Genomic DNA, 144,179 nt, shown 5'->3' with positions numbered 1-144,179 from the left:
AGACAGACAGACAGACAGACAGACAGACAGACAGACAGACAGACAGACAGACAGACAGACAGACAGACAGACAGACAGACAGACAGACAGACAGACAGACAGACAGACAATAAACAGTATATATGGAAAAAAATATATGGACTAAGAATTTACACAATCCACATATAGTATATAGTATGAACACTGATGCTAAAAACTGCAGACTACACTGTAAACACTACAAGCTACATTATAATCATGCATGTAGAGATGTATGAATAACTATGGGATGGTGCCATTCCACTTCTGATATAATGTTAATCACAATTTGCGTTATCTACTCTGTTGATAGCATCTCACTCCAGTTCTATTGTCATTACATTGGCTACCTGTAAAGTACTGACCTGACAGCAAGTCACTCCATGATAGACGTGGTTGTTCCATACAACCCAGGTCAAGATGCTCCACTCCCAAGGAATGTTAACAATACCAAGGTTTATAGAAACGAGACTGGGGGCAGAGCATTCTCAATCAGAGCTCCACAGTTATGGAACAGCTTGCCAAGTCAGGTGACAGGGGTAGTGGGGCACATGCCAGATGCCTCATGCCAGATGCCTGTAGGGAAATATTCAACACTTTACTGGTATCATCATCCTCATGCACTGCTTCTAAAATTGTCCCCATTTCTTCTAGTACAGGGGTACGTGCAATGCCGTCAGTGGTACGCCAACTAAACATTTAATAAAAAAATTAAAAATTAAAACAATATATTTCTATTTTTTCTTCACATTTTCAAACATTACATTTATATTTTCCAACGGGGCTATACATCTAAGTATAGCCTCGTTTCACTGCCAAAAATAACATTAATAAATCCTCTTACAGCTCCTTAAGGATAGGGGGCAGTATTGACAATTTCGGAAAAAATATGTGCCCATATTAAACTGCCTCCTACACAAACTCAGAAGCTAGGATATGCATATTATTAGTATATTTGGATAGAAAACACTCTGAAGTTTCTAAAACCGTTTGAATGGTGTCTGTGAGTATAACAGAACTCATATGGCAAGCAAACACCTGAGAGAAATCCTACCAGGAAGTGGAAATCTGGATGCATGGGCTCTCTTCAAGTCGTTTCCTATTGAAATCACAGTGACATAGTAATAATTGTGCACTTCCTAAGGCTTCCACTAGATGTCAAGTCTTTACAAAGTTGTTTGAGTCGTCTACGATGAACAGAGACCGAATGAGAAGGTGGGGAAGTTGGTGAGGCAGGGAATGACATCACTTCAATGGCGCACGTTCACGAGGGTGGATCCTCTGTTCCAAAACGTTTTTCAAGACACAGGAACCGTCCGGTTGAAATATTACTGAATCTTCACGTTCTAAAGGCCCTAAAGATTGATGTTTTACAACGTTTGACATGTTTGAACGAATGTAAATACAACTTTTTTTTACTTTTCGTCGTGACATTGTCCGCGCGCTTCCTACATTTGGAGTAGCTTACTGAACGCGCGAACAACAAGGAGTTATTTGGACATAAATTATGGACTTTATTGAACAAAACAACATTTGTTGTGGACCTGGGAATCCTGGAAGTGCCTTCTGATGAAGATCATCAAAGGTAAGGGAATATTTCTAATGCAATTTATGATTTTAGATGACTCCAAGATGGCGGCTATCTGTATAGCCTAGTGTATTTTTCTGAGCTCAGTACTCAGATTATTGCAAAGAGTGCTTTCCTCGTGAAGCTTTTTTAAATTTTTTCATAGCATTTGCATAAAGGAGAAGTTCATCTATAATTCTTTGAATGACAGTTACATTTTTTATCAACGTTTATGACAAGTATTTTTGTAAATTGTAGCGCTGATTCACCGGCAGAATTTGAGGGAAAATATTTTCTGAACATCACGCGCTGATGTAAAATGCTGGTTTTATATATAAATATGAACTTTATCGAACAAAAAATGCATGTATTGTGTAACATGATGTCCTAGGAGTGTCATGAAGATCGTCAAAGGTTAGTGCTGCATTTAGCTGTGTTTTGGGTATTTGTGATGCATGCCAGTTGCTTGGAAAATGGCTGTGTGGTTATTTGTGTCGATGTACTCTCCTAACATAATCTAATGTTTTGCTTTCGCTGTAAAGCCTTTTTGAAATCGGACAACATGGTTCGATTCAGGAGAAGTGTATCTATAAAATGGTGTAAAATAGTCCTATGTTTGAGAAATAGAAATTATTAGATTTGGTTTTGAATATGGCGCTCGGATTTTTCACTGGCTGTTGATCCCGCTAACGGGATCGGTGTTGTAAGAGGTTTTAAACCATCTAGGGTTCAGTAAAATAACAACACAATGTATTTATATATTTTATTAACCTCTTACATCTAGACGTTCCACTAGCGGAACACCTGCTCCAATATCCAATGATGGGCGTGGCGCGAAATACAAACTCCTCTAAAATCTGAAAACTTCAATTTTTCAAACATATGACTATTTTACACCATTTTAAAGACAAGACTCTCGTTAATCTAACCACACTGTCCGATTTCAAAAAGGCTTTACAGCGAAAGCAAAACATTAGATTATGTCAGCAGAGTACCCAGCCAGAAATAATCAGACACCCATTTTTCAAGCTAGCATATAATGTCACAAAAAACAAAACCACAGCTAAATGCAGCACTAACCTTTGATGATCTTCATCAGATGACAACCCTAGGACATTATGTTATACAATGCATGCATGTTTTGTTCAATCAAGTTCATATTTATATAAAAAACCAGCTTTTTTACATTAGCATGTGACGTTCAGAACTAGCATACCCCCCGCAAACATCCGGTGAATTTACTAAATTACTCACGATAAACGTTCACAAAAAACATAACAATTATTTTAAGAATTATAGATACAGAACTCCTCTATGCACTCGATATGTCCGATTTTAAAATAGCTTTTCGGTGAAAGCACATTTTGCAATATTCTCAGTAGATAGCCCAGCCATCATGGCTAGCCATTTAGACACCGACCAAGTTTAGCCCTGACCAAACTCCGATTTACTATTACAAAAGTTTGATTACCTTTGTTGTCTTCGTCAGAATGCACTCCCAGGACTGCTACTTCAATAACAAATGTTGGTTTGGTCCAAAATAATCCATCGTTATATCCAAATAGCGGTGTTTTGTTCGTGCGTTCAAGACACTATCCGAAGTGTAAATAAGGGTCATGAGCATGGCGCAATTCGTGACAAAAGATTTCTAAATATTCCATTACCGTACTTCGAAGCATGTCAACCGCTGTTTAAAATAAATGTTTATGCCATTTTTCTCGTAAAAAAGCGATAATATTCCGACCGGGAATCTGCGTTTAGGTAAACAGACGAAAGAAAACATAGCATGGGGTCGACGCGGGCACGCGCCTGAGTCTCACAGTACTGTAACCAGCCACTACCCAAACGCGCTATTTTTTTTCAACCAGAGCCTGCAAAGCCACGATTCAGCTTTTTGCCGCCTTCTGAGAGCCCATGGGAGCCGTAGGAAGTGTCACGTAACAGCAGAGATCCTCTGTAATGGATAGAGATAATCAAGAAGGGCAAGAAATTGTCAGACAGGCCACTTCCTGCATGGAATCTTCTCAGGGTTTGGCCTGCCAAATGACTTCTGTTATACTCACAGACACCATTCAAACAGTTTTAGAAACTTTGGAGTGTTTTCTATCCAAAGCTAATAATTATATGTATATTCTAGTTTCTGGGCAGGAGTAATAATCAGATTAAATCGGGTACGTTTTTTTATCCGGCTGTGAAAATACTGCCCCCTAGCCATAACAGGTTAACCTTTATTTAACTAGGCAAGTCAGTTAAGATCAAATTCTTATTTACAATGACAGCCTACCCCAGCCAAACGTGAGCCAATTGTATGCCACCCTATGGGACTCCCAATCACATCCAGATGTGATGCAGCCTGGATTCAAACCAGAGACTACACTGACACCTCTTAAACAGAAATGCAGTGCCTTAGAACGCGGCGCCACTCCGGAGCCCAAAAATGCAAATGCAGGTAGCATAGTCAAATACACTGCTCAAAAAAATAAAGGGAACACTTAAACAACACAATGTAACTCCAAGTCAATCACACTTCTGTGAAATCAAACTGTCCACTTAGGAAGCAACACTGATTGACAATAAATTTCACAAGCTGTTGTGCAAATGGAATAGACAACAGGTGGAAATTATAGGCAATTAGCAAGACACCCCCAATAAAGGAGTGGTTCTGCAGGTGGTGACCACAGACCACTTCTCAGTTCCTATGCTTCCTGGCTGATGTTTTGGTCACTTTTTACATTTACATTTACATTTAAGTCATTTAGCAGACGCTCTTATCCAGAGCGACTTACAAATTGGTGCATTCACCTTATGATATCCAGTGGAACAACCACTTTACAATAGTGCATCTAAATGTTTTAAAAGGGGGGGGGGGGGGGTTAGAAGGATTACTTTATCCTATCCTAGGTATTCCTTAAAGAGGTGGGGTTTCAGGTGTCTCCGGAAGGTGGTGATTGACTCCGCTGTCCTGGCGTCGTGAGGGAGCTTGTTCCAATATTGGGGTGCCAGAGCAGCGAACACTTTTGACTGGGCTGAGCGGGAACTGTGCTTCCTCAGAGGTAGGGGGACCAGCAGGCCAGAGGTGGATGAACGCAGTGCCCTTGTTTGGGTGTAGGGCCTGATCAGAGCCTGAAGGTACGGAGGTGCCGTTCCCTTCACAGCTCCGTACCGGCACATCACCATGGTCTTGTAGCGGATGCGAGCTTCAACTGGAAGCCAGTGGAGAGAGCGGAGGAGCGGGGTGACGTGAGAGAACTTGGGAAGGTTGAACACCAGACGGGCTGCGGCGTTCTGGATGAGTTGTAGGGGTTTAATGGCACAGGCAGGGAGCCCAGCCAACAGCGAGTTGCAGTAATCCAGACGGGAGATGACAAGTGCCTGGATTAGGACCTGCGCCGCTTCCTGTGTGAGGCAGGGTCGTACTCTGCGAATGTTGTAGAGCATGAACCTACAGGATCACGCCAAGGTTCTTAGCACTCTGGGAGGAGGACACAAGGGAGTTGTCAACCGTGATGGCGAGATCATGGAACGGGCAGTCCTTCCCCGGGAGGAAGAGCAGCTCCGTCTTGCCGAGGTTTTTGAATGCTGGCAGTGCTTTCACTCGAGTGGTAGCATGAGACGGAGTCTACAACCCACACAAGTGGCTCAGGTAGTGCAGCTCATCCAGGATGGCACATCAATGCGAGCTGTGGCGTAGTGTCCAGAGCATGGAGGCGCTACCAGGAGACAGGCCAGTACATCAGGAGACGTGGAGGAGGCCGTAGGAGGGCAACAACCCAGCAGCAGGACCGCTACCTCCGCCTTTGTGCAAGGAGGAGCAGGAGGAGCACTACCAGAGCCCTGCAAAATGACCTCCAGCAGGCCACAAATGTGCATGTGTCTGCTCAAACGGTCAGAAACAGACTCCATGAGGGTGGTATGAGGGCCCGACGTCCACAGGTGGGGGTTGTGCTTACAGCCCAACACCGTGCAGGACGTTTGGCATTTGCCAGAGAACACCAAGATTGGCAAATTCGCCACTGGCGCCCTGTGCTCTTCACAGATGAAAGCAGGTTCACACTGAGCACATGTGACAGACGTGACAGAGTCTGGAGACACCGTGGAGAACGTTCTGCTGCCTGCAACATCCTCCAGCATTACCCGTTTTGGTGGTGCGTTAGTCATGGTGTGGGGTTTCATTTCTTTGGGGGGCCGCACAGCCCTCCATGTGCTTGCCAGAGGTAGCCTGACTGCCATTAGGTACCGAGATGAGATCCTCAGACTCCTTGTGAGACCATATGCTGGTGCGGTTGGCCCTGGGTTCCTCCTAATGCAAGACAATGCTAGACCTCATGTGGCTGGAGTGTGTCAGCAGTTCCTGCAAGAGGAAGGCATTGATGCTATGGACTGGCCCGCCCGTTCTCCAGACCTGAATCCAATTGAGCACATCTGGGACATCATGTCTCGTTCCATCCACCAACGCCACATTGCACCACAGACTGTCCAGGAGTTGGCGGATGCTTTAGTCCAGGTCTGGGAGGAGATCCCACAGGAGACCATCCGCCACCTCATCAGGAGCATGCCCAGGCGTTGTAGGGAGGTCATACAGGCACGTGGAGGCCACACACACTACTGAGCCTCATTTTGACTTGTTTTAAGGACATTACATCAAAGTTGGATCAGCCTGTAGTGTGGTTTTCCACATTCATTTTGATTGTGACTCCAAATCCAGACCTCCATGGGTTGATAAATTGGATTTCCATTGATTATTTTTGTGTGATTTTGTTGTCAGCACATTCAACTATGTAAAGAAAAAAGTATTTAATAAGATTATTTCATTCATTCAGATCTAGGATGTGTTATTTTAGTGTTCCCTTTATTTTTCTGAGCAGTGTAATTAACATCCAATCACATTAATCGTTACTCTCTTGCGGGGACATTTGCGCAGACATTTAGAAACGAAACATGACAATTTGAAAAATAAGCCACGGGAGTTATTTGAGCGAGAATAAAAACACATTTCGAGTAGTAAGACATGTATAAAAGCAACAGATACCATTAATAAGAAGGGGCTTGAAGCGTCTTATATGGTGAGCTACAGAGTGACTAGGACAGGCAAGCCCCATACTATTGTGGAGGACGTAATTCTTCCTGCTGCCGCGGATATGGCTGGGACAATGCTGGGGGAAAAGGCAAGAAAAACTATACAGACAATGTCTTCATCAAACAACACTGTTTCACGACACATCAGTGACATGGCAGAGATGTTTTGAAACAATTACTGCTTCGCATACAAGCCAGTGAATTATATGCATTACAGCTGGATGAGTCAACAGACGTGGCAGGCCTGGCACAGCTTCTGGTATATGTCCGTTACGTTTATGGAGGGGTCAATTAAGGAAGACATGCTCTTCTGCAAACCACTGGAAACCTGAAAAACATGAGAGGATATTTTTAAAGTACTGGACAGCTTTGTGACATCAAATGGACTTTGGTGGTCAAGATGTGTTGGTATCTGTACTGATGGAGCAAAAGCCATGACAGGGAGACATAGTGGAGTGGTAAAGCGTCTGCAAGCAGTTGCTCCCAACACCACTTTGGTACACTGCAGCATCCACCGAGAGGCTCTTGCTGCCAAGGGAATGCCTGACAGCTTTGATAGGCGTTTTGGACACTACAGTGAAAATGGTTAACTTTGTTAAAGCAAGGCCCCTGAATACTCGTGTATTTTCTGCACTATGCAATGATTTGGCAGCAAACATGTAACGCTTTTACAACACATAGAAGTGTGCTGGTTATCAAGGGGCAAAGTATTGGCACGTTTTTTTTTTAATTGAGAGACGAGCTTAAAGTTTTCTTTACCGACCACAATTTTCACTTGTCTGACAGCTTGCATGATGATGCGTTTCTCATACGACTGGCCTATCTGGGTGATGTTTTTTCTCACCTAAATTATCTGAATCTAGGATTACAGGGACTCTCCGCAACTATTTTAAACTTGCGGGACAAAATTGAGTCTATGATTAAGAAGTTGGAGCTCTTTTCTGTCTGCATTAACAAGGACAACACACAGGTCCTTCCATCGTTGTATGATTTTTTGTGTGCAAATTAACTCAAGTTTACGGACAATGTCAAATGTGATATAGCGAAGCACCTGAGTGAGCTGGTTGCGCAATTATGCAGGTACTTTCCCGAAACGGACGACACAAACAACTGGATTCGTTATCCCTTCATGCCCTGCCTCCAATCCACTTACCGATATCTGAACGAGAGAGCCTCATCGAAATTGCAACAAGCGGTTCTGTGAAAATTGTATTTAATCAGAAGCCACTGCCAGATGATTTCTGGATAGGGCTGCGCTCAGAGTTTCTTGCCTTGGCAAATCACGCTGTTAAGACACTGATGCCCTTTGCAACCACGTACCTATGTGAGAGTGGATTCTCGGCCCTCACTGGCATGAAAACTAAATACAGGCACAGACTTTGGGTGGAAAATTATTTAAGACTGAGACTCTCTCCAATACAACCCAACATTGCAGAGTTATGTGCATCCTTTCAAGCACACCCTTCTCATTAACCTGTGGTGAGTTATTCACAATTTTGAACAAATAAGGTTTTATATGTAAGATAGCTAATTAAAGAGCAAATGAGTATTAAAGAGCAAAAGAGTATTGATTATTATTGTATTATAATTTGTGTCCTGGTCCTATAAGAGCTCTTTGTCACTTCCCACGAGTCGTGTTGTGACAAAAACTCACACTCATTCTTATGTTTAATAAATGTATCGTATAGTGTGTGTGGCAGGCTTACAATGATTTGAGAGTGCGCTGACCCTGGTGATAGAGGGGGTACGAATGTTTGAAGGCGTACGGGACTATAAAAAGTTGGGGAACCACTGTTCTAGTAGATTTGGTCCCACTTTCACAGTCAGAGCATTAACATACAGTGCATTCGGAAAATGTATCGGTCTGTGCAGATGGACAATTCAGCATTGTTCATGTGGCAGTGGGGACTGTAGGTGATTTTCCCCCACACTGAGCAGTACATTATTTAGACTACGCTACCTAGTATCACATTTTTGGGATCATATACAGTGACTATACAGTGATATATAGAAATAAAAAAAACAGAAATACCTTATTTACATAAGTATTCAGACCCTTTGCTATGAGACTCGAAATTGAGATCAGGTGCATCTTGTTTCCATTCATCATCCTTGAGATGTTTCTACAACTTGATTGGAGTCCACCTGTGGTAAATTCAATTGATTGGACATGATTTGGAAAGGCACACACCAGTCTATATAAGGTTCCACAGTTGACAGTGCATATCAGAGCAAAAACCAAGCCATGAAGTTGAAGGAATTGTCCGTAGAGCAGCGGTATAAAGAGTACTCAATTGTCATACTTCAGTAAAAGTAAAGATACCTTAATAGAAAATGTAAAAGTGAAATTCACTCAGTAAAGTACTACTTGGGTAAAGTCTAGAAGTATTTGGTTTTAAATATACTTAAGTATCAAAAGTAAATGGAATTATTAAAATGTACTTAAGTATCAAAAGTTAAAGTATAAATCATTTCAAGTTCCTTATATTAAGCAATCCAGATGGCACATGTTATTTTTATTTTTTATTGATGGATAGCCAGGGGCACACTCCAACACACAGGCATAATTTAAAAACAAAGCATTTGTGTTTAGTGAGTCCGCCAGATCAGAGGCAGTAGGGATGATCAGGGATGTTCTCTTGATAAGTGTGTGATTGGACCATTTTCCTGTCAAAATGTAATGAGTACTTTTGGGTGTCAGAGAAAATGTATGGAGTAAAAAGTACATTATTTTCTATAGAAATGTAGTGAAGTAAAAGTAAAAGTTGGCAAAAATATGAATAGTAAAGTAAAGTACAGATACCCCAAAAAACTACTTAAGTAGTACTTTACACCACTGCCGTAGAGCTCCGAGACAGGATTGTCGAAGCACAGATCTGGGGAAGGGTACCAAAAAATGTCTGCAGCATTGAAGGCCCCTAAGAACAGAGTAGCCTCCATCATTCTTAAATGGAAGAAGTTTGGAACCGCCAAGACTCATCCTTGAGCTGGCCCCCCAGCCAAACTGAGCAATCGAGGAGAAGGGCCTTGGTCAGGGAGGTGACCAAGAACCCAATGGTCAGTCTGACAGAGCTCAAGAGTTCCTCTGTGGAGATGGGAGAACCTTCCAGAAGGACAACCATCTCTGCAGCACTCCACTAATCAGGCCTTTATGGTAGAGTGGCCAGACGGAAGCCACTTCTCAGTAAATGGCACATGACAGCCCGCTTGGAGTTTGCAAAAAGGCACCTAAAGGCTCAGATCATGAGAAACAAGATTATCTGGTCTGATGAAACCAAGATTGAACTCTTTGGCCTGAATGCCAAGTGTCACATTTTACATTTACATTTTAGTAATTTAGCAGACGCTCTTATCCAGAGCGACTTACAGTAGTGAATGCATACATTTCATACATTTCTTATTATTATTTTATTTTTTTCATACGTCTTTTTTTTTCATACGTTTTGTCACGTCTGGAGGAAACCTGGCACCATCCCTACTGTGAAGCATGGTGGTGGCAGCATCATGCTGTGGAGATGTTTTTCAGCGGCAGGGACTGGGAGACTAGTCAGGGTCGAGGCAAAGGTTAACGGAGCAAAGTACAGAGAGATCCTTGATGAAAACCTGCTCCAGAGCACTCAGGACCTCAGACTGGGGCGAAGGTTCATCTTCCAACAGGACAATGACCTTAAGCACACAGCCAAGACAACGCAGGAGTGGCTTCGGGACAAATCTCTGAATGTCCTTTAGTGGCACAGCCAGAGCCCGGACTTGAACCCGATCGAACATCTCTGGAGAGACCTGTAAATAGCTGAGCAGTGACACTCCCCATCCAACCTGACAGAGCTTGAGAGCATCTTCAGAGAGGAATGGGAGAACCTCCCCAAATACAGGTGTGCCAAGCTTGTAGCGTCATACCCAAGAAGACTCAAGGCTGTAATCGCTGCCAAAGCTGCTTCAACAAAGTACTGAGTAGAGGGTCTGAATACTTATGTAAATGTTTCTTATTTTTAAGACATTTGCTAAAATCTCTACAAACTTTTTTTTGCTTTGTCATTATGGGGTACTGTGTGTAAATTGATGAGGAAAAAAACAATTGAATCAATTTTAGAATAAGGTTTTAATGTAACAAAATGTAAAAATAATTGAAGGGGTCTGAATACTTTCAGAATGCACTGTATGGCTAAATTAGTATTCAGGGACTGTAATTGAAAGGTACCTCCCATTACACCAACAGTATACTGTACATTTCTATGCAATCTGCTTTGTTGAAATAATTGGAGTAAAGTGAGGCTTCTTTTAGATAGGTTAAATATAGCCTAGTCCGAACCATGGCTATTGCAAGTTAACAGGGAATAATTATTACATTTGCTGTGAGTGACAGAATCCAAGGCTTGCCACAAAGCACATCATTCCCTAAATTTGCCCCAATGTTTCAGCAGTGTAACGTATAGTATGTTGAATGTATAGTCCTTCTTATTGATTGAAGTTATAAAACAGCCATATTTTAATTAGTAGAGTACCAGTATGTGGATGTTGGATTTTGTATGTCATTGTTGGATTTTGCTGTGTTCTTGTCTGGACAATTTTAAGGGCTGTCGTGAGAGAGAGACCAAGGTGCAGCAGAGGATGTGTTCATCATTAGAATTTTAATTCAAAAAAGAGAACACTTTACAAAAACGAAACAAAAACGACCAGAAACAGTCCTGTCAGGAAACACACTGAACAGAAACAATTACCCACAAAACCCAAAAGAAAAACATGCTCCTTATGTGTGACTCCCAATCAGCAACAACGAGCTTCAGCTGTGCCTGATTGGGAGCCACACACGGCCCAAAACAAAGAAATACAAAAACATAGAAAAAGGAACATAGAACGCCCACCCAATGTAACACCCTGGCCTAACCAAAATAAAGAACAAAAAACCCCTCTCTATGGCCAGGGCGTTACAGTAGCCCCCCCCCCCCCCCCCCCCCCCAAGGTGCGGACTCCGGCCGCAAAACCTGACACTGAAGGGGAGGGTCCGGGTGGGCCTTCTTACGGCGGCGGCTCAGGTGCGGGACGTGGCCTCTGCTCCACCCTTGGCGTTGCCCTCTTAGGTGGCGCACCTGGCCGCGCCGAAGGTCTGGTGGGCGACCCTGACTGCGCCCGGCTGGCGGGCGGCGATGGTTGCGCCCGGCTGGCGGGCGGCGATGGCTGCGCCTGGCTGGCGGGCGACCCTGGTTGCGCCCGGCTGGCGGGCGTCCCTGGCTGCGCCCGGCTGGTGGGCGTCCCTGGCGGCTCCGGCGGCACTGACCCAGGATTCACCAGGCTGAGGAGACATGTAAGAGGCCTGGCCCTAGGCGTAGGCACAGGACTCACCGGGCTGGCGGGTGGCTCTGACTGCTCTGGACAGGCGGGCGGCTCTGGCGGCTCCGGACAGGCGGGCGGCTCTGGCGGCTCCGGACAGGCGGGCGGCTATGGCGGCTCCGGACAGGCGGGCGGCTCTGGCGGCTCCGGACTGGCGGGCAGCTCTGGCGGCTCCGGACTGGCGGGCGGCTCTGGCGGCTCCGGACTGGCGAGACCCACTGGAGGCCTAGTCCTAGGAGGCGGCACAGGACGGACCAGGATGGGGAGACCCACTGGAGGCCTAGTCCTGGGAGGTGGCACAGGACGGACCAGGATGGGGAGACCCACTGGAGACCTGGTCCGTGGAGCAGGCACAGGACTGACCAGGATGGGGAGACCCACGGGAGGCCTGGTCCGAGGAGGAGGCACAGGATAAACCGGGCTGTGGGGGAGCACTGGAGTTCTGGTACGGATGCTCTTTACCCACACTCCAGGCTGAATGCCCACTTTGGCCCGGCACGGGCGGAGAGCAGGCATTGGGCGAACTGGACCCTCCCAGCGCTCTGGAGACACAGTGCGCAACGCCGGCGCAGGATAACCTGGACCGAGGAGGCGAACTGGAGACCAGACGCGCTGAGCTGGCACCATCCTCCCTGGCTCGATGCCTGCACTCGCATGGCACTTGCTGGGGGCTGGTATGTAGCGCACCGGGCTTTGAACGCACACTGGGGACACCGTGCGCTCCACAGCATAACACGGTGTCTTACCAGTACCACGCTGCTTCCGGTAAGCACGGGGAGTTGGCTCAGGTCTACCGCCTGACTCCGCCAATCTCCCCGTGTGCCCCCCCAAAACATTTTTTGGGGGCTGCCTCTCGTGTCTGCTGCGCTCCCTTTCCTCATACCAGCGCCTCTCAGCTCTCGCCGCCTCGATCTCCCACTGCGGGCGGCGATAATCCCCAGCTTGAGCCAATGGTCCTTTCCCGTCCAGGATTTCCTCCCAAGTCCACGAATCCTGAATGCTCCTCTCCTGGCGCTTCTCCTTCCTCGGCTGCTTGGTCCATTGTTGGTGGGTAATTCTGTAAGGGCTGTCATGAGAGAGAGACCAAGGTGCAGCAGAGGATGTGTTCATCATTAGAATTTTAATTCAAAAAAAGAGAACACTTTACAAAAACGAAACAAAAACGACCAGAAACAGTCCTGTCAGGAAACACACTGAACAGAAACAATTACCCACAAAACCCAAAGGAAAAACATGCTCCTTATGTGTGACTCCCAATCAGCAACAACGAGCTTCAGCTGTGCCTGATTGGGAGCCACACACGGCCCAAAACAAAGAAATACAAAAACATAGAAAAAGGAACATAGAACGCCCACCCAATGTAACACCCTGGCCTAACCAAAATAAAGAACAAAAAACCCCTCTCTATGGCCAGGGCGTTACAGTACCCCCCCCCCCCCCCCCCCAAGGTGCGGACTCCGGCCGCAAAACCTGACACTGAAGGGGAGGGTCCGGGTGGGCCTTCTTACGGCGGCGGCTCAGGTGCGGGACGTGGCCTCTGCTCCACCCTTGGCGTTGCCCTCTTAGGTGGCGCACCTGGCCGCGCCGAAGGTCTGGTGGGCGACCCTGACTGCGCCCGGCTGGCGGGCGGTGATGGTTGCGCCCGGCTGGCGGCGACTCTGGTTGCGCCCGGCTGGAGGGCGGCGATGGCTGCGCCCGGCTGGCGGGCGGCGATGGCTGCGCCCGGCTGGCGGGCGGCGATGGCTGCGCCCGGTTGGCGGGCGGCGATGGCTGCGCCCGGTTGGCGGGCGACCCTGGTTGCGCCCGGCTGGCGGGCGTCCCTGGCTGCGCCCGGCTGGCGGGCGTCCCTGGCTGCGCCCGGCTGGCGGGCGTCCCTGTCGGCTCCGGCGGCACTGACCCAGGATTCACCATGCTGAGGAGACATGTAAGAGGCCTGGCCCTAGGCGTAGGCACAGGACTCACCGGGCTGGCGGGCGGCTCTGACTGCTCTGGACAGGCGGGCGGCTCTGGCGGCTCCGGACAGGCGGGCGGCTCTGGCAGCTCCGGACAGGCGGGCGGCTCTGGCTGCTCCGGACCAGAAACAGTCCTGTCAGGAAACACACTGAACAGAAACAATTACCCACAAAACCCAAAGGAAAAACATGCTCCTTATGTGTAACTCCCAATCAGCAACAACGAGCCTCAGCTGTGCCTGATTGGGAGCCACACACGGCCTAAAACAAAGAAATACAAAAACATAGAAAAAGGAACATAGAACGCCCACCCAATGTAACACCCTGGCCTAACCAAAATAAAGAACAAAAAACCCCTCTCTATGGCCAGGGCGTTACAACAATGCTTTCTAAATGTAAGGTTTTAATTCTCATACAGTCTCTAAAATAATGTAATGTGAAGTGTAGAGAACAGGTTTAAAATAAATAAACTATTAATATACTGTGCCACTGCTAAATTAATTGCCAGTGAGACTTTCTGTGAGTACTGCACAATCCACCATTCTGACAGAAATGACTAAGGATGATGTACCTTTTCACCTTGACCTCAAAAAAACATATTTAAGGTTTTTAAGGTTTAATTTATCCGGGACAAACTGAATTATTATTTTTCCCAATGATCAGTACATGATTTTAATGGTCTTTGCCCGTTATTGCCAATTTCTTTACGTTGAAGTTGTCACTAAGGTTACTTGTGTAATGTATTGATCATGTATCATTCTTTATGATAGATAATCATAATTGTGGGTGCTTATATCTGTCCTATTTCACACATGTACAAGTGTGTTAAATATGAATGTGTGAATTGGAAGTGTGTTTCTTGCATATCTCAAATCACCCTGAGACACCCTCAGCAATTGGGGTTAAGTGCCTTGCTCAAGGTCACATCGGCCAATTCTTCACCTGGTCAGCTCGGGGATTCAAACTAGTGTCCTTTCGGGCCCAATGCTTTAACCACTAGGCTCCCTGCCGACCTAGAGTGGTGATAGCCTGGCAATCATCCAAGATCTCCCCGTCAATGAGAAATACATATGCTTGACCCAAACACTTACTTTATCGTCACCTGCTTTGAAGCAGTGACAGATTCGTGGTGTAGCTTTTGTATTGGTATGGAGTTGAAAAGTCCTCCAGCTCTGTTTAAAAGAGGACTCTTCACAAAGATTGTTTCATCAATGTGGTAAAAATAGATTGGGATTTCATCAGAGGACAATTGCACGCAAATCAGTCTCCCTTGAAGGGTTGAGCTACCCAGGGGACAGAAGTAAAGGAGATTTAGGTTGGATCTACTCAGCAGCCATTTTAGTCCACTGGGATTCCTTGATTTTTATTCTCCCACACATAAAGCCATTGTGCTAATGTTAGCCATGAGTCACTATTAAGCAAGTACAGCATCAGGGCGCGTTATTTATATATTGGAGTTATTGTAGATACTGGTAATGTACTCTACTCAATATGTCTGTTTTGGGGGTGGAGGATTGAAGCAGTTGGTCCTGAGTAGTCTGGCTTAGGTAAGTTATTGCAGTAGTGCTTTACATGCAAATGTAATGAGTTGAGCTGGACTATTCAGCTTTAACCCCCTTGTCCACTGTTGACACTACTCCCACTGGGCACAAGCTGACCATTTTTCCATGGGACAATGTTGTATCCATGTGGAAAACAGCATGAATTTGTAACTTAATTTTTTTTTCTCACCCAAACTTCAACAAACAATTTCAAATGACTTTGATTGACAGCTTAATGAAATAGTGACACAAACTAGGCACACAAGTGACGTCAGTGCCCAGTCAGTGGGTTCTTGCTTTCCAGAAAGAGTGGGCCAATTGCAACCACTGATGGCAATCAGATTATCACCAGCTGATCTCTCCTTAAAACATCAATACGCTCTAAAAATCACTCGCACAGCTGATCTCAATTGCAACCATCACTGATTTACCGTTCCATAACACGGAATTCGGGGTTATCTTTAGTTCTGATCGCAACCAGTATTTTTCAAGACAATTTCGCCCTCTGGTGGGTATTATCATCTGACCATTTTATATTCTTGCTTATTAAGCAGACAAAGGGCGATTTATCTATTTGACAATCATTCCGTACAACTGAAATAAAGTATTTTATAACAATTTATGAATTGATTTATTGCACACGTGCACTTCACAGAGAAGTTGTTCCCCGACGGAAATATGCAAATACATGCTTGAATCTTGCTAGCTTGTGCTCGGCTCTGCCCACCACCTTGCATGTTCTGCCCACTATGCTTAATTTGCTCCCATTGAAAACAACACAGATAAACTATCTTGGGTTAGATATAATTATATTTGGTAACAGCATCAGATCAGTTGGACTGCTAGTTTTTATTCCACAGGTTTTTAGCTTTGAGCGCTATGTAATCTTCTGTTAGTAATGCGTTTAGAAATCCAGAGGTAACGTGCAGGTTCTGAGTCTTCATTGCAATTCTGACATAGGTCAGCTTTCCTCCATCCGGCTGGCAATTATCACAAGTCATTGCTCATCAGGTCCTGCTGTTAGCTGCTGAATGGTCAGTCACCAGGAGGGATGTTTTACATTACGCTTGACCCAGGTTCCTGCAGCTTCGGTCCACTATCACAGGCCGAAAGATATGAATTACACCCCGATGTCTTTAAACTGCTAACAATGAAGTCAAAAATGCTTTTTAAGGGGCACACGTATTGCATGCCACTGACCTGTCACAGCAGATGAAGGACACCACTGACAGACACGGTGCTTCTCATGCCTTGGCCCCCAGTTCAGCAGTATCAAATCAGGTCAACATTCACCATCGCAGAGTGTCGACCGCTCTCGTTCTGTTTGCGTACACATCCGCTGCAGGGGCAGCAGTGATGTGGAAAACCTTCACACTTCACATGCAAAACAACGACAGTCATTTCTCATTAAGTCATGTGTGCCCTGCTCAACTGCATGCACCCGAACTACTGTGTGTGTGAGCGAAGACAATAATGACAGCGGACAAAAGTTGCTTGATTTGAGTCTTTGGAAGTTATCGCCGGGAGTCGTGTGGTCATTACGAATTAGGACGAAGAAGTAAGACTGCAGCTTATGTCTATGATGAAAGTGGGGAAATAAATATTCATTAGCACCTTTGGGCTGCAGAGACCATGGAATACTTGAGGGAGAACGTCAAACATGTCTGTTAATGGTTCTGTTCATTTAATGCTCAACATAATCACGTAAACAATATTCAGGACAGGAAAGAGAGAGGGAAATATGCCTGTTAGCTGGAAGAGTCGCATTGAACAACAAGTGGACGAGAGTAAATGTCACGCACACCCAGACATACTTGTAGCTAACCTTTTGGTTTGCAGTTGGCAAACCTTTTGGTTTGCAGTTATGCATAATAATGCATAATTTGGCTATTTGTGTAACCATCTTTAACCTGTCTAGAATAAATGACCCTTCATTCCAGATTCTCCACATAGGGTACACATGATTCAAAAGAGGGTGTCTCAATTCCTGAAAGACATCAACACCCACTTCAAATATGCTACCAAAATAACACAACTTAATAAACTATAAAAGTGGGAGGCAGGTAACTTAGTGGTTACCCAAGCCGACAAGGTGAAAAATATGTTGATGTGCCCTTGAGCAAGGCACTTAACCCTAATTTGCTCCGGGGGTGATGCACTACTATGGCTGATCCTGTAAAACAACTCATTTCACTGCACCTACGTATCTGGTATATGTTGACAACAAAATGTTTTTTTTTGTTTGTTGTTTTTTAAAGGGTTCCACAAAACATAACTTTTGAATGTCTTACAGTTACAGTAAGCCCTATAGCTCTATGTTGAGGGTAGCAGTTGGGTATCTGGCCATGGGTTCAGCCATCTCCTGAGAGCCTCCTATGAGAACCCAGGGCTATTTCCAGTGTGCTAGGCTATTTATAGAGTGCTGCTTGTCTCAATAGAGAGGCAAAATGAGCCGGATCTTCCAAGCAATCAGGCCAGTAATCTGACCGACTAAGGGCTTTGTTGAATCAAAACTGTAGCTTGCTTGAGCATTATGGGTGTTCGGGTCATTTTAAATCCTCAGACTTATGAGGTCATGATCACCTCAATAAAGTAGGTAAGTGTATCACAATAGGAGTGGTGTATCATACCTAAACACCTTTTCTGGAGGAAGTGATTGAGTTCATTAGCCTTTTGCTGTGTGTCTGTGTGTGCTTGGCGTGCATAGCCATGTTTGGTGTAAAGTCACCAACTTTGCCGGATGTGTTTGCAGCAGCTTCAGGGTACAGATTCTAATGAGGTGGAGTCCTCCATGGTTCTTGAATGTAGTGCACACAAATTCACAAACAACATTAATGTAGAGGCATTAAGGAGGAGGCATTAAGGAAGACACTAAAATAAACTTCCAGAATGAAAACTTAACCTAAAGTCACATGGGCAACTTTTTTCTTTTTTTCTTGGACCATTAGACTGTATTACGACATCCAAAGCTAAGATGTACCAAACATGCAATGAATCGCATTAAAAGTCTCAAGCTTGTTATTGGAGGCATTTAAGAAGCTGGTGACCTCCCTTTCTCTCATTACATGGTCTAATAGACATTGATGAGCCTCGTTGATCTGTGCTTTGTTTTCTGAACGCACAAGCTAACTCACAGTGTTGTGCTACACTGGCACTTGTAGACGACAGGTATTTATGTCTTAAACAAGGGGAACTCACACGTCTCTGGGGTACGTGGCCGGTGGGAGATGAAAGGAGAGGCGTTAAAATAAAGTTAGTGGGAAAACGTTTGCTCTGGAGATAATAGTGTGCGTAAGTGTAGTTCTCTCTCCTCTCTCTCCACTTTCTGTGAATGCATTACTCCTCCGGCGCATCAACTCTGCGCTTTATGAAGCACCCCCTCTCCAATCGATTGGTGTACATAACTCTAGTAAGACTGGAACCTGATGATTGTTGCAAGGCAGTCTTGTCTTCCTCTCTCTTTCTCCATCCAAACTCAGTCAAATAAAGCAAGCCTAAATTCTCTCCTTCTGTGAATATTGGATCATATAGAATGGTCCTTTTCCAGAGCTGTTTGAATTTCACATAATGTAGAATGTAATCTATGGATACATTTATAATGCCCCACTGGTGACTCTTGAATGGTCTACTTGCTTAAGTACTTGTTCCTTGTCATCATATTTTGTAAATTGAATCGTTAACTTTTAGAATGAAAGCCAATGTGAAAGACAAAAGCATAAAATGGTCTGATTAGATTGCAGCTTTCTCCTTTCCCCAGCAATTCACAAATCCCCTGGCGGCTACTGTTCATCTATAACAATTAATGATGAAGAGTATATTACTGCTTAACTACCCCAAATTGGTATTTTGGGCTTTCAAGATGGATTCCCCAGCACCTTTCTCCATTAAGATGAGAAGAAATGCACTGCTTGAACAGTTTTTTTGTTATGATGCGCCGGAGGGTAGGGCTGCCGTCTTATCGGCTCTCAACCAATCATGCTATTTTGTTTGTTTTTTCACTTTGTTCGTAACTTGTTTTGTAGATAATGTTGCTGCTACCGTCTCTTATGACCGAAAAGAGCTTCTGGACATCAGAACTGGGATTACTCACCTCAAATTGGATGAGGAGATCTTCTTCAATGAGTCGGACGCGAGGGACATAATGCAGACACCCGACCAGGCCCCGATCCCAGTGATTCACTGGAGAAAGAAACAGAGATTTCGAGGCAAAAGATCAGGGTGCTTTGCGAGGATCAGGTGACGAATGGCTAATCTGCCCTTGCCTTCCGTTCTGCTAGCTAATGTTCCATCACTGGAAAATAAGATGGGATGAACTGAAAGCACGTATACCCTACCAATCGGACATTAAAAACTGTAATATCTTATGTTTCACCAAGTCGTGGATGAACGACAACAATAAGAACATACAGCTGGCGGGTTATACACTGTATCGGCAAGACAGAACAGCAGCCTCTGATAAGACATGGGGCAGGGACCTATGAATTTATGTAAACAACAGCTGGTGCACGATATCTAAGGAAGTCTCAAAGTTTGGCTCGCCTGAGGTAGAGTATCTCATGATAAGCTGTAGACCAAACTATCTACCTAGAGAGTTTATCTGTATTTTTCGTAGCTGTCTACATACCACCACAGAGCGAGGTTGGCACTTAAACCGCACTCAATGTGCCATAAGAAAACAGGAAAATGCTCATCCAGAGGCGGCGCTCCTAATGGCCAGTGACTTTAATGCAGGGAAACTTAAAACCTGTTGGGGCTAGGGGGCAGTATTGCACGGCCGGATAAAATAGTACCCGATTTAAACTGGTTACTACTCTTGCCCAGAAACGAGAATATGCATATAATTAGTAGATTTGGATAGAAAACACTCTAAAGTTTCTAAAACTGTTTGAATGGTGTCTGTGAGTATAACAGAACTCATATGGCAGGCCAAAACCTGAGAAGATTACATACAGGAAGTGCCATGTCTGACAATTTGTTGTCCTTCTGTTGCATCTCTATCGAAAATACAGCATCTGTGCTGTAACGTGACACTTTCTAAGGCTCCCATTGGCTCTCTAAAGCCGCCAGAAAGTGGAATGGGGTGTCTGCTGTCTCTGGGAAAAGAACAGCAGGAGAATTTGTAAGTGGTCAGCCTGGGGACAGTGAGACTGAGATGCGTGTTCACGAGAATTCTCCATGTTTTTCTTTCAGCCTTTGAATGACTACAACGTTGCCCGGTTGGAATATTATCGCTATTTTACGAGAAAAATTGCGTAAAAATTGATTTTAAACAGCGTTTGACATGCTTCTAAGTACGGTAATGGAATATTTAGAATTTTCTTGTCACGAAATGCGCTCGCGCGTCACCCTTCGGATAGTGACCTGAACGCATGAACAAAATGGAGCTATTTGAATATAACTATGGATTATTTGGAACCAAAACAACATTTGTTGTTGAAGTAGAAGTCCTGGGAGTGCATTCTGACGAAGAACAGCAAAGGTAATCCAATTTTTCTAATAGCAATTCTGAGTTTAGTGAGTCCCAAACTTGGTGGGTGTCAAAATAGCTAGCCGTGATGGCCAAGCTATGTACTCAGAATATTGCAAAATGTGCTTTCGCAGAAAAGCTATTTTAAAATCTGACACCGCGATAGCATAAAGGAGTTCTGTATCTATAATTCTTAAAATAATTGTTATGTATTTTGTGAACGTTTATCATGAGTAATTTAGTAAATTCACCGGAAGTTTTCGGTGGGTATGCTAGTTCTGAACATCACATGCTAATGTAAAAAAGCTGGTTTTTGATATAATATGAACTTGATTGAACAAAACATGCATGTATTGTATAACATAATGTCCTATGAGTGTTATCTGATGAAGATCATCAAAGGTTAGTGCTGCATTTAGCTGTGGTTTTGGTTTATGTGACATATATGCTTGCTTTGAAAATGGCTGTGTGATTATTTTTGGCAGGGTACCGTCCTGACATAATCTAATGTTTTGCTTTCGCTGTAAAGCCTTTTTGAAATCGGACAATGTGGTTAGAGTAACGAGAGTCTTGTCTTTAAAATGGTGCAAAATAGTCATATGTTTGAGTAATTGAAGTTATAGCATTTTTTAGGTATTTGTATTTCGCGCCATGCGATTCCACTGGCTGTTGACTAGAGTGGGAAAAATAATTCTAGACCACCTTTACTCCACACACGGAGATGCGTACAAAACTCTCCCTCGCCCTCCATTTGGCAAATCTGATCATAACTCCATCCTCCTGATTCCTGCTTACAAGCAAATATTAAAGCAGGAAGCACCAGTGACTCGGTCTATAAAAAAGTGATCAGATGAAAGAGATGCTAAACTTGTTTTGCTAGTATAGACTGGAATATGTTCTGGGATTCTTCCGATGGCATTGAGGACTACACCACATCAGTCACTGGCTTTATCAATAAGTGCATCGAGGACATCGTCCCCACAGTGACTGTAAGTACATACCCTAACCAGAAGCAATGGATTACAGGCAACATTCGCACTGAGCTAAAGGGTAGAGCTGCCGCTTTCAAAGAGTGTGACTCTAACCCGGATGCTTATAAGAAATCCCGCTGTGCCCTCCAACGAACCATCAAACAGGCAAAGTGTCAATACAGGACTAAGATCAGATCGTACTACACCGGCTCCGACACTCGTCGGATGTGGCAGGACTTGCAAACTATTACAGACTACAAAGGGAAGCACAGCCGAGAGCTGCGCAGTGACACGAGCCTTCCAGACAAGCTAAATTACTTCTATGCTCGCTTCGAGGCAAGTAACACTGAAACATGCATGAGAGCATCAACTGTTTCGGATGACTGTGTGATCACGCTCTCTGCAGCCGATGTGAGTAAGACCTTCAAACAGGTCAACATTCACAAGGCCGCTGGGCCAAACAGATTACCAGGATGTCTACTCCGAGCATGCGCTGACCAACTGGCAAGTGTCTTCAATGATATTTTTAACCTCTCCTGTTTGAGTCTGTTAGTTTGCTGATGACACAACAGTGCTAGGCCTGATCACCCACAACGATGAGACAGCCTATAGCGAGGAGGTCAGAGACCTGACCGTGTGGTGCAAGGACAACAACCTCCCCCTCAACGTGACCAAGACAAAGGAGATGATTGTGAACTACAGGAAAAGGAAGACCGAGCACGCCCCCATTCTCATCAACAGGGCTGTAGTGGAGCAGGTTGAGAGCTTCAAATTCCTTGCCGTCCACATCACCAACAAACTAACATGGTCCAAGCACACCAAGACAGTCGTGAAGAGGGCACAACAAAACATATTCCCCCTCAGGAGACTGAAAATATTTGGCATGGGTCTTCAGATCCTTAAAAGGTTTTACAGCTGCACCATCGAGAGCATCCTGACGGGTTGCATCACTGCCTGGTATGGCAACTGCTCGGCCTCCGATCGCAAGGCACTACAGAAGATAGTGCGTACGGCCCAGTACATCATCAGGCCCAAGCTTTCTGCCATCCAGGACATCTATACCAGGCGGTGTCAGAGGAAGGCCCTAAAAATTGTCAAAGACTCCAGCCACCCTAGTCATAGACTGTTCCCTCTGCTACCGCACAGCAAGTGGTACCGGAACGCCAAGTCTAGGTCCAAGAGGCTTCTAAACAGCTTCTACCCCCAAGTCATAAGACTCCTGAATAGCTAATCAAATGGCTACCCAGACTATTTGCCCTCCCCCCCTCCCTACGCTGCAGCTACTCTCTGTTATCGTCTATGCGTAGCCATTTTAATAACCCTACCTGCATGTATATCATTACCTCAACTACCTCGACCCCGGTTGCCCCGCACATTGTCACATTGACTCTGAACCATTACCACCTGTATATAGCCCCGGTATTGTTATTTACTGCTGTTCTTTAATTCTTTGTTTTTCTTATCCCTTACTTTTATTTTTATTTTATTAATTTTTTTAGGTATTTTCTTAAAACTGCATTGTTGGTTAAGGGCTTGTAAGTAAGCATTTCACTGTAAGAGAAATGTGTTTTGATTTGTTTGGCCTGAGTTTGACAGACTACCTCATGGCTTCTGCAATGCACCTTGCACCTTCATGAGAAGCATGTCAACCTTCAGTGATTAAAACTACACCATCTCAACGACCTTCAAATGAGATTGCTCTAGATAGTCTGGAGAGATTTCAGCTACCTGTAGGTAGACCAATGGCCTCAAACTTGATGCAAAGAATTGCCTCCTTCTGAGATGTGAGCACGATACATGTCAATGCTTATGTGTGAGAGTAACTCTAAACACACACGTTCCTAGTGCACATTTTAAAGTCATTTCCTGATCAATTTATATTTACCTACATGTCTCTATCTGGTTCAGACAATCACCACCTGTATTCCGAAATTATTTATTTGGAGTAAGAAACCACCCCAGACTCATAAAAGCCTCTTACAGAGACAAAATCATTTGGGTCGCATGGGTTTGTCAAATTTCTCATTTTATGACTTGGACATTGGCAGCATACTTGTACTGTGTGGGTGTCTATGGAAGTGTTTCCAGAAAGACTTCCTCTTTGAGGGCATTGCTCTGCACTCCAACCACTACGCACAACACTAACTATTTCAGTTTGGGCTCAATGTAGGAAATATTTTTGATAGAGAGCGACTTTCTGTTTAGGCTGATCTGTTACCCGCTAGCACCTCGCCTGGTCAGGGGGGATGAGGCAACCTCACAGAGTAACACACAGGGACACTTTATTGACATACAACAGACATGGAATTTGAATGGGAACGGTTGTGGTTCTGTAATAGACAGAAAGCGAGGGTAATGAATACACGGTACCTACAATAGCCCCAGAGCAATAATAACATTAAGAAGAAGGGGGCTGTGAGATGGTACTTACAGTCACCGTCAGGGAATTCCTACGAATGTTGGTCTTTAACATCATCCATCCTCTCTTTCTTCCCTCTTTTTAAGACAGGGCGCTTGGTGCCCAGGATGGACAGGATCTTTCCTTTATCAGTTGTCTTGAGAGGCGTGACCTTCCCAGGGCACAATTAATTATTTTGATATCTCTATCGGTGCTTTGTTTCTAAGTCACTTTGCATTGGATCTTACGAGTAAAGTAAATGTCTGGCAGCCAAAAAACAACAACTACACAACACTTTGTGTAGTTTTATCAGACTGCTTTGTGGCGCTGAAAGCTGCTCTTTTGTCTTTTCCCTCTTTGTACTCGTCTCCTTGCCTCCTCATGAGGGTATCATGGAAACATGGTCACAGTGTGCGTCCTGCATCACTTCCTCATCCGTTTCCACGGCAGCACCCGCCCCCCACCAGTAGCAGCAGATGTATGCACAACACTTGTGCTGGGGCTTTTTGTTGAGCCACAGCAAATGGGATGGAAACCAAGTGACATCGTCATAAACTTGAGTTAGATAGAACATTGACACACCACACCAAACTCTGCGTGTTACAATAACTGTGGCATCGTTTTAGTTCCTGAAGCACCACGACGTGCTGCAGCATGTGGAGCCTTGTTTTGCTTGTCATCAGATCTAATGTGCACATTAAGGTTAGCCACATGAGACTGTAATTTCCTGCCATTGTAAATCTATTGGATTTTAAATTAATTAAAATGCACTAGTCCACAACAGGGTTTTCCAAACTCGGTCCTGAGGCCCCCCTCCCCCCTGGGTGCACAGTCTGGTTCTTGCCATAGCACATCACAGCTGATTGGGGGGGGGGGGGGCAAAACCGAGTTTGAGAAACGCTGGTCTACAAGATGCCCCACAATTCAGAGGAATTCCCAAATGTAATAACATTACATGATGTGTAATGTGCCTTTTTATGTCTCTATTTAGGTTTGGTCAGGGTGCGATTTGGGTGGGCATTCTATGTCCTTTTTTCTATGTTTTTGTATTTCTTTGTTTTGGCCTGGTATGGCTCTCAATCAGGGACAGCTGTACATCGTTGTCGCTGATTGGGAGTCATACTTAGGCAGCCTGTTTTCCTTTGGGGTTTTGTGTGTAGTTGTTTTCTGTCTTGTGTGTGTTCACCTGGCAGAACTGTTGGCTTTCGGTTTCTTGTTTGTTTTGAAGTGTTTCATTAAATATAATTATGACCACTTACCACGCTGCATCGTGGTCCCCTCTTCCAGACGAACGTTACATGATGTGGCTCTAGTGAGTTTTCAAAGCTCATGCTAGGTTTGGTGATCTATCTTTGACACTTTGTTTAAAATGTCGGCACATTATCAAATGAATAGAAAGCTTCATAAATATATAAATAGAAAGGTTTTAACTGTTGGAGATCTCTTTTAATGATAATGATGGTGGTGGTGAGGAATTGGATGATCACAATGATCACCCAGTCAATAACATAGTCATTCTTCCAGCGGAGTGTTTTAGTACGGAAACATACTATCTTTCTACTTTATCTCTTTGCCTATACTTGTTGTGCCTCTGTTCAGCCAACATGTCAGTCTTTGGTTGGGGTGTGATCACTAGACAGCTTGATTCACAGTTCTAACTCATTAGCTTCATGTGCCAACGCCGCCATTTAGCCTCATCAATCGCACCCCCCCCCCCCCCCCCCAGTGCAAAGTGGCTGCTTTCTTTCTCTACCTGCCCATTATGTTCTTTGTGCTTAATGCAATTACCTAAACAAATGACACACAATGACAGAAAATACACAGCTACAATGGCGTTTGTGTTGCTTCATTTTCTGTTAAAACACCAAAAACTTGAAGATTGACTGTAAATCTATAATCGGGGGAAAATTGCTGGGGCTTGCACTTTGCACACAAAAACATATATATTTTCTCTCTGACATTTAGGTTTTAAGCAAGCATATTTTTAGCATGGATGTACACACAAACACAGGCTTATAGCCAGACACACCTACACGCACGCCTGCACACATGCTCAAAAACAACCACACGCCACACATGTATTCGCACGCACATCACACACACACATTGGTGAGAAACTAGGTTATCATAGCAGTCATTATTGCTGTAGGGTATATAGCTTACAGAGCAAGGGAACATGTTTCAAGGAGTCCTGGGACGTGGACTACCAAACACACACACACGCACACAGTATACATAGACTAAAATATGTTGATTTCTGTCATCACCATCCTAACCTCACAAGTTATTGTCTCAAGGCTAAAACAACATCCCTTGGTTTTTTCGCTAGAAAATGCACAGTACAATGCATTTTGTTCTCTCTAAGACAGGTCAGGACATACTATGAAAGGGCAAGATAGCATAAAAACCTTGCATGCATTTGAACCAAAACACTCCTGTCACAATATGACATTTTACGACATTCCATTGCACACATTTATGAATATTAATACATATATGTCCAATTCTGTTCATGCCCAGAGTCCTCAAGTGAAACATACACGTTTTAATATTTGTATATTTTAGCAGGAGGTATTACGGTTAAGTGCCGTTGCTCAAGGGCACATTGACAAATGTTTCACCAAGTCAGCTCTGGAATTAGAACCAGTGACCTTTCGGTTACTGGCCCAACCACTAGGCTACGTGCCGAATGGAATAACAGCAATATAAAGGGTTGTAGTTGGAACAAAGCCCCACAAAGAGACATGCGCATTACTCATCCCCCACAATGAAAGAAGCGATGCTTCAGTGTATTGTGGGTGGACCATGGTGGGTGGACCATAGTTAGTGGCAGGGTTGTGTGTAGAAGTTAGGGAACTGCTCTGTTACCACATGATTCTAAGTCTCCATGCCAAATGGCATCCTATTACCTATATAGTGCACTACTTTTCCTCGTAGTGTGCACTGCTTTTGATCAGAGTCCTATGGGCACTGGCCAAAAGTAATTCACTATAGGGAATAGGGCAGGGTTCCCCAACTGGCGGCCCCTCAAGTTTTCTGAGCAAAACAAATGAATATATATTTTTCTATTACATTTTCATTGTTAGACATAAAAGACTGTAAAAACACCAGGGAATGTGTTCCAAGTGATTTTACTTTAAGAAATCGGTTCCCAAGTATTCCCACACATAATAGAGAGACACGTGATCAGATACAAAAGTAAGTAAGGTTTTAAATTACTATGTTTTAGTCAAACATGATATCCGTTTGGGCTTCATACAGTCAATATGTAATCAATAAATTATTTTTGGCCCCCAGACCATCCACTCAAGAGAAAACATCCCAGTGGTTGAATCTAGTTGATGATCCCTGGAATAGGGAACCATACCAGGTTCACTCTGATTGTTCACTCTATGCACATTTCTAGCTCCAATACAACCTCCTGAGTTGCCAACACGTTGTTCAGCCTCCCAACCATCGAGTCCTAATTAGCGTCTCCTCTGTTAAAGGCAGTACTGTGTAAGAGCCTAGACAGTTATATACTGTCTGGTTGCAGATCAGCTGCACTTTAAAAGCCAAGTGGCATAACCAGGTTCGTGGAAACCAGACATCTTGTCTGTCCCTTAACATTTTACCCGCACCAAGCCTTCAGGGGCATAGACTCAGGGGCACACACAGACAAGGAATGAGATGAGACAGATTGAGTGAATAAGTGGGTGGCGGGGCTGGTGTGATTAGACTGTGATTAGGCTGTGAGTTCGCAAATCAGACAGGTTGACGGGATTGGCTGTTGTTTCCGTTTAAAACCTTGTGTTATGCGTGGTTCTTGTTAGGGAACTGAGTGGAAAATGCCTCTTCAGAAGCTTGCCTAACCTTTTGCAAAAACAATTGTTGGGAGGGGTACTATCCCCTATGCAAGTTCGAAAATCTTGTCTGTCTTTATTTTTCTGTGATTGCATTTTATCAGTGTCTGCAAGAATTCTTAATGGCAAATTCAAAAGAGGAAGTTAGCAGCTGCGGACAACGAGCTGGGGCTGTGAAGCTGTAATCCGAAAGGCGATCAGTGGACCAAGAGAGGTATTGGTACAACGTGCATCTGGGAGTTTATAGGGCCACCCAGTAACGGACATAATTCTTCGTGTTTCCCTTACGCTAGGTTTCCCTCTGAACCATTTTGCCAAACCACTGAAAGCCACCATTGCGGCAGGTTGCCCTGTGGGATCTCTTTCTCGTTCCCAGTGCCGGAAGCGGCGGTATCGGTGACTTCGCCAGGCAGAGTCCCAGACCGGGCGTGTTCCAGATCAGGAGCTGTGCGGCCTTCGGCAGATCGCCAGACAGACATTTCTTAAAGATTTTTGTGGGGATCAGGTTTCTCAGGCCCCAGAAATTGAGAACCTATCCCCACCCTCTCGACTACATGTTGTCCTGTCTCTTTCGGGGGGGGGGGGGGGGCAGAGTAGAGCAAGCACTAATGAGATTTGCAGTGCCTTTCACCATATTGTTTGCAGTGCCTTCCATTATAATAAAGGTATTGTTTGCAATGCCCTAACAGAATAATTCAGTGTGTAGTGTCTTGTAGTATGTCACTTTTGCAGGTCATACTACTTATCCTGGGAGTAACCTACCTGAAGGGAGGATCTGCTGTGCTGACAGTCTGGGGAACAGTACAGTCTGCTGTGGGAGGTAGGAAAGGGGGGTCCAGTATGTTAACCTATGAATTGGGAATAAAACTTGCCTTCGAGCATACTTACCTGTCCTGGTCGTCTGTGTTGGGGTTGTGCGCTGGATAACTTTAAATAATGTGTTGTGTGGAGTTAGGGGTTCACTATAAACTGTGACAGGCACAAACACTTTTTGACAAAGCCCTCCTTATCTGTAAAGATATGACCCACGCACTCTGAAGCTCCTCTCTCGGGTGCAGAGAAATCTGTGAAGCGGCACATGGCTTGTGGCCAGTTCCGCTACACTACTGTGTGTGTATTCCTGATTGCGTATTGCGACAAGACTGACCCATTTGAATTTAGGCTGTAGATTAATAAATTGTTCAGTCTTATACAGACTCAGGACTCCTTAATTCTCATCAATTGCTTTAGGTGAGGTGAAGTGATGGACAAACACAAATTTAGTTTGCAATCTGGCATTTTCACGCTAAAAGATATTTTGCCTAATATGGCTGAGCATATGGTCCACTCTAAATGAAAAAGTGTAACAGCACTATTGTGATCATGGCTTTGACAACATCAGATGTGTTTCATTGAGCTCTGGGGGGGTGGGTGGGGGAGTAACTAACTATAAGCAGTCAGATCTTGAATCGAAAGCTGGTTGTTGTGCCCTGATTCTCTCGCTGTTGGTCTCACCACTGGATTTATTGCGCGGTAGACGGACAACCCAATTTTTCCATAAAACCTTGCGTTTCAACGCAGCACAGTTCACGTCTATTCTAATCTCTCAAGTCAAACCGTGGAGTGAAACAGAGGATACCTACTGGACTTGGGGTGGATGCCAACAACTGAGAGAAGACTGTTTTTGGTTCAGTCATCGGGCGACAGCAGGAAAGGTGCACGCGTTCAGATGCTCAGTTGGCAAGGGCTTTTTTTCCCCCTGGCGATAACGGGAGATGCTGCTGAAGTTGCATTGGCGCCATTCCGTTCTCTCTGTCTCTCTGGTTTTAATCTTTCCATGTTGGGACAATACATTTGGCGAAGGGAGATGTGAAGAGGCTTAAAGTATGGCATGCAAAGATGGTTTCTGCCAAGAAGGAGATGGTAACTGCGATGTACCCCAGTTACATTTCGACTCTCTTCTACTTTTTCTGCTTGATTGCTTGGTGAGTTCCGAGGATACATGATCTGTGGGGAATATTTTGTTCCTGTCAGATTGGCGCTGCGCTGGTGCCACTGCCCATGGTCCTGAAGACTCTAGGTGCTGAAATCTGAAAGTGCTGTAATTGTGATAAGATCGACTCCTAATGTTAATTTTGTCATCCATAGCTTGGGTATCGGAGAGGCTACTGTATTTCACGATAACAAATCATTTTGATTATTTGTGTCGTTTTTCAGTGTAAAGAGAATCTCTGGAACGATAAAAAAGGATGACAGAATATATCCCGAGAATTTCACACGCATTTTAGACAGACTACTGGACGGGTATGACAACAGACTGCGACCTGGATTTGGGGGTAGGTACATACCTGAAACGGTGACAGTTTTCGGCTGTCCAATTAGTTTGTGTGCTACAGTGGTTCAAAGAGATGAGCGACTATGATTTCCACTATTGTACCAATGCCCCAGAGCCTGGTTCCTCCCTAGGGTTCTTCCTAGGTTCCTGCCTTTCTAGTGAGTTTTTCCAAGCCACCAAGCTTCTGCATTGCTTGCCGTTTGGGGTTTTAGGCTGGGTTTCTGTATTGCACTTTGTGACATCTGCTGATGTAAAAAGGGCTTTATAAATCAATTTTATTGATTTTAGTTGTTTAAATAGGCTATGAGGTTGACAGATCAAAATCACATAGTATTTTTCAACCAGAGGGCATGAGCTTTTCCGTAGCCTACTGTTTCAAATGAGACATGTTCCTCCACTGAGCCACGACTACTGCCTCCCACAGATGTGAAACGACATTCCATGTTTCAAAAGCCAGTCGTCATAACCTGAATTAACACTTTCTTATAATCACTGCTTTGATGCGTGTGTGCAACTGAAAACGGTAGGCTACCTTCAAATGTTTAAGCGAGTTTAGATATGTAGTCTAATCGCTGTGGGGAAAGCCGCTTATTGCACTATTTACATAGAAAGAGTGCAGTGTCGTTTTCTTGTGTCAAATTCTCCACGAGCACCAAGTACCAGACACACACATGTTTAAAGACTGTATGCTTGAATGTGAATTAATAACGAAAAAGTAAGCTATTTTTCTTTCATTATAGACTTGGCGGTGTGTTTGAAAATAGCCTACCTTAGGATACGTCCTTCAACTCCACCCTCAAAAAGATTCTACCTTAGTGCGCGTAAACTTCAAAACTCACCAAGTGTGCATAAGTTATATACTGATCGGCTTACTCCCAGAAATGTATGTTTTAAACCTATTTATCTCTGGTTCACTGCATTATATAAAAGCTTAGAACCTGGTGCAGGTTATTAGGTAGGCATAAGTTGCTGGCTATTGCATATACTGTAGGGTTTTGGCACACATCTCCACAGCACTATCAACCCAACTTTTGGCAAATGTTAGGCTGTTACTGTGGTATTATGTTTTACATATTATTCCATGACAGGCCTACATGTGAATATAACTAGGTCTACTTAAATTCAGTTGAGGATTGGTTCATAAAGGCTAGTCTAATAAACCAGAACAAGAGTGCCTATAGAAAGTATACAGACCCCTTGGATTTCTTCACATTTTATTGTTTTCAAAGTGGGACTAAAGTGGATGTGTCATTTTTTGTCAACAATCTTCACAAAATATCAAAGTGCAAGAACAATAAACATTAATGAAAAAAAAAACACTAATATATCTTGATTAGATAAGTATTAGATAAGTATTTATTACTGTGTTTCGGGGTTTTGGTTTATGTTCTATGTTTTCTATTTCTATGTGGGTTTTCTAGTTTTTCTATATCTATGTTAGTTTTGGGAACGATCTCCAATTAGAGGCAGCTGGTTGTTGTTGCTTCTAATTGGAGGCCATATTTAAGTGGGTTTATTTTCTCTTGTGTTTGTGGGTGGTTGTTTCCTTGTATAGTCAGTGCACCTGATGGGACTGGTTTTTCGTCGGCATTTTGTTTAAGTGTGTACCTTCAATAAATACGAAGATGAGCAATTTATCCGCTGCTTCTTCCTCCTCAGACGACGACGATGGTTATGACACATAAGGCTTTGCATTTAGGCCAAAAAGTCTATTCCTTTGCTTTATTTTTATTATTGTTTTTGCATTACTTTAGTGCCATGTTGCAAAAAAAGCTTTTTTTTTTACTTTGACATTATAGTATTTTGTGTAAATAACATCATCTATTTTAATCCCACTTTGTAATGCAACGAAATGTGAAAAAAAGTTCAAGGCACTGTACTTGTCTAAGGTCACTTCAATTAATCACATTCATTTTATAAAGTCCTTTTTACATCAGCAGTTGTCACAAAGCGCATTTCAGATACCCAGCATAAAACCCCAAAGAGCAATCAATGCAGAAGCAATGCTTCTGGGGCTATGATGTGATGTGCTTAGGATATTCTAGATATAGCTTGGGTATATTGTGAAACTGATTGAATTTTTCTCTCAATAGGTCCGGTGACAGAGGTGAAAACAGACATTTATGTGACAAGTTTTGGGCCTGTCTCTGATGTTGAAATGGTATGTACCGAATCAACAACTTGAAACAGATGAATGGCCTAAAAAAAGTTTGATTCGTGTAGACAATACATTTAACGTTTCATAGAAGAAAAAAGACAACCTTAACTGTTTCGATTTTGGTTTCTGCTTCCTCAGGAGTACACCATGGACGTGTTCTTCAGACAGACATGGGTCGACAGGAGGCTGAGGTATGAGGGTCCTATTGAGATCCTCCGACTCAACAACATGATGGTCGCCAATGTGTGGACTCCTGACACCTTCTTTAGGAATGGCAAGAAGTCTGTGGCACACAACATGACTGCCCCCAACAGGTTGTTCCGCATCATGAAGAACGGCACGATTCTTTACACCATGAGGTACTACATATACCAAAATGCTTTACACCATGATGCATACATTACCCAGCATGCCAGTTTTTCACCATGCTAACATCCTGTCCAAACAATCAGCGTTGGGTGTGTGAGCGTTGCAAAATAAATGTACACATGCATCCAAACTGCTCGCGGGCGTCTGCAAAGCCAGGTGCTAAAATATATTATATTTTAGATGCTTGACGCACTGCAAGTCCTGCCTCTCCCATCTACTCATTGGTTTTTAGACACATACTAACCCACCTGGGTGATTGAGAGTTTAAGCCACACTCCAGTCCAGTCCAGTTGGTGGCAGAAATGCACCTTAAAGTTGGTTGCCAACCGCTATATAAAATCCACAGAAGAAGAAGGAGAAGCAGAAGAAGGAGGGGGAGCAAAAGGAGAATGAACAAGGATAAATTAATCAAAGAAAAACTAAGTTTCCCCTTTTATCTGTGGATCAATTGTCAGAGTAGAGAACATACGATTTTGTGTGACCCAAAATTCTAAAAAGATCCAGCAAAAAAAAGGAACATATGTGATCCACCGCCTCGATTCAGTCTTATGTAGAAAAATTAGAAACATTGTGTTTTTACATTGGATAAAAGTAGAGATGCAGAGCTACAAAATGCTATATCGTACACTGATGTTGAGGAATAATGGGAAAGTGATTCTGCTTTGAAAGTTGATCAACTTGTAACCCCACTTTTGAGAAAATGGCCCTAGAATGTTTTGGTACACCCACTGAAGAGCTGCTCTTTGTCGACATCTATTCAGCATTGTTCACACCCTCTTAAGGCACATGAAAGTTCACATGTTCCAGAAGGCATTTCTGCCCAAAAAGCATTTTGATTAAAAAAAATATAAAAACAAAACATTCCAATGCCTCTCCTGTGAAGTAGTGACGTTCGACATACGCCTACCTTCTTGAAATGGGTCACATGCATTTCAGGTAAAAATAACAACCCAGTGTTTATCTCCCAAGACAAATTAGCTAGCAACAACAAGCTAGCTAAATGTCCATGAATGTTTAATGGGTTTCGACCTGTCCCCAAAACAATATAGTTGGTTCACAGTTGGTTTTGGTATTTTAACCTGCGTGTCATGAACACGTCTGGCGGGGATAGGCAAAATCAACATGCGCATGATGGAGCTAGTTTGGTCAGCATGTGCTTCTCAGCCTACCTACAGTATCCATCCTAAAGGTAGTTCTCCACTTTATGGATATGATACATGTTTGTCTTCTGTTTGGAGGGGTCCCTACTCTCTCCAACTCCCATTAGTTTCAATATGTTTAGATGTATGTGTCCCCATAGGTTGACTATCAGTGCAGAGTGTCCCATGAAGCTTGTGGACTTCCCCATGGATGGACATGCATGCCCTCTCAAGTTTGGAAGCTGTAAGTATGATATGATATACTTTAAGTCTATTCTAATAGAAGTGGCTTGAGAAGTGACTTAAAAAAGCGGTTCTTCATTCTTCTCATGAGACTAATAAATTGTATGACATGCATACTTCTTGAACACTATGTATTGAAATACACCCCAATGCAAATCCGACTATACCGTTTCTTAGCAGATATTAAACCTGACACTGTTTGTGTTTACATGCTCTAACAGTTCTTTGTCCTGATTGATTTAGTTTGCAATGTTTAAAAAAATGCATATTTTCATACACAGATCACACCAATTTACCAGCCGGCTTCTTTTCCCCTGCTTTTTGGTATATCTGAAAGGGGTAGGGTTTTTAAAAACATGACAAATTTAAACCCACCTATACACCTTTCACACAAGACGTTTTCCCACCAACTTCAGCATCCCGCCAACGTTTTGCAGACTTGCATTTGTTACAGATAATATACCACATCTTCTGTCTGAAATGTGTAGATGTACTCAATATATCCCAGTGTGTCACTTTTTTTTTTTTTTTTACCAGTTTGTTTTTGAGAAAAATACTACCATTACCGTCCCCATATGCAGTGTCAAGCTTGTGGTATTCTTCCCGTTTTGTCATATTTTGGAATTTCATACATATTCCTCAAGTAAGAAGTAATTTGCTTTTTTCTCACATTGACGCTAATAATACATGACATTCATTTTGTACCAAAAACAGAACAAAGAAACCCAAATTCAGCACTATTGTTCATAATGAGCGTAACGGTCAGCAAAACAGTGACTTATCTCCAATGGAAGAAGTTTTCAAATGAGGGTTCTGTCTTATCAGAAAACAGTAGCGATTTAAAGATAGCATCTACTGAGGGAAAAGCAAAAGAAAGGAGGAGGATCGGAGGATGGTTTCCCATGCACTTCCCAACCCTCCCCCAATCTATTATCAGCAATTGTGACATTGTAGAGGCAGAGGACAAAATAGATTCCTCACTTATCATTCAGTTACATTATTCTTGGTTTAACATAGTACCTTCCCCAAATCCCATCCTCCCATCCTGGCCCAGAATCAGGGAAGCAGACGCTGCATCTGATGGGGCCTGTAGCTCGGGAAAGGTCAGAATCCCTCTTCCCGCCCCAGGTTAGCTCAGACCTATTCTGGATCTCTCCAGAGCTAGTGTGAGTTGGCACCCCGGCAGCAGTCCACTCCACAACGCCCCAGCCGACCCATTTTCCCTGCGCAGTTGGTGTCATGCCGACTTTGAGTCCCCTGTGGGAAACGACAAACGGGAACAGACCCCGACATGAACCCAAGCATGTGTTGTTTTTTTCTTCTTTCAGCCCTCTTGTATGAACCCTCATGTCACATTTCAAAGTTTTTGCACTATTTTTGCAACGTTGGATATGCAAAGACTTTTACATGTAACAAAGAGCTTGTGAGACCTGGCAGTTTGTTGAAAAGCAGACTCATTGAGCACACAGAGGTCTACATTTTGAGCACACAGTAGACACCCACACCCTTTATTACCATGCTACTGTACTACTCATTTTCAATCAAATTATGAGGAAAAGGTCTCTAAAAATCCAGAGTGCACTATTTCAGGTAATCTTCAACGTCTGTATGTATTAAGCCAGTGAGGGATGTACAGATAAAGTGTGGAAACCATGCGTAACTGGACTGCACACCATCACATCACACATCATTGTGTCTTTGAAATGCATTGTGATCAACTGACTAGATGAGGGAGATAGAAACATTTATCATGTTCACAAAGCTTAGAGTTATGAAGAGGATATCACTTGCATACAGTAGTCATACTCTCATAGACTACCATTTTAACATTTCCACTTAATGACGCTCTCTCTCTCTCACAATAAAGGCCCTATTATATCTCTCTCTCAGCTCAGTACCTCCATTGTACATGTTTTTTCATTTCAGCTACAATTTTGAATTTGCCTTAACCCCCCACTTGAGAGTTTAATACATATATTTTCCTTCTCTCCCCTCAGATGCATACCCTAAAACAGAGATGATATATACCTGGACCAAAGGACCACAGTATTCAGTGGAGGTTCCCCCAGAATCCTCCAGCCTAGTACAGTATGATCTCATTGGCCACACTGTCAGCAGTGAGGAGGTCAAGTCAATCACAGGTATGGTAGGCCATTGGTAAGATACAGTAGATATCCCCAACTCTGATGATAGTGATGCCATTCTTTGTTAATAAACATTGTAATTTCTTCTTCACTTCTTAATTAAGTTTGGAATGTTTTCTGTACAGTAGCTTTGTCCAAAATAACTAGTCTAGTCATATTTTTATTTGATCATGATTCACTTTTACGCTGTCTCCAAAGGCACTCTATGGTGTCAGTAAAAATTATTGATTTTGTTTGACGCTGTATCCCTCAGAGAACAGTGAAGACACAATACAAACTAGCTGGAGTACATCATTTTCTGTGCTTGTGCTCATTGTCTCATGTCAGTCTGTTTTTTATGGAACGAATCAACCGTCACATCTATGGCTATCCTCCAGGTGAATACGTGGTGATGACAGTATACTTCCACTTGAAGCGGAAAATGGGCTACTTCATGATTCAGACGTATATCCCCTGCATCATGACAGTAATCCTCTCCCAAGTGTCCTTCTGGATAAATAAAGAATCGGTCCCGGCTCGAACAGTCTTCGGTACGTATTGCACACAAATCCCGCCATTCTGTAAAGTACTTATTTTGAGAGGCAGAGAAGATCCACATGTGAAGTGTGTGTGAAGAGTGAAGTGCCTCAACTGTGTGTCTCTGTCTCCATTTTCATTTTGTGACTATGTGCGGATGAACAATGGACTTTGCTGTCTTTAGCCTCTTACATAATAATTAAGGGCTACGATTTATTAAATGTGTGTTATACTTCCATTGTTGTTATCCATCAAGTGGCAGTTGCATTTGCCAATACCTGCCCATTTGTTTACAAACAGAAGTCCATAGGAGACCAAGCAAACAGAGGATATTTACTTAACATCAGGTAAGGTAGCCTTAAAGGTACTCTAATTCCATGCAAGGTGCACAAGGTTCCCAACTTAAAGGTGCACTCCTCAATCTCTGACTCCACCCACAGTGGGGCCCTACCACTTCTGTTTGTTAACAAATGGGCTTCCATCTTACTCTTGAAAGTTGTCATAGTAGAATGCACAAGGTGCAATTTCTAAATTGGGTAGTGCATCATCAGTTTTCCTCTTGTCATGTCAGTCATTGCATACCTTAGAGTTATTTATAACTTGTCAGAAATGTCCTGTTCAACTAGCCCATGTCAGCTAACGTATTTTCTTTGCCAGGATTTTTAGCCCATAGATTGTTTTCTAATGAATACACATTAGACATGGCAAAATGTAGAGAACTGCATGAAAATTTGCTTTAAACCTGCAAAATGTTATCTCCGCCAATAAGAGGGGTGTAAAAAGTTTGTGTCATGAACAGTGCTTATGCCCATAGAAATAGACGTGGTGCGTGCTCACCCATAACGGGGGTGGGGATGTTCCCCAATGCTGGAAAGGGGGCCTGAATGAAAAGGTTTGAGAACCCCTGCTCTAGAACTTCTCAATACCACAGCACATTTCCATTACTTTCATTAACCTGTGTTTTACAAGTACTCCATGAAAATCAGCCTTTCTTATGTGTTACCCCTGAGCTTGGGACATCTCATACTGTATTACATAATTCACCCTTCGCTAAGCCCCACCCCAGAATTTTTGGCAACCAATTGCAGTGTTCCAATATATAGCAATTGATTGGTTTGGGTTAAATTCGGAAGACACATTTCGGTTGAATGCATGGTTCTGAATACTTTCCGAAGGCACTATGTATGTATGTATGTATATATATATATATACACACACAGTTGAAGTCAGAAGTTTACATACACTTAGGTTGGAGTCATTAAAAGTCGTTTTTCAACCACTCCACAAATATCTTGTTAACAAACTATAGTTTTGGCAAGTCGGTTAGGACATCTACTTTGTGCATGACACAAGTAATTTTTCCAACAATTGTTTACAGACAGATTATTTCACTTATAATTCACTGCATCAAAATTCCAGTGGGTCAGAAGTTTACATACACTAAGTTGACTGTGCCTTTAAACAGCTTGGAAAATTCCAGAAAATGATGTCATGGTTTTGGAAGCTTCTGATGGGCTAATTGACATAATTTGAGTCAATTGGAGGTGTACCTGTGTCTGTATTTCAAGGTCTACCTTCAAACTCGGTGCCTCTTTGCTTGGCATCATGGGGAAATCAAAAAGAAAACAGCCAAGACAACAAATTGTAGACCTCCACAAGTCTGGTTCATCCTTGGGAGCAATTTCCAAACGCCTCAAGGTACCACATTCATCTGTACAAACAATAGTACACAAGTATAAACAAGCATGGGACCACGCAGCTGTCATACCGCTCAGGAAGGAGACGCGTTCTGTCTTCTAGAGATGAACGTACTTTGGTGCGAAAAGTGCAGATCAATCCCAGAACAACAGCAAAGGACCTTGTGAAGATGCTGGAGGAAACAGGTACAAAAGTATCTATATCCACAGTAAAACGAGTCCTATATCGACATAACCTGAAAGGCCGCTCAGCAAGGAAGAAGCCACTGCTCCAAAACCACCATAAAAAAGCCAGACTACGGTTTGCAACTGCACATGGGGACAAAGATCGTACTTTTTGGAGAAATGTCCTCTGGTCTGATGAAAAAAAATAGAACTGTTTGGCTATAATGACCATCGTTATGTTTGGAGGAAAAATGGGGAGGCTTGCAAGCCGAAGAACACCATCCCAACCGTGTAGCATCATGTTGTGGGGGTGCTTTGCTGCAGGAGGGACTGGTGCACTTCACAAAATTGATGGCATCTTGAAGAAGGAAAATTATGTGGATATATTGAAGCAACATCTCAAGACATCAGTCAGGAAGTTAAAGCTTGGTCGCAAATGGGTCTTCCAAATGGACAATGACCTCAAGCATACTTCCAAAGTTGTGGCAAAATGGCTTAACGACAACAAAGTCAAGGTATTGGAGTGGCCATCACAAAGCCCTGACCTCAATCCCATAGAAGATTTGTGGGCAGAACAGAAAAAGTGTGTGCGAGAAAGGAGGCCTACAAACCTGACTCGGTTACACCAGCTCTGTCAGGAGGAATGGGCCAAAATTCACCCAACTTATTGTGGGAAGCTTGTGGAAGTTTACCCGACACGTTTGACCCAAGTTAAACCATTTAAAGGCAATGCTACCAAATACTAATTGAGTGTATGTAAACTTCTGACCCACTGGGAATGTGATGAAAGAAATAAAAGCTGAAATAAGTCCTTCTCTCTACTATTATTCCGACATTTCACATTCTTAAAATAAAGTGGTGATCCTAACTGACCTAAAACAGGGAATGTTTACTGGGATTAAATGTCAGGAATTGTGAAAAACTGAGTTTAAATGTATTTGGCTAAGGTTTATGTAAACTTCCGACTTCAACTGTATGTATGTATGTATGTATGTATGTATGTATGTATGTATGTCTGGAAAAAATTAAGAGACGACTACAAAATTATCAGTTTCTCTGGTTTTACTATTTATAGGTATGTTTGGGTAAAATTAACATTTTTGTTTTATTCTATAAACTAGTGACAACATTTCTCCCAAATACCAAATTTCACAGTGGGTGCTAGACCTGGAGAGGCCTACAAGCCACAGAGTCTTGCACCCAATGTGAAATTTGGTGGAGGATCGGTGATGATCTGGGGGTGCTTCAGCAAGGCTGGAATCACGCAGATTTGTCTTTGTAAAGGACGCATGAATCAAGCCACGTACAAGGTTGTCCTGGAAGAAATCTTGCTTCCTTCTGCTCTGACAATGTTCCCCAACTCTGAGGATTGGTTTTTCTAGCAGGACAATGCTCCATGGCACACAGCCAGGTCAATCAAGGTGTGGATGGAGAATCACCAGATCAAGTCCCTGTCATGGCCAGCCCAATCTCCAGACCTGAACCCCATTGAAAACCTCTGGAATGTGATCAAGAGGAAGATGGATGGTCACAAGCCATCAAACAAAGCCGAGCTGCTTGAATTTTTGCACCAGGAGTGGCATAAAGTCACCCAACATCAATGTGAAAGACTGGTGGAGAGCATGCCAAGACACATGAAAGCTGTGATTTTAAATCAGGGTTATTCCACCAAATATTGATTTCTGAACTCTTCCTAAGTTAAAACGTTAGTATTGTGTTGTTTAAAAATGAATATTAACTTATTTTCTTTGCATTATTCAAGGTCTGACAACACTGCATCTTTTTTTGTTATTTTGACCAGTTATCATTTTCTGCAAATAAATGCTCTAAATGACAATATTTGGGGGGGGATTAGGGATAAATGTTGTCAGTTTATAGTATAAAACAAAAATGTTAATTTTACCCAAACACATAGTAAAACCAGACTAACTGATAATTTTGCAGTGGTCTCTTAATTTTTTCAAGAGCTGTATGTATGTATGTATGTATGTATGTATGTATGTGTATGTATATGTATGTATATATATATATATATATATATATATATATATATATATATATATATATATATATACTGTGTGTGTATACAGTGCATTTGGAAAGTATTCAGACTCTTGACTTTTTATTAAATAGTTTTTTTTCTTCATCTACAGACAATACCCCGTAATGACAAAGCAAAAAACATTTATTAAACATTAAAAACTGAAATGTTACATTTATATAAGTTTTCAGATCCTTTAGTCAGTACTTTGTTGAAGCACCTGTGGCAATGATTACAGCCTCGAGTCTTCTTGGGTATGACGCTACAAGCTTGGCACACATGGGGAGTTTCTCCCATTCTTCTCTGCAGATCCTATCAAGCTCTGTCAGGTTGGATGGGGAGCAACGCTGCACAGCTATTTTCAGGTCTCTTCAGAGATGTTTGATCGGGTTCAAGTCCGGGCTCTGGCTGGGCCATTCAAGGACATTCAGAGACTTGTCCCGAAGCCTCTCCTGCCTTGTCTTGGCTGTGTGCTTTGGGTAGTTGTCCTATTGGAAGGTGAACCTTCGCCCCAGTCTGAGGTTCTGAGCTCTCAAGAGCAGATCTTTCTGTACTGCTCCGTTCATCTTTCCCTCGATCCTGACTAGTCTCCCAGTTCTTGCCACTGAAAAACATCCCCACAGCATGATGCTGCCATCACCGTGCTTCACCGTAGGGATAGTGCCAGGTTTCAGACGTGACGCTTGGCATTCAGGCCAAAGAGTTCATTCAATCTTGGTTTCATCAGGCCAGAGAATCTTGTTTCTCATGGTCTGAGTCCATTAGGTGCCTTTTGGCAAACTCCAAGCGGGCTGTCATGTGCCTTTTAATGAGGAGTGGCTTTCGTCTGGCCACTTTACCATAAATACCTGATTGGTGGAGTGCTGCAGAGATGGTGTCCTTCTGGGAAGGTTCTCCCATCTCCACAAAGGAACTCTGTAGCTCTGTCAGAGTGACCATCGGGTTCTTGGTCACCACTCTGAACAAAGCCCTTCTCCCCTGCTTGCTCAGTTTGACCAGGTGGCCAGCTCTAGGAAGAGTCTTGATGGATCCAAACTTCTTCCTTTTAATAATGATGGAGGCCACTGTGTTCTTGGACATTCAATGCTGCAGACATTTTTTGGTCACCTTTCCCTGACACAATCCTGTCTCGTAGCTCTACGGACAATTCCTTCGACCTCATGGCTTGGTTTTTGCTCTGACATTTCACTGTCAACTGTGGGAACTTATATGGACAGCTGTGTGTCCAATCAATTGAATATACCATAGGTGGACTCCAATCAAGTTGTAAAAACATCTCAAGGATGATCAATGGAAACAGGAAGCACCTGAGCTCAATTTCGAGTCTCATAGCAAAGAGTCTGAATACTTACATAAATTAGTTCTGTTTTTTATTTCTAATAAATTTGCTAACATTTCTAAAAACCTGTTTTCACTTTGTCATTATTGTCTATTGTGTGTAGATTGATGAGAAATTATTACTTTAATCCATTTTAGAATAAGGCTGTAACGTAACAAAAAGTTTGGACACACCGACTCATTCAATGTTTTTTGTTGTTGTTGTTTTTTTTTACTATTTTCTACATTGAAGAATAATAGTGAAGACATCAAAACTATGAAATAATACAGTAACAAAAAAAATCGGCTTTGCACACTCTTGGCATTCTCTCAACCAGCTTCACCTTGAATGCTTTTCCAACAGTCTTGAAGGAGTTTCCACATATGCTGAGCACTGGCTGCTTTTCCTTCACTCTGTGGTCCAACTCATCCCAAACCATCTCAATTGCGGGTGATTGTGGACGCCAGGTCATCTGATGCAGCACTCCATAACTCTCCTTGTTCAAATAGCCCTTACACAGTCTGGAGGTGTGTTGCGTCATTGTCCTGTTGAAAAAACAAATGATAGTACCACTAAGAGCAAACCAGATGGGATGGCGTAAAGCTGCAAAATGCTGTGGTAGCCAGGCTGGTTAAGTCTGCCTTATTCTAAATAAATAAATGCTGTCACCAGCAAAGCACCATCCCACCTCCTCCTCCATGCTTCACGGTGGGAACCACACATGCAGAGATCATTCGTTCACCTATTCTGCATCTCACAAAGACACGTTGGTTGGAACCAAAAATCAAAAATTTGGACTCATCAGGCCAAAGGACAGATATCCACCGGTCTAATGTCCATTGCTCGTGTTTCTTTGCCCAAGCAAGTCTCATATTATTATTGGTGTTCTTTAGTGGTGGTTTCTTTGCAGCAAATCAGCCATGAAGGACTGATTCACACAGTCTTCTGTGAACAGTTGATGTTGAGATGTCGGTTACTTGAACTCTGTGAAGCATTTATTTGGGCTGGTAATTCTTATGAACTTATCCTCTGCAGCAGTGGTAACTCTGGGTCTTCCTTTCCTGTGGCGGTCCTCATGAGAGCTAGTTTCATCATAGAGCTTGATGGTTTTTGCGACTGCACTTGAAACTTTCAAAGTTCTTGACATTTTCCGGATTGACTGACCTTCATGTCTAAAAGAACTGATAGACTGTCATTTCTCTTTGCTTATTTGAGCTTTTCTTGCCATAATATGGACTGGTCTTTTACCAAATAGGGCTATCTTCTGTATACCACCCCTACCTTGGCACAACACAACTGATTCACTCAAATGCATTAAGAAAGAAATTCCACAAATTAACTTTTAACAAGGCACACCTGTTCATTGAAATGCATTCCAGGTGACTACCTCATGAGGCTGGTTGAGAAAATGCCAAGAGTGTGTAAAGCTGTCAGTAAGGCAAAGGGTGGCTACTTTGAAGAATCTCAAATATAAAATATATTTTGATTTGTTTAAAACTTTTTTGCTTGCTACATGATTCCATATGTGTTATTTAATAGTGTTGATGTCTTCACTATTATTCTACAATGTAGAAAATAGTAAAACAAAGAAAAACACTGGAATGTGTAGGTGTGTCCAAACTTTTGACTGGTACTGTATATATGATGGTGTTTATAGACATTATGGAGAGTATATGAATAGAAAAGGTGTGTACAGCAGTAGATAAACAGGATGTGCTTTGACTAGAGTACAGTGTATATACACTGTACATATGAAGTGGGTAAAACAGTATGTAAACATTATTAAAGTGACCAGTTTTCAATGACAGCAATCTCTAAGGTGTAGGGTTGAGTACCGGGTTGTAGCCGGCTAGTAACAGTAACTAAACTTCAGGACAGGTTACTGGGCGGAGGCCGTCTAGTGGTGACTCTTTAACAGTCTGATGGTCTGGAGATAGAAGCTGTTGATCAGTCTGACGGTCTGGAGATAGAAGCTGTTGATCAGTCTGACGGTCTGGAGATAGAAGCTGTTGATCAGTCTGACGGTCTGGAGATAGAAGCTGTTGATCAGTCTGACGGTCTGGAGATAGAAGCTGTTGATCAGTCTGACGGTCTGGAGATAGAAGCTGTTGATCAGTCTGACGGTCTGGAGATAGAAGCTGTTGATCAGTCTGACGGTCTGGAGATAGAAGCTGTTGATCAGTCTGACGGTCTGGAGATAGAAGCTGTTGATCAGTCTGACGGTCTGGAGATAGAAGCTGTTGATCAGTCTGACGGTCTGGAGATAGAAGCTGTTGATCAGTCTGACGGTCTGGAGATAGAAGCTGTTGATCAGTCTCTCGGTCACAGCTTTGATGCACCTGTATTGTCTTCGCCTTCTAGATGGTAGGGGTTGAACAGCCCTGCAGTTGCCGTACCAGGGGGTGATAAAGCCCGAATGGAAGTTTTAGAGGTACAGTTGCTCCTTCTTCACCACACTCTGTGTGAATGGACCATTTCAGGTTGTTAGTGATGTCCACTGCGGCCCCATTGTGGATAGGGAGCGTGATCCCTCTGCTGTCTCCTGAAGTCCACGATCAGCTCCGTTTTGTTGACATTGAGGGAGAGGTTATTGTCCTGGCACCACTTCGCCAGGGCCCTCTCCCCCTCCCTGTAGGCTGTGTTGTTGTTGTTGGTAATCAGACCTACTACTGTTGTGTCCTCTGCAAACTTGATGATTGAGTTGGAGACGTGCGTGGCACCCTTGTCGGCCCCCAGTGTTGAGGATCAGCAGGAAGTCACGTCAGGAAGTCGAGGACCCAGTTGCAGAGGGCGGATTTCAGACCCAGCGCCCCTAGCTTAGAATTGAGCTTGGAGGGTACTATGGTGTTGAAGACTGTGCTGTAGTCGATGAAGAGCATTCTTTTTTTTCTTTAACTAGGCAAGTCAGCTAAGAACAAATTCTTATTTTACAATGATGGCCTACACCGGCCAAACCCTAACTGGCCAATTGTGTGCCGCCCTATGGGACTCCCAATCACTGCCGGTTGTGATTCAGCCCGGGATCGAACCAGTGTCTGTAGTGACGCTTCTAGCACTGACATGCAGTGCCTTGGACAGCTGCACCATTCGGGAGCCGAGGAGGGGGTACAGCATTCTTACATAGGTATTCCTCTTGTCCTGATGGGATAGGGCAGTGTGCAGTGGAGATTGTGTCATCTGTGGATCTGTTGGGGCTGTATGCAAATTGTAGTGGGTCTAGGCTAAGGTGGAGGTGATATGATCCTTAATTAGCCTCTCAATGCACTTCATGTTGACAAAAAAAATCGAAATCAAATTTATTTATATAGCCCTTCTTACATCAGCTGATATCTCAAAGTGCTGTACAGAAACCCAGCCTAAAACCCCAAACAGCAAGCAATGCAGGTATAGAAGCACAGTGGCTAGGAAAAACTCCCTAGAAAGGCCAAAACCTAGGAAGAAACCTAGAGGAACCAGGCTATGAGGGGTGGCCAGTCCTCTTCTGGCTGTGCCGGGTGGAGATTTTAACGGAACATGGCCAAGATGTTCAAATGTTCATAAATGACCAGCATGGTCAAACAATAATAATTACAGTAGTTGTCGAGGGTGCAACAAGTCAGCACATCAAGAGTAAATGTTAGTTGGCGTTTCATAGCTGATCATTGAGAGTATCTCTACCGCTCCTGCTGTCTCTAGAGAGTTGAAAACAGCAGGTCTGGGACAGGTAGCACGTCCGGTGAACAGGTCAGGGTTCCATAGCCGCAGGCAGAACAGTTGAAACTGGAGCAGCAGCACGGCCAGGTGGACTGGGGACAGCAAGGAGTCATCATGCCAGGTAGTCCTGAGACATGGTCCTAGGGCAGGGAAATGGGCTGCCTAAGTATGGTTCCCAATCAGAGACAACGATAGGCAGCTGCCTCTGATTGGAAACCATACCTGACCAAGACATAGAAATATAAACCATAGAATGCCCACCCCACACCCTGACCTAACAACCTAGAGAAATAAACCGTCTCTCTCAGGTCAGGGCGTGACAGCTTCACCATGTTTCATTGAAATGTACAGCTGTGTGTCATCCGCATAGCAGGGAAATGTAACATTATGTTTTCGAATTACATCCCCAAGAGGTAAAATATATAGTGAAACAATAGTAGTCCTAAAACGGAACCTTGAGGAACACCAAAATTTACAGTTGATTTGTCAGAGGACAAATCATTCACAGAAACAAACTGATATCTTTCCAACAGATAAGATCTAAACCAGGCCAAAACTTGTCCGTGTAGACCAATTTGCGTTTCCAATCTCTCCAAAAGAATGTGGTGATCGATGGTATCAAAATCAGCACTAAGGTATAGGAGCACAAGGACAGATGCAGAGCCTCGGTCTGACGTCATTAAAAGGTCATTTACCACCTTCACAAGTGCAGTCTCAGTGCTATGATTGTCACGACACCGACGGATGGTGGCGCCCCTCCTCGCCCGGGCGGCACTCAGCGGTCGTCGTCGCCGGCCTACTAGCTGCCATCGATCCTCTGTTTCACTTTCTGTTGGTTAGGTCTTGGTTAGGCGCGCACCTGTTTTGTTTTAGTTGTTAGTGGGGGGTATTTAGTCTAGCTAGGTAGGTTTGTGTTTTGTGCGTGATTGTTCTATGTCAGGACTGTGGTAGTTTGAGGACGAGTGTTTTCCCTCTGCCAGTGTTTTTGTTTGCCACAGAGGTTTTGTGGGCTGCGTCCCTGCCTAGTTTAAGCTGGGTTTTTTGAGCGTTGTTTGTTATGCGCCCTGCCCTACCGTGTTTGGACTTTGTGGATACCCATTAAAAGTGTGTTCACGGATTTTCTGTCTCCTGCGCTTGACTCTGCCTCTCCTGCTTCCTTGAGCCACCCTTGACAATGATGGGGTCTAAAACCAGACTGAAGCATTTCGTATACATTGTTTGTCTTCAGGAAGGCAGTGAGTTGCTGCGCAACAGCTTTTTCCCAAAAAATTGAGAGGAATGGAATTCGATATAGGCCGATATTTTTTTATATTTTCTGGGTCAAGGTTTGGCTTTTTCAAGAGAGGCTTTATTACTGCCACTTTTAGTGAGTTTGGTACACATCCGGTGGATAGAGAGCCGTTTATTATGTTCAACATAGGAGGGCCAAGCACAGGAAGCAGCTCTTTCAGTAGTTTAGTTGGAATAGGGTCCAGTATGCAGCTTGAAGGTTTAGAGGCCATGATTATTTTCATCATTGTGTCGAGATATAGTACTAAAACACTTTAGTGTTTCCCTTGATCCTAGGTCCTGACAGAGTTGTGCAGACTCAGGACAACGGAGCTTTGGAGGAATACGCAAATTTAAAGAGGAATCTGTAATTTGCTTTCTAATGATCATGATCTTTTCCTCAAAGAAGTTCATGAATGTATTACTGCTTAAGTGAAAGCCATCCTTTCTTGGGGAATGCTGCTTTTCAGTTAGCTTTGCGACAGTATCAAAAAGACATTTCGGATTGTTCTTATTTTCCTCAATTAAGTTGGAAAAATAGGATGATCGAGCAGCTGTGAGGGCTCTTCGATACTGCATGGTACTGTCTTTCCAAGCTAGTCGGAAGACTTCCAGTTTGGTGTGGCGCCATTTCCATTCCAATTTTCTGGAAGCTTGCTTCAGAGCTCGTGTATTTTCTGTATATCAACGAGCTAGTTTCTTATGACAAATGTTTTTAGTTTTTAGGGGTGCAACTGCATCTAGGGTATAGCGCAAGGTTAAATTGAGTTCCTCAGTTAGGTGGTTAACTGATTTTTGTCCTCTGACGTCCTTGGGTAGGCAGAGGGAGTCTGCAAGGGCTTTAAGGAATCTTTGGGTTGTCTGAGAATTTATAGCATGACTTTTGATGCTCCAGGGTTGGGGTCTGAGCAGATTATTTGTTGCGATTGCAAACGTAATAAAATGGTGGTCCGATAGTCCAGGATTATGAGGAAAAACATTAAAATCCACAACATTTATTCCATGGGACAAAACTAAGTCCAGAGTATGACTGTGGCAGTGAGTAGGTCCAGAGACATGTTGGACAAAACCCACTGAGTCGACAGAAGTGAGTTTTACGGGGCGATAGTTATTCAGTTCAGTTACCTTCGCTTTCTTGGGTACAGGAACAATGGTGGACATCTTGAAGCAAGTGGGGACAACAGACTGGGATAAGGGGAGGTTGAATATGTCCGTCAACACTCCAGCCACCTGGTCTGCACATGCTCTGAGGACACAGCTAGGGATGTATGTTAGCTAGCTAAGTTAGCCATGTTATGTCGACCTCAGGATATGATTTGAGAGCACTAGTTAGTGGTTAGCTAGTAACTTGGCTGCATGCTAACAGTATATTCAGCGGCTAGCCACACTAGAAAAACTCAGAAAAAACAAACAGTAATAAGGTCTTCAATCAGCTTTCTAAATTGCCCTAGAGGCACCAAAACATAACATTTTAAGAACATTTTGAAGATTGTTCCACAAATAAGGTGCAAGAAAACTAAAAGCTGATTTACCTAACTGACACCAAAGGAATTTCTAAAGTTAGCCATCCCTGAGACTGGGTGTGGTAACTCATACGTCTAAAGTTTAGGAAAGATGTTAGGTACAGCGGGAGTTTTTGTAAAAGGGCTTTATACATGAAAACATAGCAATGTATCAACCTACACGACATCAAAGAGGGCCAACCAACTTTCTGGTAAAGAATGCAGTGATGAGTACTAAAACTGTTACCCGTAATAAAAGCGCAGTGCGCTATGATAAACTGCATCTAACGGCTTTAATGAAGTGGCAGTGGCGTGCATATAGATAGGAACGTCTACTGAAACATCTGCTTTCTACTGTTTAGCGAGAGGCAGGACCTATTTCTATAGAAGAACCCCATTTTTATTCTCAGCTTCTTAACGAACTCATCAATATGGTTTTTAAAAAGACAGCTTTTCATCTATCCAGATGCCCAGATATTTGTAAGCAGGGACACGATCAGTATGGACACCATCCAAAGTACATATGTTTAAATTATCAGACTTATTTTGATGCAAGCTAGAGAACAACATATACTTTGTTTTACCCTCATTCAGTACTAATTTCACGTCAATAAAGTTTTTCTGTAACACAATGAAAACAGACTGTAGTTCAGATAGAGAAATGGTCAACGGTGGGGGCAATAGAATACAAAACACTATCATCGACATACAAGTGCAAGTTACCCGATTTAACACTGTAGATACACATTGGGTCAGTTTTAATGACACAGAATATGCCTAATCCTAGACTAAATTGCACTTTTAAACTGGACTAACTGAAATGGCATTTCTCAGACATGGTTTAAAATAGTCTGATTTGCCCAAGTCTGGATTTAAAAAGTCTGATTTCCAGAAGGACGATTAGAATTAATCTAGATCCAAGTGAAGGCTTAAATGAAACCTGTCCAGAGGAATAAAGGGGGCAGAGAGCTGCAGCAAAAATGTATCAAGCGTATCACCCTGGCGATTTTCTTTCATCAATCTTAAGCAAGGCATCTAGCACGTCACAGGTAGTAAATTGTTGAAATGAAAACAAAAAGCTAGAGGCTGGCAGAGGTAAGAACAGTCGATTGACTGACCAGAGTCAATTTAAACCACCGTTACTCTCAATTATAAAGCCTGCCGAGATGATAAAATTATGAATAAAATAATCACTTATCCCATTCTTCTCAGTTAGGATGCCAGAGTCAGACAGAACTTGCTGAGGCAGCAAAGAAGGGGAATTTTTATGCTTCAGTGCATTTACTGTTTTCCAATGCATTTTGCCCTTTCATGTGTTGATGAAAAGATAAATGAGCACCCACTTTTGGCACTGTTTTGCATGATTCCCCACATGTGTGTATCTGCATCTGTTGCATCTATGAGCCTATTTGTTTTGCCCGCTGACTTTCTTACAAAGACAAACATATGATTGCTGAGTCAATGGGTTCTACTCATATCCTAGCAGCTGTAGAAGTTAGTGCGTGTTATTTCACAGCCACACTGATTCACACAACGCCCCAGTGCGTTCCCACTTCCTGTCTCAGCGGCGAGCTAATGAAACTGTCCAATATGTGACAGGAGGGTGTTGTGGGAACATAAATATTGTTGCATTGGCCAAACCCCCAGGCTGTGGGGCTGTTACAGTACTCTCTCGTGTGTGTGTGTGTGTGTGTGTGTGTGTGTGTGTGTGTGTGTGTGTGTGTGTGTGTGTGTGTGTGTGTGTGTGTGTGTGTGTGTGTGGTGTGTGTGTGTGTGTGTGTGTGTGTGTGTGTGTGGTGTGTGTGTGTGTGTGTGTGTGTCTGTGTCTGTGTCTGTGTGTGTGAAAGGAGGGAAAGAAAGGAATTGACTTGAGGGATGATTAAGAAGCTCCCCTGGTGGCTCAATATGTTATTGTCTCGTGAAATGTATGGCATATACAGTTGAAGTCGGAAGTTTACATACACCTTAGCCAAACACATTTAAACATTTAATCCTAGTAAAAATCCCTGTGTAGGTCAGTTAAGATCACCACTTTATTGTAAGAATGTGAAATGTCAGAATAATAGTAGAGAGAATGATTTATTTCAGCTTTTATTTCTTTCATCACATTCCCAGTGGGTCAGAAGTTTACATACACTCAATTAGTACTTGATAGAATTGCCTTTTAATTGTTTAACTTCGGTCAAACGTTTCGTGTAGCCTTCCACAAACTTCCCACAATAAGTTGGGTGAATTTTGGCCCATTCCTCCTGACAGAGCTGGTGTAACTGAGTCAGGTTTGTAGGCCTCCTTGCTTGCACACGCGTTTTCAGTTCTGCCCATAAATGTTCTATGGGATTGAGGTCAGGGCTTTGCGATGGCCACTCCAATACCTTGACTTTGTTGTCCTTAAGCCATTTTGTCACAACTTTGGGAGTATGCTTGGGGTCATTGTCCATTTGGAAGACCCATTTGCGACCAAGCTTTAACTTCCTGACTGATGTCTTGAGATGTTTCTTCAATATATCCACATCATTTTCCTACCTCATGATGCCATCTATTTTGTGAAGTGCACCAGTCCTTCCTGCTGCAAAGCACCTCCACAACATGATGCTGCCACCCCCGTGTATCACGGTTGGGATGGTGTTCGTCAGCTTGCAAGGCTCCCCCTTTTTCCTCCAAACATAACAATGGTTGTTATGGCCAAACAGTTCTATTTTGTTTCATCAGAACAGAGGACATTTCTCCAAAAAGTATGATCTTTGTCCACATGTGCAGTTGCAAACCGTAGTCTGGCTTTTTTATGGCGGTTTTGGAGCAGTGGCTTCTTCCTTGCAGAGCGGTCTTTCAGGTTATGTCGATATAGGACTCGTTTTACTGTGGATATAGATACTTTTGTACCTGTTTCCTCCAGCATCTTCACAAGGTCCTTTGCTGTTGTTCTGGGATTGATCTGCACTTTTCGCAGTAAAGTACGTTCATCTCTAGAAGACAGAATGCGTCTCCTTCCTGAGCGGTATGACGGCTGCGTGGTCCCATGGTGTTTATACTTGCGTACTATTGTTTGTACAGATGAACGTGGTACCTTCAGGCATTTGGAAATTGCTCTCAAGGATGAACCAGACTTGTGGAGGTCTACAATTTGTTTTCTGAGGTCTTGGCTGATTTCTTTTTGATTTTCCCATGATGTCAAGCAAAGAGGCACTGAGTTTGAAGGTAGGCCTTGAAATACATCTACAGGTACACCTCCAATTGACTCAAATTATGTCAATTAGACTATCAGAAGCTTCTAAAGCCATGACATCATTTTTTGGAATTTTCCAAGCTGTTTAAAGGCACAGTCAACTTAGTGTATGTAAACTTCTGACCCACTGGAATAGTTATACAGTGAATTGTAAGTGAAATAGTCTGTAAACAATTGTTGGAAAATTACTTGTGTCATGCACAAAGTAGATGTCCTAACCAACTTGCCAAAACTATAGTTTGTTTACAAGAAATTTGTGGCGTTGTTGAAAAACAAGTTTTAATGGCTCCAAACTAAGTGTATGTAAACTTCTGACTTCAACTGCAGCCTAAAACTTGCCTTGTCTCAGATCTGTTTGTCCAATCAATGTTTGGCATGATGAATGCCAAAGGGGTTGGCAAGACAGCACAAACCGATCTGGGACTAGGATAATGTTAAACTGGTTCTGCCTCTTGGACATGCACTGGTCATGTTTCAATACATTTGAGGGACTGATATGCATCTAGCATTTCATAGATGGCATAGCAGCTTGTTTTTGTAGATTCTTTCATCTCTATCTAACCTTTTAATCTATACACTGACCGATGGTACGTCTGTGTCCATCCTCAATTTGACTGAATATGGTGTGAGCTCTGTGTGGGATGTGTTTGTGTGTGGCGTGTGTGAGTGCATGTGTTGGGAGAGTTATGTCCCCCATTCACCTTTTTCTCAGTATCAATTCTCAATGACCCATTGTTTTTTAGTATGAACAATTCTCTACCACCTGAGTGCTTACTGGAATATTTCTCAATCTCTGTTGTCCTCAATGCATCCTATACGCACTCATTGAAACAGTAGAGACGGGGAGGAGACACTGAATGCACTAACATGTGGACCCTGAGCCACTCTGGGGACATTCATACTGACTCACAATCCTCACAGTAGCCTACCAGATGTTGTAAGTAGATGCAATGTTTGAACACTTATATATTATGAAGTTAGAAAGACCAACACAGCCATACAAGGGCCTCCCCAGGGGAACATGTACCAACATGGCTTACAACATCCGGTAGGCTACTGTGAGGATTGTGAGTCACAATGAATATCCCCAGAGTGGCTTAGGGTCCATATATAAATTATGAATACCCTACTGTTTATATATATACAAATATTGCGGCAGACCAGGGGGTTGGGTCAAAACGTTGACACAGATCAGACACGGACAGAGTAGGATTAGCTCAGTTTCAAAGGTGTTTATTAAAATAATAGTTCAAAAGAAAAGAATAGGTCTCCCCCATGAGACCCTCTCCGGGATACCGTCTTCTGGGCTCCGGGTCTTGCTGTATCCTGTGGGGATCAAAAACTGAACTCACTCCTGTTACCTCTGCAACCATCCCCAACTATACAGGAGTCCTTTCTTCCCCCACTTTCTCCCCTGTATGCTGCCCTTCTGGCAGCTTTATGAGACTTGTACAGCTGGTGAGCGATCAGCCCTTGATTACTCACGAACTCCAAATCAGCCCCAATTAGTCTTGGCCGGAGAGCCCGTCGAGGCCTGGCACATCCAGCAGATGAAGCCATCGCCTCTTGATGTATACTCCGTCTGTCACCAGGCCTCGACGAGTCTCCCCCTGGTGGCTGACCTGCTGTACGCCACACACCCCCTTAGCTCTGTCGGGGAGGGGACTGTCATCAGTGCGACGTATGTCTCCCTTCTCGATAGGGCATCCGCGTTTCCATGCTTCGCCCCTGACCTGTGCACAACAGAAAAAGAGAAGCGTTGAAGGGACAAGAACCACCTGGTGACCAGATTGTTTGTGTCCCTTCCCCTGGCCATCCAGACCAGGAGAGCCTGGTCCGTGACCAGGGTGAAGTGAGTACCTAACAGGTAATACTTGAGTGTCTAGTGCCCACTTCACCGCTAGACACTCTTTCTCAACAATAGAGTATTTTTTCTCTCTGGGTATCAGCTTTCGGCTGATGTACATGATGGGGTGCTCCTCCCCATCGTGTACCTGGGACAGAATGGCCCCTAGTCCCGTGTCACATGCATCCGTCTGGACCAACATCGGCACTTGGAAATCGGGCGTTACGAGAATCGGATGGGAGCACTGTGCTTCCTTCAGGCGCCTGAACGCTGCTTCTGTCTTGTCCGTCCATTTCACTGTTTTCGGGAGGCGGGCCCTGGTTAGATCGGTGAGGGAGGAAGCTATAGCCACAAAGTTGGGGATAAACCGGCTATAGTATCCTGCCAGTCCCAGGAAGGACTTGACCTGTGTCTTGGTGTGTGGAACGGGCCAGTCACGTACCGTGTGAACCTTCCTCTCCAGGGGCTTGACATTCCCTGTTCGATCAAATACCCCAGGTACTCCACCTCCTCGAAATCTAGTTTGCATTTCTTGGGGGTCGCGGTCAACCGGCTTGTCTGAGCGCATCCAGCACCGCCTGGAGGCGCGTCAGGTGCTCTTCCCAACCTTGGCTGTGAATGATGATATCATCCAAATAGGCCGCTGCGTACTGCTGGTGGGGTCGAAGTACTTTGTTCATCAGTCGCTGGAATGTGGGAGGGGCTCCGTGGAGACCGAACAGGAGCACCCGGTACTGATACAATCAATCTGGTGTCGAAAACATCGTCTTCTCCCGGAAGGAGGCTGACAACGGTACCTGCCAATATCCTTTGGTCAGGTCAAGGGTGCTGATGTACCGGGCCTTTCCCAATCGGTCGATGAACTCATCCACCCTCGGCATGGGGTAGGCGTCGAACAAGCTTATGTTGTTCACACCCCAGAAATCATTACAGAAGCGGAGGCTACCGTCCGGTTTGGGCACCAACACAATGGGGCTGCACCATGCACTGTGGGACTCTTCAATGACCCCCATCCTCAGCATAGCCTCCACTTCCTGTTTCACGGCCTTCCTTCGGGCCTCCGGAATCCAATGTGGCCTCTTTCGTACCGTTTCACCGCCGTGTTCTGATGAATGAGCTCCCTGAGCACTTGCTTCTGGGCCGTGTCGAGGTCCTCATTTCTCGGGACCACCACTGGTACCGTTGGCGTCCTGGGTCCCGACCATAACACAGCCAAGGCTGTCCTCTTGTGCCACTTCTTCAACAGGTTCACGTGGTAAATCTGTTGGGGTTTCCATCTCCCCGGTTGCCGTACGCGGTAATTGACAGGTCCTAGCTTCTCGATCAATCTAGAAAAAAGAAACGCACACCTTTAAAGGCGAGGTGCTGGCTAGCGGAGTAGAACACTAGAAAATAAAGGAAAGCCGCACACTCTAAGAGCTCAGATGCAAAAATTTAATCACCAACGTTTAGACAGCGAAGCTGTCTTCATCACCTAGCTTCTCGATCACCTCGTATGGCCCGTGCCATGTTGCCAGTAACTTACTTTCGGCCGTGGGGATTAAGACCAACACCCTGCCTCCCACCTGGAATTCTCGGGGCTGGGCTCCCCGATTGTAGACCTGGGCTTGGGTGCGTTGGGCCTTCTCCATATGTTCTCTCACGACTGGCCATATGGCTGTCATCCTCTCCCTCATCGTCTCCACATGCTCTATCATTCTGCGTAAGGGGGTCGGTTGGGCTTCCCACACCTCCTTGGCGAGGTACAGTAGGCCGCGTGCCCTCCTCCCGTAGAGGAGTTCGAAAGGGGAAAACCCAGTGGAGGACTGGTGTACTTCTCGGATTGAGAACATTAGGTGGGGTAGTAGCTGGTCTCAGTTCTTCCTGTCCTGCTTGATGACCTTCCGCAGCATTTGTTTGAGCATTTATTGAAGCGCTCGACAAGCCCATCCATCTGCGGGTGAAAGTCGGAGGTCCAGATCTGCTTGATCTGCAGGAGAGCACACAACTCTTTCATTAGGCTGGACAAACTCAGTACCTTGGTCTGTCAGGATCTCGTTCGGGATGCCCACCCGGCTAAAGAGGTGGAACAGCTCCCGGGCAATTCCCTTGGATACCGCCGCCCGTAGGAGAATGGCCTCGTGATAACGGGTGGCATAGTCTATTATCACCAGAATGTACCGGTGTCCTCGTGCTGTTTTTACCAGGGGTCCCACTATGTCCGTGGTGATGCGTTCAAAGGGCACCCCAATGATCGGTAGGGGGACCAGTGGGTTTCGGAAGTGGGCCTTTGGGGCAGTTATTTGGCACTCCGGGCAGCTGCAACAGTAGTCTTCCACGGCCCTCCTCATCCCGGGCCAGTGGAACCGGGCGGCGATCCGTTCCCGGGTCTTCTCCATTCCCAGGTGCGTCCCCAACAGGTGGGTGTGGGCCAGATGAAGAAAGGTTCCCACGTCCCGTCGGGGCAGCAACAATACCTCTCGAAGTTCCCACTGCTACAAAAGGTTATTCTTGATTTGGAAATGGGGGTGTCGCCAGTCACTCACCCCCGGAAGTAGCTGTCCATCCATCGCTATCACTTGGGCTGCGGCGGCTTTCAAGTTGGGATCCTCCCACTGGGCCGTCCCGAATTGTCCCCTCAGTTGGCCCCCAGCGGGTGTCTCGACTTGCCCCTCGAAATTGAGGAGGGGGAGGCTGGGCTCTTCCTCCCGTGGTTACCCGGGGGGGGGGGGGGGGGGTTCCGGCACCCCCTCCGACTCCAGACCCGTAGATGCAGGTTGGTCAACCGTTTGCTTCCAGGCCGCAAAGGCGATGGGTCATCCTCACTCTCGTCTTCGGCCGGCTCGTACCTTCTTCCTCAGCTTGTGCCCCCACAGGGCCGCGAACAGTGGACAATCTCGTCCCACTAGGAGAGGTACCGGCAACTCTGGCACTGCACCCAACCTTCATCTGGCAGCTCCCTTGTGGCGTCACGATGTTGGCCCATATGGTTGGATACCGCTTTGTCCCCGTGAACACAGGAAATGGACATCTCCCAACCACGTTCGGTCTCCTTGTTCAGCAGGCTCGTGGTTACGAGGATAACCATACTTCCGGAGACTAATAGAGCGTTCGTGTCTTGTCCGTCAACCTTCACCGGGACCATGGGTGTAGTTGATTTGTGGTGTGCCCAACAGGAGGTGACATAGTTCACTGCGTGAACCACCTCGCCTCCAGGGCTTGCTTATAGCATCAACTCCTCTCGAGCCGGGCAATTCCAGGCAATGTGCCCTCGGGCGCCACACTCAAAACAACTCCTTTGGTCTCCATCTACCTGGGGTCGTCGGTGGCGGGTCGGCCCTACCTCAGCCATCTCTCCAGGGGTTTGCTGTCCTTTGGCGCATAGACTCGCTGCCCACTTCATGTCGTGGGGTAGTGCCCGTAGGAAGCGATCCAGGACCACTTTGTCTAGGATGGAGAGGGTGAATACGTCAGTTAGGAGCCATCTCCTGGTGACGCGCAGTAGGTTGCTCATCTGGGCTCGGGGGGAAGAGTCGGCTACGAATCTCCAGTTGTGGAAGAGTTGAGCCCGATGGACCAGGCTGTACACATAGCGGCTGAGTATCTCCTGTTTGAGTCCGTCGTAGTTTGCCACTCTGTTCATCGTTCAGGTCCCAATACGCCTTTTGGGCATTCCCAGAGAGGAACGGGGCCAGCAGACTGGCCCACTTCGGTCTTGGCCATCCTTCCCGCAGTGCTGTCCGTTCAAACGTACAGAGGTAGGTTTCGATGTCGTCATCTTTTGTTAGCTTCATTAAAAACTGGTTTGGATGTGATTCAGTAGACGCTCCTCCTTTTAGCTTCCTGATTTCCTCAATGAGGCGCCGTTTTGTAGCCGTTGTTCCTTCAGCGTTCGTTCCTTAACCGCCTGTTGGGCTTGTTGGGCCCGGATGAACTGAGCTATCAACTCGTCCATGCTGATGCTGCATAAACGTCAACCCTGATCTGACCACGTTATCAGAATGCTCGCATTCTCCACCACTTGCGGCAGACCAGGGGGTGGGTCAAAACATTGACACAGATCAGACAGAGTAGGATTAGCTCAGTTTCAAAGGTGTTTATTAACTTCTCTAGGGCCAGTGGGACGATTTCGTCCCACCTACGTAACAGCCAGTGGAATCCTGTGGCGCGTTATTCAAATACCTTAGAAATGCTATTACTTCAATTTCTCAAACATATGACTATTTTACACCATTTTAAAGACAAGACTCTCATTAATCTAACCACACTGTCCGATTTCAAAAAGGCTTTACAACGAAAGCAAAACATTAGATTATGTCAGCAGAGTACCCAGCCAGAAATAATCAGACACCCATTTTTCAAGCTAGCATATAATGTCACATAAACCCAAACCACAGCTAAATGCAGCACTAACCTTTGATGATCTTCATCAGATGACAATCTTACGAAATTATGTTATACAATACATGCATGTTTTGTTCAATCAAGTTCATATTTATATAAAAAAACAGCTTTTTACATTAGCATGTGACGTTCAGAACTAGCATACCCCCCGCAAACTTCCGGTGAATTTACTAAATTACTCACGATAAACGTTCACAAAAAACATAACAATTATTTTTAAGAATTATAGATACAGAACTCCTCTATTCACTCGCTATGTCCGATTTTAAAATAGCTTTTTGGTGAAAGCACATTTTGCAATATTCTGAGTAGATAGCCCGGCCATCAGATTTACTATAAGAAAAATGTTATTACCTTTGCTGTTCTTCGTCAGAATGCACTCCCAGGACTTCTACTTCAATAACAAATGTTGGTTTGGTTCAAAATAATCCATAGTTATGTTCAAATATCCTCTGTTTTGTTCGTATGTTCAAGACACTATCCGAAGTGTAAAGAAGGGTGACGCGCACGACGCGTTTCGTGACAAAAAAAAATCTAAATATTCCATTACTGTACTTCGAAGCATGTCAACCGCTGTTTAAAATCAATTTTTATGCCATTTTTTATGCCATTAATATTCTGGCCGGGAATCTCTGTTTTAGTACAAAGAGAGAGAAAATAAAAACATGGGGTCGACGCGTGCACGCGCCTCAGTCTGATGGTCCTCTGACCGACCACTATCCAAACGCGCTAATGTTTTTCAGCCAGGGGCTGCCTCGACATCATTCAGCTTTTTCCCGGGTTCTGAGAGCCTATGGGAGCCGTTGGAAGTGTCACGTTACAGCAAAGATCCTAAGTTTTCAATGAAAAGAGTCAAGAAGCTCAAGGAATGGTCAGAGAGGGCACTTCCTGTACAGAATCTTCTCAGGTTTTTGCCTGCCATATGAGTTCTGTTATACTCACAGACACCATTCAAACAGTTTTAGAAACTTTAGGGTGTTTTCTATCCAAAGCCAATAATTATATGCATATTCTAGTTTCTGGGCAGTAGTAATAACCAGATTAAATCGGGTACGTTTTTTTATCCGGCCATGTAAATACTGCCCCCTAGCCCTAACAGGTTAAAATAATAGTTTAAAAGAAAAGGTCTCCCCCATGAGACCCTCTCCGGGATACCGTCTTCTGGGCTCCTGGTCTTGCTGTATCCTGTGGGGATAAAAAACTGAACTCACTCCTTTTACCTCTGCAACCGTCCCCAACTATATGGGAGTCCTTTCTTCCCCCACTCTCTCCCCTGTGTGCTGCCCTTCTGGCAGCTTTATGGGACTTGCACAGCTGGTGAGCAATCAGCCCTTGACTACTCACCAACTCCCAATCAGCCCCAATTAGTCCTGGCCGGAGAGCCCGTCGAGGCCTGGCACGTCCAGCAGATGGAGCCAGCGCCTCGTGATGTATACTCCGTCTGTCACCAGGCCTCGATGAGTCTCCCCTGGTGGATGACCTGCACCACAATATATATAGAAATGTCAATACAACGTGAACCCTTACGTGGCGCTGGAGAAGAAGGTTGACGTTTTACGTGTCCCCAACTAATTGGTTTTTTTTGTTTGTTTGTTTGCAACTTATTTTTTTACTTATTTTGTACATAATGTTGCGTCTACCGTCTCCTATGACCAAAAATAACTTTTGGACATCAGGACTGCGATTACTCACCACAGACTGGCAGAATATTTTTTTTCCTTTAATGAGACTGACAAGCCCAATGTGAATGATATACTGTTCTCGCGGGAACAAGCCCAGATCCCCGTGATTTGCGTGAAGAGAAGGCGGAGAAAAAGGCGCCAAAGGGCGGGCTGCCTTCTGAGAATTCGTAGGCGACCCCCACTTCCTTCCATTCTGCTAGCAAACATGCGATCTTTGGAAAATAAAATGGATGACCTACACGGAAGACTAAACTACCAACGGGAAATTCAAAACTGTAATATCTTATGCTTCACGGAGTCGTGATTGAACGATGACACTATCAACATACAGCTGGCTGGTTATACACTGTACCGGCAGGATAGAACAGTGGCATCTGGTAAGACAAGGGGCAGTGGACTATGTATTTTTGTAAATAACAGCTGGTCCACGATATCTAAGGAAGTCTCAAGCTATTGCTCGCCTGAAGTATAGTATCTCATGATAAGCTGTAGACCACACAATCTACCTAGAGAGAGTTTTGATCTGTATTTTTCATAGCTGTTTTACATACAACCACAGACTGAGGCTGGCACTTAGACTGCATTGAATGAGCTGTATTCCGCCATAAGCAAACAAGAAAATGCTCACCCAGAGGCGGTGCTCCTAGTAGCCGGGGACTTTAATGCAGGGAAACTTAAACCCGTTTAACAAAATTTAGAGCAGCATGCTAAATGTGCAACCAGAGGGGGAAAAACTCCACCTTTACTCCACACAGAGACACATACAAAGCTCTCCCTCGCCCTCCATTTGGCAAATCTGACCATACTTTTTTCCTTCTGATTAACGCTTACAAGCAAAAGTTAAAGCAGGAAGCACCAGTGACTCGATCAATAAAAAAATTGGTCAGATAAAGCAGATGCTAAGCTACAGGACTGTTTTGCTAGCACAGACTGGAATATGTTCCGGGATTCCTCCGATGGCATTGAGGAGTACACCACATCAGTCATTGGTTTCATCAATAAGTGCATCGATGACGTTGTCCACACAGTGACCGTACATGCATACCCCAACCAGAAACCATGGATTACAGACAACAGCCTCACTGAGCTAAAGGCTAGAGATGCCGCTTTCAAGGAGCGGGACTCTAACCCGGAAGCTTATAAGAAGTCCCGCTATGCTCTCCTACGAACCATCAAACAGGCAAAGTGTCAATACAGGACTAAGATTGAATCGTACTACACCGGCTCTGACGCTCAACGGATGTGGCAGGGCTTGCAAACCATTACAGACTACAAAGGGAAGCACAGCCGAGAGATGCCCAGTGACACAAGCCTACCAGACGAGCTAAACTACTTCTATGCTCGCTTCGAGGCAAATAACACTGAAACATGCATGAGTGCACCAGCTGTTCCGGAAGACTGTGTGATCACGCTCTCCGCAACCGATGTGAGTAAGACCTTTAAACAGGTCAACATTCACAAGGCCCCAGGGCCAGACGGATTACCAGGATGTGTACTGCGAGCATGCGCTGACCAACTGTCAAGTGTCTTCACTGACATTTTCAAACTCTCCCTGTCTGAGTCTGTAATACCAACATGTTTGAAGCAGACCACCATAGCCCCTGTTCCCAAGAACACTAAGGTTACCTGCCTAAATGATTACCGACCCGTAGCACTCACGTCTGTAGCCATGAAGTGCTTTGAAAAGCTGGTCATGGCTCACATCAACACCATTATCCCAGAAACCCTAGACCCACTCCAATTTGCATACCGCCCCAACAGATCCACAGATGATGCAATCTCTATTGCGCTCCACACTGCCCTTTCCCACCTGGACAAAAGGAACACCTATGTGAGAATGCTATTCATTGACTACCGCTCAGCATTCAAAACCATAGTGCCCTCAAAGCTCATCAATAAGCTAAGGACCCTGGGACTAAACACCTCCCTCTGCAACTGGATCCTGGACTTCCTGACGGGCCACCCCCAGGTGGTAAGGGTAGGTAACACATCCACCACGCTGATCCTCAACACAGGGGCCCCTCAGGGGTGCGTGCTCAGTCCCCTCCTATACTCCCTGTTCAGTCATGACTGCACGGCCAGGCACGACTCCAATTCCATCATTAAGTTTGCCGATGACACAACAGTGGTAGGCCTGATCAACGACAACAACGAGACAGCCTATAGGGAGGTCAGAGACCTGGCCGTGTGGTGCCAGGACAACAACCTCTCCCTCAGCGTGATTAAGACAAAGGAGATGATTGTGGACTACGGGAAAAAGAGGACCGAGCACGCCCCCATTCTCATCGACGGGGCTGTAGTGGAGCAGGTTGAGAGCTTCAAGTGTCCTTGGTGTCCACATCACCAACAAACTAACATGGTCCAAACACACCAAGACAGTCGTGAAGAGGGCACGACAAAACCTATTCCCCCTCAGGAGACTGAATAGATTTGGCATGGGTCCTCTGATCCTTAAAGGGTTCTACAGCTGCACCATCGAGAGCATCCTGACTGGTTGCATCACTGCCTGGTATGGCATCTGCTCGGCCTCTGACCGCAAGGCACTACAGAGGGTAGTGCGAACGGTCCAGTACATCATTGGGGCCAAGCTTCCTGCCACCCAGGACCTCTATACCAGGCAGTCAGAGGAATACCCTAAAAATTGTCAAAGACTCCAGCCAACCTAGTCATAGACTGTTCTCTCTGCTACTGCACGGCAAGCGGTACCGAAGCGCCAAGTCTAGGTCCAAGAGGCTTCTAAACAGCTTCTACCCCCAAGCCATAAGACTCCTGAACACCTAATCAAATGGCTACCCATAATATTTGCATTGCCCCCCCTCCCCTCTCCCCCTCTTTTACTGCTCTCTGTTGTTATCATCTATGCATAGTCACTTTAATAAACTCTACCTACATGTACATATTACCTCAACTGGTGCCCCGCACATTGACTCTTCACCGGTACCCCCCATGTATATAGTCTTGCTATTGTTATTTTACTGCTGCTCTTTAATTACTTGTTACTTTTATTTCTTATTCTTATCTGTATTTTTTAAACTGCATTGTTGGTTAAGGGCTCTTAAGTAAGCATTTCACTGTAAGGTTTACACCTGTTGTATTCGGCGCATGTGACTAATACAATTTGATTTGATTTTTAATTGAAGTTACAGAACAGAGTAGCGGTGTTCTATAGTACACTGTATTACTTCTCCAACTAATATAAGGACAGGACATGAGATGGGAGTAGAAACTAACGTGGGCATTGTTTAATGCACTTCGCAGAACAATACATTCCAAGCATTCCAATGTATGTAAGCAGGGGGGCGTTACAGGTGCCCTAAAGAACATCAATACACAACACTTGTAGAATATAACTTATTTTCTACTCCCAATATAATGTAAGCAAGACCCATTTTGTCCTAATCCAAGCATCTCCAAAGCAATGCGTTCTAATCTAAACAATGTGTCACAAGATGAGGAATGAAGACTGTACTCCAACAGAAGCAATCATTGCTATTACTCCTTAATTTGATTATTATAGCTCATCTGATTAAATCAGTCACACTTTATTAATCTGTACCAGGAACGATTGTGCATCTGATCTTGCCAATTAATCCAATGAAAGACACATTTTATTAAAGCTAATATTTACTGTACCTTTGGAAGTCCTCTGCCTCATACACTTACATATTCATGCTGTGGTAGGCAGAGTTTTGGAGATGGAGGATGAAGTTATGTTTCTGTATCGCTAACATAAAGGGGATTTTCTCTGAATCACATTACAGCTATTTGCTAATAATCCCAAGGACAAGTGACCTGCAAGCTTACTATAACTCCCCAGTTATTGTAAACGTATAATCCTCAGCGTGGAGCCGATTTGGTTATTGTTTAAAAAGGAATTGGAGGCGAGGGAAAGTAGGTATGCTATGTGAGGTGGTCGCTTGGGCAACCTCATTAGGATGAAAACACAGGAAGCAAAGGTCAAGAGGTCATCGACTGGATGTTTACAAGTCATTCTAGTGTCAGAAACGTTGCGTTTCCTGTTTTTCATATTAAATATTAAAGCTGGCATTCATTGATTAGTGTTGGATTTTCACAAATTATTTTCAGTGATTTTTCTATGTAGTTGTATCCCTGAACTAGCACACCTGATTCAATTAGTCAAGGGACTGATGATTAGTTGAGAAGTTGAATCAGGTGTGCAAGCCCTGGAATAGATGAAATACAATGGACAGCCAGCGGGGTCCCCTCGGAATTGTTTGAGTCATGCTATAGAACGATGGTTAGGCTTATACCGACTGTTTTAGTACTGTATGTATTATTTGAGTGTGTTGACGTAACTATTATTTTGGTTACAATTTACAGCCAAGGTTACAAACTTTTTCAAATTTTCAGGCATCACCACGGTCCTGACCATGACCACGTTAAGCATCAGCGCACGCCACTCCCTCCCCAAGGTCTCCTACGCCACCGCCATGGACTGGTTCATTGCCGTGTGTTTCGCCTTTGTCTTCTCCGCTCTCATCGAGTTCGCTGCCGTCAACTACTTCACCAACGCAGAGATGGAGAGACTGAAAAGGAAGCCACCAAAATGCCCGCCGGCACCCCAAACAACCCCAGTGAAAGTGAAGGATATGGAGGAAGTTCTGCAGGTGTGTTAAGACCTATCCTCATTCCCTATACCCTTTTCCACTTCAGAGACTGAAGTGTGTACTTGTTCGTTCCCCTTCGTTAATTTGTATGCTGATCATCAAATGGAGATTCATTGCAAGTCTAAAAATTGGCGAAATAGACTTATAGACCGACGGTTACTTTAGCATTGATCATTTATTAAGTTTGGAGGGTCTCTCTCTATTTTCCTGGCTGTCTCTCCCTCTTTGTACCTCTTTTTTTTCTCTTTGTACTCTCTTTGTACCTCTTTTTTTCTCTTTGTACCTCTTTTTTTCTCTTTGTACCTCTTTTTTTCTCTTTGTACCTCTTTTTTTCTCTTTGTACCTCTTTTTTTCTCTTTGTACCTCTTTCTGCCAGCATTCTCTCCCACTCTCTACATGATATCATGAGCTAGAAACATTCACTTCCTGAAGGCCAAATAGGAATAGTAAATGGTGAATACATGTTAAGTTTGTCCCATTTAGAGTACAGCTGCACAGCTGTCTGCTTAGATCAATGCACGCCATTTGTAATCCAGCGCAGAGGCTTAGCAATATTATCTCTAAAAATTCTAAATATGCTCTGAATGTCCTACATTTGCTTGCTTTCTCATAATTTCAAAAAAATTCTTCAGCATGAAGATAAATTGTTTTGAAGACTTGTGTTATAGAATATTCTTAACATTTTCATTTCTTACCTACATTTACAATGTGTTGCAAGCATGTTTGCAAGAGCCATTTTGGTATTACAAAAAAATGTACGGCTCCTACAAAGGTTTTGGTTTTGCTCGTCATACTGAGTACAGCATGTTCTCATGAAAGGGTATTCGTGCGAATCGCGTGTAATGGGGGTTGACCAAACATGTTCATATTGAATTCATTACGCCATGCATTTGCACTCTACTGTAGTAAGAGCACAATCCTTCATTTAAGGGGAAATTGCATGCTAACTATCACATGTCACAGTCCAACTGTTGATTGATGGCTGATACTGACCGGAAAACAGCCATACATTCCCCCTGTATGGCCCGATGACTGCTTAAAGTGTGCCCTGTGGATCTCAAATCTTTGTGCAGAGTAATCGCGCCTGAATGCAGTTTTAGTGACAACAGCACATCAATGGATTAGCAGGTTGCCACAGCAACACTGCTGGGGCACATCTGTACAAGTTTCAGAAGCCCTGGCGCCGGGAGATAACTCTGTTCCTACAGAGCTGTGGCTCCAGCCTCGCACAGCTAACAGTGGGCAAATCTGCTCGGCATTAGGGCCCGCGGTGTGTATTGATGTGGCTCAGATTGATCTAAAATCTTTTACCTCCCAGCCATAGTGATGTCAAACCTAGCCTAGTGTCCACAGCACTGCGCCTCACATTTCTCAGACCGTAAGCAATACGCTTAGCCAGTTAGCACATTCCAGTGGGGGAATTATCACCGGTGAGGCTATAGTGCAGCACCTCCCTCTTCTGGGGCTGAAACCTATGCTAGCTCTCAGGAGATAAGCTCTTTTGATGTTTTACTGTACTGCCATGCTGCCCCATGGAACAGTACTTTGTGACATAAGCTTGTGTGAAATGAGTGAAAACCTACACAAATAATGTCTGGGAGCTGGGCTATTCTACCACGCAGTGCAGTATGTATGCAGACTAAAGAGTGTCGGCGGTATAAAGTAGGCCAGTCATATTCAGGCCCATAGGCAAGGTGTAGAATCAGAGGTTCTTGACTGTTAACATGGTATAGCTCTTAATAGTTGATATTTATCAGCTCAGTACAATTGTCATATTGTACCTTATCACAAAGAATCAAGTAAAATAGTCACATTTAATTCAAATTGCTCCACTTCAAGGGATTTGCTTGTTGTTGCACATGAGTGAACTATGTGCACAATTCATTCACATCACTGCAGTTTTGGGTTGATGGTTATTTTTCCCTCTCCACAGCATAACCCTGACACCAATGGTAACCTGCGGAAACGGATGAACTATATGTCCCAGCAAGATGGCCAGAAAGCTGAATCCAACAGCACAGCAGCGGCAAGAGGGGTAACCAGGAAACAACCCCAGTCTGTCCAATCATCTTCATCCAAGGGGGCAACTGGCGGTGCCATCATCCTACCACACTCCAGCCCCGGCCCCGCCAGCCAATCCAACACTTCCTCCTTGACCCTGTCTGCCATGAACATGCCCCTGGCTCCACCCACAACTGAGAGAGCAATGACAATACCAGCCAACCAGAGCCAGCCCACTGCTGACTCCTCGCTCCAGGACCTTCTAGGACCCAGACTGGAGCACATTCACCTCATGGGCAAAAATGAGCCCAAGCAGTCGCCATGCTCCCAGCCGACCGCCGCCAATATGGGCGGGACCAGTAAAATCGACAAGTATGCCCGCATCCTGTTCCCGGTGTCCTTTGGCGCATTCAACATGGTCTACTGGGTGGTTTACTTGTCCAAAGATACCATGGAGGCCAAATTTAGAGGCCAAATCTAGTTTCTAACTCCTCTTGGGGTCATTTTGGGAATCATTTTCTACAAAATGTAAAATGACAGGAGGAAAAAGAGCTTTGGAGACATGGGAGATTAAATCATTTTTCAACTAACAAGGAAACCAAATATGCTGGACAAGAGCCTCAAAAGATTACACCCAGGAATACTAATCTCAGCACATCTGTTTGTTTCATTTCCGAGAAGTCTTCTGAGAATGAGCATGGTAACAAAACCATTTTAAAAATGTCTGATTCGAACAAATATCACAACTATCCCCTGGGTGGCCATATCCAATATGCAATACAGTAAGGGTTTGATGGATTGGTTAGTTGTTTTAATGTTAGTGAGTAGAGTAACGGCTAATAGGTCCCTCTATTCTTAGCAGGCATTGCGCCAATGACAAAGGATAAGGACAATATCACTGAAGATGAGCTGGACACACAAGTCGCAAGGTGTCGAGCATATGAACAAGAAGATTTTGGGTGTATTTTCTCCCTTACTGATGACCAGAAGTAAATGACTGGGTATGTTGTCATTTTGTTCTTGTATCAAAAGTAGATACATTTTTGTCCACTCAAGTCTAATTTGTGCTCCCAAGTCTATACAGCAAACCTCGACCAAGCTTTGTTAAATAGCATAGAATGAGGATACCAAATACCATAGATGCTGGCCTATTTACTTCACTCAGTACCCTACAAACAACATTTCCAGGGGGGTAATGTTCTTCTAAGCCCCATTAGTTCCCTCCAAAAACATTCTAGGAAGTCTTTGTTTGAATGTTCAACTATGAAACGATGAGTGTTTTTCTTTAACATTGTCAGTTTCTGGAACATTGTGTACTAATGTATTCAATCAATATTCTTCTTTCATGTTAACTTACAAAGGAACATATTGTAGGAACCCTTTGGTTTGGGAACGTTTCCTCTGAGATCGTGAGTGTTTATTTGTTAGCAAATGTGGGGCCTGATTCATACCTGTTATTGTGCATCATGTGTGCAGAGGAAGGGTCATTCCCCATAACCAAATTCCTACTATTAAATGTAGAATGGCATGCACTACCATGAGTCCATCGGGACACGCCCAGAAGTTCTGTTGGTTACCCACTGGGCGCACTACGTCATTTCAACATGGAAATGTTGGTAATATTTGGTTGAGACGTTGATCAAAAAGATTTCAACCTTTTATTCACCCACTCAAAAAGAAAGCCATGAGTTTATTAAATTCCCAATGTGTTATCACTGTGCTTTTACCCCTCTAACAGCACAACCAAATTCCAATGGGAAAAACAATGTCGGATTTTTGGTTTAGTTGTCATCTAAATGTGTTATTACTGCGCTTTCAGCCGTTTTAAAAAGCAGAACAAAGTTCAAATGGAAATACAATGTTAGATGTTGTATTTATAGACGAACTTCATGTGTTATCACTGTGCTTCATCTAATAGCGGAACCAAATGACCTGGGTTGCAGTTGAGCTGACATTTAAAGTGCAGGTGGCGCTGTCGCGATTCTGCGCAGATTATTATAGCAATTGTGAAGATCTCCGCAGACCTGCGACCTTTGCATGCTGTCTTGAACATGCACGCTTTCTATGATTACATAAGAAGACATTTAGTAACAGTAACCTCTGTGTGGCCATGGACGTGTTACTCATATTAGGTTCATTAAGTACTGTTACATTAGTTTGTAAGATAGCCTTAACTTCATGCTATTTACTGTATTACAAAAGTAATATTGAATTGTTTGTCACCAAATATCAAAGTTTAAAGGAGACGTTCTGTATCTAATGATTGGAAAGTTTCATCTGTGCCACTGGCTTAATCCGATTCTTTAAAATGTTGAGTTTTGGTTGAGATGGAGGTATATAAATTATTAAATTGTATACAAACTGGAATCAAAGCCAGTCTGTCAGTGGCAAAGAACTATCCAAACAGAAAATACATCTCCTTCAAATGTTAATATTTGGTTGCGTTGAATAACAAAACAAAACACAACTCCATATCCAGCTTGTCTAAAAATGAATAACTGACGTTGGATTCACGTCTCCATCTCAACCAAAAAGTTAAAGTTAAAGAATAGGACTAAATAAAATCAAAAGGGAAATGTACTTTATTCAAAGTTTGATTTAGTACTATTCTTCAACTTAGATTTTTGGTTGAGATGAAGACGTGTATCCAACATAATAATTAATAACTTTAAACCTTTAAATCAACCAAAGCTTGAAACCCTCGACCCATGTGTTTTTAGTTGAACCCTGGGTTGAATTGAAACAGTAGCTGTTGAGGACTTCGCACATGTTATATAGACCTGAATAGTATCATTGATGATATTGTGTACTTATAAAGTATGGTTACATTTCATTAGCTTTTTTAATAGTCATTCTCCCCATAGCACATTGGTAGTAGTCAGTGACATATCGAAGCTGGGCTTGGTTAAAACCCTGGATGTGAGACATTTACATTACATTTAAGTCATTTAGCAGACGCTCTTATCCAGAGCGACTTACAAAATACCAAAGGGATAGATCAATTCTCCAGTAGGAGGTGCTGCCCAGCCTATATTTTTTTTCCTGATATTGAGTTTAACGTTGAAGGTCTGACATTGGTACAAATTCAACATATTTTATACAAGGTTCGTGTATGTTGAAAGTTGGTTTCCCTGATGACATAATCCTGTGGTTTTAAATATCACCCTCAAAAAAACAGGTTACGTTCTTTTTTCAAATCCATTGTATTTTCCACATTGATTCCACATCACCATACATTGACAAATTAAATTGAAACAACGTTGGTTCAACCACTTTGTGCCCAGTGGGTAGGGACTTGGTGGGAAAGTGTGCTATGTAATTCTCTCTGATCGTTAGGTATCGAGGGTCTTTATAGGGTCTCTATGCCAACTTTGGACAGATTTCCACTGATAAGTTACAGAAGTCTACATGGTCAATTCTTACACTTGTGCTATGTCCATAGCATCCTCTTACGGTGAAAGTGTACTTCTGTCTAATCTTTCCCTGATGGCAACTCTCCTCTCGCGTTGTCAGCTGAGGTGATGTCACCTGCAGAGGCATGGTCGGTGATCATGCTGAAGCTTGGTTTCCTGCAGTGCTAATGGCTATTATCACCCAGACAGGTCACACATCGATGGCCCCTCTGTCACTGTTGACGTAATAGTGCATTTCTTCCATTTCCTGAAGGTGGGGCTCAAAACAGAGGCTGATGGACAGATCAAGATGTCTGCCTCAGCTTCATGTCTCCTCGACGCACTCGTGTGAAATTGATTCTGCCCCCCCACCCCCCCAACGTCACGCACACACTCATCGTCCCCTTAACAAAACACACATCCACGTACAACAACACTCTTTAAGGACCTTGTTAGCAGCAGGTGAGATGGTGGTTTGATGCATTTCTCTGTGTTCTATTTTCCCAGCTGTCCCCATTGTTTTCTGTCTCAATAACACACCTTGCCTAGGGATTGATGTGGGTGTCATCGGTGGGTCGCCTTGCTTGTTTAAACAATCCTAGGCTAGACGGCGGCCGGCTAATGAAAGTTAGGTCTTACGTAAGGAGCTCCTGGATGCTGTTTGGGAGCGGCAGAACAGAGGAGAAGTGTAGTGAGTCTAGTGGAAATAGCCAGAGTGCTCTTGCAGAGGATGTGGTTGACTGGTTACATCTGATACTTAAGCATCTACCTGGGTGGTTAGCATCACCATAGCAGAGGGAGATAGAGGTATTGCCTAGGCCCAATGAGGAAACACATCAACGTCACAGTTTTTTTTTTTCTTAAGTACAATATATTTTTTTTTTATGTCCTGAATATCTGAGGCTGCTTAGAAGAAGCAGATCTGGGAAATAATGTGTTAAAACACCGCAAACCCGGACATAAACAGTCCACCACTGTTAAGCCCAAGTGTTGGATTTTCTTTTTTTTTAATTGCCCACTGAGAACATCGTTAGAGACATGGTCCTGAAGGTCAATAGTTCAATTTATAGGACATACGTTGGTTTTCATAACGCCCTGTTCATTGTCGCATATTAATCAGAAACGCAACTCTTTCAAAGGTCCTTTTTATCATATGTATTTTTGGTTCAATAATATGTGGGGTTACATTTCAGTGTAATTGTGTCTTACACAAAAGTCTTGTGAGGTTTGTGTTCTTATGCGGTAACTATAATTTCAGCTTGGAGATCACGTTAAGCTTTCCTCCACCCATTTGTATGGTTTTAACGATTACTGTCATATTGGACTCAGGTACAGAGCTTTGTCTTTGTTTTCTGTTTTCGGGATAAAGCTTATTCCTCGATCTACTGCCATTGGAAGATAATCATATTTGGTAAATGACTTGGCAATGGAAGTCTTTGTCTCTGAGAAACACTGGAGATTGAAAATGATTTATTGTGCAATTAATTATGTGCGCAGATATCCATAATTGTCTTTGGAATACCTCCAGAGACCAGAACCAAGCCCAGGAGAGAAATATAACTACAATAAGAATTGGGATGGCATACACATGGGTGGAACTTCTTAAGTATATATTTTGACTTCTTTCCAAAAAGGTCAACCCTTACAACACATTGTGGACTCCTCCTGACTGTACATACAACAATAACCGAATGTCTTTGTACAAAATACTGACGTTTTTGTAGTCACGAGAATATTTATCGTTGCCCTATGCAAGAATGACACTATAGAATTGTTACATAGTTGCCCATGCTGGGTTCCTTGGTGAGGAAGTGACATCACCATCAGCCAAATAAACAGAGTGCATATGTTACAGCATTTGGTAGTACTGTTTTCTCCATCTTCTCTTCCTGAAGAATTCAGCAGGTTTTGTGTTACTATATGTTATGTGGTCAGCCATTAGGCTATATAGTTAATGTTCCAGCCATGTGTCTTCTTCAGCCCCCTATCTGGTAAAAGGCTTGTATTGTGATGCGTTTTAACAAACAAAAAAAATAAATAACTAGGTGAATCTGTTTGTATAACAAAATGTTTACATCCATATTAGGACATCCCTAACCCCTAACACAGGTCAAACATAAACCCTCCAGTTTTGTCCCGTTCTCTCTTTTTTTGGACATCCTAACCCTTAGGGCTAAAGTGTTACAAACTGCAGAGTGCAAAGTAACTGCAGTGACAGCCCCCGTGTGAAAAATAATAATAGCTTGGCTGTAAATAACATTGACAATTTGTCGGTGCTTGACTGGGCAATTTCACAAAGCAATTAAAGCATAATTAAGAAATATTACTTCATAGACGGTTGGCTAAGCGCATGTCACTGACAAGTGCTAGGCAAAGGGCTGAGGGCTGTGACTCGTGCTTGTTGTGTCCTGCTGCTGCTATCCCCATTTTACACAGGGACATCTCACTGGTTAGCATCTGCATGTCACAGCAGTCAATGGTGTGAGCAACTCGACAACAACCCCAAACTGGATTGAAATGAGGAAATGTCTCAATTAGTAGAGTATTGTGTCCGAGTACAGTATTGGTGGTGACATATATGCATGTACTCTACTGTGGGTTTTTCCTCTCTTTACCCACAACAGTTTTGTCTGTTCATGTAGCCAATTGCTTCTTTGATTATAGTAAGGAAAGACAGTTGTACTAATCTCATTTTCATAATCAGGGGTTATATTTCATTATTCAAAATGATTGGAATCCTTACCTTGCTTCTTACCTTTGCCAAAATCAACTCACATCCTCTTCATGTCCATAAAAGGTCAACACACTAGTCTGTCCTACTTTAAATATGTTTACTATAATGCCCCCTGCTGACATGTTATGATATTACACAATAAACTGAAAATACTGTAGCAGCAATAACTATAAAGCCTTACTGTTTTTTAGTGTACGTTGTCAGAATTTGCCTACTGATAATGAGTCTTGCAGCCTAATCTAAGGGGACAGAACTATACAAATGTAAACATCTAAGCTACCAACCTTTTACTGAAATAGACATATTAACCCAGAGGTATTTCATTTGTGATGTTTTGGTAGTGATTAGGGCATATTTATAGATTTAGTCATGTGTTATAAGGTTGTGTTTTGTTGGATTCTTTTTTGTACTGCCCTCAACTACGCTTTTCAAGATGATAGGTCCTGACTTTGTGTGGTGTGATAATGAAAGTTGTGGGTGTATTACATTTTCTTACATAATATTTTGTTTTCCTAGTATCTTGTACCCTACCAAAAACAAGAGTGCTCCAGCATCTGTGGTGCTTGGACCTCTAAGTTCAGAAATGCATTCACATACAAATGTACACACATTCATCTATACTCAGTGGTGGAAAAAGTACCCAATTGTCATAACGGTAAAGATAACTTAATAGAAAATGACTAGTAAAAGTGAAATTCCCCCAGTAAAATACTACTTGAGTAAAAGTCGAAGTATTTGGTTTTAAATATACTTAAGTATAAAAAAGTTAAGTAAAATTATTTAAAAAAATTCAAATTCCTTATATTAAGCAAACTAGAAAGCACCATTTTCTTGTTTTTTTATTTATGGATAGTCCAACACTCCAAGACATAATTTACAAACGAAGCATGTGTTTAGTAAGTTCCTCAGATCAGAGGCAGTAGGGATGACCAGCAATGTTCTCTTGATAATTGGGTGAATTGGACCATTTTCCTGTCCTGTTAAGCATTCAAGTACTTTTGGAGTGTCAGGGAAATGGAGTAAAAAATACATTATTTTCATTAGGAATGTAATGAAGTAAAAGTTGCCAAAAATATAAATAGTAAAGTACAGATACCCCCTCTCAAACTATTCAAGTACTACTTTAAAAGTAGGCCTACAGCCTATACTTATTTAGGCTAACCGTTTGTTTTGCACCTTTTTGTGCATTTCCTATTTCTTATGGTTAAATAAAAAACTCTCCCACTGTAAGAATTCCCTTCCATTGCTGGATGTTCTTCTCCTTGAGCATATTCATGTTTGTCTCGTTAATGTTATTCTCAGAGAAATGTACTGAAGAGAATTGGTCACAACGAACTGCAACAAAAAAAAAAGAGACGGAGGTAGAATTCCATTTGGTTTGTTTCCTTGGTAACCTGAAGTAAATTAGCAACTAAATGCAAACAGATTAACACCTGGGAATTACATTGCCAAGGACACAAGGTTGGCATCTTAATTCACATACATGTGTGTATAATTCATTCATCTCTCCTCCACATAAGAGAAGAGCTAAAAATATATATATTTTTAAATGGTTATGTATGGACTTCATTACATTAATAATTTCATCTTTCATAATTTTTTCACTGTTTAGTCTTTCTTCAGTTTGGTGCATTTACTCTAAATTAAAGTGGGGTTAAATCTGAAAGTTTGGGAGTGCCATTTTCAGTTGCCCATGTTCCCTAATTGCATCTAGAAATGAAAAGGCATACATTTTCTTTATTTTGTACATACTTCATAATTCAGTTGTTTCTATTGTTTCATAACAGGGAAGCATTTCGGGTTACCATTACATTTGAGTAAAGGAAAAGCAAAGCAACACAAAAGCTAAATCTCCATTATATGCATGACATGTTTCACAATTTAAACAATCATTTCAGCGAGACCCATGTATGTGTGTAACCAATTTCATTAATGTATGTATTAATTAATGTTTTTATTAATCCATACTTAGAGTCAATAACCAACACTTGTAACAGAGGAAAAGCTAAGTATTTGTGAAGCATGACTGAGTTATTGTTGCCATCTGTCAGAGCACATTAATCATGTGCAATGTTTTGAAATGCATAAATGTTTTACAGATTCATGAACAACACCAGAATATCAAGGTATGCCAAGTGTCATACTATTTCACATTTTTGTCACCTGGCATTCTAGAGAGACAAGGGTTCTACATTAGGTTTGAATAGCGGGAACCGAGATTTACCAATATTTCCAGCCCAAAACCCACTCCCTTTTCCCGGGATAACTAACTGCAAGAAACCGGTAAATTATAATAAAGATTTATATGAATGTGAAATGGAGCTGTTAAATGATATGCAATTCCTAAATCTGACTTCTCTATGGCCTTCTCTCTTCTATCTACATGATCAATGCTTAGGGTGGGGGAAAGACGGTGCATCTCATCATGTAGTGCAGTTCACAATGCATGTATCTCATCATGGTAACATTTTTAATTGTGACAGATAGGCCTACATTTGCTGCAGCATAATATGCTACAGTAAAATAAAGACTGAATGCGCTTCTAATTTACACATCTCCATTTGGCTTTTGGGGTTCAAATAATTTTTTATTGTAAAGATATTTTTTTTGCAGCTGCAGTTTTAAAACGTATCACTCGAATATCATTGCTTCAAATCAGTGCACGCAAGCTCTGTCTTTCTCTTTCCATCAATACCATATATACATTATGTATAAAAAGGTATGTGGACACCCTTTAAGTTAGTGGAATCAGCTATTTCAGCCACACCCATTGCTGACAGGTGTATAAAATCGAGCACACAGCCATGCAATCTCCATAGACAAACATTGGCAGTAGAATGGCCTTACAGAAGAGCTCAGTGACTTTCAACATGGCACCATCATAGGATGTCACCTTTCCAACAAGTCAGTTAGGCTAATTTCTGTCTTGCTAGAGCTGCCCCGGTCAACTGTAAGTGCTGTTATTGTGAAGTGGAAACGTCTAAGTGCAACAACGGCTCAGCCATGAAGTGGTAGGCCACAGAAACTCGCAGAACGGGACCGCCGAGTGTTGAAGCGTGTAAAAATCATCTGTCCTCAGTTGCAACACTCACTACCGAGTTCCAAGCTGCCTCTGGAAGCAACGTCAGCACAAGAACTGTTCAGGTTTCCATTGCCGAGCAGCCGCACACAAGCCTAAAATCACAATGTGTAATGCCAATCGGCAGCTGGAGTTGTAAAACTCGCCGCCATTGGACTTTGGAGCAGTGGAAACGCGTTCTCTGGAGTGATGAATCATGCTTTACCATCTGGCACTCTGACTGACAAATTTGGTTTTGCCGGATGCCAGGAGAACGCTAGCTGCCCCAATGTATAGTGCCAACTGTAAAGTTTGGTCGGGGGCTGTTTTTCATGGTTCATTGAAGTTCCAATGAAGGAAAATATTAACGCTACAGCATACAATAACATTCTAGACAATTCTGTGCTTCCAACTTTGTGGCAACAGTTTCCTGTTTCAACATGACAAGCCCCCATGCACAAAGCGAGGTTCATATAGAAATGGTTAATCGAGGTCGGTGTGGAAGAACTTGACTGGCCTTCACAGAGCCCTGACCTCAACCCCATCGAACACCTTTGGGATGAATTGGCACGCCGACTGTGAGCCGGGCCTAACCACCCAACATCAGTGCCAGACCTCACTAATGGTCTTGTGACTGAATGGAAGCAAGTCCCCGCAGCTATGTTCCAACATCTAGTGGAAAGCCTTCCCAGAAGAGTGGAGGCTGTTATAGCTGCACAGGGGGGACCAACTCCATATTAATGGCCATAATTTTGGAATGAGATGTTCGATGAACAGGTGCCCATATACTTCTGGTCATGTAGTATGTATGTATGGATGTATGGATGGATGGATGGATGGATGGATGGATGGATGGATAGACTACCAGTCAAAAGTTTTAGAACACCTACTCATTCAAGGGTTTGTCTTTATTTTACTATTTTCTACATTGTACAATAATAGTGAAGACATCAAAACTATGAAATAACACATAAGGAATCATGTAGTAACTCAAAGTTCTAAACAAATCAAAATATTGTATATTTGAGATTCTTCAAATAGCCACCCTTTGCCTTCATGACAGCTTTACACACTCTTGGCATTCTCTCAACCAGCCTCATGAGGTAGTCACCTGGAATGCATTTCAATTAACAGGTGTGCCTTGTTAAAAGTACATTTTTTGGCATTTATTTCCTTCTTAATGCCTTTGAGCCAATAAATTGTGTTGTGACAAGGTAGCCCTATTTGGTAAAAGACCAAGTCCATATTATGGCGAGAACAGCTCAAATAAGCAAGGAGAAATGACAGTCCATCATTACTTTAAGACATGGTCAGTCAATATGGAAAATTTCATGAACTTTCAAAGTTTCTTCAAGTGCAGTCGCAAAAAAACATCAAGCGCTATGATGAAACTGGCTCTCATGAGCACCGCCACAGGAAAGGAAGACCCAGAGTTACCTCTGCTGCAGAGGATAAGTTCATTAGAGAGTTTCCAGCCTCAGATATTGCAGCTCAAATAAATGCTTCTCAGAGTTCAAGTAACAGACATCTCAACATCAACTGTTCAGAGGAGCCTGTGTGAATCAGGCAACCATGGACGAATTGCTGCATAAAAACCACTACTAAGGACACCAATAAGAAGAAGAGACTTGCTTGGGCCAAGAAACACGAGCAATGGACATTAGACCTGTGGAAATGTGTCCTTTGGTCTGGAGTCTAAATTGGAGATTTTTGGTTTCAACCGCTGTGTGTTTGTGAGATGCTGTGTGGGTGAATGGATGATCTCTGCATGTGTAGTTCCCACCGTAAAGCATGGAGGAGGAGGTGTTATGGTGTGAGGGTGCTTTGCTGGTGACACTGATTTATTTAGAATTCAAGGCACACTTAACCAGCATGGTTATTCTACAATGTAGAAAATAGTAAAATAAAGAAAATCCTTGAATGAGTAGGTGTTCTAAAACTTTTGACCGTTAGTGTAGACTGATTCTTCGTGAAGAGAAGAAAAGGTATCTGTATCTTATTCTAGTCCTATATTATTCAGCATGTCATTACAATGCTGAAGATCAGCTCAATGAAACACTTCATTTAACTGCTGAAAGAAAGGAAGGAATGAAACAACAATAGAGAGAGAAAGAGGTAGGCTAATAGGCATCTTGCAAAGCATTAGGGGAAATGTTAGGAAAGGTAAGCTATACAGTGCCTACAGAAAGCATTCATACCCCTTGACTTATCCACATTTTGTCTTACCCATCTACACACAATACCCCATAATGACAAAGTGAAAACATGTTTTTAGATACTTTAGCAAATGTATTGAAATACAGAAATATCTCATTTACATAAGTATTTACGCCCCTTGGCTATGACACTCCAAATTAAGCTCAGGTACATCCAATTTCATTTGATCATCCTTGTGATGTCGCTACAATTGATTGGAGTCCACCTGAGGCCAATTCAATTGTTTGGACATGATTTAGAAAGAAACACGCCCGTCTATACACAGTAAGGTCCCACAGTTGACTGTTCATGTCAGAGCAGAAACTATATCATGAAGTCCAAGGAACTGTCCGTAGATCTCTGAGATTTGTGATGAGGCATAGTATATCTGGGGATGGGGATAAAACAATTTCTAGATTGTTGAAAGTTTCCAAGAGCACAGTGGTCTCCATCATTGAGAAATTGAAAAAAATGTCCCATCTAACTTAACAGAGCTTGAGAAAATCTGCAAAGAAGAATGGGAGAAAATCCCTGAATCCAGATGTGCAAAGCTGATACAGACCTACCTAAATATGAACGAAAGCTGTAATCGCAAAGTATTGACTCAGGGGTGTGAATACTTATGTAAATTAGATGTTTCTGTATTTCATTTTCAATACAATTGCAAAAATATGTTTTCACTTTTTCATTGTGGACTATTGTCTGTAGATGGGTGCGGAAAAATATTTAATCCATTTTGAATTCAGGCTGTAACACAGAATGTGGATTAAGTCAAGGGGTATGAATACTTTCTGAAGGCACTGTATACATTGAGTGTACAAAACATCAGACACCTTCCGAATACCGAATTGCAGTCATGGAAAAAGACGTTGTTCCTAAAGTTTTGTAAACTCAGGTTATATAAGGCTACATATGCATCAGCCTACTAATTATAAAAATGTAAAATGGGGCCTATTATATTTCAAAACAAGGCAACAGTAAACATGTCATCCCCCACAAATGATGCAGCCCCATGGAGCTTGTTTCATTTACATCTACGGGCTTTTATATTTTCCTGTCGTGCATAAGGTGCGGTAGCATTGGCCTATATATCATAGGCTATGTATTGGATAACAGCACAATCATTTGGGATTTTTTGGGGCTTGGACTCATAAAATGTCTTTAATGTATGGCTCATCAGGCTCAGGTACTGTAGCATCAGGTTTGAATTGTTATGCCGTACAAAGCTCTAATCGAGTTCAGACATATTTACGGTACGTGCTTTATGCTCTAGAATGACACTTCCGGTTTTGGCGGGAAATACCAGGATACCCGGTAGAAAAGTGATTTATTCTCAGGAGGGAACATTTGTAAAATACCGGAAAACTTATTCAAAAAACATGTTGGGTGAACAGGTTCTACATGGAAAGGGTTCTACGGTGACAAGCCAGATGACAAGCCTCCAGCGACGCTCCCCAGTCCGGAGCCTCCAGTGACGCTCCCCAGTCCGGAGCCTCCAGCGGCCTGCAGCCCAGAACCTCCAGTGACGATCTACAATCCGGTTCCTTCGACGACGATCCACGGTCCGGTGGTACTAAAGCAGAGGGATCAGCGGGTGGAGCGGGGTTACACCCCGAACCGGAGCTGCCTCCTCTGCTGGAGGATAAGGTTATGTGGACTGCACTAGAGCTGCCATAAACAGGAGTTACCCACCCTACCCTCCCGTTTTAGTTTTTTAGGAGCATTCGGAGTCTGCACCGTTGGGGGGGAGGGGTACTGTCACGTCCTGACCATAGTAAGATGTTATTTTCTATGGTAGAGTAGGTCAGGGCGTGACAGGGGATGTTTTGTGTTTTCTATATCTATGTTTAGTTCTAGTTTTCTATTTCTATGTTGTTTTTTGGGGGGAGGATCTCCAATTAGAGGCAGCTGGTCCTTGTTGTCTCTAATTGGCGATCATACTTAAGTTGGGTTTTTTTCCACCTGTGTAGGTAGTTATTTTCTGTTTAGTTAGTCTGTGTACCTGACAGAACTGTGAGCTGATCGCTTTCGCTTTTGTTATTTTCTTTAGTTTTCTGTGTTAAAAGAAATTTAATCATGAGCACTCAACACGCTGCGTTTTGGTCCCCTCTACGACAGTCGTTACAATGGCAAATACTTTTTCTCTTATTTTTAGATATTTTAAGACTAGTGTACAGTCTGACAAGGAGAAAAGAAAAGGCGAGAAACTAATGTATGACATTAGAGAGCATCCTGTAACATTATCATAATAATATACAAAGTACATTGACTTAATAAGCCAATTCTGTTACAAATTAAACAATTATACATACTTCATTGAACCTATTAGACTTGCAACGTCTTCATATCTCTATTTCTCTCTCACTCACACACTCGCTCTCTTACACACACACACACACACACACACACACACACACACCTCTCTCTGTCTCACAAACACACTCTCTCTTTCACAAATACTCAAACATACACTCAGTCTTTCACACACACACAATTTTGCCTCCTGAGTCCTTGCTACCTGTGAAGATGTAACACGGCTTGTCTTTTCTCATGAAGCAGTGGGATCTTTATCAGTGTCACAGACCCTCGACAGCCTCTTCATCTGTATTCTGCACAGCTTGTTGCCGAGGCAACTGGCGAGAGACGGGTCTGGCAGTTCCATCAACATGTGTAGGATCAGCTGACCAAAATTATGATAATGTACGGCTGATTTAAGTGTGTGATTTGTGTGTTCTCGTAAATCACTGCTTGCTGTTAATTGCCCTTGTTATACGTTTTTCTCAAATAATTCCAGCATGTCTAGTTTAAATACACAATTACAGTAGTATCTTATCTTGCCATTTTATAATAACGTAAAACACATGAATGCCCTATATCACCTCAGTAAGCAGATTAGAATATGTAATAACATGTCTATTTTGGATACACATTGAAATAGTGTCAATGTCTTGACTGTTAATATTGCAATCTTCCCCTCACAGATATAGCTATACTGTGAGGAACAATAGATGATAAATATGAGTAAAGATCATTTTAGATGGTAAAATGAGTTGTTTCTTTATAAAGATGTAAAAAAAAATATGTAAACATGGGAAGTGATATGTTGAGAGTAACAGTAATATTTTTCTCCAACAGAGGATGCTGTCATCCCCATTACTGGTTGTTGTTGGTATTGGCGGCAAGTGAAACATTCAGGGGCGGGAGTGCACATTTTGGCAAGTATTCCTCAACCCTGCAAATCACACCTTCAATTCCTATCCAGATTCCTTCTGCTACATTAATCATCTTGCCGTGTCACTCAGTCATCATTTCCAAAGATGAACCCATGAGTCCTGTAAGCTTAATGTGATGCAACACCTAGCAATACAAATGATGTGCCATAATAACTTGTGGTTTTCTCATGATCTTTTTCTGGCTGCTATAAAATGTTCTTTGCCAATGGCACAGAAATGTAGATAAAATATTTTTTGTGCGGCAAATTCCTGTGAATTCTAAGATTTGCTTGACCTCATTGAACTGTATTCTTCCTTCCAGACTGCTCTCCCTTTCAGCCATGGAGTTTAGTGTACCCTGCTCATTGCAGGTTTGACTTGGCAGTGGGTATAGACCCCTTAAAGGACACGGTAATGAGAGTGAAAGTGCCATTGATGACCGGTCACAAACTCCCAGGTATATCCACTAATGGGATCAATGTAAACGTCCCTGGCATGGAATGACAGCCTCCTCAGGCTGATTAGCTGCAGTAATAGCTCAATGCTGGTGGGAAATTGTGTTGTAATGAAAGGGTGGGTCGGAGTTGTAATTTTGAAGGTTCTAAATCAGTTATTGTAATATCGTAGTCTTACGCAGTACCAGTACTACAAGAATGTGCTTTAACCGAGTCTTGGAACTAAGAACCAAATTTCACATGCTCCTCGGTCATTTAACAGTCCATCAAACTAGCTGGAACCAACCTATAGCTTTAATAATTTGTAAATACATTTCTCCAAATAATCAATATTAGGTCTGAAGGATGGTCCCCTTGACGGCTGGTTTGTTTCCCTACATTTCTTTCCTCGGCTGCCCGCAACCTTGGTCTGTCAGCTACCAAGGTGTCTGACACCATGCTGGCCTGGACGTGAGATGACACAGAGAACAAGGAGAGGGCAAAAAGAAGGGTGGACTTAGCGGCATCAAGGGGGAAAAAAAGAGTGGAGAAAGATTCAGCAGATGGGAGGGAGAAATGACGGAGGAGGGGAAAGAGGTGGGAGAGTGTGTGCACAGATTGCGTTGGGTGGTGACATCCGGGTAGCAGTATGGCCATACAGATACATCTGAACATGTGAACATCTGAAAAATCTAAAGTCATTGCATGTGCTGGTTAATATTAATGTAAATGTAGTGACGGTGTTGTTATTATGTATTTACATGTAGGTTATTGATTGAGAGGTGGTGTGTTTATTCCTTACAATTTTAGGCAACCATTTATTTCCCTGTTAAAACAAGACGTTTTGGGGCCGTCTCTCAGCTAAGGAGCAAACGGTTAAATCTTGCTCTCATCTTGTCACTGTAACCGTGTTTATGTTGGTCTTCATGCGTACAGTATTCCTTCCTCGCCATTCAAATTATTTCACCCCATCCACTCACAAGCCACCTACATCACTGTGCCACACATTATTTTGTTTTTCAATAAGAAACTGGAGACATAATCAATGTATCTGATAGTTGGGATGTGCAAAAAAATTGTATTATACTGTAGACTAGGCCTATATAGACAGAATGAGGCAGTTTATGCGTTTCCATTAGCAAATAAGTAGACTAAACTTACAGATGGAAGTGGTCTCTAAAACATGCACATTTTTCTTCTTCTTCTTGGAAGTATCAACATTCCTCTCTACTTTAAAAAATGGATCTGCTATGTGGAAAATGCGATTAGAGTAAGATCAAAATTGCAACTCCTTGCCTTCACTAGAGAGTGCCATTTTTCTTTCAGAAATAAGGTATTTCTCCTATGTGTTTTGCTCTTGGAGTGGTTACAGCTGGCCTACAACTGTGGTGTAATCTTTCTTAGAGCTCTAAAGAATGAACAAAATGCCATGCAGTGTATACAATAACCCGGTATTATTACAGATAACACAGTATTATGCCATTAGATGAAGATTACGGTAATGTTCATTTTAAATGTATAAGCAAATATTCCTCAACTTTAGCCGACTAATTACATGTGTTCATTGCAAAATTGTTACATCTGTTTAAAAACATTGAGTGGATACAACTAACTATCTTTAGGACCCGTTATTTCCGTCTTTAACCATGTAGTTTAGTGTGTGTGTGGTGTGTGTGTGTGTGTGTGTGTGTGTGTGTGTGTGTGTGTGTGTGTGTGTGTGTGCGTGTGTGTGCGAGAGAGAGAGAGAGAGAGAGAGAGAGAGAGAGAGGGGGGGGGGGGGGGGGAGATTGTCGCGGCTCGGAGCGTGTGTTCTTCCTTTTCAGCAGCTAAACTGAAATGGAAACAGAATGGGAAAATGTTAGACGCGGAACGTCAGTGATGTCAAGGAAAGGATAAAGACATTAAGTGCATAATTAGCCACAACTGTAATTATTGGTGTTTTGAATTTATAAGGCTCGCTCTTGTTATACGCGTGCACGCTTATTCCATCTTGACAGTACACCGTAGTGGTTCCACTGGGTTCAACTTTCACATCTGGCTCCATTTCTGTGCTGATAATTGCTTCAATTAGGCTACACCCTGCATTCCAGGTGAGTCTCCTCGCTGATGAAAAGTCGTTTTGTGATGAGAATGATTTGATACAGTTCCTGTCTGTCTCCGCCGATAAGTAGCCAGGAGTAGCCTAGCCTAGATATCATGTAGAGTTTATCTCAGTGGGGATATCCCTCAAACATTTCTGCACAGAAGCAAGGGATTTCAGATCTGTGGTTGAACTCGTTCACTGCGCTTTTGAACTCGTTCACCACTACACGCTAAATGTTCTGTTAGGCAGTGGAAATGAATTATCATTCAACACAGGCATGTTATGTGTCAATCAATACTAATTGCAGTCCCCCTAGAAAACATGATGTAAATATTAATGTAATGTACGTTTTTCCTCTGCGGGTCCAAATGATGTATTTCCAGTAGTACTGTAGGCCTTTCTGGGTATTTATTCTCTGAGTTCATTCTGAGTTGGCAATTTGAATTAATTCCCGTACAAATAGACCTAGAAATAGACCTCCATTCATTATTGTCTTCCCTGCTGTGTAGGTGTAGGCTACATGCAGCTATGAGGAATAGAGACTACATTTTTCACTGTCTGTTCATCTGCCTCTCGTTGACGGTCGTCTGGCAAACGAGGTAAGTCGTTACCTTGAATAATAAAAATGTATCAATTATGTTTTGTCACATTACAAAGTAAAACTGAACGTATAGCGTACCACTAGAGTTTGTAATTGAATTCATATTTTTTCCTAATCGTATTCCTTTAGTTTTGTAGACTACAATAACACAATGTTGGGATTCGACGTGCTTTAGTAGCCTACTTTATAGGTATAGCCTATGTATTTAGGATAGTGAACAGCAGGCTTTTGTCGACACGGGGGTCTTTTTGAAATCAATGAAGTGGGGGTAATTATCGGATTAGGTTCCTATGGGTGGCGATGAAGTATAGCCACTTTTCATGATGCCATGGAGAAGTGCTCATCGCTATAGCCACACTCTGTAAAATATGTTTATCATCAGAGCGTGGGTCACGAACACGCAAATAGCACTTCATTTCAATGCTCAAGGAATGACATTCCGTGTGATCACTCAGTTCTCCATTTTACCGATGTAACTACATATTGGGACACTTCGTAAAGTGGGACCTTGTACTGTATGACCATTGTACCGTATCAGTAGCCTACAGCCTATACAGTTTCTCCACAAATAAACATGCTTGTAATCTACACATATTGGGGCATGCGCTTTATTTTGTGACAGCATATCGTAGTCACGTAGTGTAATTCTCAAATGGACTAGGAAGTCTCGTGGTTGCAATATTTTTGGCACGTTGCGCTTGACTCACTGTGCCAACAGCGTTCACGAATATAGCTTGTGGACTGATATTAGCACACAAATCAAATCAAGAAACCAATGTCAGTCAATTGATTAACCAATAAATGATCAATATCAAACACGTGCATTTCATTCAAACACGCCTCTTCCGCTTATTGGATTCATGAATCCGATGACATTTGTGACCCACAACCTCAATTCGGTTTTATGTACAGTTGCAACATTTTAAATGATATTTTTTATTTTTTTACATTGGATAAAAGTAGAGACTCCGAACTACAAAATTGTATATCACACACTACAGTTGAGGAACAATGGGAAACGAATTCTGGTTTGAAAGCTGATAAACTTGTAAACTCACTTGAGAAAATGTGCCTTGAATGTTTTGGTACATCTAATGGAGAGCTCTTGTTTGTCTACATCTATTCAGCATCGTTCAGACCCTCTTAAGACTTAGTGAGGCCATGTGCTAAACAAAGTGAGTAAGGTAGTGTATTAAACAGCCAAAGATCTCAAGACTAGAAGTGGTGAAAGTAGTAGCAAAAAGTAGTTGTAAAAATACCCTTTAACTAGTCCTTGGCCTATATCCTAATCTGACTTTGGTGCAGGTCATGTTGTTTTTCACATTAGGGTCTCTGGTAAACACAAAGTACATCAAATAAAATTGTTTATTTGTCACATGCACATGATGCAGAAGGTGAAACAGTACAGTGAAATGGTTACGTGCATATTTGCATAGTAAAAATATAAAAAAAATAGAACGTGTGCAGATAAAAATATTGTATAATTGTTAGATGATGCTTACCCAGACACACTTGTCTAAATTGATGGGTCATGTGAAATAAACTCTATAACCCCCACCAGCCACATCTAGCTAAGTGGATGGGTGACTATTGTCTAGACATGTTCATGAAATACAATAGATGGCCGTAATCATCCCTGTACACGTGGCTAACTTGGTGGGTCATCTAACCATCTGGCGACGTGGAGTATTTTTTTTAGACATGTAGCTAGCGAGCTAATCAATTAGCCATAATCTCAACCCATAGCTACAGTACAAACATATTGCCATAGCTAGCCACCATGCATGAAACGCTGTAGTATGAATCTGCAGGTAGCTAAAGCTAACCAACTAGGTTCAATGTTAGCTAGCTAGCTAACATTAGGCTATAACTAGAAATGCAAATCAATATCTGAGATAAAAAAAATATTACTACACTGATCATACATGTAACATTAGCTAGCGAGCCAGCAAGCAAACATTCTATAGCTAGCTAACAGTATACTTTAACTTGCAATGAAAACAACTTTCAGAAAAAATGTCAAACTTGTGATGTCTGAAAATGTAGCTAGACTCTTACCTGTACACATGTATGAGCGCTTGTTTGGCACGTTGTGTCAAGTTACTCCGGTTCACACCGTGTGCAGGAAGTCATAACTTTTTTTCCCACTGATCTTTGTCAATGGTGCCTGCAAAATTTAGGGCAGCAATGTTGTTGAGAGCAGTAGTAACACTTTCGCAGCTTTCCATGGTTAACGTTATATATATATATTTTTTTAAAGCCTTGGTAGCGAGGATTATCTACACACACTGAGCAACTCATGTTATAAACAGAAGTCAGCTACATGGCAGACCAATCCAAACTCATCTCTGGGCATGTCCAGCCCATCCATTATCTCAGCCAATCATGGCTAGCGGGAAGGTTCCTGACTTTTTTTATGTGGCTAAACCAACTAGGCTCGTAATTTTACAATTTTATTCATATTTACAGATGGTGTACAAGTTTGTATTAACGTACATGAAAGCTCACATGTTCCAGAAGTCGTTTAAAATAAAATACAAATCGAAATGCATTTTTTTGGCAAAGTATTACCTACAGAAGCCTCTCCTGTAAAGTACTGACGTGCGTCATATGCCTGGCTTCCCGGAAATGGGTCACATTTGTATATTAAATTGTGTTTTTGCTCCAAGATCAGATGGCACACAAATGTTCAGCATTGAAATGGGTCATCTGGGAGAATGCTTGAGAAAGGGGGAGATGTGTGTGTGTGTTCTATTACCTTTTTTTCTTGATCTTCTCTCTTTCATTCCCTCTGGAATAACTGTGCAAAGGCCTTGTCAATCTGACACTCTTGTCTGTCTCCAAGGCCAGTCATTGCTGATCCTACAACAGATGCCTTCAAGAACAACATCACTCTCTTCACACGGATCCTCGACAGACTTCTAGATGGCTATGATAATCGCCTTCGACCCGGCCTTGGGGGTAAGGAATCTCTCTTGGCTTCATTTTCCATGACAAAACAAGCTTAGGCCTGTATTCATAAAGGGTCTCAGAGTATGAGTGCTGATCTAGGATTAGTTTTATATTTGACATAATAAAGAACAGATTATATGGACAGGGGTGACCTGATCATAGATCTGCACTTCTCTGAAACACTTTATGAATACGATTCCAGTTTGTGGACAAACATTTTAGAAACACATGGTATAAATTCACATCACAGATTGTGATGACTAACTCTGTTGGCTTCATTTGATTCGTTTTCCTGTCAGGTTCAGTGAATCTTAGTGGAAGTATTCCTCACAGTATTTCATATTCCTCACAGTCAGCATGCAGAACAAATACTGCCAGCAATGCTTCTACTTGTGTCTTGTAATGTGAAAGATAGTGCAACCATAAATCGTGTAGAGTGCAGCTTAAATTTGTGTGGAGCAGCGAAACGCAGTTCAGGCAATATTTTCTCATGACATTTAGTGGTGCTGCACATGAAACCACATGAACATATCGGTCATCAGTGAGCTTGTTATTCCAAATCCTCAGTATAAATCTGTGTCCCAAATGGCATCCTATTCTCTGCACAGTGCACTACTTTTGACCAGAGCCCTATAGGCCCTGGTCAAAAGTAGTCTACAATAAATTGAATAGGGTGTCATTTGGTATGCAGTCCTGTTTAGTAAAGGTAGTGTCGTCTAGTCAGCAGGAGACAACGTTTCAATAGCTTTTCCCCAGAGGCAACAGCATGTGAATACTGTAATTGTTGCAGTACACAATAACACAAGGTAGTTCAGCTACAGACCACTACCATACAGAGAAAAAGGTTCCCTTAACACTTTATTAGGAAACTGCCCTGTTATATTACAGCTGTTTTCAATCCACAGTATCAAGATATTGGCTGGCGCCTTATCAAGCGGGCTATTTGCTGCACTAGCACACTAGCACCTGGGAAAACAAGTGACCCTCCGTGGTGTGGCAGGACGGTCTATTTAGGAACCTTCAGTAGACACAAAGACACGCTTTAAAAAAGGAGAGATCAGCGCAGTCCACTCCATCAATCTGTGATTACCCTTATGCCTGGAAATAGGAGAATATATCCAATCAGAAATGAATGGGCGTTGATTTGATGATGGTAGATATGCTCCTTATCCTCCAAACTCGTATTGGTAGGCATCCAAAGCTCCTGAATTCAGAATCAAACCCTCAACCCTTGACGTCGGCACCATGCTCAAACCCATTAAGACATTCTATATTCATCTACACACCCAGCAACCATCAACTCAATTCTGTAAATGTGACAACAGATCATAAACTATATTTTAGTACTAGGTGTAGATCAAGGATATTATCCAATAAACTAAATGGGAATCACTGGGGCATTTTAAAACGGTGAGGAAATTGTATTGCACAGAATGACAAGTAGTTTTGCGTTGGTGTAGCAAGCCAAATTTATAAATGGGTTGTACAGTAAACCTACACAGAATGTGCTATCATCGAATATACTTTGGTTTGACCATTAGCTGTAATAACAATTAAAAGCTGATGAGAATTGAGGAGAGTATTTTGATTTATGATATATAATCTGCACTTGGGTCCTTAACATATATATTTCTGTCTGTCTGAGGTGGACATACAGTCTGTACAGTATAGCATTCTCATTATTTGTTTGTCAATTCTGTTCTCCTGCGCAAATAGGGCAAATCACCTGCCCGTCATTTTGGCCCATTATGTCTTAACCCTTGATTTATAGTTGTATCTGTCGGAATAACCTTGGTTGCTTTCAGTCCTCCTCCTCAGTAAACTTTGACCTGTGCACTTTGACATTGGACCCCGACCCAGCACACATCCATCATCAATATCAGACGTCATCGTCTGCTCTGGCCTGGACTGGGGATGTGTTTACCTCATTATTCTCTCAGTCTCGTTAGCTTTCACTGCAATTTTAGCAATGATATCTGAATGGTGATTGTAGTTTCTTTAGACAATCGAAAATAGACTTAACATTTCACAGACATGGATCCACTAAACTAGACATGACATTGGCTGGGACATAATGCCCAACATAAATAAAAAAAGATGAATAAAAAGACACAAACCACCAACTCTGACGTACATGAATTTCAACAAACATTTATGACATACTTGTTTGATTGAGGTGGTTTTAGTAATGCATTTAGGACACTCAGACTCACCAGACGTTTGACGGCTCTCTCTTTAGAGGTACGACAACATGTAATGTCCACATTTCAACATTGCTAATGTCAACCGAGATACCAGTAACCTGCTACCATGCTCCTGAATACTTGTGGTGATGCTGCTACATCCATGTTTTGTATAATTTGTGCATGAAATCACAAATGGTTCATGTTTCATAGCTATCTATCCATCTAACCACAGTAACTAAATTGGTTGAACATGCTGCTCCTTCAGTTTTTGAAATTGATTGAGGTGTATTCTCACAGTTTAGTGCCAAAATCTCACTCTGCCAATCTGAGATCTGTGGGGGTGGGGGTGGGGGGGGGGGGGGGGGGGGACGCGTTCTGACGGGGGAAGCGTTATGTGATGGAACACCGGCCCTCAGGCATCATCATGGATATTGGTTGATGTACAGTATCAGACATCTCATTGCTGACCACCACCCCCACAGGTTCTTTCCATGTACCAGCAAAGAACTCCGTATAGGGCTAGTGGCTAGCTAGACACTGGAGTGATCTTTCACCGCCTTGACACTTTACCCTGTGTGTGTGCATGCGTACGTGTGGGTCAATGTGTGTGCGCGCCTGCACGCGTCTGAGTATGTGCGTGTGTTCTAGCCTTTAACAAGCTCATAAAAGGATAAACACTTGGTCAGCATAAACCTCCGCCTAATGATTATGTTGCCCTCTAGAGGAAAGTATTGATCGAGCTGAAGGTGAATGTGTGCCTAGGTCTAGCCGACTAAACTCGACTCCACGATTTACGATATAGCTGATTGGCGACTAGTGTGGGCGGACTTGAGCTTTTTTATCAAAAACGGCTGATTTCAGCACCCAAGAATAGCCCGCAATTACATAGAACAATGTGTGTAGTTATGGGCTATTCTGTTGGCACTGATGTTTATATTATGTGACATCGGAGCTCCAGTTCGCCCACACTAGGCGCCGCTCAAATCCATTGTAAATTCCTGGAGTTTAGTTTAATTGGCTAGTCTAGGTCCAGTAAAAGAAGGTATTACTGACATAATGGTGTGATGATGATAAACAGCACAGCCCATGAATCAATGATGGAGGATTATGGGATGGATTAGTAGCAACTGACCTGGAGAAAGAAAATCAATTTTTTTTACAATCAAATGTGATATTTAGAAGCACTGAGAAGAAGTGGTATGATAGTGCCGAATAGTCCTCGCTTGAAGTGTAGTGTCTTTGTGAGATCGTACCACTACGATTCATACAATTATTTGTCGAAGCGTCTTCATTGTATGGCTATGAAAGAATCTCCTTCCATCATGAGAAGATGCCTCTTCCTCCCTCCACCATCCACCCACCTCTCCCTCCATTGCTCCATCCTCTATCCATCCTGTCTCATTTCCAGGTGGCCCCAGAGCACGGGCCTCCCACAGAATCTGGTGCCATTTTACATTTAAGTTGAGATTCAGGGGGCCATCAGCTCAAAACTAGTATCTGCCATATGGGTGATAGTCTTTGTTTTTGGCTTGGGGAAAGGGTTGCCTGGATGGCAGTATGGTATAGAAGCACTGACATACTTTCTCTATGGAAAAAAAAAACAATTCTCCATGCCTAGAGGTACTGAATCATCCGCAGACTTCTGCAACCCAAAATTTAGTGGCTTATGAAGAAAGTACTATTTGATGCCTATGCTGCATTTGTTTTGCCATCTGTTCGACAAATGTTAGATGCCAGAGACGCATTTGACTTCCGATGAATAACAGAATATTTTTGTGTTGCATATTAATAGTGTCGGTCTTCACTTTTGTTTTTAGAAAGTGCATTGCATTTTCCCCCTAGAGTTTCCCCCCAAGAGTTCTCTTTGCTTTGTGTCCAGGTTTTCTTTCAAATGTACCATACCCCCTAGCCAAAACAACTTCATCACCAATTGTTTAAACAGAAACTGCATGTGTGTTCTGTTGTTGTCTTTATTTGAGAACTACACAACCCAGCAGCAGAAGCAGCAGCGGCAGAATAACCTGCAAACCTGCACCTTTAATCTTCTGGGTTTCCAGTCTGATTGTTTAACCAGGCGTAGCTGTTGACTGGTCTATACGAGGGTCAGAAACGCACCAACCCCAACACATGTGCACCTAGGGAAACTCTTGATTTCCTGACGCTCCTAACTAATGCGCGTTTTTCCTCCTTTTCAGTACAGTGTTGAGAGACTATTCATGTCATTTAGAGCAGCTACAGTATATTAGGTATTGGAGGATATGTAAGTTTGCCTTGCGGGCAGGTCATATACATGCTTTCTTGTAAATGTTGTTGTGCTTCATATAAAAAAGTGGAGACCGGGTGTGATTGTCACCCCCTTTATCTGTGCTGTATTTCTTGAACTCTCTGTCTCACATAGCCATGTTCCACGTTAATTGAAGGAACAATATCTCACTTTATATATACGGTTTTTGTATTGAACTATAAATAGTGCACTCATATATTGAGTTTGCTTGTTTACTGTAGTTTAGTTAGACATTTGATAGCTCGGTCGGAAGTCTAAACGCATATAAATGACAAGCTAAGGGAACTTGACAAGACCACTCGCTTTGGTCCATCTGAGCTGAAGAAGGGAACCTACATTACTTGATGCTATAAATAAAAGTGGCCTGACATCCTCAGGCTTCAAATGCACTCTGGTTTCTTTTCTAAATAATAAAAGAAGTGATTTATCCCCAAGAGCCACTTCTTTGTACTAAGTATGCATCATTTTCTACGTAACTCAGTACATTTTTTTCTGGATTCTTTTCTAAATAATAAATAAGTGATTTGTCCTCAAGGGCCTCCGCTCCTTTGTATGAAGTATACATTATTTGTACGTAACAGTAATTTTTTTTCTTCATGATTTGGTTTACTTTTCCATTAACTATGAACAGGCTGCTGCTATTTTTTTTCATGATTTAGTTCTATGGTGTTATTGACTGTAGGCTTGACCATAGAATCATAGAGCAGTGTATTATAGGATCTCTATCCACAGGTTAAAACATGGTATTATTGTATTGTAAAGGTCTCACATTAAAACAGTGCATTAGAATGGGCTACATCAGGGTCACTGTCAGTGGAGTCATATTTAACATTTCTACATATCTAGTGTATTTATTCATCTAGTGTGAGTCTGCACACAACAAGGTGTTTTCATCCACACATATGCATTCGGAAAGTATTCAGACCCTTTGACTTTTTCCACATTTTGTTACATTACAGCCGTATTCTAAACTTGGTTACATAAAAAAAAAAAAACTCCTCAGCAATTTAAACACAATACCCCATAATGACAAAGTGAAAACATTTTTTGGAATTTTTGCAAATTTATAAAAAATGTAAAACAGATATACCTTATTTACATAAGTATTCAGACCCTTTGCTATAAGACTCGATATTGAGCTCCTTTTTTCATTGATCATCCTTGATGTGTTTCTACAACTTGATTGGAGTTCACCTGTGGTAAATTCAATTGATTGGACATGATTTGGAAAGGCACGCCTGTCCATATAAGGTCCCGCAGTTGACAGTGCATGTCAGAGCAAAAACCAAGCCATGAGGTCGAATGAATTGTCCGTAGAGCTCCGAGACAGGATTGTGTCGAGGCACTGTTCTGGGGAAGGGTACCAAAACATTTCTGCAGCATTTAAGGTCCCCAAGAACACAGTGGCCTCCATCATTCTTAAATGGAAGAAGTTTGGAACCACCAAGACACTTCCTAGAGCTGGCCGGCCAGCCAAACTGAGCAATCGGGGGAGAAGGGCCTTGGTCAGGGAGGTGACCAAGGACCCATGGTCACTCTGATAGAGCTCTAGAGTTCCTCTGTGGAGATGGAAGAACCTTCCAGGAAAACTATCTCTGCAGAATTCCACCAATCAGGCCTTTGTGGTAGAGTGGCCAAACGGAAGCCACTCCTCATTAAAAGGCACATGACAGTCCGCTTGGAGTTTACCAAAAGGCACCTAAAGACTCTCAGACCATTAGAAACAAGATTCTCTGGTCTGATGAAACCGATATTGAACTCTTTGGCCTGAATGCCAAGCGTCACGTCTGGAGGAAACCTGGCACCCGAGTGGCGTAGCGTTCTAAGGCATTGCATCTCTGTGTGCTAGAAGCATCACTACAGACCCTGGTTAGATCCCGGGCTGTATCACAACTGGCCGTGATCGGGGGTCCCATAGGGCGGCGCACAATTGCCCCAGTGTCATCCGGGTTAGGGGTGGGCAGGCCGTCATTGTAAAATACGAATTTGTTCTTAAGACTTGCCTTGTTAAATAAAGGTTAAGTAAAAACAAATACCTATGGTGAAGCATGGTGGTGGCAAAATCATGCTGTGGGGATGTTTATCATCGGCAGGGACTGGAAGACTAGTCTGGATCGAGACAAAGATGAACGAAGCAAAGTACAGAGAGCTCCTTGAAGAAAACCTGCTCCAGAGCTCTCATGACCTCAGACTGGGGTGAAGGTTCACCTTCCAACAGGACAACGACCCTAAGTACACAGCCAAGACAACGCAGTAGTGGCTTCGGGACAAATCTCTGAATGTCCTTGAGTGGCCCAGCCAGAGCCCGGACTGATGACCGCAATTGATTTGATTGTGCCGAGCCTGGCTCAGACTTGCTGCGCTGTGTTAAAAAAAAGACAGCGAGTGACTGTGTGACTAGCACTCGGCCTCTCTCTCATCCCTGCTTCAGAGAACACCACAGAACATCAACAGGGTGTATCACGCATTCCGTGTTGCTGAAGCTGCAACATAATTACAGCCATTTCTGACTGAAAAGTTATGTTCCCGAAATCCACCATTTTTTTTCGAAAATCATTCCTGTAATTGCATCAATAAATTGGTTATAACAAACTCTGAACAATTACACGTGACAGCAAAATGGATGCAGAGGACGTGACAAATAAACTTGAAACAGGGGAATGCTTACTGGTTGCTCAGGAGGTAAAGGGGAAGTCAGATGTGTGGAATAAATTTGATTAGTTGTGGAAAATTCTGGAGATCAAGAAAAAGAAGGTAAGGAGCAAGTGCTGTGTGCATATTATGTGTGCCAAACAGTTGCTCTTAGATTACAATATAACTGTTTGAAACAATGTAAATAACAATAAATATATTATAAGCGTACCAGAGTGTCTGTTGTAACGTATTTTTGTAAAGCCTTTATTACAGCAAAGACCAAATAAAGTTGCATTCATTTGTGAATGCAATTTCCGAAGTGGAATGGTTTAGGCCTATTTATTGTTTACGCTAATTATTCAATGGTCGCTTTGTTATTTTATTTTAAAACAAAAACGCTTGATTGCATTTAAAATCATGAATGACTCATACTGTGTGATGACATGAACTAAAATGATTGATTGATACAGTAGCCTATATACTGTAAGTATTGAAATATAGTAAGTTACGGTATTAAGACTAAACAGGATGCGCTCTTAGGCCTACAGCTCAATGGTGGTTATACAAGGATACCATACAGAGCATACTAATGATAACGACATTACTTATTGTTATAATGATGATCATTATAATAATAATAATAATAAGGAGATCAAGGAAAAGGGAGGATTATTATTATAAAAAAATATATATAAAAAAATGGACAATTTGGAATAGTGTAAACAACAATAAATTAAAATATAAATAATACCAGAGAGGCTGGTCTAACACAAAAAAATGTAAAGCTGTTATTACAGCATAGCAAAGATTAGATTAGAAACAGACGAATTTGTGAAGTTGTTTATCCGACATGTGGTTGCATGAGGCTTGGTGCTCACAGAATCAGTAGGGTATTAAAACAAACACTCAAACGGGCAACAGAAGCAGGATCTGTCTTATTTCTGTAGATACAGTTGAAGTCGGAAGTTTACATACACTTAGGTTGGAGTCATTAAAACTTGTTTTTCAACCACTACACACATTTCTTGTTAAGAAACTATAGTTTTGGCCCGTCGGTTAGGACATCTACTTTGTGAATGACATAAGTCATTTTTCCAACAATGGTATACCGACAGATTATTTCACTTATAATTCACTGTATCACAATTCCAGTGGGTCAGAAGTTTACATACACTAAGTTGACTGTGCCTTTAAGCAGCTTGGAAAATTCCAGAAAAAGATGTCATGGCTTTAGAAGCTTCTGATAGGCTACTTGACATCATTTGAGCAAATTGGAGGTGTTCCTGTGGATGTATTTCAAGGCCTACCTTCAAACTCAGTGCCTCTTTGCTTGACATCATGGGAAAATCTAAAGAAATCAGCCAAGACCTCAGAAAACAAATTGTAGACCTCCACAAGTCTGGTTCATGCTTGGGAGCAATTTCCAAACGCCTGAAGGTACCACGTTCATCTGTGCAAACAATAGTACACAAGTATAAACACCATGGGACCATGCAGCCGTCATACTGCTCAGGAAGGAGATGTGTTCTGTCTCCTAGAGGTGAATGTACTTTGGCGCTAAAAGTGCAAATCAATCCCAGAACAACAGCAAAGGACCTTGTGAAGATGTTGGAGGAAACAGGTGCAAAAATATCTATATCCACAGTAAAATGAGTCCTATATCGACATAACCTGAAAGGCCGCTCTGCAAGGAAGAAGCCACTGTTCCAAAACCGCCATAAAAAAATCCAGACTACGGTTTGCAACTGCACATGGGGACCACGATCGTACTTTTTGGAGAAATGTCCTCTGGTCTGATGAAACAAAAATAGAACTGTTTGGCCATAATGACCATTGATATATTTGGAGGAAAAAGGGGGAGGCTTGCAAGCCGAAGAACAACATCCCAACCATGAAGCACGGGGGTGCTTCATGTTGTGGGGGTGCTTTGCTGCAGGTGGGACTGGTGCACTTCACAAAATAGATGGCATCATGAGCAAGGAAAATTATGTGGATATATTGAAGAAACATCTCAAGACATCAGTCAGGAAGTCAAAGCTTGGTCGCAAATGGGTCTTCCAAATGGACAATGACCCCAAGCATACTTCCAAAGTTGTGGCAAAATGGCTGAAGGACAACCAAGTCAAGGTATTGGAGTGGCCAGCACAACGCCCTGACCTCAATCCTATAGAAAACGTGTGGGCAGAACTGAAAAAGCATGTGCGAGCAAGGAGGCCTACAAACCTGACTCAGTTACACCAGCTCTGTCAGGAGGAATGGGCCAAAATTCAACCAACTTATTGTGGGAAGCTTGTGGAAGGCTACCTGAAACGTTTGACCCAAGTTCAACCATTTAAAGGCAATGCTACCAAATACTAATTGAGTGTATGTAAACTTCTGACCCACTGGGAATGTGATGAAAGAAATAAAAGCTGAAATAGATCACTCTCTACTATTATTCCGACATTTCAAATTCTTAAATTAAGTGGTGATCCTAACTGACCTAAAACAGGGAATTTTTACTCGGATTAAATGTCAGGAATTGTGGAAAACTGAGTTTAAATGTATTTGGCTAAGGTGTATGTAAACTTCCGACTTCAACTGTGTACAGTACATGGATGATTTATAAAGCCAGGCACATTTAACAGTTAGGCTATTGATTATAGACCTAGTGAAGTTGGAGTTTCTCTCTCTTCTCACTTTTCTTAGACAATTGATTCAAGTGCTGTTTTCGTCTCCTAACTCCGCTGCTGCCTCAGCTGCATTGTACTCAACACCAATCAGTCCTCTCAGACAGGTGTGAATCAGACAGCTGTCTTGTACACCATGATTATTATATATGTTTTTGCTACTGCTCGACTAAAGAAATCTCGGTTGACCAACAGCCTATTGACCAAACAATTTGTGCAATGGAGTTTTGGCCTTCCATGGTGACATCACCATGCTGTAAATGTGTTGATAGACCAAAAAGAAGAGAGTTTCCAACCTCTCTGCCAATAACAGCTCATTTCACATTTTCCCCTCCCCGCTTAGACAGTCCTAGCTAAACTATTCCTGGAGAAATTGCTCTTTGCTAAGCAGTTTTTCTTTCTTTTTGGCCATTTTAATTGAAAACTATCATAGTGAGGTACTTAATTGTTACCCAGAAATAATTTGATATTGAGATCAAAATGGCTGCATTGGACCTTTTTAAACACCTATTTTATAGTGCAATCCAGTGTATGTATTGCTAAATGTATTGCACACATTACCCAACGAGCCGTCTGTTCCTCTCGATATGTACTAGTTCATAAATAATAAGCATATCCATTACACGTCTCTGTGTCATTTGTCAGCAAACGCAGTGAACAGAGCGCGGTGAGCGTACTGGGCCTGCTCTCGCTCGCCGAGTCGCCTTGCATGAGAGCACTTTATTTTAGGCTAATGAGAACCTCTTTAGAATACACGAGTTAGTGTCTGTGTGAGTTACTGTGTGTGAGTTGCTGTGTGTGTGCAGCAGAGGATACTTGAAAAGCCTGAAAGCTTTTTTAAGAAATTACCCAAGCGTATAAGAGATTAACTTAATGAAAGAGGTGCCCAGGAGAGAAACCAAAAATGTGTGTGCTGTTTTCTCTAGCTCTGAACAGAGGTAGGCCTGACAGGATGGTGTCGTTAGGAGTAAAAATTGAAGTGTTGTTTTACTGCAACGCAGGGAAGTGCCACTCAAAATATGAGCTTCGGTAATTCATACTGAAGTGTCTAGTAATAGATCTGTTTATTCATGTTCAGCGAGGAAGAAATGGTCTCGTGATCCGCCTTCGTTTGTTCTATTTTAATCCTCCCTGTTATTATGTTTTTCAGATCGTGTAACAGAGGTGAATACCAATGTCTACGTCACCAGCTTTGGCCCAGTTTCAGATACAGACATGGTGAGACCACATTCTAATCTTACAAGTACCCTGTTACCACACTGAGCCAAACTAGGCTGAACCAAGCCAAGCTGTACTGGGCTGGGCTGGTTACACATTCACCATAGTTGCTGTAACTGTGCTGGAATGGGCAATGTGAATGGAAAAGTATGCAGGCCAGCACAGTACAGTTTTGGTCTACCCTATAGTGTGAAGCAAGCATGTAGGGAAATTAGTTTAACCTGACCACATTAAATGTACCACTATGTAGAAATCTCTGCAATTTATTACCATGACAACACAATTATGATAAACAAGATATGACAGGAATGGACCAAATTGGTTCTTATAAATTGTTTCTGTGGTGTTTTACTATAATATTATACTGTTGTAAGAATGGTTTGAGGTAAACACTTACGTTTCTTTATTGTAAAACACCACCGAAGCCATGGTACCACACAACAGAGCTCTTAATTACTACACAAGAACGTAGAAAAACCCAATTCTGATTTTGCCATTTCAGGTATTTTGTTTACTGTTTTGTTGCAAAACCATGACACCATTCTGCACCATTTTCCTTTCTGTCGCTTATTTGGATCTCTTAGTCCTGGTCGTATTCATTAGGGCACACCATATCAAAACATTTTGCAACTGAAAATGAAAACAAGCATTTCTCATTGGATGGATTCCATTTGCCCCTTTCTGTTTCCGTCCATTTTCTTCAGTTTGGTGCCAAATGAATAGGACCCTGGTGTTTGTTCCAAGCAGCTTTGCCTGGCTCTAGTGGAGCACCAAAGCCCCCCCTAACACTGACGCCTTAAGATTAGGGCTCCCCTGATCGTCTTCAAAGGGCCCTGGCTTCAAACATAGCCAAGAGACCCCTCTCTCCCTCTCTCTTCCCCCGGACAATCCATCCGCTCCTCTCTTTCTCTTCTCTGGCTAGGCATCACACCTTGTTACCTTTCAAAACCTCAAAATCTTTCCCCTTCGCTTTCCTCCACAGCAGACTTAAGATCTCTGTAGCCAATGCTCCAGCTTGCATCCCCTATTCAATTTCACTGTTCAAGGGACATGTTTAAGTCAGGTTCTGGAAGAATGAGGGAGAGAGAAAAGGAGCGATAAGGCGCACATGTGATTTATTCCCATTGTGTTGCTACCTTTGCTACATTGTTCTACCCTTCTTCATCCTGAGTGCTATTTCACTGTCTGGACTCCTTTCATTCTCTTCTTTTGATGTTGTTTTCTTAGTTTCTTTTCAAAGGCAGAATTGTCCCTTCTTTCTTCTTCCCTGGAGCTCATCCCTATACATCGTTTTCTCTTCACGGCAACACCTTTAGCAGTCTTACTATAGAGAGAGATGTGTTCTCTTTTTCCACTCGGAGCCGTGCCTATTCCTTCAACAGTTTTGTCTTATGAATTATAAAAAAAATTACAAAAAAATCGACTCGTTATTCAAGTCACTTCTTCATTTATCTTGGGCTTGTATTCAAGAAAATACACACACCGATTTTTCATTCCACACTCACAGTCCCATTTTAAAAATGGCAATATCCCACATGAGCCATTTTTTAAATGAACATTATTGTAGGAGCCGTTTTGGCCTGTGTGTTTGTTCTGTATATGTTGTCTGTGTGGCCGGGAGTGTAATTGCCTGAATATTACCGTAATATAAGATGCACCCAAATTGGCTCCAACAACTACGAATCAACTGTTATCTATGAAACAATTATGATATTTGAAGAGCAATGCAGAATTCAAAACCTATCACCCCTAAAAGCAACCTATACATTAGGCATAAGTTTCCATTAAGTATTCACTAGGCGAGTGTGTCCCATGTCGTGGTAAGGAGCGTTAACTTAAGATGTGTACGATCGTCTTGATGCAAAGCCATGCCTTAAACACCTAGGGAGACGATCAGTATGATCGTTTAATGTGTGCATGGTTGATGGTAGCTTGTAGACATGATTGATAACGCCACATAGCAATCTTTGGGATTTCCATACTGAGTCCAGTGGACTACATGAGGTGCAAATCTACTTTGATAAAGCACAGAATATTGTTATCTGTTGTTGCCATCAAATCGCTAGTGGCTGAAGGTAAAATGATGAATTGACTGTTTTCATTGCCCATGTGGTCTCATAAGCTGTGATGTGCTCACACCTAAGGCATGTTTTTCATTCCAGCTCATATGATTTTGAACACAGCTAGTAAGCACACATGCACACCTCTTTCAATACCCTTTGCCCCGGAGGCTGTAACAAGCCAGGCATCCTTTGGAGAATGAAGGGAGAAGCAGGAGGAGAGAGAGAGAGAGATTGTTCTACATCAGCACTGTATCTCATGGCGCCACTTCTCCAGGGCTGCTAGATCAAGTAGTGGGGTTGGATAAGCAGGATAGGTACATGGCACTAACACCAGGGACCTCACCTTGTATAGGCTGCTCCGCTCTAAAGAAAAAACATAAAACTCCCATTCGGTGTGGATTAATGGCAGGCCCAAGTGTATGCAGGAGGAGCAGTGAGTCAGTAATGGATGTTATAGGGGCTGCATTGTCTGGAGGGGATAAGACAGAGAGAAAGGGTGCCATCCACCTAAGCTTCATTACAGGCTGTTTTCACAGCCTCTCACTAGGTGCTGCTTGTGATTTATCCGTTTACATTTGAATAATTTAACAGACCCCTTGCTCAAGGGCACATCGACAGATTTTTCACCTCGTCGGCTCGGGGATTTGAACCAGTGATATTAAGGTTACTGGCCCAACACAAACGGCTAGGCAAACTTTCAGGGCAATTGTAATATAGTATGGACTGACAGCTAAGGAAGGTTCAGAAAGGCAGTTGGTACAACAGAAGATATTGTGCCATTTTTAGGTGAAGGTGCAAGGTTCATATTCACAGTGCAGAAATAATTTGCAATAAAACATTTTTATATATATCTTTTTTTTAAGTGAACTTACGGTTCAGGGTTTTATTGTCTGTAATCGTCACCTGTGGATGATTGCTGATTGTTGACAACAACAATGTTACTTCTGCCCACAGGAATACACGATAGACGTGTTCTTCCGGCAAAGCTGGAAAGACGAGAGGTTGAAATTCGACGGGCCAATGGACATACTGCGGCTGAACAACTTGATGGCCAGTAAAATATGGACTCCGGACACGTTCTTCCATAACGGGAAGAAGTCGGTAGCTCACAACATGACCATGCCCAATAAACTACTGAGGATTCAAGACGACGGCACCTTACTTTACACCATGAGGCAAGTACAGCTCAAACCAAACTATTTGAATTAGTGTTAGAAATTATTAATGAAGTTGAATGAAATATTATTACTGTAGCAGGTTTAGCTTGTTCTTTCAATTTATGTGGAACCAAAACACACAGTCAAAAGTATGACCACCGTACCCAGTCTCCCCCAACGTCACCCTCAACCCAAACAAATTTCATTTGAATGCATGACACACATTGCATGTAGCACGTATCCCCTTGTTTCTCCTCATCGAACCAGTCTCAGTGTACGCCTCCCTTTGCCGCAGTAACCCCCCTAAATCAATAATTATGTTATTTATTGCGATATTTGACTCACTCAGTGCCAATGACGGGGGACATTATTTTGACAAGTGAGTCCCTGTAGAATACAGATGAAAGCATTGCCCAGTCAGAGGCCATTTGAATGGAATCACTTAGGAAAAGAGCATTGTCAGGTCCTTTAGGCTGGAACTGATATAGATAGAGAGCATCTCCACTGCACACAGTGCAATATATTTCAGAAATAGCCCACTATAAATCTGGGGGATGCTCATAGTATGTGTGCCCTATAAGCATTCTCTATCTCTATAGCTTTGGTTTCCATCAACTCTGGTTTATTACTGATTGCACCTTAGTTTAGATTAAAAAGAGGCTCTCATGCTTGTTTTGTACAACTCCATTGGTTGTTCATTCTGACACTACCAAACACGATGTAATAGCCGTAACTATTGCATACTGGTTCACATCAACCGTATTTGATGGAACAGTGCAGAAAATAACAAAGTGAAAAGGGTGTATGCCTGCACAGTTTGGTCGGCACGAATGTGCGTGTGTTTTTGGATGTTACAGTGACGCATTGTGCCCCGCGTGTGTTGTATCTAGGTTGACGGTTCACGCGGAGTGTCCTATGCATCTGGAAGATTTCCCCATGGACTTCCACTCATGTCCCCTGAAGTTTGGCAGCTGTGAGTAATGCATGATTGACAAGTGCAGAGACACACAGGGTCACTGAGGGCGGCAGGGTATGACTCTCATGAAAAGGAAGTGTGATTTGAAATGCATGCAGGAATCAAATGTCTAGTTGGAGTTGCTCAATAGGTCATGTGTCATATGTTGCCAGGTCTGACTTAATAGATCTGTTGAGAGAAAGGGATAAAGCCTGTGCTAAGTACCGTAGAACTAAAGATCCAATTGATTGGGAGTCCTACAGAAAATTAAGAAACACCAGTAAAACTAAAACTAGAAATCCAAAAGCATCCTCCTATGGATAATACAGAGCCTTCCGAATGTATTTACACCCCTTAACTTTTCCACACTTTGTTGTGTAACAGCCTAAATTTAAAATGGATTCAATTTAGATTTTGTGTCACTGGCCTACACACAATACCTCAATAATGTCAAAGTGGAATTGTGTTTTTAGAAATGTTTACAAATTAATAAAAAATGTAAAGCTGAAATATCTTGAGTCAATAAGTATTCAACCCCTTTGTTATGGAAAACCTAAATAAGTTCAGGAGTAAACAATTGCTTAAGTTAAATAATAAGTTGGACTCATTCTGTGTTCAAAAATAGTGTTTGAATGGCTACCTCATCTCTGTACTCCACATATACAAATAATTGTAAGGTCCCTCAGTCGAGCAGTGAATTTCAAACAATTGCAATGACTAACAAAGAAGGTCACCTATTGGTAGATGGTAGAAAAAAAGAAAACATTGAATGTCCCTTTGAGCATGGTGAAGTTATTCATTACACTTTAGATGGTGTATCAATACACCTAGTCACTACAAAGATACAGGCGTCCTTCCTAACTCAGTTGCTGGAGAGAAATGAAATCGCTCAAGGATTTCACCGCCAATGGTGACATTAAAACAGTTAAAACAGAGTTTAATGGCCGTGATAGGAGAAAGCCGAGGATGGGTCAACAACATTGTAGTTACTTCACAATACTAATCTCAATGACCAAGTGAAAAGAAGGAAGCCTGTACAGAATACAAAAATATTCCAAATGTTTGCAATAAGACACTAAAGTAAAACTGCAAAAAAATGTGATAAAGAAAATAACTTTATGTCCCACTCCATATTTTTGTGGCTGTATCATGTTAAGGATATGCTTGTCATCGGCAAAGACTAATTTGTTTTTTAGGATAAAAACAAATGGAATAGAGCTAAGCACAGGCAAAATCCTAAAGGAAAACCTGGTTCAGTCTACTTTCCAATAGACACTAGGAGACAAATTCACCTTTCAGCAGGACAATAACTTAAAACACATGGCCAAATATAGACTGGAGTAGCTTACCTGTCACGTATACTCCCTCTCCAGCCTCTAGGTCATCAGGCTGCTGATTATCCCGCACACCTGTCACCATCGTCAAGCGCCCCAGAGCCTCATGACACTCACCTGGACTCCATCACCTCCTTGATTATCTTCCCTATTGTAAGGTTCAGCTTTTCTTTTCTTAGTCAACCTTGTGTTTTTTTTTTTTGCGTTCTTGAACTTAGCCCTGTCTTTCATTTTTGTTCATTGATTTCACCTGTGTTCGTTTCACACCTGGTCTCATCAGCTCCTTATTCAGTTCTTTCTGGGTTTTTTTTATGGTTGTGAGGTATGTTTGTTTTTGACTACCTACCTGTGTTTGACCATTGCCTGCCTGTGACCACGATTTCTGCCTTCTGCAAAGGCTTAATAAACATCTGCCACGCTCTGCGCGTGAATCTACACCTTTTTCTCCCTGAGCATTCATTACAGAAAACAATACCCCACAACCATACAAACAAAAAGAACTGAACTAAATAGGGAGCGGATGAGACCAGGTGTGAAACGAACACAGGTGAAATTAATGAACAAAAATGAAAGACAGGGCTATGTTCCAGAACACAAAGAAACAGGGCTACGTTCAAGAACACAAAGAAAAAGAACACAAGGTTGACTAAGAAAAGAAAAGCAGAACCTTACACCTATATCTGTCACTCCCCTTGGTTCTTTCCTCAGGTGTTATTGACTCATGTCGTTGCGTTGTTTGTGTTTCGTGTTTATTGTTTTGTTTATTTATTAAAACACTCACTCCCTGTACTTGCTTCCCGACTCTCAGCGCACTCGTTATATTACCAAGATGACTTTGAATGTTCCCCGAGTGACCGAGTTACAGTTTTGACTTAAATTGGCTTGAAAATCTATGGCAAGACTTGAAAATGGCTGACTAGCAATGATCAACAACCAACTTGACAGAGCTTGAAGAATTTTAAAAAGAATAATGTGCAAATATTGTACAATTCAGACGCGCAAAGCTCTTAGACTTACCCAGAAAGACTCACAGCTGTAATCGCTGCCAAAGGTGATTCGAACATGTGTTGACTCAGTGTTGTGAATACTTCTGTAAATGAGATTTCAATGTCAATAAGTGGGGTATTGTATGCCGATGGGTGAGACACAACAAAATGTGGAATAAGTCAAGGGGTATGAATATATGTATGTATACAGTATATAAGTAGTTCATTTTATTAGTTGTATCAGTAGTTGTAGCAGTATTTTTATTAGTTGTAGGCCTATTTGTAGTTTTTTTATTATGATTATTTCATTTGTATAATTATTAGACAGTAGTTGCCATATTATTCTTGTTACTAAGTATAGTTTTTTTTGTTTAGTGTTTTTCATTTGGACACTTGAAAACGAGATGATGCATCTCAAGAGATTTGATCCTGCAGAATTTCAAATCAATAGCATAAATGTACAGTACCAGTCAAAAGTTTGGACACACCTACTCATTGCAGGGTTTTCTTTCTTTATACTATTGTCTACATTGTAGAATAATAGTGAAGACATCAAAACTATGAAATAACACATATGGAATCATGTAGTAACCAAAAATGTTAAACAAATCAAAATATATTTTATATTTGAGATTCTTCAAAGTAGCAACTTTGCACAATCTTGGCATTATCTCAACTAGCTTCACCTGGAATGCTTTTCCAACAGTCTTGAAGGAGTTCCCACATATGCGGAGCACTTGTTGGCTGCTTTTTCTTCATTCTGCAGTCCAACTCATCCCAAACCATCTCAGTTGGGTTGAGGTTGGGTGAATGTGGAGGCCAGGTCATCTGAAGCAGCACTCCATCACTCTCCTTCTTGGTCAAATAGCCCTTACACAGCCTGAAAGTGTGTTGGGTCATTATCCTGTAGAAAAACAAATGACAGTCCCACCTAGTGCAAACCAGATGGGATGGCGTATAGCTGCAGAATGCTGTGGTAGCCATGCTGGTTAAGTCTGCCTTGAATTCTAAATAAATCACTGACAGTGTCACCAGAATGGATGATCACCAGCATGCGGAGATCATCCGTTCACCTACAAAGACACGGCGGTTGGAACCAAAAATCTAAAATTGGACTCATCAGACCAAAGGACAGATTTTTACCGTTCTAATGTCCAGTGCTCGTGTTTCTTGGCCCAAGCAAGTCTCTTCTTATTATTGGTGTCCTTTAGTAGTGGTTTCTTTGCAGCAATTAGACCATGAAGGCGTGATTCACGCAGTCTCCTCTGAACAGTTGATGTTGAGATGTGTCTGTTACTTGATCTCTGTGAAGCATTTATTTGGGCTGCAATCTGAGGTGCAGTTAACTCTAATGAACATATCCGCTGCAGTAGTGGTAACTCTGGGTCTTCCTTTCCTGTGGCGGTCCTTGTGAGCCAGTTTCATCATAGCGCTTGATGTTTTTTGCGACTGCACTTGAAGAAACTTTCAAAGTTCTTGACATTTTTTGTATTGACTGACCTTCATGTCTTAAGGTAGTAATGGACTGTTGTTTCTCTTTGCTTATTTGAGCTGTTCTTGCCATAATATGGACTTGGTCTTTTATAAAATAGGGCTATCTTCTGTATACCATCCATACCTTGTCACAACACAACTGATTGGCTCAAACACATTAAGAAGGAAAGAAATTCCACAAATTCACTTTTAACAAGGCACACCTGTTACCTGGAATGCATTCCAGGTGACTACCTCATGAAGCTGGTTGAGAGAATGCTAAGCGTGTGCAATGCTGTCATCAAGGCAAAGGGTGGCTACTTTGAAGAATCTCGAATAGAAAATATATTTTGATTTGTTTAACACTTGTTTGGTTACTACATGATTCCATATGTGTTATTTCATAGTTTTGATGTCTTCACTATTATTGTACAATGTAGAAAATAGTCAAAATAAAGAAAACCCTTGCAATGAGTACTGTAGGTGTGTCCAAACTTTTGACTGGTACTGTAGTTGCGGCCACCAGCTTTGAATTAATCACCACTGTGACCTTTGTTTTTGGTGTCATTCAGCGCTGCTCCTCGCTCTCCTCCATGTCAACAACACCATCACATTTTGTCATTTCCAAGAGGCAGAATATCATTTCTTTACTTCATTTGATTTGAGCCTAAACCCTTTATAAAATCCCACACCATAACAAACAAAACAGGAGAATCAAGACCAGGAAAGACACAAGGATAAGAATAGATTTGGTTTCTGCTGCTACAAACTTCCACCAGTTACAGCAATAATCATTGCATAACCGCTGAGGGTGTTGAATCGTTTCGATAACCATAACAAAGAAATGGGGCCAAATGCTTCAGCCCTTAAAAGCAACAAAAAAAAAGCTTAGTGAGTCAGTATGTGACATTGCATGTTGTGAAGTACACTGCAAGCCATCCACTGGCTGTAAAATGTTTGACCTATTAACCCCTAAAAGCTAAAAGTCTAAGCCTGTGGGAGGGGGGGGTTCTACTAAGCTAACATATGAAATAGTTTTAAGATGGTCATACCATGGATCATTTAGCTATTTTATTTTTTATTTTAGGCCCCATGCAGGTTTAAAAAAAATATACAATTTGATACAATATTGAATTTGTCTTTTACTGCTGTAGCCATAGAAACGAATTGAATAACACATTCATAAATGGCAAAACAGACAGTCAAAAAATAAATCATAAAGAAGGTTTTTTAGTGTATGTCCATACTTCCATTCATTTTAGAAACCAGTACTGAGTTACATTGATACACTTGTGGGTTTCGTAGAACACCATTGTGTTTGTGAGTGTCTCCCCTTTCCATAATGAATGCTATAGACAGAAGTTGTCAAATCGGCGGTACTGACTTAAGACGAGTCCCGTGGGGCTTGTGGGCCAAACCGTTCAGACGCTGCAGACGTTTGTTTGTGAGTAGACCGATTTTCAGGATGCCTCTTAGTCTGCCAAACAGCACTGTAGCTCTGCCACTTTCCACTGCAGATGTGGAAGGCCGACATAGGCGGATGTGCAGGATTGAACCTATCTCTAACTTAAACAGACGGATTTTGATGGGGATTTTTGTATTATGTTTATTGATTGACGCATGGCTGCGTCAATCGACTATAGGGGGAAACTCATCCATTGCCAATAACCAATTAATAATACAAGCCTTACTTTAAATGTCAAGATGAATTAATATGTTAAGTGTTTTCATGGCGCAGCAAGACTCGCAGGGAGAGAATATGATTCCCTAATGGCATTGATGACTCACTGTTTGTCAATGTTTACTATATGAAATGTGTTATCCTCTTGATATCTGTGTCTCTGTATAAAACACCCACGATTAGGAAGATGCGATGGCTTTGGCAGAAGTGGCTTTCTGCCAAAACCATCACATCTTCCTTATCGTGGGTGTTTTATACAGAGACACAGATATCAAGAGGATAAGACATTTCTATATACACTGAGTATATATACCAAACATTAGGTACACCTTCCTAACATTGAGTTGCAACCCCTTTTGCCCTCAGAACAACCTCAATTTGTCAGGGCATGGACTCTTCAAGGTATCGAAGGCGTTCCACAGGGATGCTGGCTCATGTTGACTCCAATGCTTCCCACAGTTGTGTCAAGTTGGCTGGATGTCCTTTGGGTGGTGGACCATTCTTGACACACACGGGAAACTGTCAAGCAGCGTTGCAGTTCTTGACACAAACCAGAACCTTGACACCTACTAACATACCCCGTTCAAAAGCACTTAAATATTTTGTCTTGCCTATTCACCCTCTGAATGGCACACATACACGATCCATGTCTCAATTGTCTCAAGTCCTTTTTTAACCTGTCTCCTCCCCTTCACCTACACTGACTGAAGTGGACTGAACAAGTGACATCAATAAGGGATCATAGCTTTCACCTGGATTCACCTGGTCAGTCAATGTCATGAAAAGAGCAGGTGTTCTTAATGTTTTGTATACTCAGTATATACAGTACCTATCTAAAGTTTGGACACGCCTACCTATTCAGGGGGTTTTCTTTATATTTACTATTTTCTGCATTGTATAATAACAGTGGAGATATCAAAACTGTGAATTAACACGTATGGAATCATGTTGTAACCAAAAAAGTGTTAAACAAATCAAAATATATTTAATATTTTAGATTATTCAAAGTAGCCACCCTTTGCCTTGATGACAGCTTTGCACACTCTTGAATGAGCAGGTGTCTAAACTTTTGACTGGTACTGTATATTATATACACACTAATATGGTGTGATTTAGATCCTATATAATTTATACTAGGTGTTAATTTCTTAAGTCAATAGTAATTTTCTTTCAGTTGCCTAACAAAATGTAATGAGAACAAAATGTACAACAGTCATTGAGATAAGCATCTGGAGTAGATTTTTTGTCGGAAATTATACAACCCTTAAACAGTTCAGTGACGTAATATACACGTTTCTCTTAAATGATCAGAAATGACAATGAATCACTGCCCTATTTTCAAATGCCACACTGATGGTGTTACCCTTACTCTTTTTGTGATCTTAGATGCCTATACAATGTCAGAGGTTACTTATGTTTGGACCAGTAAGCCTGCCGATTCTGTGGTGGTGGAAGGAGAGAGCTCCCGTTTGAACCAGTACGACCTGCTCGGCCAAACAGTAGGCCAAGAAACCATCAAGTCCAGCACAGGTAAACTCAGGATATTACCGTTTTTTTTTTTAAATCGCTTTGGTACTATTTCCACACGTATGTGGTACATTTTCACAACTCTTAGTACAAAACTCCAAACTGGTCACACTTGTAACGCAGCCAGTCTTTCATTCTAAACCTGTCAGTGTGCATTAATTTGGATTGTAAACATCACCACACAACCACTGATTCAAAATATAAGTTTGTGAAATGTAATAAGAATATTGGTTTAATCCCAAAACACAACATAATGATATCTTTTCAATTTAGTCGTTTTAACGACAAGTTAATCCAAAAGCAAACAATGGAAGATAGTACGTGTTTGAAATCATCCTTAGAAGTGTTGAAAGTAATATGCTACAGTACTGTAAATTACAGTAGATTACAGTTTTCACATGCACTTAAATTACCCAACAAAATTTACAGATAATCTATATTTCCCATAATATCTATCCGATGTGTAATCAAGGGTGTGATCAACGAAGACATCCTCTACAATCGTTCATGCAACAACAAAAAATGAATAAGAAATTCAATTTAAAAAATGTAATGAATCAAAATAAAACAATGTTTAGCACTCATTAATTTGCATCAAGCCTGTCTTAAACATTTGGCCATAAAATCTCATCCACATCACAATGAATGTCCTCATTATTCATGCACCAAGCTTGCATTGATGTCGTTGCATGCCTCATCCATGGCCAGAAGGAGAGTGGCGCGCTCATGGGGATGGCTTTCGTACACCTTCCACCATGCTGAAAACAAATGAGAGTATGGGGGCAGGTATAGTGTCACGAATCGGGGAATTGGGGATGGGCCCGAAACCATGCCTGAACCACCTCTGCATGATGGAACCAGACATTGTCCCAGACAATGACATAGGTGACCCCTTCACTGTGACAGACCTGCTTAATTCAATTGAGAAACACAATGAGTTGTGCAGCGTTGTAGAATCCAAGTAATGGCCTACGTCCTACCACACCATCTTCAGAGATTGTGTCGCTCATGGAGATGTTTCCCCCACGTTGTCCAGGCACTTGGACGATCGCTCGTTGGACGATGAGGTTCCACTCACAGCGTCGAATTTTGGCCAGGTTGAAGCCCGCTTCATCAACAAAGATATACTTGTGATGGTTCACAGCAGCATCAAGCACCATCACCCTCTAAAAATATATTTTGGTTAGTTATTTTTACAGTATAGTTCCAATATGATATTGTGAAGTAGCATGTGCATTAATAGTAACAGTAATACAGTAGTATATAGTGATGTACCTGAACATACTCGGCCCGCAATTGTTTCACCCAGTCGTTGTTTCTCTCAAAAGGCACCAAGTAAATGTGTTTCAGAGATACCTGGTGCCTCTTCAAAAGGCAGGCGATTGTTGGTAGGCTGATGGATGCCACATTGGCAAAGGTGTCATCGTTCTCCTCAATGGCCTGCTTTATTTCAGACAGTCTTATTTCATTCCTGGCCCTCACTATTTCCACCACTGCCCACTCCTGCTGGTCGGTCAGCACACGGCCACGGCCACCACTATGGGGTTTTCTGTCAATTCTGATGGTAGAACAGAGTATACTGTCAGTAGATCACACTGTAAGAATACTGTAATATGTTTTGTGAATTTACATGCATTACAATATGTAATTTACTGTAAATGTAATGGTAAAGCATAGTACATATCCTGCAGACTTAACCGTTTTCTTGGCGACATGTTCTCATAATCAAATTGACGGTCAATCTTTTCAGATTGGGGTGAACTAATCTGGCAGCCTTTGCCGTGGTAAGGCCTCTGTTTACAACATGGTCAACGATGATGGCCCGGACTTCATTAGACACAACAGTTCCCTGTTCTCTGCCTCGCTCTCTCTGATGTCTATGTCTTTGACCCCTTTGATGGGGCCTATGCCCACCTCTTTGACCTCTTTGATGGTACCTATGCCCACCGCTCTGACGGGCCGCTTGTCCATAAGCTCTTTGATTTCTTCCTCTCCCTTGCTGTCTATCCTGCTCCATGTTGAAAGAAAGTGCAAGTGTACACACACCGTTTTATATGGTCACCAATTGTGGTTACCACTATGTGAAATCAATTAGCAATAACAAGTAGTCATTAGGTATGGTTATCATGTATCATACATGTCATTTAGATGTTTATACTTTACAAACACATATTTTATGTCTGTAGTTCTCAAAATCCATATATAGTAGACAAACCAGTTTAAAATCTATAGGTTTACCAAACGGTTAAGTGATTAACCATTAAGCGCAGATGGATTAAGTGATGGTCAAATGTATTTAAACAAATGACAAGAGAATCATATAAAAAGTATTGTGAGCATTGCATTGTGAAAGGCAATTACTTTATATGAAAGGTATTTCTAGATGTAACACTGATTAGGTTTGCTGAAAAAGTTACTGTGTGATTTTGTGTGTTGTACTTAGTGATTTGAAATGTGCTTAACGTTTTTTTTAAATTGCCTTTTTGATAATCTGTTTTGAGTTTTGTACTGAGTTGTGAAATTTTCCCACATTCTTGTGAAAAGACTACCAAAGCGAAAAAAGAAAAGAAAAAACGGTATTTCACTTGGTTATTCACTCAATTAGATAAGCACATGCTCCCCCTGCAGGCCTGGATCCCATCTCTGCCACAAAATGCAACAAAGTGAAAATAAACTAAATCAGAGTACATGTGAAGGACAGTGAGCATGTATAGGAATTTATTCAACATCACTTTGTAGTTGGCCAACGTTTAGTGCATGTCACTGCTGGCTGCATATGTTTGTTCAGTGGTTCTCAACCCGTTTTGGTTACTAAATCCCCCAATTACATCTCACTCATCCCAAAGAACCCCCTCTTTTGCAACTAAGGACTAGGCCTAGATTCTTATGAAATCCTCCAAAGACCCCACTGTGGATAGGCCAAGTCTCCCCAAGAGTACTAGAAACCCAGGTTTCGAAACACTATTAGTTGACCCAGCCTGTGGATAACAGAGGCTGAAAGAATGTTCAGTCCCTGTCCTCTCATACTGAAACAGTCCTCTCAGCTGGAGATACAGTAACTGCATGTCTGATGAGCTTATTTGTAAGAGCTGCGACTAGTCTGACTAGGGAACCAACTGCACAAAACAACAACCGATTCTGCTTTGACTGTTGAATCAAGAGACTCTTCACTTTACCTTGAACCAATCGAACTATAAAGGCTTCGGAGACACAGGTGCACAGCTTCCTACGGGAGGCAAGAGGGGAACACTCCTGTTCTACTCTGTCGGTTGGAGAGGAAGCAGAAGCACAGCTGTAGGAGCTGCCATTCACTCAGACACACAGGGGAGCTCCGTTCTGAAAGGAGGGCCGCCTCCTTATTCCTGAGCTGTACTGCTGCTGCTGGTCTTATTTTGGAGCCATCGTAAGACACAAGAGGAGCCTTGTCTCACAGAAGTGCACCAGAGCGATAAATGGGGAAGAAATGCTGTGTTCTGGGCTGTGAAACAAACACACAGTAAAAAAGGGAAGGAAAAGTCTGTGTATAGGAACAGATGGAGAAAAAAAAGCTGTCAACAAAGGGGTTGGAGGGGAGTCCTTAGCGTAAGGAGAGCCATCCAACAGTGACACATACACTCCACCAAGAGACATACAGGCTCGTTTTAGCTGTATGGCGAACAGGTTGTTTGTCAATATTGAGCATTTTGACCTTTCGAAATGCAGTTTTTCATCTGATTTTAGGGGTGTTACAAAATATGTGTAATATTGAGGGAAAGCAGAAGGCACCGTGGAATTATATGTTTTTTATTACATTACATTTCTTGACTGAGCTCCACCATTGAAATAAAAGCAAAATATACTAGGGAGATGTTGGCTGCTTTGAAAAATGCCAAAAGCTCCTAGGAAAATACAGAATAATAGTCATTTATAGCCACAGAGAAGCCATAGAGAAACCTCAGAGAAATGCGGGATACGCTCCAGCTATGTGGCATGGCATGGATTGTCTTGTCACCATGACCTTTGGCAGCAAAACGGATCAATACGGTGGCCAATGTAGTGGTCTTCAATGATTAGTATCTGCCCTCCCTCTGCATGTCTCTGCATGCGTCTCTGGGGAGCACTCTCGTCACACAAGTCATTACATGTTTGAAACACTCTCGAGGATCTTCATGACCAGGTCAGTCTGGTTCTATGCAGCGTGGATCTATTCTCCTCCTCTGTCATCCCTCCTTTCCCCCCTCCTTCCTTCCCTTCTTCTTCTTCTTCCCCTTCACTTAGTGTCACATACTTCAAAATGAGCGGACCAAGGCGCAGTGTGCATTGAGTTCCACCTCTTTTTAATACAAAGTGAAACTAAAAACAAAGAACGTGAAGACGTAGTGCCCAAACACACTAACACAAACACACAATATCCCACAAACACAAGTGGGAGAAATGGCTACCTAAATATGATCCCCAATTAGAGGCAACGATTACCAGCTGCCTCTAATTGGGAACCATACAAAAACACCAACATAGAAAATATACTAGAACACCCCCTAGTCACGCCCTGACCAACTACACCATAGAGAACCAAGGGCTCTCTATGGTCAGGGCATGACAGTACCCCCCCCCAAAGGTGCGGACTCCGGCCGCAAAACCTAAAACCAAATGGGGAGGGTAGGGTGGGTGATTAGTGTCGGTGGCGGCTCCGGTGCAGGTCATAGCCCCCGCCCAGACCCCGGATCCAGCCATCGCGCCGTGCTGAAGCAGGCACGGCGCAAAGGAGGGCTCCGGCCATGGAGCTGGGTTGGACGCCGTGCCTGGACTGGGCACCGGCGCAGAGGAAGGCTCCTGCCATGGAGCGGGACTGGATGCCGTGCCTGGACTGGCCACCGGCGCAGAGGAAGGCTCCTGCCCTGGAGCGGGACTGGACGCCGTGCCTGGACTGGCCACCGGTGCAGAGGAAGGCTCCTGCCCTGGAGCTGGACTGGACGCCGTGCCTGGACTGGGCATCGGCGCAGAGGAAGGCTCCCGACATGGAGCGGGACTGGACACCGCCACTGGAAGCTCCGGGCCGTTGACCGTCACAGAAGGCTCCGGACCGTGGACCGTCGCTGGAGGTTCCGGACCGTGGACCGTCGCTGGAGGTTCCGGACCGTGGACCGTCGCTGGAGGTTCCGGACCGTGGACCAACGCTGGAGGTTCCGGACGGTGGACCGTCGCCGGAGGTTCTGGACTGGGGAGGCGCACTGGAGGCCTAGTGCGTGGAGCCGGCACAGGTTTCACCGGACTAATGACACGCATTTCAGGGCGAGTGCGGGGAGCAGGCACAGGACGTACTGGACTGGGGAGGTGCACCGGAGGCCTGGTGTCTGGAGCCGGCACAGGTGGCACCGGACTGGTGACACGGACTTCAGGGCGAGTGTGGGGAGCAGGCACAGGAGGTACCAGACTGGGGAGGTGCACTGTGCTGCAACACTCTCATCGCTACCACCTCTCTCCGTAATCTTTCATCGAATTCCTCCTCCGACTCCCAAACAGGTTCTGGCACTCTCCGCTGCTCGACCACCAGTTCCATGTGCCCCCCCCCCCAAAAGAAATCTTGGGGTTTCTGTGGCTGTGGTCCCCGGCATCTGTCGCTGTCCTTCCATGCTCCATGGCGACTCCCACCAAGGAAGGGTCTCGTGTTCTCCCATGATTTCCTCCCATGTCCAAAACACCTTCTCCTCCATGGCACGCTGCTTGGTCCTTGCGTGGTGGGATATTCTGTCACGCACTTCAAAATGAGCGGACCAAGGCGCAGCGTGCATTGAGTTCCACATCTTTTTTATACAAAGTGAAACTAGAAACAAAACCACAAAACTTACAGAGAACGTGAAGACGTGGTGCCCAAACACACTAACACAAACACACAATATCCTACAAACACAAGTGGGAGAAATGGCTACCTCAATATGATCCCCAATTAGAGGCAACGATTACCAGCTGCCTCTAATTGGAACCATACAAAAACACCAACATAGAAAATGTAAACTAGAACACCCCCTAGTCACGCCCTGACCTACTACACCATAGAGAACCAAGGGCTCTCTATGGTCAGGGCGTGACACTTAGACATCACACACTCCCGGGTTTAGTGCCACTATCCATTACTACCCATAAGTCAACATTCCAACGATGTAGAGAAAATTACTGTTGGGTGTTTTAACATCCAATGGGAATTTGTAATCTGTTTTCATTGAGGAGAAAGCCCTACGATCTCAACTAAATGATTCAGTCATATGCCACTGGTCTGAAAGTGCAGTGCTTAAAAGATTGAATTCCTGGGCTTAAGTGCCACTAAGAGCGTTGTCCAAGTGAAATACGGAGGAGCCCCCGTCACTGAATCCCTTCGTTTTACTATCCCCTACATATTTGCTGATTGTGTTTAAATTAATCATTCATTAGTACCATGTCAGTGTGTAGTGTACCGTTGCGGTAAACTAGGTCGTTTGGCACGACTAACTGTATTCTGAGGCTTGAGTGTGAGGGACATCTTGCATCGGGCCACAAACATAACAGCTAAATTGTTTTAGAAAATCATTTAATTTTGTTGTATTTTTACATTGAGTCACAGAGAGGACGGGGGTGTTTTCCAAAGCAAATGAGTGGACCGGAAATGACAAAATAACTCAAAGTTCATATTTGTACATTTTAATGAATTCATGAAAATGTGCATCTCAAGTGGAGGCGTGCTGGCATCATCAGTGCCGACAGGAGGCTGAAGCGATCTAGAACCAGGCTCTCCATCTTCATTTACACCAACAGAGGGCTATGTCAGCGCTGCCCTATGTCTCCTGCCTCATTCTGTAATGAGAGTGTATTGCTCATCTGCTGGGAAGGCATCCTTCCCCTGGTCTACTCCATTCCCCATCAAATGTGGCTGATTTAACAAGCTATAGGGGAAGGCAGGCTAGCCACCTCCCATCTGCCGCTTTAGAACATTGCAAGTCCCTCACCACCACCGTCTCCAGGCCACCACCGGAGTTGGAGGGTGAGATTTGTATCTTCAGTATTTCCCATCCTTGGTGGCCCAGGATCAGTATCCGGCTGTGCTTCTTTATATCCTCCCCAAGCTGAGGCCAGGTAGTGAAGTCCACACACCTCCACCCGCCCCTGTTGGACAGAAGAGCAACAACCCAATCTGTGGTCTTCATCTTCAGCCAGGGGTGAAGGGTGAGATCCATGTCTCTGGCACTGCCAACCCTGGCTGTGGCAGGAGGGTTACGTACATACCTCCATCCACCTCTGAGGACATTGCTTTTGAAGATGCAGATTTTGAGTGATAGTCTGATGTTCTTGGCTCTCCATACTGGTCTTAATATGGTGATCACGTTGCTCATGGAATTGCCATCCTTGGTCATCTTTCTCCCAAGACAAATGAACTCATCCACCTCTTCCACAGCAGGGTTGTTGATGTTGGTTTTGGTGATCACCATAATGGTTTTTGTCTTTTGAATGTTGATGTTGAGTCCTGCCATTTGTGCGGTCTGCCAACTTCTGAGTTTTTTCCTGCACGTCCACATGTCAAGTTGCAAGAATAGCGAGATCACCTGCATAGGCCAGATCCTCAAGCACTTAGTCAAGGGTCCATATGATCCCACATTTTCCACCTGTTGTGGAAAGCATTAAGACTCCCTCTAAATGGGTCTAAAGCAGGCAATACTGTAAGTGCTCTTGAATAACAGGGATACAAAATATTTTGCGATTAGCCCGAAAAAAAATCACGCTTTCCTTCTGCCAAGTGGCAGTATCAAGGCCTTTATTGCAGAATCACAACAAATGAGATATATGTCTCTGTTCTGTTGCCATGGGTAACACACATCTTTCTCTACTCATCTCTAATCTTGGATTCTTTTTTAGATATTCTCCCATTACAAGTTGTGTATGCTGTTGCGTCATTGGCATTATTTAATGTCCTCGGATGCGCTTTAGTTTTCAGATGTGGTTATACAGTTGCCATGTGCAATGCTTAATTCAATTGGCCTTGTTTGAAATCTGAAAAGTACACCATTTTTCTAACATTGCATATCAAACCCAAGGTGTCCACATCCATATTATTATGAATTCGCCTAGTGATAAATGTGAACTGGTGAAAAAACAAATATAATTGTACGTGAATGAATATGGCTACCCTTTAAAGAGTGGTACTCTAGTTTGGGCAGTATAAGTTAATGAAGCACTCATTCTCTCTGCAGGCGAATACACTGTCATGACGGCACATTTCCATTTGAAGCGGAAGATTGGCTACTTTGTGATCCAGACCTATCTACCATGCATCATGACTGTCATCCTCTCCCAAGTGTCCTTCTGGCTGAACAGAGAGTCCGTGCCAGCTAGGACTGTGTTTGGTGAGTATAGGGCCACCTATCCTGCTTTGATGTCAAAGGGAGATATGCACAAAAGTTTGAGAGGATTTGTGTAACCCTTTTGCTCTGTCCATATCTCTCCTGCTTTCTCCCACCATTTTTTTTACTTACCCAAGCATTGGTCCTCTTCTTACCCTGTCTCACTATATCTCTTTCTCTCTCCCTCCCGGTCTTATTTTGGCTTGGTCCTGCATTGGTGACATAGTAGTGGCAAGTTATCATGTCATGCAGACCGCCTAATTGCAGTTCAGTGTTGCTCTGTGGTGCCAGGAGCCTTGAAGATGTGCCCTGTGTATCCGTTTGCCTGTTTTCCGACCCACTCTGCGGTATAGCTGTTTGTATTACTGTGTAATGAATGAGCAACACTTGTTCCAATGTGATCCTGTGCGACAGCCTGAAAAGCCAAGTGAGTGTTTGTTCTGCCATAGCAAGGTAATTGAATTTAGTGCTAGGGGCCAAGAGGAGGGCTAGCTTAATAGTGTGATGAGAACTTAGCCTGTTTACGAAAAGCAGGGGGTTGTTTGGTTGCCAATGCCAGACCCCAGCGAAAATAGGCGTTTTCATTTATCTGACTTTCATTTATCTACATGTCCAGCCCTTATATTTAGCCTCACAATGAAGTGTTTTACCATTTTCTTTTCAGGACAACCAGGGCTACAGGTAGAACACAAAACAATTTGACATAAACAGTTGCATTCATGAGTTTTATTGACAAATGTCAAAAGAAATAAGGCCTGCCTTAAAACCTCTCTGGGGTATGTGGGACGCTAGCGTCCCACCTGCGGGACACACTATTCAACAGCCAGTGAAATAGCAGGGCGGCAAATTCAAAACAACAAAAATCTCATAATTCAAATTTCTCAAACATACAACTATTATATCCCATTTTAAAGATACACTTCTCGTTAATCCAACCACATTGTCCGATTTCAAAAAGGCTTTACGGCGAAACATAACATTAGATTATGTTAGGACAGCGCCTAGACAAGAAAAACCACACAGCCATTTTCCAAGCAAGGAGAGGCGTCACAAAAAACAGAAATACAGCTAAAATTAATGATCTTTATCAGATGGCACTCATAGGACTTCATGTTACACAATACATGTATGTTTTGCTCGATAAAGTTCATATTTATATCCACAAAACCCATTTTACATCGGCGTGTAATGTTCAGAAATGTTTTGCCTACCAAAACTTCCGGTGAATGAGCACATCAATTTACAGTAATACTCATCATAAACGTTGATAAAATATTCAACTGTTATTCAAAGAATTATAGATACACTTCTCCTTAATGCAACCGCTGTGTCAGATTTCAAAAAAGCTTTACGGCGAAAGCAAACTTTGCAATAATCTGTGTACAGCGCTCGGATATCAAAACAAGCCATACAGATACCCGCCATTTTGGAGTCAACAGAAATGACAAAAATTACGTTATAAATATTCACTTACCTTTGATGATCTTCATCGGAATGCACTCCCAGGAATCCCAGTTCAAGAATAAATACCTCCATTTTGTTCGTGCGTTCAGTCGAGTAATCCAAATCCACTGTGCTTGCGCAGTGATTTCAGACAAAAAGTCAAAAAAGTTATATTACAGTTCTTAGAAACATGTCAAACGATGTATAGAATCAATCATTAGGATGTTTTTATCATAAATCGTCCATAATATTCCAACCAGACGATTCCTCTGTCTTCAGAAATGAAAAGGAACAAAGCGAACTCTCATGTGAGTGCGCGCGATTGAGCTCATGCCATTTTCTCAGTCATCTGATTCCAATGGCTCTTATTCTCCCCCCATTCACATTAGAAGCATGAAACAACGTTCTAAAGACTGTTGACATCTAGTGGAAGCCTTAGGAAGTGTAAAATGACCCCATTGACACTGTATACTGGATAGGGAATCACTTGAAAAACCACAAACCTCAGATTTCCACACTTCCTGGTTGGATTTCTTCTCAGGTTTTTGCCTGCCATATGAGTTCTGTTATACTCACAGACATCATTCAAACAGTTTTAGAAACTTCAGAGTGTTGTCTATCCAAATCTACTAATAATATGCATATCCTACCTTCTGAGCCTGAGTAGCAGGCAGTTTACTACGGGCACGCTTTTCATCCGGACGTCAAAATACTGCCCCCTACCCCGATGAAGTTAACAAAAACCTGATTAAAATGAATTTATATGAATTCTCTAAGTACAGAAATTGTTTGATCAGTGGGAAATTGATATTCAACTTGTCAGTGACAACTGTGTGGAGTTTGTGACAGCAACTATGTGAGCTTATTACAGTATTATAGACACTTTATCCCGGGATATCCTATGATCTTCTATGTAGAAAAACACCTGACCTTCTAATGACTCCTGTGTAGCTTGTGAGCTTCATAGAGCAAAACATGTTACAAGTGGGTGTTCGTGAGAGTCTTCGCTTTTAATAGTTTGAAGCTCAAACCATTCTGATGCTACAGACGATTTTGTGAAAAAGACCCAGCCCCTTCGGGATCCGCCCTCGTCTCACAAACGCCGCTCGAGTTCAGCTCCACGTTAATAAGAAGAAATAGACAAATCCAATGGTGCAACCCAGAATGTAGCTCAAATACAAAGTTTAAAAGGGGTTAGAAGTCCTAAATCACGCTGGCACAATGGTGGGGCTCATTGTGTTAATATTCCCCCACGGACTACATAGACTGCAGAAATATGCTCTATACACATGGGCAGACATTGATTGACAGATTTTATTTGGTCATTTGAAAACATGCACAGCACAGTCATATCACTGCAGAGATGATTACCATTCACACATGATAAACACAATATATTATATAAAGAATAAGCACATTACACAATAAAGTCAGCAACTTCTGGTGTGAATAACCTTTCTGAATGAATCATGTAAACAAAGCAAGCAACTTTTGACTGAAGATGGCAGTTAAAAATGTACCCTGGAGCTGTATGACTCTAAAGGCCACATAACTCCAACTAGTGAAAAAATAGGTTCATTTTAGCAGTTACTGTATGATAAGTATCATGTTTTCCGCTTAATACAAATTATACATACAAATAATTTAGGTTTTGTAATAACGACCTTTTACAAGTTACCTTTTTTTTATCCCGTTTATGGTGGAATATCTGTTCCAGGCTTTACTGGTAGATTGGTTTGGTAACACTGAATGGAGGCTGTGCTAGCCTGGCATACACTTTTGAGGGTGTTAGTACTGTATGTTAGTGTGTATGCAGCACCGCCAACAACCATCCCGATGTGTTCACGGTAGAATTGGACGTAGTTGTGTAACCAGCTTTAAAGGACCAGGACATTTCTAGATAGGATTGGGTTTGCTCTGAAAAGGGGGAGTTGGTTGGTTTATTACTCTCTATGTCCCTTTAAGTCTCCTCATATTTCAGTGCCACAGATAGTATACCATCGGCGAAGTGGGCAGCGAATTCATGTTTTTTCTACAGATAAGAAAAAAAATTGGTTAAAGAAATTCAAGCATTTATTCTCAACCTTAGTTCTAAAAATACAATTTGAGTAAATACAGTGTCATCTCTTATTTGCAGAGACAATGTTTTTACTTCATGTTTGATGTAAATGGCATCCAGACACTTTTTTTACGATTTCACTTGTTTTTGAGAAACCACCGATTCACTTTTTCATACTCGCTGTGCAGTAAGGGGGCTGTGAAAAAGCCTGAACAAATGCTCCAAAAACGCCCAAATACATATTTTTAGAAATTGAAAAGCTCTCAGTATAGTGATGCAGGTCTTTAGATGTTGTACGCATGAAATGTGACCGACCATCTTATGTAGAAACATTTAAAATTATGTTTTTTTAATTGAATAAAAGTAGAGACTTATAGAGCTACAAAATGGAATATCATACTCTACAGTTGATGAACAATGTGAAAGGAATTTTGCTTCGAAAGTTGATAAACTTGTAAACTCACTTTTGAGAAAATGGCCTTTGAATGTTTTTGTACTACTATTGAATAACTATTCTTTGTCTACACCCATTCAGCATTGTTCACACCCTCTTAAGCTTTAGCCCCACCCATCTCTTAACAGCAGTCAAGCACGCAAGTTAACTTGCTAGTTACTTCCAGACATCTAAGTAAGAGAGAACAGCTCACTGAACGTTACTCTCCCTAACAGAGCTGGTTAGGCTGTTATGTTATCCAGAGCAATGGTGACTGCAACTGTGCTGTCAGATGGACCGTTCGTAAATTCAGAGTGTTTCGCATTCAGAGCGCACACCGGATGCTCTGGCCGATGAGTAGTGTTGATCCGAACGTTGATCCGGCAGTCAAGCACCCAAGCTAACTGACTAACATTGGCTAGCTTGCTAGCTACTTCCAGACACATACTGAGAGAACACCCAACTCTGACCATTTTACTCGCCATAGCAGAGCTGGTTAGGCTGTTTTCGTGTTATCCAGAGCGTTGGTGACTAACTGTGCTGCTGGTGTAATGAGGTGCGTACTGGCGGCAAAGAAGTCAGGCGCAAGAGAGCGAAAACTGATTTACAACGGTGTCGTTTAGCCTCTTACATCTAGACGTTCCGCTAGCGGAACACCTGCTCCAATATCCAATGATAGGCGTGGCGCGAATGACAAATTCCTCAAAAATACAAAAACTTCAATTTTTCAAACATATGACTATTTCACAGCATTTTAAAGACAAGACTCTCCTTTATCTAACCACACTGTCCGATTTCAAAAAGGCTTTACAGCGAAAGCAAAACATTAGATTATGTCAGCAGAGTACCAAGCCAGAAATAATCAGACACCCATTTTTCAAGCTAGCATATAATGTCACAAAAACCCAGAAGACAGCTAAATGCAGCACTAACCTTTGATGATCTTCATCAGATGACACACCTAGGACATTATGTTATACAATACATGCATGTTTTGTTCAATCAAGTTCATATTTATATCAAAAACCAGCTTTTTACATTAGCATGTGACGTTCAGAACTAGCATACCCCCCGCAAACTTCCGGGGAATTTACTAAATTACTCACGATAAACGTTCACAAAAAGCATAACAATTATTTTAAGAATTATAGATACAGAACTCCTCTATGCACTCGATATGTCCGATTTTAAAATAGCTTTTTGGTGAAAGCACATTTTGCAATATTCTAAGTAGATAGCCCGGCATCACAGGGCTAGCTATTTAGACACCCAGCAAGTTTAGCCTTCACCAAACTCCGATTTACTATTAGAAAAGTTTGATTACCTTTGGTGTTCTTCGTCAGAATGCACTCCCAGGACTTCTACTTCAATAACAAATGTTGGTTTGGTCCCAAATAATCCATAGTTATATCCAAACAGCAGCGTTTTGTTCGTGCGTTCAAGACACTATCCAAAGGGTTAAGAAGGGTGACGAGCACGGCGCATTTCGTGACAAAAAAATTCTAAATATTCCATTACCGTACTTCGAAGCATGTCAACCGCTGTTTAAAATAAATTTTTATGCCATTTTTCTCGTAAAAAAGCGATAATATTCCGACCGGGAATCTGCGTTTAGGTAAAAAGACGAAAGAAAATAAAGCACGGGGTCGACTCGTGCACGCGCCTAAGCCCATTGTCCTCTGATCGGCCACTTGCCAAAAGTGCAAATGTGTTTCAGCCTGGGGCTGCCTCGATATCATTCAGCTTTTTCCCGGGCTCTGAGAGCCTATGGGAGCCGTAGGAATTGTCACGTTACAGCAAAGATCCTCAGTCTTCAATAAACAGAGACAAGAAGAACAAGATCTTGTCAGAGAGGGCACTTCCTGTAAGGAATCTTCTCAGGTTTTTGCCTGCCATATGAGTTCTGTTATACTCACAGACACCATTCAAACAGTTTTAGAAACTTTAGGGTGTTTTCTATCCAAAGCCAATAATTATATGCATATTCTAGTTACTGGGCAGGAGTAGTAACCAGATTAAATCGGGTACGTTTTTTATCCGGCCGTGTCAATACTGCCCCCTACCCCCAACAGGTTAAGAAATCTAGCTAACTAGCTAGCTATGTTAACAATGAAGCATAATCCCAACTCATGACGTTACTACACTGCATGAAATCTAGAATCGACTTCCTGTTTCGCAACAAAGCATCCTCATTCTGCCAAACATACCCTCATAAAACTGTTTTGCTCCTTTGCACCCCAGTATCTCTACATGCACATTCATCTCCTGCACATCTATCACTCCAGTGTTTAATTGCTAAATTGTAATTATTTCACCGCTATAGCCTATTTATTGCCTTATCTTACCTCATTTGCACACACTGTATATAGACTTTTCTTTCTATTGAATTATTGACTGTATGTTTGTTTATTCCATGTGTAACTCTGTTGTTTGTGTCGCACTGCTTTGCTTTATCTTGGCCAGGTTGCAGTTGTAAATGAGAACTTGTTCTCAACTAGCCTACCTGGTTAAATAAAGGTGAAATAAAAAATAAAAATGAAGCTGCAGGTAGCTATCCAACCAGGTTCAATCTTAGCTAGCTAAGCAAATGGCTCTGAGATATGAATAATAAGGTCATACACGTAATGTTAGCTAGCGAGCCAGCCAGCTAACGTTAGCTAGCTAACTAGGTAAACAATGAACCATAATGACAACTCATGACATTACTACCCTGCATGAATCTGCAGGTAGCTAACCAACCAGGTTCAATGTTAGCTTGCTAACATTAGGCTATAGCTAGCCAAGCAAATGGCCAAGCCAAGCAAATGGCTGTTTCTGTCAAAATAAGAAACATGTAATATCAGAAACATACATACATCATTCATGGTTGGACGTGTATCCTGTCGGATGACATCGTTGCCCTTAGTTTGAAGATGTAATCCGGAGACAGGTGGTTTCTCCATCTCCTTCTCGATAAAACTCAGTCCTTAAATTGGAGATCAACACTTATGCAGATTTAATATACGTTAGACATAATTACCTAGACATACTGACCAGCTCAAATAGACAGAAGCGTGCTATATGGCAGACCAATCCAAACTCATCTCTCGGCATGTCCAGCCCACTCATTATCTCAGCCAATCATGGCTAGCGGGAAGGTTGTTGCCTTTTTCTTTGGCTAAACCAACGAGGCTCGTAATTAAAAATGTGTATTCCTATGTACAGATGGCATACAAGTTTGTTATTAAGGCACATGAAAGTTCACATGTTCGAAAAGGCATTTCTGCCAAAAAACACATTTTGATAAAAAAAGAAAGGTTTACGTTCAAACAGCTCTCCTGTAAAGCAGTGACCCACGACATACGCATAGTTTCCTGAAACAGGTCACAAATTGTGTCATTCGGAACCATATCTGCAACATTATATTCAATTTTGTTGCGACTCGAATATGTACCTACATTTACATATCAGCCAGGATGCACACTGGCTAACTAGTGAGGAAAACACAGGAGCTGGAGATCGCCCAGCATGCTCTGCTCCACTTCACAGGTGTGCGGAGCTACAGCTACATATGATGAACTTCGATCTATTCTACAGCACTATGATAACTACTATTTCTCCACAGCCTTTTGTACAATATGTTACATAAAATAGTAACACTGTATATTAAGTCGCCGTTATACCATGTTATTACTATACACCTACGCTTCTTTGCTAACCAGAATGTAATTACTTGGCTGTACATGGTATCTGTCGATAAAGGTACTTAAAATGATTGAATTATAATCTAAGGAAACTGACCAAACTGAAACTGTTTGCTGTTCCCCTAGGTGTAACCACTGTGCTGACAATGACCACCCTGAGTATAAGTGCTCGTAACTCCCTCCCCAAGGTGGCCTACGCTACGGCCATGGACTGGTTCATCGCTGTCTGCTATGCCTTTGTCTTCTCCGCCCTCATTGAGTTTGCCACAGTCAACTACTTCACAAAGCGCGGCTGGGCCTGGGATGGGAAGAGCATTGTGAATGACAAGGTAATGGAAGCATATCCCCCTCCGATTGCCTGACATGCAGCATTTTCAGAGAGAATCCATAGTGATCTTTTTGTTTTGATGGCGGCAACCCATTTCCATATGATTTCCAACCAGAGGGCCTCAGAATGTGTTGTGTTTGCATCAGCATTCAGGTTGTTCCCTGTGCGACAGCCATAGGCAATACTGGAGATCGAAGACCATGTGCATATGAACGGATTTACGTAATGAATGTATAAACACACATATAGTTGCCTACAACCGAACAGGTCAGAGAAAACAATATGGCGATACAAACACAGAAGGTCACAGGCTTTTTTTTACTTTATGTTCAGGGAGGCAGAGTAAATTGGGACCCCATGAAGCATAGCCAAGATAAATGGGTTGAGATTACAGAAAATAACATATGGAGAGGGAAACTGTGAAAGAGTCATACAGTGAAAAATACTATCTGTGTGGGAAGATCAGTTTGAAATGAATCAGACTTTGTGGGGGTAATAAACATTTGCTGTGACACACTTTGCGTCAGTTCATTAGTTAGACACCACAACAAAAACTCTAAAAAGTGAAGTGGAACGGTTGGGGCTTAGTTTGAATACATCCCTCAGAATGTCCATATTCATCTTTAAAAAGCATATTTAAATATACTGGATATTTCAGTAATAAAAGTAAATGAAAATACTTATCATATAATACTTTTGATCAGAGAATCACTAACCATTTACCGCTAACCTTCAGTATGACAGCTGAATTGATTGGGAAATTACAGTGGCTAGGTCGGTAGAATGGAAAGCAGCAGTTCGTGAGTGATTCCCAACTGGGCACATACGTCAATTCAACTTCTATTCCACGTTGGTTCAACGTCATTTCACTGAAATGTTGTGGAAACAACGTTGATTCAACCAGTGTGTGCCCAGTGGGACCTCACGAAACCTAAACAAAAAAAAGAACGTGATTTTGAGATTTTCACGAAATATAGAAGAGTCCTTCAGAGGAAGTATTGTTGACATATATTGGACATTGGAATCTAAAAGCATAATTGAAAAATTATTATCAAAGTTGGCCTGCTTTAAGACTCCATAGGTGCTACAAAGCATATTATGCATAATATGTGTAGTATTTTGATTTCAATAACTTTTGTTTTATATTCATGTAGGAATATTGAAAAAGATCAACATGAATTTTGAAAATATACAAATGTTGATTTGGCAATTGTTTCTGTCCCAAAAAAAAAAAATCTTGGTGACCAAAAGTTGTTTCGAGCAATCTATTGCTCGACATTTTCAAACGTGTATCTTTCCATATATAGACACACCCTGTGTTTTAATAAAATGAACTAAATGCATTGAGCTTGTCTGATGCTTTAAGCTTACAGTTTGATGCCTCAAGAGGGCGCTAGAGATCTAGATAACCATAAAAAATGTATTTAAAAAATAACCTTAACCTGACCCAACACTTCTCCCTCTTGTGCTGGCTTTCGCAGATTCTGCCATTAATCCCCTGAAGTTGCCGGTAATAGGCTACCTGAGGAGTTCGCAGCCTTTCTCATGTGGAATGGCAATTTATCTTACCATTTATTTTGAAAAATGTATTGTACTTTTACCCCTTTTTTCCCCTAATTGGTAGTTAGTCTTGTCCCATCACTGAAATTTCCCATACGTACTCGGGAGAGGCGAGGTCGAGAGCCATGCGTCCTCCGAAACACGACCCTGCCAAGCCACAATGCTTCTCGACACACTGCTTCCGGAGGAAACACCGTCCAGCTAGCGACCGAAATCAGCTTGCAGGCGACCGGCTCACCACAAGGATTCGCTAGAGCGCGATGGGACAAGGGAATCACGGCGGCCAAACCCTCCCCTAACCCGAACGACACTGGGCCAATTGTGCACCGCCTCATGGGTCACCCAGTCACAGCCAGCTGTGACACAGCCTGGGATAGAACACCACTGTGCCACTCGGGAGGCCCATTATCTCACCATTTCTACCGATCTGCGTGCCAGTTATGGTTTTCATATGCACATTTTCGTGAAACAGTTGAATTTAATTCATAATAACTCTTCATATCTCAAAATCATTGTCATGTGGTTAATCAAAACATGCAACATTGTTTGAAATATTCTGGACCTTCAGAGTTTCCTGCACCAGTGAGCTCGGGACAGACACAGCTGTAGGCTATTTGCGCAAGGGATAAGAAGCAGTGCTTGGCTTGGGCAGGAGCTCACCAGAGCTGAGTACCAGCACCTCTAATGTTCTACTGCTTGAGCTCCTGTTCCTCTTATAGAATATAAGCACCCAAAATGAGTACCGAAACCTATTTCAATCCAAGTCTTGCACTGATAAGAAGCCTATTTTATGACGTGTCCACTGGATCAGAGCATGACATTTTTCCCTTTCATGCTGTGGTTATCGAAAGGGAGGGAGCTGGAACGATTTTTCAAATACATTGAGGAACTATTATAATTCTCAATGGATGTAAAAACGCGGTGAAGAAAACATTACTTTGAGAAGCTCCACAGGTCATTAGTGGTGGTGCGTTAAGCCAATCAGACACACCATCAGATCCCCAAATGAACACATTTATATGCCTACATTTGCGCGCAGGCCAGGTAGCCTATGGGTCTACTTCTATGCATGCGCGTCCTTACACAACATTGACAGGAGCGCTCCAAACTAAAGACAATGACTAAATTGACAGAACTCGTAAATGGAATTAAATAAACCAAAACTTGTTTTTCACAACTGTAGTATAGGTTATGCACTCTGCAAACAATGTGTGCACTCAGACAATGAGAACAGGAAGACTGGAATAATAATATTTAATGTATTAAAATAAATAACCGTAACCAAGGTAACAAACATTGTACATTAGAAATTATAGGAATTAATGGTAAATGTACTACTCATGTCATGGGAAATTGATATACACTAACAATCAAACACAAACAATCCACACAATTAAGTTATGAAACGGCGAATGTGCACAAATTGGCAGGAGACAGTGCATTCTGGAGAGAGAAGTGCATTGTGCATCTGGGCGCACGGTCAATCCGACATCTGCATTGGCCATGCAGCATTTATAGTGATATGGCCTCAGCTGAAGTCAGGGCATTCATACTTCTTTGGCTTCGCGGAGCAGTGCAGGGCTGTTGTCAAGGAAGTGAGTTTGTGTTTATACAGGATGTACCGCCTCCACCTACCGTCAAACAATCATGTCAATGCGGAGCTATACAGAGCCCTCCGCATTGTTACAACATTTGGGAGGCACATGGTGATGAGGTACAGAGGTTGATTTGGCAATTGCGTCACACACTCCATATGGAGCGCAAATATATGCGACCACATTTTAGAATCAGGCATAAATTGGCTTTTAGTCTACGCCTCAGCAATGAATTAGTTTACTGAGATGGGCGCAAATATATATTTATTTGTTACTGCTCGACTAAAACAATCTTTGTCGACCAACAGCCTAATGACCAAACAATCGACCAGTCGACTAATTGGGGTCAGCCCTAAACAATTTAATTGATTTTACTGAGTTACAGTTCATATGAGGAAATCAATCAATTGAAATGAATTCATTAGGCCCTAATCTATGGATTTCACGATTGGGAATACAGATATGCATCTGTTGGTCACAGATAACAACAAAAAATGGGCCTCAGGATCTCATCACGGTATTTTTGTGCATTCAAATTGCAATCGATAAAATGCAATTGTGTTTGTTCTCCGTAGCTTATGCCTGCCCATACTATAACCCCACCGCCACCATGGGGCACTCTGTTCACAACGTTGACATCAACAAACCGCTCGCCCACACAACACCATACAGTTAAAGTTGGAAGTTTACACACACTTAGGTTGAAGTCATTAAAACTTGTTTTTCAACCACTCCACAAATTTCTTGTTAACAAACTATGGTTTTGGCAATTCGGTTAGGACATCTACTTTGTGCATGACACAAGTCATTTTTCCAACAATTGTTTACAGACAGATTATTTCACTTATAATTCACTGTATCACTTTGGATGTATTTCAAGGCCTACCTTCAAACTTAGTACCTCATCATGGGAAAATCAAAAGAAATCAGCCAAGACCTCAGAAAACAAATTGTAGACCTCCACAAGTCTGGTTCATCCTTGGGAGCAATTTCCAAACGCCTGAAGGTACCACATTCATCTGTACAAACAATAGTACGCAAGTATAAACACACGCAGCCGTCATACTGCTCAGGAAGGAGATGGGTTCTGTCTCCTAGAGATGAACGTACTTTTGTGCAAAAAGTGCAAATCAATCCCAGAACAATAGCAAAGGACCTTGTGAAGATGCCGGAGGAAACAGGTACAAAAGTATCTATATCCACAGTAAAGCGAGTCCTATGTCGACATAACCTGAAAGGCCACTCAGCAAGGAAGAAGCCACTGCTCCAAAACCACCATAAAAAAAGCCAGACTACGGTTTGCAACTGCACATGGGGACAAAGATCGTACTTTTTGGAGAAATATCCTCCGGTCTGATGAACCCAAAATAGAACTGTTTGACTATCAAGACCATCATTATGTTTGGAGGAAAAAGGGGGGGGCTTGCAAGCTGAAGAACACCATCCTAACCATGAAGCACGGGGGTGGCAGCATCATGTTGTGGGGGTGCTTTGCTGCAGGAGGGACTGGTGCACTTCACAAAATAGATGGCATCATGAGCAAGGAAAATTATGTGGATATATTTACGTAATATCTCAAGACATCAGTCAGGAATTTAAAGCTTGGTCGCAAATGGGTCTTCCAAATGGACAATGACCCCAAGCATACTTCCAAAGTTGTGGAAAAATGGCTTAAGGACAATAAAGTCAAGGTATTGGAGTGGCCATCACAAAGCCCTGACCTCAATCCCATAGAAAATTTGTGGGCAGAACTGAAGAAGCATGTGCGAATAAGGAGGCCTACAAACCTGATTCAGTTACACCAGCTCTGTCAGGAGGAATGGGCCAAAATTCATCCAACTTATTGTGGGAAGCTAGTGAAAGGCTACCCGAAACATTTGACCCAAACTAGACAATTTAAAGGCAATGCTACCAAATACTAATTGAGTGTATATACATTTCTGACCCACTGGGAATGTGATGAAAGAAATAAAAGCTGAAATAAATCATTCTCTCTACTATTATTCTGACATTTCACATTCTTAAAATAAAGTGGTGATCCTAACTGACCTAAAACAGGGATTGTGAAAAACTGAGTTTAAATGTATTTGGCTAAGGTGTATGTAAACTTCCAACTTCAACTGTACATGTGGTCTGTAGTTGTGAGTTTTTTTTAATTTAAGCTTTATTTAACTAGGCAAGTCAGTTAAGAACAAATTGTTATTGACAATGACTGCCTACCCCGGCCAAACCCTAACCCGGACGATGCTGGGCCAATTGTGCGCCGCCCTATGGGACTCCCAATCACGGTCGGTTGAGATACAGCCTGGAATCAAACCAGGGTCTGTAGTGATGCCTCTCGTACTGAGATGCAGTGCCTTAGACCGCTGTGCCACTCAGGGTTGGACTTATGGTAGAAAAATGAATGTTAAATTCTCTGGCAACAGCTGTGGTGTACATTCCTGCAAATCAGCATGCCAATTGGACGCTTCCTCTAAACTTGAGACATATGTGGCATTGTGTTGTGTGACAAAACTGCACATTTTAGATTGGCCTTTTATTGTCCCAAACACAAGGTGCACCCGTGTAATGATAATGCGGTTTAATCAGATTCTTGATATGCCACACCTGTCAGATGGATGGGTTATCTTGGCAAAGGAGCATTGCTCACTAACAGGGATGTAAACAAATTAGGGTTGACCCCATTTAGTCCACCGGTCGATAGGCTGTTGGTCGACCGAGATTTCTTTAGTTGAGCAGTCGCAATTATTATTATTTTTTTAATGGTGCACAAGACACCTGTCTGATTCGCACCCGTCTCAGTGGACTAGTCCATTGCGGAGGCCACGGGGATGGCATTGTCATCACTCTAAAACGTGATACTGAAATTGTATATGGTTGTATTATGTCAAAATAATGGTGCAACACGAATAAATGTAATATTATTTTATAACAAATGCGCTTTATCCGGTGTTGGATATGGTCGCTGTCCGGGGTTGTGAAACATAATCTTCAATGCGCCGTAGAATTGGCGCCTTTCCCTATGTTGCTATGTTCATAATAGCAAAATGAACCAGTACATTGGGATTGAGGCAACAATGCGGCAGAGGCAACAGCAGTAGAGACGAGGGAACAGCCCTTGCTTTAACCCCTATTCGTCGGGATTAGATTTACTGGGGGTGGTCAGGTAATGCAATTATGTGCACAAGCGCTAAACACCACATCTGTCATTTTAGTCACGTCCGAATCTGCCATGTCAGGAGATGGTAGGAGAGTAACAATTCCAGACAGAATAACCTACAGTTTTTTGGGGGCGAACTCCAAGGTCTTCTGATAATACTAGTACCGTGCGAATCGACATCCCTGTGTTTTGAGAGAAATATTGGAGTTTGACAGGTGATGCTCATGGTTTGAGCAAGAAAACAATAACTGATTCGATAAATTGAATGAAGTGCTGCGCATAGCCTACGAAGGGCCTACATGTATCAACTTTCACAGTGAATGTTTTTGTTCATATATTTCGTGGGTGTGAATTGAATATTGCCAAACGCATCAGTACATTTTTTTGCGCCTATTTAATGTAACCCCTTGCTGTTAATAGATTGCAAACAGCATACACTTACTTGCGCATCAATAGCCTTACAACGCATCTCAAATGCAAGTGCACTGTTTAGCTCACATCTGAAGGTTGGGAGGCATTTGGGACGTATACTACGGATTGCTAAAATATCCTAATGATTATGATCACACTTCCTCAATTCAAATATTATGGCTACACAATACCAAAGATGGATGGTATGGTTTAGAAATTTGGGAACCAAGTTCAAGTTATCAGTGTAGCCCTGCTATCGCCTGGACGTGTTAAAATATTTTCACGGCTAGAAAAAAACCTCCAGGTTTCCGTCATAACTGTCAATTTATTGGAAAAAAAGAAAGAATTATAGGAGGCTGTAAAAAAACGAATCCCTTCCGAATCGTCCTCTGGAATAACGGACGTCTGTGGTAATAAATACATAACCAATGTTCTCAAGTAATAGTAGTCCCATGCGAATAGGGCTTAGCCTAACTGTCTAAGAAAATTGAGGAGAGAGCAAACCCCAACTTAATTAGGTCTGTAATCAATAGCCTAACTGTTAAATGTGCCTGGCTTTATAAATCATCCATATATATCTACAGAAATAAGACAGATCTTGCTTATGTTGCCTGTTTGAGTGTTTAATAGCCTGCTGATCCCGTGAGCACCAACCCTCAAGCAACTGAAAAATATCAGATAAAGTAATTTCACAGATTTGGCTGTTTTTAATCTTTGCTATGCTGTAATAAAGGCTTTAGAATTGTTTTCCATTAGAACAGACTGGAATAATTTATAATGCATTTAGTGTTGTTTACACTGTTACAAACAGGCAGAAAAAATAATATTGTAATCTAACAGCACCTGTTTATTATGCATATGCACGCAACTCTCACTCCTATACCCTCCTTTTTCTTAATCTCCTTATTTTGTTATTATTACAATTATTATTATTATGATCATCATTATAACAATAAGTCATGTCGTTATCATGAGTAGGCTTTGTATGGTAATCTTGTATAACCACCATTGAGCTGTAGGCCTAAGAGCTCCTTACTTTGTCCTATATTTCAATATATAGGCTACTGTATCAATCAATCATTCATTCGTTCATGCCATCACACAGTATAGGAGACATTGATGCATTGAAATGCAATCAAGAATTTTCGTTTTAAAATAAAATAACAAATGGAGCTTTGAATAATTAGCCTAAACAATAAAACGCAATTCACGAAAGCATGCAACTGTTTTTAGTCTGCTGTAATAAAGGCTTTATATATATTTTTTTCTTCTTCTATAGAACAGACTGTCTGGTACACTTATTTATTTAGTGTTGTTTATGCTGTTCCAAATGGTCAGAATTTTTTTAAATATTGTAATCTAACAGCAACTGTTTGGCACACATAATACTCAATCACTCAATGCTTGCTCCAATACCCTATTGTTTCTTGATCTCCAGTAGTTTCCAATGTCTTCCACAGATCTGACTTCCCCTTTCCCTCCTGAGCAACCAGTAACATTCGCCCGTTTCGAGTTTCTTTTTCAAGTCCTCCACATCCATTTTGCTATCATAACCAATTTATTGATGTGATTATGATACGCTATAGGTCAGGCCCTATTGATCACATGCATACGATGCTTACATGTTTCACGTTGAGAGAGCAAGGGTTGAGGGAATAGGGACTGTTTTTCCTAAACAAATTAGGGATTTTGGTAACAGAACTTTTCAGTCAGAACAAGTAAGATTCTAAATGGATGAAATTATGATGCAGCTTCAGCGCAGACAGCGCAATAAAACACTTGCTGTGCTGTGGTGCCTTTTTGCTGCAGTAGGGTGGAGATCGAGACAACATACCACACAGGCACTTGTTGTAATTTTTGTTAACACAGTGTAACCATTGGGCTCTTTCTTTTTTTTTACCCCTTGTTCTCCCCAATTTTCGGGATATCCAATTGGTAGTTACAGCCTTGTCCCATCACTGCAACTCCTGTACGGACTCGGGAGAGGCGAAGGTCAAGAGCCGTACGTCCTCCAAAACACGACCACGCCATGCCACATTGCTTCTTGACACAATGTCGCACCACAGGAGTTGCTAGAGCGTGATGGGACAAGGACATCCCGGCCGGCCAAACCCTCCCCTAACCCGGACGACGCTGAGTCAATTGTGCGCCGCCTCATGGGTCTACCGGTCACGGCCGGCTGCGACATTGGGCTCTTTCTTGAGTCATTTGTGTCTTAATTATTTAATCAAACAGTGTGCTTCAAGCATCAAACAAGCTCAGTGCATATGTAGTTGGTTTTATTCAAACACATGTGTGTCTGTCTATATATGGAAAGATAAGTTTAAACATTTCAACCAAGATTTTTGTTGTTATTGGGGACAGCCCTGTTAGTGAGCATTTCTCCTTTGCCAAGATAATCCATCCACCTGACAGGTGTGGCATATCAAGAAGCTGATTAAACAGCATGATCATTGCACAGGTGCACCTTGTGCTGGGGACAATAAAAGGCCACTCTAAAATGTGCAGTTTTATCACACAACACAATGCCACAGATGTCTCAAGTTTTGAGGGAGTGTGCAATTGGCATGCTGACTGCAGGAATGTCCACCAGTGTGGTTGCCAGAGAATTGAATATTCATTTCTCTACCATACGCCGCCTCCAACGTTGTTTTAGAGAATTTGGCAGTATGTCCAACCGGCCTCACAACTGCAGACCCCGTGTAACCACACCAGCCCAGGACCTCCACATCCGGCTTCTTCACCTGCGGGATCGTCTGAGACCAGCCACCCAGACAGCTGATGAAACTGTGTGTTTGCCAACCGAAAAATGTCTGGACAAACTGTCAGAAACCGTCTCAGGGAAGCTCATCTGCGTGCTCGTCGTCCTCACCAGAGTCTTGACCTGACAGCAGTTCAGCGTCGTAACAGACTTCAGTGGGCAAATGCTCACCTGTGATGGCCACTGGAACTCTGGAGCAGTGTGCTCTTCACGGATGAATGGTGAGTTAACCTCTCTGGTATCATTGGGACGCTAGCGTCCCACCTCGACAACAGCCAGTGAAATTGCAGGGCGCCAAATTCAAACAACAGAAATCCCATAATTAAAATTCCTCAAACATACAAGTATTATACACCATTTTAAAGATAAACTTCTTGTTAATCCAACCACAGTGTCCGATTTCAAAAAGGCTTTATGGCGAAAGCACACTATGCGATTATGTTAGGACAGCACCTAGCCACAAGAAACCATACAGACATTTTCCAGCCAAGGAGAGGACTCACAAAAGTCAGAAATAGAGATTAAATTAATCACTAACCTTTGATGATCTTCATCTGGTGGCACTCCCAGGACTCCATGTTACACAATAAATGTTCATTTTGTACGATAATATCCCTCATTATGTCCAAAAACCTCTGTTTTGTTGGTGTGTTTAGTTCAGTAATCCAAAGGCACAAAGCGCGCTCTCAACATCCAGTTTCGCAGAAACATGTCAAACGATGTTTGAAATCAATCCTCAGGTTGTTTTTGTCATAAATAATCAATAATATTTCAACCGGACAAAAGCTTCGTCAATAGAAAAGGAGAAACAAGAAAGGCGCGCTCCCGATCACGTGCTGGACTCATGTCTGGAAATTTCCACTGTCCTCTCATTGAAAGTGCTGTATCTCCCTCATTTTTCAGAGTAAAAGCCTGAAACAATGCCTAAAGACTGGCCACATGTAGAAGAAGCCATAGAGATCGTGAACTGGGTCCTAGGTCTTTGTATGGTGGACAGGCTTTCAATGGAAAAACAGCCTTTCAAAATAATAGTACTTCGTGGATGGATTTTCCTCAGGTTTTCGCTGCCATATCAGTTCTGTTATACTCACAGACATTATTTTAACAGTTTTGGAAACTTTAGAGTGTTTTCTATCCAAATCTATTATATGCATATCCTAGCGTCTGGACCTGAGTAGCAGGCAGTTTAATTTGGGCAAGCTTTTCATCCAGAATTCCGAATGCTGCTCCCTACCCTAGTGAAGTTAAGCTATGGGCAGCCATAAGCTACGGACAACGAACACAATTGCATTTTAGCGATAACAGTTTGAATGCACAGAGATACCGTGACGAGATCCTGAGGCCCATTGTCATGCCATTCATCCGCCGCCATCACCTCATGTTTCAGCATTATAATGCACAGCCCCATGTCGCAAGGATCTGTACACAATTCCTGGAAGCTGAAAATGTCCTAGTTCTTCCATGGCCTGCATACTCACCAGACATGTCACCCACTGAGCATGTTTGGAATACTCTGGATCGACGTATATGACAGTGTGTTCCAGGAACTTCGCACAGCCATTGAAGAGTGGGACAACATTCCACAGGCCACAATCAACAGCCTGATCAACTCTATGCAGAGGAGATTTGTCGCGCTGCATGAGTCAAATGGTGGTCACACCAGATACTCACTCCCCTACGTTTTTTTTTAAGTATCTGTGACCAACAGATGCATATATGTATTCCCAGTCATATGAATTCCATAGATTAGGGCCTAATGAATTAATTTCAATTGACTGATTCCCTTAAATGAACTGTAACTGTCACGTTGTATAAATGATTGGAGACAAGCGCAGGAATTCGTAATAGGGGGGTTTTTAATACTCCACCCAAAATATACAACATGCCATGAAAATGCACAGAGAAGAAGCCCAAAACAAACACGTATACAAAAACACAGGGATGTAACCCAAACAAAAGAGCGAGATAAAAGCTCTATTAAATACACGGGACGAGACCCACAATACACTGCATGGGGTGAGACCCATAATAACAAATGCACAACCATACACGGACGAGACCCGTAATAACAAGTGCACAATACACGCAGCACGAAAGCCGAAATAACAAATCACAGGTACTCACAGACTAAAGGACATGGGATCAATAACCGACAAAACAATGGTGAACAGAGGGCACATACAGTATATACAATTACTAATCCGGGGGAATGGGAACCAGGTGTGCATAATGAAACAGTTCAGTGACGCCTAGAGGCCGGTGACTTGGACCTCCGGAGCTGGTACACGGAATGAGCAGCAGTACCGGGGGAGTCCGTGACAGTAACTCAGTAAAATCTTTGAAATTGTTGCATGTTGCCTTTATATTTTTGTATACTCACTACTTCGGGTCCAAGGCATTGAAGACAAAAACAGACAATCCAATGATTCTCAATCCCATTCATTTTTGGGAAAATCTACACAAATTCATGAGGTGGAAAGCACAAATATCACCAGGCACCCCTATTTGGAATAACCACACCTTACCTCCAGATGTGACAACACCTTTAAGTCGTGGTTCCAAAGTGGCATCATACATTTTGAGCATGTGTATTATGAGGGATCTCTACCGATTTGGATTATCCACGGACGATTTCTTTAAATTCTTACAACTCAGAAATCTTGTTCAAGCGCTTCAACATAATCTGGATGAACCTAAGACAAATACTGAAAGAAGCTGCTATGCCAGAGAAGTTGATTGCCAAGTTATATCAAGGGTTGATTGAAACTCTACCTGATGGTTCAGAACCTATAAGGAAAAGAAATGGGAAACAGATCTAAAGGAAGAAATTGAGGAGAACCATTGGTCACAGATATGTTAAAATGTTCATACCTGCCTCTACAACCTAAGACATAAACTAATGCAATTTAAGATAATTCATAGGACTTACTACACTCCTGCCAGAATGCATATAATGCACCCAGAAATGTCACATCTCCGTTAGAGATGAAATAAGGCACAAAGGAACCCTTTACATTCTGTATGCTGTGGTCCTGTGATAAACTGCCACGATTTTGGGATGATATATGGGCTATCATTTCATTGTGTCTAGGAATTTATATCCATCCATTTCCACGATTATGTCTGTTGGGAAATGTAAATATTGGTGATCAATATCCGATAATGTTTTGCTGTAAAAAATAATGTATAGTCATCATTCACCCTCAATAACAAACTAGAGGACTGAACTAACTAGCTGCATACTGTTGGATTTTGTATATTATAAATGTAAACAAAAAACAGAATTGTTTGCCAAAATTTGGAAAACATATGTTGATCACATTAGGGAATGTGTTGTATAGTGGGTGTTTTGTTTTTGTGTTGTTTGTGGGGTGCTGTTGGTATGTGTGGACCATGATAATTCCTTAGTGATGTGGACACAGAGGAACTTGAAGTTCTCGACCCGCTCCACTACAGCCCTGTCGATGGGGATGGGGGCGGGCTCGGCCCTCTGTTTCCTGTCGTCCGCAATCATCTCCTTTGTTATGCTGATGTTGAGGGGGAGATTGTTGTCCTGGCACCACACTGCCAGGTCACTGACCACCTCCCTATAGGCTGTCTCATCGTCGTCTGTGATCAGGCCAACCACCATCGTGTCATCAGCAAACTTAATGATGGTGCTGGAGTCATGCGCAAACACCCAGTCGTGGGTGAACAGGGAGTACAGTAGGGGACTAAGCACGCACCCCTGAGGGCCCCCGTGTTGTGGGTCAGAATGGTGGATGTATTGTTCCCTACCCTCATCACCTGAGGGCAGCCCATCAGGAAGTCCAGGATCCAGTTGCAGAGGGAGGTTTTCAGTCCCAGTGTCCTGAGCTTAGTGATGAGCTTGGAGGGCACTATGGTGTTGAATGCTAAGCTATAGTCAATGAACAGCATTCTCACGTAGGTGCTCCTCTTTTCCAGGTGGGAGAGGGCATTGTGGAGTGCAATAAAGATTGCGTCATCTGTGGATCTGCTGGGGTGGAATGCGCATTGGAGTGGGTCCAGGGTGTCTGGGATGATGGGGTTGATGTGAGCCATGACCAGTCTTTCAAAGCATTTCATGGCTACATATATATGACTGCTACGGGGCGATAGTTCTTTAGACAGGTTACCTTGGCATTCTTGGGCACAGGGACTATTGTGGTTTGCTTCAAACATGTAGGTATTACAGACTGGGTCAGGGAGAGGTTGAAAGTACACTCGGAGTACGCTTCCTGGTAATCCATCTGGCCCCACAGCCTTGTGAATGTTAACCTGTTTAATGGTCTTACTCACAGGAATTTAGCTCATCTGGTAGGCTCTGGGCAGCTCACGGCTATAGGTTTCGCTTTGTAATCCGTGAAAGTTTGCAAGCTCTGCTACATCAGACGAGTGTGAGAGCCAGTTTGTAGGATTTGATTTTAGTCCTGTATTGATGTTTTGACTGTTTAATGGCTCGTCGGCAGAGTCCCGATCCTTGAAAGCAACAGCTCTAGCCTTTAGCTCAGTGCGGATCTTGCCTGTAATCCATGGCTTCTGGTTGAGATATGCACGTAGGGTCATTGTGGGGACGATGTCGTCGATGCAGATATTAATGAAGCCGGTGACTGATGTGGTAAACTCCTCAATGTAATCGGATGAATCCCGGAACAAATTCAAGTCTGTGCTAGCGTAACAGTCCTGTAGCTTAGCATCCGCTTCATCGGACCACTTCCGTATTGAGCACATCACTGGTACACTGGTACTTCCTGTTTGAGTTACAGCCTGCTGTAGCCATTTCTTTGTGAGAAGGCAGTGTCAATGCAATATCATGTTGTTAAAAGTAGCTAGAGAGGAAATAATGATGTGGAAAATATTATCCTACAAGATTCAATCAAGCTACGTTTGGTTCAGTTGCATCCCATTAATGAGGAAAGAAACGCAAAACTGGCACCTGTCATCATTCCTCACTAGTGCTGGCCAAAATATCATATCACAGTATTTTTACATTTTTTCACGGTATGACTGTATTTTATGGTTTTGAATAATAAAAGTCCTACATTTTCTTTATGAGTAGTGCATGACCCTAGGATGGTCATACATTCTAAGTGATTTCAATGCGTCTCTCTCCATTCTGATTGTTTTATACTGTTCATTCAACTTTAACCCCCTCCAAAAATCTGCATTTTCATACATTATTATTATGTATTTTATGCACTCATTTGAGATAATTCCGAGGCCATATTTTTAACCGAATGTTGCAATTGCGATTTCACTTGCAATTTAGATCAAAACACTTGGAACTGTTGGAATCATGGAAAAATCATGATTATTCAAATTCTATAGTTAGAAGATAATAGTGGGCACTTTACAAAATAGCCTCCAACACTCTACTCAGCAAATTGGATGTAGTCTATCACAGTGCCATCCGTTTTGTCACCAAAGCCCCATATGCTACCCACCACTGCGACCTGTATGCTTTCGTTGGCTGGCCCTCACTTCATATTTGTCGCCAAACCCACTGGCTCCAGGTCATCTATAAGTCTTTGCTAGGTAAAGCCCCGCCTTATCTCAGCTCACTGGTCACCATAGCAGCACCCACCCGTAGCACGCGCTCCAGCAGGTATATTTCACTGGTATATAGACTTTTCTATTGTGATATTGACTGTACTTTTGTTTATCCCATGTGTAACTTTGTGTTGTTTGTGTCGCACTGCTTTGCTCTATCTTGGCCAGGTCGCAGTTGTAAATGAGAACTTGTTCTCAACTGGCCTACCTGGTTAAATAAAGGTGAAATAAATGTTATTTTTATAAAATTGTTGCATGTGCTGCAAATAGTCAAATACGGCATACTTCCCAGCCCTATTACTTGCACAGATGCTGATCATGACTTGCTTCACTTTTTACAATTTTGATATATGTAGTCTAGACAGGCTACTTTAGGAAACTTTCTGAATGGACAGAGAGAATTAGCGAACTCACACACACACACAGCACTAAAAGGACCCATCAATCAAAGCGCAAATCACATTTCTCATTTTCTAAAAACATATTTAAACCTAGGTTCACCTTCAAATCTTGGCTGTAGTCTCTCAGAAAGTAGGCCTAGGCTACATTATAGTATAATGCTAATATAATGTAACCTAGAATTTGACAAGTAAAGTTTAAAGGTGGGAGAGAGAGACCTTAGGCCTACTAGAGATGTTGGTTATGTCATTATTATAGTAGTATGTGCCTTATTCCAGAGGAAGATTTGCACAGGATTAGTTTATTCAAACTGCCCCCTGTAATTCTTAATTGTTTTTCATTCAATTGAGTCTATGACGGAAGCTAGGTGGTTTTTATTTTTGGCGTGAAGATATTTCTACATCATGTCTTGACAATAAGACGATACTGATCACTCGTGCTTAGCTGCCAAAATGTACTGTATATGTGTCCCTATAGGCCACATATTTCAATTGAGTAAATGTGATCATAATCATTATTTTAGCGATTCCACGTTAGACGTCTCTCCTAACAAAAAGGCCCTCCATCCTGCTGATGTGGTGCTGCTGGACAGCGCACTTGCACTTCATATGCGTTTATGGATGAGAAAGTGAACTTGCCATTTCCAAAAAAGGAACTCAGTGGGGAATCGGGGATTCCCTACTTTGCAATCTGTTGCCTACGTCAACAGACAGGGTTTCATTAAATAGGCTTTGGCACTATCCTTTTTTATTCCACATTTCATTAAACTGACGCATTTAACGATGTTCAACTTCAATTCATTGGCACAAAACGTGCGTCAGACAAAAATATTGTTTTGTCTCTGACTTACATTCAATGTAGTAGGTTTAGGCTAGACCCAATATATAAGCTTACATACGTATGGTGGATTAATAGCCCAACTTCTAATTTACACATCTCGGTCTTCACTCTTCTCTTCTTGGCCAGTTTATGCATCTCCGCTGGCATCTCCACTGGCATCTCTCTCCATAAGCTTATAGCTCTTGAACCAGTAGCCTAGCCCAATGAGTGTCCCAGAAGTAGCAATATAGTTTATATATATATATTAGAGGAAAGAAGAACCTTTACAGTGTTTACAATGAACTGGCAGAGAAGTTTGAATGGCGAGAGCTTCTCTGGTATGATGTGATCACATTGGCTGGTGGTAATAATGCAACAAACGCGAATCGTCTATTCTCTCCGCGCCCAATGTTTATGTTTACAATAAAATGTATAACATCAGAATGTAAGAAGGTTTCCAATCAAATGTATGAATTAAGTTACAGCTTTTGCCTATCAGTCTAATTTGCATAAACATTGTGATTGGATGACAGCTGTGAGGGTTATCGAATCAGGATCAAATCCTCTGATCTCCTCGAGCTCATTAATGATAGAATGTTCATATTTGACGATTGCAGAAAGGCCAGTCTTATTGGCAAATGACAGGAGTGGCAAGGAGTGGAATGTAATAGCTGAACAGAGACGGCAACCAGGCTAGTCACATAGTAATTCTCTGCTAAAATGTTGACAGTATGGTGCTCAACAGCACATCCAAGACCCGGCTGGCATTCATTCTGCCACTTCTCTGCATTTAGATTGATGCATTACCCTATCCCAGATCCCATTAATTATTATTAAGAACCTCCCCTGGGTGTATTCATCATCTAGGTCTGTCTGGAACACATGCTAGCCGGAAGTGACAGGTCCGTCTGATGACTGCTAGCTACTAACTTTGGCTCTTTCCACAGAAAAAAGAGAAGGCCTCCGCCATGAAGAAGAACAACGCGTACGCCGTGGCGGTGGCCAACTATGCACCCAACATCACCAAAGACTCTGGGTTGTCCACCATCGCCAAGGGCGGCGCTGCTGACCCCAACATGGCGGTTGGCAAGGTGGGTGGCAAAGCAGACCCAAAGAAGACTTTCAACAGTGTGAGCAAAATCGATAGGATTTCAAGGATTATGTTCCCGGTCCTGTTTAGCAGCTTCAACTTAGTCTATTGGGCCACATACTTAAACAGAGAACCTTATATAAAGGATATGGTGCCCTCAACCTAGAGGCCTCTCCCTCCTGCATTGTAATATATCCGAATTACGGGACTAAAAGACTTAGCAAATACGACTGGTATCTGCTAACTCTTGGTTCGTTGGTACAAGACAGACAAGCCCTGGATTGCTTTGTGTCCCTCTCTTTCCTGTTTTTTCTACACCACTTTCTGCAGTGCTTTTGGAAAGAACTGGCCTTTGTAAATACAGCATAAATGTATAATCATGACTTTTGTGTGTTTCGTGATATAATCAGTGAACAATACATTTATTTTGTGTGCTTATGTTTTATTGACCATTGAAAAGTTTATAAAAGGAACCTCGAGATGTTTATTTTAGTCAAAGTTTTAGAAAATCTTATTTTTTTTATATTTCATCTTATTTTGTTTTGTTTTTTTGTGGGCTAAGTATGTAATATTTCTCAGTATTTCTCAATTATGTATAAAGTTATCTTTTTCTATACAAGCCAATACAAAAAAAGGTGAAAATATTTAAATGCTTATGTTTTATTGCAATGTAGTATATTATTTTGTTAAACAAAATATCAACATAAGCAAAACAAACAATGTTTTTTGTGTGTTGATTTACGATACTGTGTAATGATTGATTAATTGATTTTATTTGCCAGTAAAAAAAAAAAAACATTTACCCACAGTACATACATTTAAAAACATGACAGGGATAACACAAAAAGGTCTGACTTATTTCCATTGTGTAGCCTTAAAATGGAATGGATGAAGGGGTTGATTGAAGTGTTTGAGGGAGGGTGGGAGCATCAATGATCTCAGTGGAGGGAGAATCATGGTAGCAGACAGGGAAGTCTGACAGTCAGTCAGACACGGACAGGTCCGTAGCCTCAGCCACGCATCTCACCATCTCAGATGTCCTGTGTAGTCATTTGGCTCAGACTAAGTACAGTGCCTTCGAAAAGTATTCAGACCCCATCCTCAGCAATCTACACACAATACCCTAAAATACATTTTTATACATTTTTGCTCATTTATTAAAATAAAAAACAAAAATACCTTATTGACATAAGTATTCAGAACCTTTGCTATGAGATTCG

At 42.4% G+C, this 144,179-nt stretch overlaps 2 protein-coding genes across 2 annotated transcripts; both read left to right on the top strand.

Annotated features, from left to right (window-relative positions):
• The first annotated feature begins 29,620 nt into the window (after nt 1–29,620).
• LOC106611614 (gamma-aminobutyric acid receptor subunit alpha-6-like) lies at nt 29,621–74,872 on the top strand. The gene is made up of 9 exons (XM_014212003.3): nt 29,621–30,124; nt 30,357–30,475; nt 32,568–32,635; nt 32,771–32,991; nt 34,302–34,384; nt 36,381–36,524; nt 36,905–37,057; nt 64,234–64,490; nt 66,424–74,872. Exons 1-9 carry the CDS (start codon nt 30,039–30,041, stop codon nt 66,970–66,972), a joined length of 1,680 nt encoding a protein of 559 aa, XP_014067478.2. The 5' UTR covers nt 29,621–30,038; the 3' UTR covers nt 66,973–74,872.
• An 8,432-nt stretch (nt 74,873–83,304) lies between these two features.
• On the top strand, nt 83,305–143,663 carry LOC106611612 (gamma-aminobutyric acid receptor subunit alpha-2). Its single transcript, XM_014212000.3, has 10 exons — nt 83,305–83,607; nt 84,110–84,199; nt 87,047–87,162; nt 98,077–98,144; nt 101,162–101,382; nt 102,255–102,337; nt 109,180–109,323; nt 117,519–117,671; nt 125,413–125,615; nt 142,817–143,663. The coding sequence occupies exons 2-10, from the start codon at nt 84,129–84,131 to the stop codon at nt 143,123–143,125; spliced, it is 1,368 nt and encodes a 455-aa protein (XP_014067475.1). The 5' UTR covers nt 83,305–83,607; nt 84,110–84,128; the 3' UTR covers nt 143,126–143,663.
• Nucleotides 143,664–144,179: the final 516 nt, after the last annotated feature.

The sequence above is a fragment of the Salmo salar genome, chromosome 09 (assembly GCF_965601325.2).
Source record: "Salmo salar chromosome 09, fSalSal1, whole genome shotgun sequence".
Taxonomy (NCBI): Eukaryota; Metazoa; Chordata; class Actinopteri; order Salmoniformes; family Salmonidae; genus Salmo; species Salmo salar.
The sequence above is the reverse complement of the archived record's forward strand: the minus strand, read 5'-3'. Positions and strand labels throughout refer to the sequence as shown.

Coding starts and splice junctions, on each gene's coding strand:
- LOC106611612 (XM_014212000.3), top strand. CDS start 84,129: ATGAGGAATAGAGACTACATTTTTCACTGTCTGTTCATCTGCCTCTCG. Junction 87,163..98,076: donor CCTTCGACCCGGCCTTGGGG/GTAAGGAATCTC, acceptor TATGTTTTTCAG/ATCGTGTAACAGAGGTGAAT. Junction 109,324..117,518: donor AACCATCAAGTCCAGCACAG/GTAAACTCAGGA, acceptor TTCTCTCTGCAG/GCGAATACACTGTCATGACG.
- LOC106611614 (XM_014212003.3), top strand. CDS start 30,039: ATGGTTTCTGCCAAGAAGGAGATGGTAACTGCGATGTACCCCAGTTAC. Junction 30,476..32,567: donor ACTGCGACCTGGATTTGGGG/GTAGGTACATAC, acceptor TTCTCTCAATAG/GTCCGGTGACAGAGGTGAAA. Junction 64,491..66,423: donor ATATGGAGGAAGTTCTGCAG/GTGTGTTAAGAC, acceptor CCCTCTCCACAG/CATAACCCTGACACCAATGG.